Source organism: Embiotoca jacksoni, unplaced genomic scaffold (genome assembly GCF_022577435.1).
Source record: "Embiotoca jacksoni isolate LCO1_2020_lvr unplaced genomic scaffold, fEmbJac1.0.p SCAF_18, whole genome shotgun sequence".
Lineage (NCBI taxonomy): Eukaryota > Metazoa > Chordata > Actinopteri > Embiotocidae > Embiotoca > Embiotoca jacksoni.
This window is the reverse complement of record NW_027185318.1, coordinates 10,779,386-10,901,281: the sequence shown is the minus strand read 5'-3', so window position 1 is coordinate 10,901,281 and position 121,896 is coordinate 10,779,386. Positions and strand designations below refer to the sequence as shown.

Genomic DNA, 121,896 nt, shown 5'->3' with positions numbered 1-121,896 from the left:
ATGGCTGTGGGTTATGAATTTGTTTTCAAAATGGCGAGAAAAAAAAAAAAAGAAAAAAAAAGATTCAGAAAGATGGGAAATTCTCCGAAATTTGTATGTATCAAAGCAGGGTGCTACCTGTCTCCCCATGTCTGCCTCTGATGGAGCTCGAAAACACAACAACAACAAAATACATATTTACCTCGGTTAGATATTAGCTCCCTGTACATACTTAACTTAGTGGAAAATAGTGCTGCTGTGTGTGACAATTACCAACCTGCTCCGGAGGACAGAGCGCCGAGAAACAGTGAGGATGGGTGGAGGTGGAGATGTGAGGCACAGAAGAAGAGAGGTTGAAGTGAGAGGAAGATGGGCACATGAAGAGTCTTGAGAAAAAGAGCTCCTTCTTACTCGTCTCTCTAGTGGGGACACCATTCTCTCTCCCTTTTTCTTGGCTACCTCCTCTGTGGCGTTCGGGGCTGCTTCTTCCCAGTATGCCAGCGCCTCTCCCCCTCCCTTCCCTCTCCCGCCATCCTTGGAGAGCATCATTAGGCCCTCCTGGAGGGGAGTCAAGAATATAATGTGAGAGGGGCCACCTTCTAAAAAAGAGCCCGGTGGAACCTTTTCTACTTGTGCCGTCCCCTCATTAACAGCCTCCTCTGCTCTGTGCCCGTTTCAAACTTCAATCTCACCTTTTCCTCGGCTCCCATCTTCATCTCCAGCGTAAGGTAGCTTGTGTATCTACCCCTGAGGGCCAGGGAGGGAGCCCATCTCTTGTTAGTGAGGCAGAGAGTTGACATAGTCACCTCCTCATACCCTCTAACACTATACTTCCACCTCTTCCGAGATGGACTGATGAGAGGATAACAAAAGGCCTGGAGGGGAAAGAAACTCCTCTTCTTATAGCCTTGGCCCTGAAGCCCACCATTCCATTTTGCAGCCAGTGAAAGCAGGGCTTTTCATCTCAAAAGATCAACACATTTCTCTCTAGCAGGCACCTACACCATTTCTCTCTCCCATTTTCTCTCTCCCCCTTTTCTTTCTATACACCTCTCTCATTCTAACTCCTTGGCAAATGGGAAAACTGTCCTTGGTTGGATTTTGTTTTTCAAAGGAATCAATTCTCCTTTGTACACACTTGATCTGACCCTGTGACAGGCATTAAGTGTGTCTTCTGCCTGATACAAAGGGCTCGTGTTCTGTGTGCTGATGGACGCAAACCCATTATCACACACAAGTGCAGGCACACACACGTAGACACTCACAAAAAGTACATTTGTTCACATGTCCGTCCATGCATCCAGACACACAGGCACGTTCATATAAGTACGGATTCATGGACATACCGCGCTGAATATGCATACCACTTAAATGTACAGTATATAGATAACCACACACACACACACACAAAGAGACTAACACAAACTCGAACAGTGTGGCCTGCCAGGTGATGTGCTGAGAATACCACTGAGGGCTGTTTGTGATTGAAGCTTAAGACCATCAGGTATGTGATGCTGAGCACCAGTGAACAGCTTTGATGGGAGCCGTGAGAGGGTCGAAGAGGTCGCAAGAGAGAAATGTTCAAAACTGAACATTCTTGAAATGTGAAGAAATTTCCAGGGAGTGAGTGATTAGACTTTACACACAAGACCAAAGCTAAAATCTGGGGTTATTTAAGGGCACCAATCAGAGCTACAATTCAATGTGCAGTCATTAAAAGCATTTGAGTCAGCCTTGAGTAATTAAATACGATAGATTCAGACAAGCCTTTAGAAAATCAAAAATCTTGCAACACTAATAACTTCATCTTCAACACCAATGACCTGGGTTGTTACTTAGCAATGAAAATGCTACTTTGTTGGTAAACAGTTGCTTATCCAGTCACATTAGTTTTCCTGTTGTCAGACTATTGAGTGAGCAGTTATCATCACACATCTGTCCCAAATAAATAGGCTAACGGGGGCTTTATCAGGGTTATTATTCATACCTAAGTATATCCAACAATTGACCTGGGTCTTCTGCACCATGGCCGTCCATCTGTTGCCAATAGTCCACTCATGGGCTGGTAGGACCAGCATTGTTCAACAGACATGAAGAAGTTTAGTAAATTTTGGATTCCACGTTAATATTATGGCCATTATTCATGTCCAAATACTGCAGAGTTGTGGAAGAACCTCCCCAACTTCACATTTAAATAAGCTCTTCTTGATGGGACCGGTCAGGGCAAACGTCACATATCTGACATATCTCACGTTGTTAAGATAATCATTAAAAAAAAACGGAATGTTATTGAGAATTTTGGGAAATATATTGCACCCTGAAACATTTTGTCAAAATAAACTTTAAAATAGTTTCATGTTGTGTTTAGACCCGCCATGCTTCAAGAAAATCCAATTGCCTTATTTTGTAACCCTCCTCTATTTGTCCTCTTATTGAATGAGCCCCAATGACCTCTGACGACGTTTGATCAGCCACCGGAAATACGTCACAAGTAGCCAGTCACTGTTGTTCCGCATCCGCTGCGCGTCCTTGCACGTTTTATCCAGGTCTTATCACTCAATTTGTTAAATACACACCACCAGACCACGACGTGAACCCATCACACGATCTCTGGTCAATTTTTTTTAATTGATTTCCCGCGAGAGAAGCGTGACATTTACGTCCTTTCTGGGGGCAGAACGCCGGTAAATGACTCGGGGCTACGCCGCCTGACCGGAAACGGCACCTGTTGAAGATAAATCACCCCAAACTGTAACGTAACAGCCAAGTTTAAAACGTTTAGCGGGCCAAGTGACAAAAAAAAAAACACAAAACTAGGCGTTTCTTCGTAAATGTAAGTCTTGAGTGTTTTGTTCATATCTGAATGGAGTAACAACTCTGGTTGCTAACAATTACCTCTGGATAAAAACTAGTTTGTGTGGTGCAGGCCGTTTTGTTTCACTGACATGTAAGAAAAGTTAAAGATCAAAGCTTTCTAGGTAATATTGTCTGTTTTAAGTTATGTTTGAATTGTTTTTCATCACAGAAGACAATCCTCCAAAACCTGCCGTGACTAAATCTTAGTAAACAGCTGGTGCAACAAGCCTCTGGCTCTTTATTTTCTATAGATGACTTTTACACAAATAGTCTGATATATTTTGTGGTGTTTCTAATTTTTTTTTTTTAAATTTTTTTTTAAGCTGTTTACTGGAGGCCAGCTGTCAACTAACCTGCCATGGACTTCAGCAGCAAGGGACCAAATCTTAAACTGCCCAAGAAGGTAGGCAGAACTGCAGGCCTCCTGTGTACGCTTCAGAAAGAGGTTTTGTACGTCACTATAAGGTAAGTTGCTGCCTCAGTGTAGCAGTGAGGGTACTTTTGTCGTTATAGAGGACAGCTTGTGTTTTTTTTTATGCCATTTTTATACTGTTGTCAATGTTAAACAAAGTCAAACTTTAAAAACTTGAGGTCAATGTCCCAGGTGTTCGCCTTCTAAATGTGGTTTTCTACTTTCCTGGCACGGACGTATAAATGTTGTGGGAGTTCATAAACCAACTTTAGTTTTAAGTGCCTCAGCTTCATGTTCAGCATGCTTAGAGGCCGCAGGGACTGCAACAATAGTGACACAGTGTCTTGAAAAGAGCATTTCTGGTGTTGCTGTGGTGGAAGGAAAGCAGCATTGGACATCATATTGGCATCTTGGGATCTCATACAGCAACACACCCTCAGCCTTTATTTCTGAAGTTTGGATTTAACCTGGACTCTGCAACCACCACCTGGCAGCTGGCCGGCCTGGATTATCGGTTATACTGCTCCTGAAGGACAGACAGCTCCAACTCATTTTAACATCCAAATTGTAAGTATTAAAACGAAACGCTCTTTTTTTTGTTTGTTTGTGGCTTGTTATTGTCGACATACAGATAGCTAGCTGTGTCAGTGATCAACTAGGGTGGTGGGCTTTGTCTACACTGAACTGGACCTGCAGAGAGGTGGCTAACTTGCTCGTGAGTGCGCATTGTAGTCTTCACAATCTATTTCGAAGCCGTAAAATTCAGCTTTAACAGCTCCTCTCAGTCTTTACACTTTGTAAACAAACGCCAAAGTACCGTTAGTTTTGATTCAGGACTCTCACCAAAAGGCCAGAAAAGTTTAAAAGTAACCTCGAGACATCACAAATCGAGAAGTCAACAATTAATGTGACTTTGTTTTGAAAAATTGCTGCAGTTTGGGAAATTGATGTTGGTCTTGTAATGTTTTCCTTTTTACAGTATATCACAGCAGGGACCCCCTCTGCCAGCATGTGTGAATCCAGAGAAACCCTCCACCAACAGCCTCTGTGGTTACACTTCTGCCCATGGAAGCACAGAAAGATGGTGTTTAAGGTAAAGATTTGTTAATAAAGTGGATATTTTCTGGAGATTCTTCTCCTTAATTCGAGATCAAATTGATCTGCCTTTTTCACAAATGGCACCAACAAAATATGAGTATAATGCACACGTAACACTGAATGGGCCGTGTTTTTTTTTTTTCTCAGATGACCTGAGTGATGAAAGTTTGATGAGGTGTTCCTCGAACCACCGGAATGAGAGACCATCAGAGCAGGAAGTCATCGCTGGGTTGGAGTCGTGCTTCAAGTCAAGTGGCAGCTTGATGACAACAGTGTCCAGCAAGCATCAGGAGAGTCTCGGTATTCACGGTAAGACCCACGTCTGAATGACCCCGTCTTGACTTTCTGCACTGAGGAAGTCCCCGCGGCAGGCAGACATTTCTCCAACTCTCTGTTAAAAAGTAGCTGAGGTCGTCTTTAAAATGAAAACAGCCGGATCCACCTGACGTGTCCGATTGTTGCGAACGTCGAGGCTAATCGCCTTCCCGTTGATCATCAGGCGGCAACGGAAACCTTGAGGAGTTATAACATTTAATTCAATGGGAAGTCTGCTCGGCTGTCCGGTCGCCAGACTCACCGTCACACTCATCACGCGCACTCTGCATAGTTTATTATTTTTTTCTGTTCATGGAGCTTAGGCGCTGTGAAAAAACACTTTGGCTCGGCGCTCAAGTGCTCTAATGGCAGGGAAAACCCTGCAATTATGTTGACACGGTACCGAATATAGTCTATTACATGCAAGTTGTTGCCTCATCGAGTGCCTCTGGTCAGACGTAACTAATGTGTACAGAGCATGTGGGTGTCATTTTACCAGAGCTAATTACTTCTCTAATGTCTTCAGCAGTTACGTATCGAGCTTCTTGTATATCTCCTCTCGGCAAACGCTTTTCTATGTCGCTCGGCTCTGCGGGTCGTTGCTCGTGAAGGTAAACGCTGACTTAAACATTAGGGGGACCTTTAGTTTGTATTCACTGGGGGAAAAATGTTGCGTGAACCTGTCATCTTAGCTGCCGATGGCTCCTCGACGTTCTTCGCTCGAACACGCGCGATTGTGTAGTTGTTGATTTCGAAGCGGTTGTCGCGGTGATACGGTAGAAGCTCATGGATGGAGATGAGAAAGAAAGCATTTCTGTTTTATTTTCTAGTCACTTGGAAATGAAACGAATGACCTTAGTATCGTAGGCTGAATTGCATCTCTCTGGTATTCGATTCCTTTACTAATCGTCTCCGTTTTTAGCTCAATTTCACTTTCTTGGTCCTGATCAGTAAAGTGTCACAGATTGGTGTTTGGTAGTTTTGTATCTGTACGCCAGATGTTGTATTGTCCTTTCTGAAACAATGAGGCAGCCATCTTGGCCAGGTCACTCTTACAAAAGAGGGTTCTGTTTACCTGGTTAAGTAAAGGTTAAAAAATAGTGTATGGGAATGAAAATGCAAATCAAAATCATGCTACCAAACAACTGCCAGACGGTTCTATGTTTAGGATTACAATTAACTTAGAGAGGAAGGAGACCGGGCCTGTCTGCTCTGATTTCAGTGCCATGAAAGGAACGCGGATCTCCATCGCTTGTTCCCGCTTCATTCTCCGCTCTACCTGGCTTCCTCAATGCTTTTTAATTGACTGTGATTTCTCCCTTGTTGACGCGTCTCGCAGCTGATACAAAAAAAACCTAAAAAAAAAAACCCACGGTCTTGAAAAGGCTAAAAATGACAAAAGAGAGGCTGAGAAAAGAGAAAAGGGGGTGAGACGGAAGAATGCGTTTGATTAGCGCAAGTTTGCTCGAGCTCAAGTTCGCCATTGTGTTCCTGGCGTGATGTGCGAACGTCGGCGCGCGCCGAGAGGCTAAGAAAAGACAGACACGGGAAACATGCACGCTGACATTTCTTAATCAAATATGGCAATCAGGGGGCCAACCAACAGCATACCATTTGCAATCCCTTTTAATTCATAATCAAAAGCTGAGCAAATGAGGGAGAAATTGAGAAAGACTGAGAGAGAGAGAGAGAGAGAGAGAGAGAGGGGAGGGTGGGGGAGGGAGGAACGGGGGGGGGGGGTTGAGGGTGGGAGGGAGAAGGAAAGAGAGGGAGAGAGAGAGAGAGAGCGAGAGATGCAGGTCATTACATCTCTTTTTACTGGCCCGACGAGAGCAATGTAGAATTAATCAGAGGCCATTAGGCTGTATTTACTTACCACTGCAGGGGCTCAGATCTCTCTCTCCCTCTTTCTCTGGATACGAACCCTGATATGATACTATTCTGCCCCAACCCTGTAACAGAGGATGGAGCACAGCTCAGAATAAGGGTATAATGAGAATGAGCCCTCATGCAAGGCCGTGTGTGTGCGTGCGTGTGTGCGTGCGTGTGCGCGCGAGCGTGCGTGTGAGCCTGTGAGCCTGTTTCTGTATTCCTGGACATTATGTTGCATCATGTGGGTGTTGTATGCACCGAGGACCCGAGTGGTACGGCGAGGAGAGGAGCTTGAGAGATGCTCTTAAATTAGAGTGTGTAATCCCCTGTGGGGTCAGCCTGCGGCCTCTGATGTTGACTCACAGCTCAGCACATCACACATCTCTCCCTCCCTCCCTTCCTTCCCTTCCTTCCCTTAATGCACTGCTGCCATTACTCACCTGCGTCCTGCGGGCGCCGAAATCTCTGCAGTAATGGGTCCGTGTCCCCCGAAAGCATCTTGGCACCAAGTTAGCGCCATTTCAAGAAAACGAGGCTAAAACCGTTTGAAATAGTCACGTTTTAATCGTAGCGAATGGATTTGAGATTTTTGATGACTGTATCATTCAAGCTTCGGTGATAAACTAACTGCTGTGTCGCACTGCAGAAATACTGCTTCAAATTAAAGGTGTGAAATCAGATTCTAATAAAAGTAAAGGTATCAGAATATACTTAAAAGTATAAGCACTCATAATGCAGAATGACACATTATTACTCCATATTATAGTGCTGTATTTTAGTTTTACTGCATCGGTGTCCTTTAATGTCGGAGCTGGTGAGGAAACGTCGAGGAAATGTGATTGGAGTCCAAAAGCGGCCTAACTGGAAACGCTAAGGGACAACTAACTGTTTACATGAGATCCATTCATTCAAACGCCATTTATTAGAAAAATTGATGACATTTATAACTCTGACTCGATTGATTTATTCAGAGGAGGAACACATAAGTTAACCTTGTTAATCAGAAAGGACAATGCGTTTGTGAAAATGCTCACAATGACTCGTGTTAATATTTTGTGACAAATGAGTCACGGAGGACGGTTCTGTCCGGAGAACAAAAGGCAGACGTAGAATGACGTTGTTTTGTCGGCACGCTCTCGGGAACAAATCGAGGGAAATATCAGTAACGGCTACTTTAAATAACCAATAATGCATGTTGTTGTTGTTGTTGTTGTCGTTGTTGTCGTCGTCGTCTTTGGTCAAAATGTTGATTGGCAGATGAAGGGTGTCTCTTTTAAGGAACAATAGTTTGGTAAAAAGGAAGTCATTGTAAAGGGTCATGAACACCAATTAAGGGGAACAACTAAAAGTTGTCTTTCAGATCCCATTAATGGCTCATTTATGATCTTTTAAAGCATTAATAAATTAGTTATTAACCATTCATTAAGGCATTGGTAACAACTGATAACGCCTTTGTTGATTTTTCTGCTGATTTGTGTAAGCCGTGCAGAAAACGTGAGCACGTGACCTGACACTGTAACTTCAGGATCAGCTTTCAGAGACCGGTGAGGTTAATTCTCCAGGTGAGACGTCACTTTAAAGTCACCGGCACTGAGCGACCACGCCATTACGGCACAAACTCTTTTTTTTTTTTTTTTTTTTTAAACAACTGATAGTGAGACAAAGGAGACTGCAGCATACTTTCTGTGGGCGATATGAGCAAACAGTTAATGACGTTTACTTAAGATTACCTGCGGCTCACCGCCAAAGGAGTCTGCCGGGGAAAGAGAAAGACGCAGCAGAAAAGAGAAAGAAGGGGAAGAACAAAAGGAAGGCAAATCAGCACTTCAGTCATTTAGTCTACATTGTTGTTTGTCTGTTTGTTGGGCGTGCCAGAGGACTGGAGGAATGCTGTGTTTACAAGTGAATAATAATGAGTGAGTAATTTCCCTCCTTCCATCCCAGCAGATGGATCAGTTCACGCATATCACAAAACAAAAAAGATTAAAAAGCACATTTTATTTTCTCCCGAGTGGTCGTGATGGAAAAAATAAAAAAACAACAACCCATGTTTTCTTTCAGTAAAAAGTTGTTATAGTACTGAAGAATGATCTGATGATCCGATGTTTTGTGTGTAACATCAGTCGGCAAAAGTAATTTATAGTGGCATGTAAAATAAGAAATAAAACACTTTTTTTTTCTTTTGTCTGAAATAAACTGTAGTACATGCAGATAATCAAATGCACATAACAGAATAGGTACTTTTTAGATTGTTCTTTAGTTGTTGTTTTTTTTAATACCCAGGTTTGTAGCAAAGTTGTTAGCAGTTCTGCTATTTATTTACACATCACAGCAGACATACAGCGGCATTCATTTGGTATCATGTCTCTGGCCCTCTTTTTCTGTGTGTCAGTTTCCACTGCTTTCAGCGTCATCAGGAAACAGGAACTACTCGCAGTTCTTTATACCACTTTGATGTGGGTTTTTTTGTTGGTTTTTTTACATTTTTTTTGACCGTTTTATTTGATTCATTTGCCGAGGGTGGTGCTCATTAATCAACATTTCGGTTTACACATTAAAGTAAATGTGTCAGAGTTAGCTGTTGAGCTCATTTCCATGTATAGTCTCTGGCCAGCTTAGTACAGATCGGTGGCCTAAAGTCATCAATAGGATTCTTCAACAAGCGCAGTACATACAGAAAATACATTTAGAAAAGTTACATATGTATGTTTAAAAACAATGTGAGAATGTGAAGGCAGCGATGTTGGTGAACTGACTTTGAGGGTGTTTTTAACGGAGGTGTGTCATGCGGGGAAAATCAAATAATTAAAGGGAAAACTGTAGTTTTTTTTGCTTGATAATTAAGCCGATTCATATAAACACTATATGCAAGTGCCCTTAACTTTTAAGCACATGTGCTCAATCAGTGTATATATATACATATATATATATATATGTAGATCTAATGGTGTGTCTTTGTAGGTGAACTGGAGCTCCCAAACCTTTTTTTTTTTATTTTTTCTTTAAGTTTACTGTTGTCCCCGACAAACAGAGAGCCAGCCGGTCGTCTCCACCGCGCAAACGCGACTGCAGCCGCACCGTGGAAAGACACCCAAACAACCGCGGCTGATTCCTCCCAGAACGTGTAATTTTCTCATTTAGCTCACAAGCGTTTGGCCCGACACCAATTAGCGCAGGTCCGTGACCTCGGATGTCTGCACCGGGAGACACGGCACTGAACGACGCACCACGCGGAGCACCTCAATCAGCCGCCCGCACCCTCTTTTCTGTTTTGCAGCCATCAAATCATTGCCGTATACATAATTCATACGACTCGGATTTGGAGGTTTATTATAACCCCTCTCTTACTTTGAGAGTATGATTATACGTCAGCTTCAACTTTATAAAATTGGGAGAATGGGCTGTCTTTCTCCTCCATCTACATTTCATCTGTCAAGAACCCTTGTTTCGCCTCGTCTCACCGACTGTTGTTGCATCCTGCGATGTCAAGACAAAGCCAATTTGAATGTTTGTCATTTCTACATCAGTGGCAGATGCACACTAAGGATCATTTAAATCTAGTATTTAGTGATAGCGGATGTTTTGTGCGGTTTTACTGCCTGTACCTGCTTACATGTGCCAAAATGCAGACGGTAATGTAATACCGGATTTCGCCATAGGGGGGTGGGGTCATACCAAAGTGCTCGTGCTGTCACCCATGCCCTCTCAGTGTGAGAGAGCCGTGAATGTCAATGAGGAGGGCGTAATTGGCATTGGGGTTATCGAAATGTAATGGAAGAGATAACGTAAAACTTGAATAACTGTTGAGAAATCTGGAGGCAGAATCGGTGTCTTCTTAATGCTGGTGGATGATGGCGAAAGGGAGTAATATAAGCAATATTCAATTGTAATTGCTCTTAAAGATTCTGGCTTTCCTACTGTGAAACTCCACATAGGATTGTAAAGAAGTCGTAAATGTGCGACTTAACTGACAATAGTATGTGCTAAGCTACAATTAGATGAACTTAGTCGTTTTTTTTCATTAACTTCTTGAACTCATCTAGTTCAGAAATTTAATTTAATTTAATTTAATGATGTTTGCACCGGTGTCTGCTAGCCTGCCGTGTGTGTGTGTGTGTGTGTGTGTGAGTGAGACCAGGTGTTTACATATGTTAAAGTATACATGCGAGTGCACGTCTATATGCGAGTCCATTTGCACATGTGTGCATGCACATGTGTAAGTGTGCAGCATGCACATGTCTCTCCTCCTTGACGTTGTCTGTGCACCCCACCAGGCAGCTCTTGGCCTCCTCCTTTCATTGCTAAGAAACCATCCATTCTGTGTGAGTAATCAGAGCTGTGCCTCCAGGAGCCCAGCCAAGCCTCTCATCCTTGGGCTGCTCAAGAGCTGCTTTAATTAACCATCATACCACAGATGGGATCGATTTTTTTTTTCTCTCTCTCTCTCTCTCCTCCTCCTCCCTCTCCCTCTTCCCCACCCCCTCTATCTCACTCTTTCTCTATGCCTGCCTCTCTCTTCTCCCTCTCCCCCTCTCCCCGTCTCCCTTCTATCTGTGCTGCTTCTTTCCTGCACCCTTCTCTCCCATACACAAGCCCCATAATTGCACTGGAACAGTGCCAGCCGCCGGGCCCCAGACTGCAGGCCTCTCCTCTCCCTCTGTTCTCCTCCTCAGCCCCTGGCCTCACCTGCTCAATACCTTATTAGTGTCAGGATCTGTAGAGAGTCATTGCGGATTAACTAAAGAGATGTGAGATTGATTTCTGGCCCTGCAGATAAAATTGAAGTTTTCTTCTCGTGTGTGCACATGTATGAATCTGTGTGTGTGTGTGTGTGTGTGTGTCAGCGAGGGACAGAGAGTGAGAAGCAAAAAGAGGAAAGTGGGAAAGATTTTTCAGGAAAAGAGGAAAAAAAAAAGTCTTTTAATCTCCAACCTTGCAGGAATATACTGGATGCATGTGCATGTTGCATGTGTTTGTGCATTGCTGTTCTCTAGTATGTATGAGGGTTATTGAAATGAGGGTTTGCTAATTTGCTTATTGGAAGACCCACTTGAGCCTCTGCCTCTCGCACAACAAATTAATCCCCCCCTCTTGCTTTACCTTCATTGGTTTTCATGTGTGCTATGAAGGCACGAGATAGACCCATATTTCTCCATGTTGCACTGTATTCTAGACTCTAAAATACATGTATTATAGTGTGCCGCAAACTACACACACGCACGCACGCACGCACACACACACACACACACACACACAGTGAGGAAAAAAAAAAACATACATGCGCACCCACCTCCACCACAAATCTGAAAGTCCAATCTCAGATTCTAATCTGCTGCAGTAATGGTCACAAGAAATGACCCGCTCTGGTAGATACGTTCATGAAAATAGCACCCCTATTGATTATTCATGGCACAGGGATGGCTATATATGTGTCAACGAGGTCTCGGAGGCAGCCAGTTGGGCGAGAGATTAACATCTATTTCAGAGGTGGGTGAATTTGTAGTGGAGGAGATGGTGGAGGTGGTGGTGGGGGCGGGCGGGCGGGCGGTGTGTGTGCGGCAGGGAGGTGCAGGAGGTTGCGGCTGGAGCGGGGTGGAGGGTTGTCTCCTCAGGATTGTGCTGTAATCACAAGCCTCCGTCTACAAGGCACATCTCAAGAGTGGTGTCAGCTGGGCTCTCTTCTGTTTGCTAATAGCAGGGGGTCAGGCCTCACTCACAAAGAGGTGCGTTTGATCCCCAGGTATGGGACACGGAGGGAGGGAGATGACACTACTGAATACTAACAGGTCGCGCTACATGCCTGCTTATCTTTTATCTGCTGTGTGTGTGTGTGTGTGTGTGTGTGTGTGTGTGTGTGTGTGTGTGTGTGTGTGTGTGTGTGTGTGAGACATCCTAATGGTATTTGTGTTTTGCAAACAGATTAGTGGGTTTAAAGTTAGAAAAATGCGTCGCGGTTCATTTGTTTTAAGGTTTAAAAAGACAGGACAAAGTTTTTTTTTTTTTTTTTTGTTTTTTTTAAACGTACACATGCCAAGACCTCGAATGCTGTCAATATAATACGAATAGTAACGCTAAGAATAGAAGCACGCAGCAGATAAAACGGAGACTATTCTAACTAGAGATTTGAGCAGCCAAAGAAAGTTTTCCCCCCCCAAAAAATCGGCCCTGGTCCCGTTGTGGTGTGATGGCAGGTGCGTTGCCTTTTGTGTGTTACAGCTGCTGATTTGTAGTGCGGTGTTTGTGCGTTTGTATAGAGGCCGTGGTGGCGGCAGTTGTGTAGCGGTTCATGGGTCCCAGGGCCCAGCTGCCAGAGTGAGGCAGAAGAGTCAGACATCATTGTGGTGTGATTTCCTCCTCTCCTTGCAGATGGAGTGTTTTTGTCAGAGCGAGGGCCACAGTGATTGCCTCTTCGCCACCGGTGTCAGCCCAGGATAATACCGCAGCCGTCCCCCCAGGAACAAAATAGGATCAGCGCAATCCATTTTCTTTTTCTCTGCCAAAATGGAATAATTTCAAAGAGACAATCCCTGGTAGTCTCCAAAGCCCAGGAAAAAAAAAATCAAAAGACAACCATTATGGCAAAAATTGTGAAAGAGGTGTCCTACCTTTCCCCTTGGCTCTGCCAAATACTATGTCCAGCTCTAACTAACAAGCAAGCCACAGATGGACAATGAAAGTGGATTGAAGAGCAAAGCTAGCAATCTCACAAAACAGAGGACTAAAGTGACACATGAAAGATGCATGCGCGCAGACTGCAGATGAAGAAGCCGGCGAGCGTAGTCCCCCTCAGTATGGCCACTCATATTAGGTGTCACACTCAGATCTTTATATTCAAAATATGGTGGTTTTTTTTATCTACGAGTCCATACGTTTGCGGCAATCTGAGTTCTATGGCAACCTGCCCTTTACAATCCTAATGACACTTCAGCAAAGTGTGGTGGCTGAGAGAGGGTGGGAGCCGGGAGGCTTTCCCTCAGAAAGAGCTGAGAGCATCTTATTGGGAAAAAAGGGGCTAAGAGTGTTGTTGTTGTGATGACTGACTCTATATTCTCGGGTCATAGATATTCAAGAACCCCGCACCTCCCTTTTCCACTCTCTCTTCCTGTTGCGGTAGCGCATCAGTCAGGACGTGCGGACGTGTAGTCAGCCACCCGCAAATGAATATCCGCGGCGGAGAGATAGCGGCGTGACGGGGCTTGAGCATGATGGTTTGATGTGTAATAAATCAGCGGTGGGCAGGAAGCCTCTTCTGAAAGGGCTTTCTTCCGCACATTATGGCGCAACAGAAATGATCAAAAGCGTCTTATTCACACTTATCCGCCGGGGTTCTTTTTTTTTTTTGGTGCATGTAAGAGAAATAACTCTTCACGTAGTTCTCAAGAACTTGGCAGCGACACATCACAGGTCTGAAGCTCTGCTATGCACAGGTGCTTGAAGGACAATATCGGAGTAGTAGTCTATTATTGTACAGTGTGAATGAATGAAGAGTGATTGAGTGCAGTACTCCACGCCACCTATATAAAGCAGAAGTATTGCAATGTGAGGGCCAGAGAGAGATGGTGAGAGAGAGAGAGAGAGAGAGACAGAGGCAGAGGGTGAGAGAGCTCTAGAGGCCTAAATGAGGTGAAGGGAGGTGGAAGTGTCCAGTAGGGGGTCTGCTGCTGTGGGAAGAGAGAGAGGGGTAGGGGGTTGGGGGGAGGGCGGGGGGGGGGGGGGGTGAGGGGGCTTGCTCTACGCGGTGCCTGGGCCAATGCATGAGGGTTTGGGGCTAAGTGTCTCATCAGCATCCAGCTCAGGTGCTGCCAGGGCCCACGCACTAACTATGCCCTGACTTGATTGTAATTGCCTGAATTCAACTCCCGCTGCTCCCTCCTGGCAATATCACAGGCACATTTAACTCCCGAGAGCCTGGGGACCGTGCAGCAGGGCCACAGAGAGCAGCTGACTGCCTCTTGTTGAAGCCTGTGGGCTGCAGGGGGATCCTCTCTTGGTGCTGTCTGCTTTGTTGGGGGGGGGGGGGTCACAGGTGCATGCACCCCCCGCCCCCCCCCCCCTCTCCCCACACACACATACACACCCCTCCCACCCCCTCATCTGGGTGCGAACATGAAACAAGTGCGACTGCATCGGATATACTCCGACAGTGATGGCATGAGCATGACAGAAGGTATTTGCAGTATTTTTTTTTCTGGAGGCGTGAAAATGTGCCACGAGCTGCCCTGGCGGCCACCCGAGAGCAAAGTTTGTGCTTATAGAACCATAACGGCGAAAATTTCGACTTAAATTTCAGATGTGTATCCAGGGGTTTCCATGACTACGACAACTATAAATTACTTGGCTTTATCTTTAAAATCTCCACACAATCAGAGCAGAAAAATAGCCCTCCTGGCTCCCATCAGCCTGTGTTTATCATGTCCAATTCAAAAGCAAAGTATACACTTGATTGCTTCATATCGCCAGCCACAATACTTTTTTGTATTTGACATACGGTTGTGATGCTGCATGCAGCAGTTATGCTAATGTTTTGGGGGGTTGAAAATTGCTCAAATCTGTTGTCAGAGGAAGAACTAAAACCCTTCAGATGACAGAAATAGTTAAATGAAAAACACAAGACCACCATCAACAACTTTACAGTAAGTACATTTGGGTTTTTCTCTGAACAGCACATATGAATTTGGCTCCAAATCTGTAGTTATAGGACACTCCAAGCTGCCCACATTTGAGCCCCTTTTGTTTGTGACATTTTGTCATTTGACAAGCGCACGAATGAAGTACTTTCCTCTTACACCAACAAAAGCCCTAATTCAACATACAAAATCACGAGCAGAAATGGCTTTTCCAGTAGTAATATGTACTGTAATCTACGTTTCCCAATCGGCCAGCTTTGAAAAACTACAGCAGGGTTAACTTAAAAAAGTTACCCTGTGGTGCTCCTCATCCTGTGATAATAGGCCTGTCTGTAATGAAGAACAGGCTTGTTGCCAACAGGTGGTCTCTTTAAAAGACCAGAGCCACAGCACTCAGGATGGGGGGAAGAAAAAAAAAAAAAAAAACTGCCATGGCAAAATGTGTCAGAATCTAATGTTCTGCAGAGTGAAAAGCCTGTTTTCTGTCTTTTGTTCCCAGCTAGAGATTCAGCCTTGTTCCTTATTGTTCAGGGCACAAACGAGCAACAGTCTTTTTTGACACGGAGCCACAGATGAATAAAGACTGGAGCTGACTAGTCACAGGAAGGAGCTTTCTTTTCTGGAGGGCCTGGAGCCCATTAAGAGATTGTGAGATATGAATGGATATGAATCCTCTCCTTCGAACCCACAAAAATACTGGACCCACAGAAGACAAGGAACACCTCTGTGTCTTTTTAACCGAGGTTCCCAAGGACATTTCAAGACATCAGGCAGAGGAGGGGACTGATTGACAGGCAGGAATTACATAGAGTCAATAAGGAAGTGGCTCTTTGTTCATTTGAAAGGGTACACTATGCCCACCCAACCTTGGAGCGCGAACCACTGACACTAATGTTGACATATTGACTTTATATTCTTGACATGAGCCGTAAGAAAGCAGCCAGGTAATTGCAGCGATTGCAAACTTCGTTATTGGGATGTAAAGTTTACATTTTAGTTACATTGACTGGGAGAGGCTACGTGCATAATGTGTTCATGTGATAAAACAGACAGGATAAAGATAATGAGATATATAGTAAGCCGCTTCATGCAGACGCTAGTCAGCGCGTTGGGCTCAATGGGCAGATGATGGGTGGATCCCGGCGAAAGCAGCCCACAAAATACAAGCTTTTGTCCGACTCCATAATCCATTTGTTACACTCGGACCAATTTGTCCTCATTAACCCTCATAAGGGCACTGTGTCTGAGACAAAAGCTCCCGGGGAACAATGAGAACACCCCTCCCTCCCCTCCCGCCCTCCCCACATCCACATCGCCGCAGCTCAAGTGCTCCCCTTCCCAGCACATTGTGGCCCCCTCGTCGCCCAGAAGGTTCCAGTCTATGAGCAAGAGATAGACGGACCCCAACGAGCAGGGTCCTACCTGAAAGAAGGGGTGAAAAGAAATCTCCCCATTTCCGCGTTAAGAATGAAATATCTTCCGAAAAAAAAACCAACCAAAAAAACAACACAATGCGACGTCTTCTGTTGTATTCAGGTCACTCCATCAATCAACTCTGAACTAAATCTTGACAAGACGTACAAAGAGCAACGCCAGAGAAAATACAGGGGGAGTTACAGTCATTTCCAAAGACGTGAGAAAGTTGCAATTTTCTGTACTTGTCAGTCTGTCACACCTACTATCAAATTAATATAAAAAATTACATATATTATTGCCATAAGAGGAAGCACAAAGCAACTTCAGTTTTAAAACATGTTCAATTTTCACCCAATGGTTTTAAAGAACAGTTTGCCATAAACATGGCAATCGAGTACTTTTATTCAGTGAAGTACAAGTATCTCAAAATTGCACTAAAGTATTTCTTTATGCCAATTCGTACCTGCACTGCTCTATATTTTAAAGGGAACTTGTGTACTTTTTACGCCACTGAATTTATTAGACAGCAATGGTTTGTAGTTGCTTTACCTTTATTTATTTCACGTTCATTTATACCACGTCATTAATAGTCCGTGCTCGTTTGTAATGCCACTTCCTAGAAAGACCTTTTTAATATGCCAAAAACAAAAATAGGTACAGAATAGCACAAAACACAAACAAGGACGGTGTTACAACAGAATTACCCTCAAACTCAATGACCAGATAACTCGGGTCTTTGAAAACCAGTTTCAACTTCAGTTTAAAACTGAAACTTATCATGATCCCTTTTCAAATTTTGTGGGTTGCATAAAATCACCAAAAATTAAAATGCGTGGCTGAAGAGTGAGCCAGTGGTTGCTAATGTTTTTTGGCGCAAGACAAAAAAAGTGTCTTGTCAGGGTCACGTTTTAGATGCCCAGATGAGTTGTTAATAGTTTTACCAAAGAGACATTTCCCAAACCTCTTAAGTGTGGAACCATTGAATTGAATATTCTAGCAAAGTCATATAATAATGCCCACAGGTGACAATTGTTTGGAGTACTCTTTCTTTCGCTCATAAGTGCAAGGCTTATTTAAATAAAATCTTACATTGGTGTTTTTAGTTAAGCAAAATGATTTGAAATACTCAAACCAGATAATATAACAGTCTGTTAGATATGATTCAGTTTCAATATCAACACAACAGTCCTTCAGATTTACTCATCATGGGAAGAAAAAAACAAAAAAAAAACCACAATTACTGTTTCATCCACTCGTTCGGTTAAAGCTCTACGCGAAAGCCTTTTATGAAACATGTCGCAGTGTCAAACGCAGCAGCGTGCCATTTAATGCTGGTTTGTTGGGTCTCCGATATGTTTTCCAAACAGAGTTGCAGTAATCAGGTCATTTGTTATAATGACAACCATTAGGGGTGATCATCGTCACACAGCAGCCAGGCAGATAAATCAGGTGCTCTCGCTCTCTCTCTCTCTCTGAGTCGTCTCGGTTACACACACACACACACACACTCACCTTCCCATCGTTAGAATGGAAATGTTAAAGAGCCATTATAAATTCATGCTGAAATGTATTTCTAGTATTGTTTGAAGGTGTTGTTCCGCTTGTTGTGTTATCCATTTGAGCTGAAAATAGTAAATATTATGAATTCATTTGCAACATCTGATTTAATTCGTCAAGTTATAATTTAAGCAAAAAGATTCACCGTTTAGTGATATTTCATAGACCAAATAATCATTGATAGAAAAGAAAATCAGATTAGTTGAGAATGAAAATGATCCATAGTTACAATCTTCATTTTTACCAATAAGAGTGACCCATGGTAATCAGGTTTCACATAACATTTAACAGAAATACTTTTAAGTCGTGATTCAATTACGAGTCAAAGTTTTCGTGGAGGAAAAAAAACAACTTTATTTACAGAAGAATAATGTTTAATTAAACTATATAAAACTATTTAGAGAAATACATTTCTTTTCTATTTTGATATCCAAAGGTCTCACATCACCACGTGAAAAGTCTTTTTGTGTTTTTAACGGCATAGATGGTGAGAATGGTGCTGATTGGTTAAAAAAAAAAAAGAGGAGAAGAAACGGAGGATAGACGCTGAATGCGTCAGTAGACGTGTTGTGTTTGGAGAAGTTGGTGTGTGGCTCTATCACAGTGGACAATCTGTTCCGTATCCAGGCCCGAATTCGGTCACCCTCTTCAGTAGCGCCGCTTTTACCGCACTGATCTTCTCATCCAGCTCAGTCAGGCTGCAAGCCTGAAGGACAAAGTAGGGGAAGAAAAAAAATAATCAGCTGCTCAAAACACGATAACCTCCGCTTAGAACTTGTGAAATGAAACAAAAAAAAAACAAAAAAAAAAAGACAAAATCGACCAACCTGAGCAGGGGACGTCTTTGGTCTCTTGTGCAGGTGACTCTACAAAACAAGGACACAAGCGCACACCAGACCTTCTTAATTAGTGCACTTTCTAAACTGGCTTGAGCTTTGAGCAGCATACTGAGGTACTTGTCAGTCCCACTTCTTACTCCACTCTTAAATGTCTCTCAAGGACTGAAAGAGAATTTACTCAGAGACACGGACACAATGCAGGAGAAAGCCGCTTTGCAAAATCAAAACTTAAGCTGGAGATTTTCTCAGATCCACTTAATGAATTAAAAAAAAAAAAGAGGTGAATTTATATCATCAAAAGAGAAGACTGTGCAATGCTGCAGATCAAGGGAAACATTTAATTTTCATTGAATACTTTTTTTTTTTTTTTTAAATGGAATTTTGCCTGTATTGGAGGTTTTGACAATAGTTGGGACAGTAAACATACGAGGAGTGACGACCAGCAGAAGTCCATGGTTAAACTTGAACAGAGGACATCATTTGTGTACGACTGCTCGCCGTGATACATATTTATTTTGAATCCGCAATTCTGGCAGTAAAACCTTGTGGAATTGTTTATCTTTAAGTTGCTGCAAATTAGTAAAATGTTGGTTTTTTTTAGGGGTTTTTTTGTTGCTAAAATTGTGGGCCAACTGCGTACCGCTTTTCAGCAAACACCAAACTATAGCAAAAAAAAGAAAAAGAAAAGCAGGGGAGGAGTGGGAGACTCCGAATATAAAGGACCCCATCCTCATCAGTTTATTCAAAGACACTCAACATCTCTTGCTCTGCTCACACAAACATACAGTGAGTCAAAAGCAGATGGAGAGCGGCATACTCACAGAAGCAGCATGCTGTGCTGAGAAATAACAGTATGAAGAGACGTGCAGCATCTCAAGCACACTTAGATAACTAACACGCTGGACAGACTCCTTCAGCATGGGGAATTAGAGTCTGTGTGACTCTGCTCATGTCTGACAGGTGGGATATGAAGTCCAATAAATTACACACTGGCATCTTTTGAGTCGGCGCTTCTCTGTAAAGCAGTGAAAAGTTGTCTTCCGCGACCTACATGTTAAAGTAAATCTGACCAGAGGCGTGAATTTTTGATTCGAAATCAACTCGTGTAACTTGAGGAGTGAAACGTGTTGAAGTATCAAAGCGTAACAGAGGAGGGGAGGGGGGGAAACTCTATTAGCATCACCCAGGAACTCCTTTCAAAAAGTAGATTTTCAATTTTGAAATGATTCTTCCACCAGCGAATCAATATCCTACCTGACAATTTAGGCAGCATAGACATTAGAACTGCGAGTGTGTGAAATGGACAAACTAAGAATACTCTGGAAGAGCTTTTAGTATGAATCCTCGACTGATACAGTGTCCCCACCCCCCCGTTCCCACATACAAACACTGGAAGCCCACAGGGATGCGCATCCTGAAAACATCCTGTCGACACCCACAGAGACTCGACACTCGAAGGTCGCTGAGCAAAGCAAACTGGGTCGGTGAGGTAAAGTTAAACTCGTTGCAAAGTTGTTTATTTATTCCAACTCTCCAAATGGCGTAACTGTTGACACACACAAAACTTCACTGCAACTAGAATTCCCCCTCATTGTTATAGCTGTATACATACCACCTTTTCACCTTGTATATAACACTTAACTCTGTGATTTTTATGTAGATCAGATGAATGGCAAGTCCTGCGTAAATGTGATCAAAAGTTATTCGTTTTTAAAACAGAAATGTGTTCGTGCTCATGTAGCCTGGGCGTCTAAATTTGATACCGAATGATGGGGCATTTTCTCCTGCTAGATTGTATCGAAGCAATTTGGCCGGTGCCTTAAAAGTATGTTGTAAGAATAGCATGAGAAACAGTTGATTCTGTGATAGCTGCTACAGTGTAGACAATTTCATAACTAAGTCAACAGGAAGTGGCTTTTCTCGTATCTATTTTAAAACCGGGGGTACTCACCGTAGACAGAAAGTACTCGGGTGAGAGTCCCTCCAACTCGAGGATACGATCCTCCAGCTTCTTGAGTCTGTGGTAGACACTCGATGGGATCGGGCCCACTGAGGAGTAAGACACTTGTTGAACAGCCCAGATATGAATAACCGAACACGGCAAATTCAGATTGAGGGTGGAGATAGTTTGTAAAAAAAAAAAAAAGAAAAAAAGAAAAGAAGAATGGTCTTAACAAAAAGTAGGTCACTGCTAATCACTAAAAACTAATCATGTACACTGTATCAAGTATAAACCTCATAAAGTGTCTTATTTTTATCTTCTTATCTTGCATAAAAGCCAAAAAGAAACAATACAATAGCATCATACTGTAAAGCCATTTAAATGCTATATTTTCTATAAATTGCAATTGTAGAATTTTTTTAGTTGAAATTTTGAAAAAAGTATTTTTCAATGACGTGTGTCACTTGCAGTCATGTAAACATGACCTAAAATAGAGATGATAATTGAAGCCTTACTAGACATTATTGGATCTTTCTCCCCTCCTCTCACCTGTTGGGAGTTTCAGGTGTGTCTCGATGTTGTGTAATCTTTCTTCTATGGCTGCATTTCCACAGTCTCGTACTATCGACCCCCTCTGCTGCTCCCCAGCCTCTCCTGGGCCTCCCCCACTACGGGTCTGGGGCCCGTACGTGTTCACCACGCGTGTGACTGCCCAGCCAAACAACAGACACGCAAGGCCATGAGTCAGTGTTAACCAGAGGCGACTAAACATGTCTAACCATTTCCAAAGCATGCAGATACATAGAGGGTCCTCCAAGACAGTTACTACGGGTCATCCATCTTTAATTACAAAAATGATGGTAAATAAAGCCGTTTTCTTACCTTTTACATGGCTTTTAAAACCCGGGTAAGGAGTAAACACTGCGTCTGTTCTGGCACAGCTGTCTTCTGCAGAGGATAAAATTGATTTGAAATTGAAATTAGAATTTCCAACTGTAATTAAATATGATTAGAAGAAATGTACATATCGCCCTTGAATTACAACTACTCCCTGATTTCTATTACTGGTGTCTCACACAGGATTTGAATTTTTTTTAAAAAGGGTCCTCGGGTCTCGTGTTTTTCTGGACTGAGCGGGTTGTGTTTTGAGGCCGAGTGTGTTAGCTACTTCAGCCCCACTCTTGGAGCAGTTCAGCCTGACCTCTCGCCTGTGGAAATCAGTTCTCTCCCAAACATTGGCAATCTGTGTGCAGGCTCTCCTCTCCACCCTGCCCCCAACCTCTCTCCCATTCTCACCCTGATTGCAGTCGATCACGTTGCAGAACTCGCGCACATTGTTTTCATTGATCTCCATCTGCTTGCGTTCCATAAATGCAGATATTCTTCGCTCAATCTAGGGAGGGACAATGAAGACACAACACAGATAATAAGATACGATGGATTGATGAGCTATTGATAGGTGTGAAGAAAGCAGTGTTGTTGTTGTTTTTTTTTTTTTGCCTACTTCATGTTAATGATCCGGGGCAAAGAGGGTGCAGCAGTTTACATTACGTGCAATGAGAAATGCAGGAGGAAATTATTCCAGGTAGCCAAAAAAGTTGAATTGCTTGCCATCGTCACATGATGGAATATGAATAGCGTTTGCTTGGCTACCAAAATAAATGCACAACAGAATGGGGCCTCTTGTCCTTCATCCACATGCAATCTCAGAGTAATGAGCATCCACTTCATAATCCATCAAGGACCTGGCCCTCTCTCAAAACCCTCCAGAAATGTGGTCTGTTCTACCCCACCACAGCACTAAAGGACCCCTTATTCTCTGCCGAACTCGGCTTATTAGGTCTCCATCAAGCATTTGCTTCATCGAGGCACGTCATGTGCACATCCTCGGGAGCAATTACTTATGATTATTCATTTGCTTGACAGAGTGTAAAGAGGGCTCCAAAATGTCACTGCCAGAGAACAGCTGACAGATCTGCTGACAGAGACCAACCTCTGACTTCCCCGCTCTGATCTGAACCATGACGTCATCCGCCGCCGCCGCCGCGTTGCTCCCTGCAGCCCGCGAGTTGTGAGGATGGTGCTCAGACGGGGCAGTAGTCTGCTCTTTGACTGAAGATGAAGTGACATCATCATCGGATGCGTTGTCCTTTATAGCTGATGTATTGCCATCCGCATCCACCACTGTCTTTAGGCTTTCTGAAACCGCCTGTTTAAACGGTTAGGGCAGAAAGAACATTCTATTCAAGTAGGCAAAATAGTTAAAGACCCTTACTCACAATTATATAAAATAATGATGTCATGTCCATACTATTTTAAACATAATATAATACAATTATGCAATTTAACCAATGTAAGAATTCTACAACCTGTAAAATCTCTAAGCACTTTACCTGTAATTTAATGATATGCTCCTGCAAACAGCTGTAAACATGTGCAGCTGGAGGCGATGGAAGACTCACTGCATCAGGGTTGACTTCTATTCTCAAAGCAGCATCACCTAATTTCAGCTTCATTTCAGAAACACACAAACAAAGTTAGGGTGTCACTGCCCTGGATATTGGCATTAAGCACATTTTGCATTTCACATGAAATGACATCGTCTCAGGACCATGTACACATCTGTCTGGTAAATTGATCTAAAAATAATTGGGCTATTATATTATCAATTAGGGTTATTCATTAGTTAGTCATTTTCCAAGTAAAATGCAAATAGTTTTCTGAGGTCGGCTTCTGTAAAATATCGTTTTAAATAGCAAGTATGTTCTGCTTTTCACTGTTTTATTTCATTGCAAATGGAATATCTGTGTGTGCATTGCTTGTAGAACAAAAGCACTTTGAATTTATCCTTTTGGATTCAGTGAACATTTTTATTTTTCCAAAGTAATAAATTAGTAGTGAACGACTACTAATTTATTACTTTGGAAAAATGATGAAAGCAACTCCTACTTTACAGAATCCAGACTTGGAATCGGTGTACTAATGCAAAAGATACAGTTCGTGCACATGATGAAGCCAGAGGTGAGAGGAAATTTATACATTTTAGAAAATGCAGTGTGAAAAGAGCAAATGCTCATAATGTTTTAAATCCATTGAATACTTTAGTCCAACCAGGACAAAGGATCACCCACTGTATGCATTTGAATAATGCAAACAATATGCCGTAGCATGTGTAAATGTATGATATAGTTCTGTTAATTAAAGTTCGCAAGAATACGAGCCAGAAAATGAGCTGTGTGCGGGGTAATAATGGCGATAAAGCTGACGTGAAATTAAGATTTTGCTTAAAGAAATAAACACACCCGAACAAATGCGTAGCAGCGAACAACTCTAAATTTTATTTAAAAAAAAAAAAAATGAAAAAAAAAAAATAAAAAAAAGCAGAAAACATTAACCGCAGCTACTTGACTACATCGTGCTTTTTTAAAACATCGCCTGCATGATGGGCGAGTTATCAATGAATGAGGTGAGCAGCAGCAGCAGCAGCAGCAGCCCTGCTAACATACCAGGTTGCTAAAAACATTAGCATGAGGCTAGCTAACATCACGCACTGAAAGGACCGGAGCTACTTAGCTTAAACGAGCCAAACCAACCTCTTTCCCGAAGTCTACTAGCAGCCCCAGTATCAAATCCACGCAGTCACCGGAGCTGGACATTTTGCAGGATTCATTGGGAGGAGCGTGGTTTCCACTTAGCTTCATTGTCTCCGCCATCGCTGTTCAACGGCACCAGAAATACTGTGCGCTGATTGGCTCGAGTGCAGCCGCTGTATTTGCGTAGTAGATGACGTCAGAGGTTGCGCACGCAGGCGTGCACGCGCACAACTGTGGCTCAGCAGAGCATTTACTATCACTCTATTCCGTGTAATCCCATAGAAAAGAGTGTATTTACTAATAATTGAACCGCACTCTGGCGCGGGGTGGGTACCAGCGTTTCTACATTTGGCTAAATCGGCTCCTTATTAACAGTCCAACTTATTTTTTGAATATTTATTTTAAGTGTTTTAAGATTTAATATTTTACAATAAATTAGTTCATATTGTCATCAGACATACACACCGATCTAAAACTAATGCAGTATTATGCAACAGTGCTGTAATAAATACCTTCATGATGGTTAATGATTTTGTTTATTTAGAGAGGAGTTAATTTAGTTGTATGATCATTTTGGAAGATGTTAATCAATTTTCATTGATATATAAACAGGAAGGACAATATAATAGACACATGTGGTGGTATTTAATATATAGTATTATATTACATAATTAAAAAAAATAGTACTATATTCACAGCAAAATGTCATTGCATCAAACATAAAAGTTCTCTGTGCATAATGGCCCCTGTCAGTGTTATATTGTGCTGGGTATTATTGAATTACTAGTATTGCTGATATGTTATGTAAGCAGCATTTATGTCTTGCAGCTGGTCGAGTTGGTGATATTTTGAACATCTAAAAATATCATCTTTTATGAACTGATTATGTAGGTTGTGTGTAAAATATTTATCTGCAAAGCCTGCAATCGTGCCCAACCTATGGAACAAATTACCAACAGTTCAAAGACATGCCTTGTATTTGACATTTACTTTTAAAAGCAAGCTATAATTCCTTTTTAATTTTTGTGTATTCATTTTCAGATTTATATCTTGATTATCACTGAATATGCTTATGTGATCAGACTTACTTTTTTATAATGCTTAAACATATGGAAAGCACTTTGAAACCGCCCTGCGCATTAATTCTACCAGATAAATAAATGTGCATTACGTTGCAGTAGAGAAATAAAAGGAATGTACAATGTTTCCGGTAATGTTTATTATTAGGAGACGCTTTGGTAGAAAAAAAAAATTGTTCTCATGAGAAGTTAAAAAAAACCAACAACAACACAGTGTTACTGGTGCACAAATACACACGGTTCTTACTATATGGCATTTAGTAACTGGTGAAATGCGAGATGAATGACCCTTGAAGAAGAAAATTGTCCTGTCGCTGTTCAAGTGAGCAGAATTACACATGAATCAACTGCATAATAGAACTGGTATATTCACTGTTGTTCAGGGTTCTCACTCTGATTTATATCTGCAGTTAAGTAAGAAACAATCAGAAATGGCTCCCCGTTGGCTGGCCTGACTCAAATGTGAGACGTGTAGCTGCATTTAACTGTATTCTCCATCACTTACTTTTGTAACAGGAGAAAGAATGGTCACTCAATTGTCCCTCTGACCACGGTGAGCTGTGCAGCAGGGCATTGGGATGGGAACCTGGCTACAATGGCGTATTTTTCTGAGTTGAGTGACTGTGGGAAAATCTCCTTCCTCTATTCAGACATTTTTCCCTTCTTTTCATATAATGAGGAGAGAGACTGATGAAGGCAACAACAGGAAAAGAACAATTACAGGCAAAGAGAAGGCACAACCACTCAGAACTCAATAATGCTCTTTAGAAGGGTTAATCATTTTAGGAAGGGGTCTGAAGACCAGCCTTTTTAGTTTAATTCATCTCTGGGGTGATATTTTCCCCCCCAAAACAGGAAGGGAACTGTAACACTTGACATGGTTTGACATGCTGAGCCATTGCTGAATGTTCCCACACAGCAAGGAGCTCAGAAATTAAAAAACTGCTCATTTAATTTGGCTGGCTGCAGACCCAAGAATTGGGATTTTCTTTCTTTTTAACTAACAAGAGTTGTGATTCATATAAGCCGCCGCCCCCCCACTGCACCCCCCCCCCTCCCCCCAAAAAAGTTTTCAAAGAAGCATTTATATCATTAACTACCAGTTGAGATGTCATTAAAACTGTCCCTTAAAAGTAAAATTTACACTCAAAATTTTACACAAATAACTAACTAACTTTAGGTAGTTTAATTTATACCAATGCATCATATTTTGTTATTAGCTGTGAAATAACTAGGGAAATAAGTGAAGTAGCACAAAATGACAATACTTGTACAATACTTCTAAGACTGAGTGCACCTCAAAACATTGTAAAAAGTAACTTTCAAACTAAAAAAAAAGGGGAAAAAAGATGTTTAATGTTTTGTCTTTTTGTTTTCTCAAAGTTATGAAATCATAACGGCAAAGGAACAGCTGCAAATTAAAAATAAGTTTTCCATGTGACTTTACTTCTAAACTTGTACACACAAAAAGCGAGCAGAGATTTGTAAGTGCTTATTAATTTATTTATCAACAATTATAACTTGTGCAAACAGTTGATGAATAATAGCACACTATAACATAGTTGTAATCATATCAAAATACATATAATTACACACAAACACGTTAAATAATCACGTACAAAAATGCGTTTGCAACCACAAACATAAAGCATAGGAAAATAGTGGTTTTATAGTTTCCTATATTTAACCATGAGGGTTTTTTTTTAAACTAGATTCAGAAAAACGCAAGTAGACAATAAACCATTTCTTAGTGTTTACTGCCTTAGGCTAAAATCGTTACTAAGGTTCATTAGTGGTCCTCTGTGCAACTTAACGACATTTTTTTGTATTCTTTATTATTATTATTCCTGTCTTGCCAGGGAGAGAGACTTTGTTTCATACAGGAAACAAGGTGGTGCTGGTGGTGCTGGTGGTGGAGGGAAGCGAGTGAAGAGGGATTGTTGCTGCCTCTTGCCTCAGTCACATCAGCCACCTGCAGGAAAGTAAAAAAAAAAAAAAGGTCTGGTTTTGAGCCCGTCTGCTCCTCGGTGGCAGATGATGTTGACAGAGCATGAGACAGAGTAAAGGCCAGTCAGGAGGTTCAGGAGAAAGAAGGCAGCACAATGCAGAGAGCCAAGTGGATGGCAGTGGGAAGGTTTTGTCTCGTTTTACTGTGAGAGGAATAATTAAATGTATTCCTTTCTTGTGGGCTTGGGAGTGAGCTTCCCTTGGTTTAAAATACTTGTCATTAAGATATCACAGTGGAAGAAATTGTAAAATGTGCCGAAATGTTTGTTTATTTGTTTTGTTGCCGCTTAACATGAGTCCGGCCTTGCTATTGAATGTGAGAGACTACTTTGCACAGCGGTACTTTGAGTTAAAAGCTAATGCTAATATCAGCATGTCAACACTCTACTAACAATGACGGGTGCAAATATATTAATCTTTAGAAGGCTTAACATTAGCATATTAAAACTTGGACTGTTGCAAATGTTTTTAGTTTTGCAAGAATTGGGCAATAAACCAACATGTTAGACAAATAAAAAGTTAAATGCTTACTAAAGTTGTAACAGTTTATCCTGAGGGAGGCCATGACTTCATGACCTAATTTTTATTTGCAGCATTTCAGTCAAAATCATAAATGGTCACGGGAGGTGCCAACTCCATAACCCCAGTGAGACACTGAACCATCTCACCTTGTTGCCAAGGCTTTTTACTCTGTAGTTTCTTACTTTGGTGCATTAGCGTTGTATACATGGTGTTATAATAGATGTATTTCAAAATGACAACAAAAAAGCCAATCATAGAGGGTCCTGCAGTAAAGTCAGAAATCTCCAAAGTTCACTCTTGTCCAAAATATTTGATCTTTGTTTTCATGCTAACGTTGGCTACTTATCAGTAAGTATCACTCAGAAGGCTGTTAGTTTGGTTACTAAACTCAGGGAGGTATTGGCGAACTGAAAGTTCGACCCACTGCTGCTATATAAAAAAGTGAAGGGGTTCAGCAAAGTTATCACAAATTCATTGAGGGATATCCATTGATGTCAATGTCATGGTGGCACTACTGTGAAAGTAGGGGGAGCAAAAGTAAATAGAATTCCTTTTCGAGACCATCAAAATCTGTGCACATTTTTTTTTTTTTTTTCAACCATCCGGGAAATGGTTGAGATCAAAAGATGTTGCAATGCCACTAGTGTGCCTTGACAGAACACAGACCAAAGAGGACAAAAAAAAATGTATTCAGTGATTTTACTGCTCATTTTACACAGCGGCAAACCCAGCTCTACCAAACTCTCAATGAGTTAATGTGATGGGGAAAATACCACTCTCCTGTGTAATGCAGTCTCCACTGAAAGTTAGGCACAAGGGTAGGCAGGCAGGTTATTGCTTTAAGCCACTTGTGACTGTGAAGAGCATTAATGATATGGACAAAGTGCTAAGGATCCTCATAAAGTTATTAGCTGGCTTTTACCGCCGCACACCGCTGCTCCTGCTACATTTCCAATCAGTGAGAGGAAGATGCAAGTGTGCCAGCGCTCTAGCCTTTCCATGTGCATTCGCTTAATCAGCTTAATCAGCTTGATACAGGTTCCTTCGCACGTATGGGGCAACTCAAGAGGTCTCGTGGTTGACCTATGTTCAGATGGGTTTCCATTATATATGCCTTTGGTTGTCTGTAAAATATATGTTTTTGAGTCATCTCGTATCCGACAAGACCACGTAACACATCAAACAACTGGCAAAAAATAATGCAGCAAAATTTAAAGCAGCAGTTGTGAAAGAAAACACTCCCACCATCAGGTCCAATTAGCTGTTCTGTAGCAAACAAAAACATTTTATTTATACATCTAACTGTTCAATTGTGATTTCTATAAATTTGAACTCCGGGCATACAATTGTACGTTTCTAAACTTTTTCTCCACTTAGTTACAGCTGTAAACGTAGTGGCCTTTTATAATAGACATTTAGATTGAATCTGCTATAATTTATAATTTTACAGAAACAATGGATCAAATATTGTAAGTATGTGAAAGGCGTAACTTGTGGTGATGATCAGCTTATTACATTCCACAATTTTACCTCTTTGGTTCACTCTCCCATTAGAGTGGTTTCAAGCAGCAGCTGGCAGCGGTTTTCAGGGAAAAGCCTTGTATTCTCCCTGCTCACCACTAGGTGGCAGACAGACAAAGTTAGCGACTAGCTAGTAAACAGAAGTGGCTTTTCAACTGCTTGGTAGGTTCAACTCAACTCCTCTTTTTTGGTTTTCCATCGGGCAACCTCCTGGTACATGTTTTGGTATCTCTTCTGTCAGGGTTTCAAGTGAGCTCAGCTTTCTATTTTGTATTTACCGTAGTACTCGATTATTGGCAGCCTGTCGAAGCATACCATGGTCAATTTAGGGATTACAAATGTTCCTCTGTTTTTTCCTTGCTACGTCACTGTGACAACTAGATACACTGAGCTGCTACTATCTGCAGTGAAAAATGAAATTCTGAAAAGTACGTGATACCAAAACCACGTTCCTGGAAAGAGGCAACGTGGAGCATTTAGCAGCTTAAGAAGCGGAGGAGGGTGGTGGAGACCAAAACAGAGCAAAAATAAGTTTTGGACTTACATTAATTAGGTAGCCAGAAATACAACTCCAAATTAATTGAAAAATAAATTCTATCTGTTGAATGCTGAAATGAACATTTGCTAATAAGTTTGACATTAACTTAAAAGGTGACTATATATTGCTGTGTTCATATTTGGTTCCTGCTGCCCCCCAAAAAGCAGTTAACACAAGATTTAGATTTTTTTTTTTTTTAAGACGTATAGGTTGTAATCGTAGGAATAAACTATTGATGTCATTAACCCACCCCCCAATTTTTTTTTTTTTTTTTTTTCAGAAATATTATATAGGACCTGGCTTCTTTGTTGTTAGTTTGATTCAGCTCCGACTACAACTGTAATTAAATGAAGTGGTGTAAAAGTAAAGTTGCACAAATACAAGTAAAAATTTTAATCAGTACTGTACTGAAGTAAATGTACTTGGTTACATCCCACCACCGGTCCGCTCTCACCTTTTTAGGTAAAAAAAATAACCAAGTTACCAGAGACAACTTACTCCTCCAACATTGTCCTCCATGCAGCTGAGACTGTAACCAGCAGAGCCCAAATGGCTGAAGTGAAGTGCAGTGAGTCAGAGTGCTCCAATCACTCAGCAGTCTTTCCCTGAGTGGCTGTATGTTGATAGTTCCCTTGTTATTACATCCTCAGTCAGAACTATGGAGACCCATCTGAATCGTGGCTGTCTGCCAGCTCCATATACGGAGCGAGGCATATGAGATTTTTGGAATGGATAATGATAAACAAATGATAAGTGAAAGTGATGTTGTCGTCCGTGATGAAAGAGTGGCAGTAGCAGTAGTGTTAGTTTAAACACGGAAAGTATCCACTTCAAAGCATTTGGCAGAAGTATTCAAATATTTTTGCTAAACAATACCAGAATGTAAAACTGCTCCCTCCCATTATAATGTACTGACAGCATCAAAAGGAAAAGTATTCATTATTCAGCAGAATAACTCCTATCAGATTGGTATAATTTTTCTGGCCAACATTTGAATGTTTTAACTGATTGAGGTGGACCTAATTTAAATGATTTTAGATCTTGCTGGATAGTTGAATGTTAAAATTTTCCATATTTTATTATTTGATAATTTATTATTACTTTAACTGCCCAGTTTATAGGTAATAAATTGTTTATAATATAATGTAAATATAAAGACAAGAGCAAGTCTCTATAGATGCTTATCAGAAAGAGTAAAGTTCTTTACAAACACAACAATAAAAACTACACAAACTTAAAACTCTATCAATGTGTCCTATAAACTATTTATTAAATATATAAGCGCCAAACATACAGGTTATACCGGAATTTTTGCTTCTGAAATGTAGTAAGATAGAAATATAAAGTAAAAGTAAACAACTTAAAAATGGCATATGGGCTTCTTATCTCTCCTTTGTACTTGTTATGGGGATAAATCCTGCTGAATCTTTAAACTGCTGCGTAACAAATAACACTAATGTAAAATTTGACATAAAGATTGTGAATATTTAAATCTTCACTTCGTTCCCAGACAATCCACCAAACCTCAGTCTGTAAATCCGTCTCTCGGTGGCCCTACGAATACATCTTGCCATGTTACTCCCCATTTCATGACACGGTCCCTGCCCCCACCTTCAGCTGACTGCACCTGTCACCTGGGGGCCTCTGCCTACATTCAGGATCAATTTACATAACCTCATTTAGCAGTTCACAAATCAGAGCCATTAAGAGCTACTAAAAGGAACCAAGGGTTCTAATTTAGCTTGCCTTTCACAGTGGGAAAATTGTTCGGTTGAGGCCGACAAATAAAGATTCAGGTCTTGGCTTTGATTGTTGATTGTGATGGTAAATGTACAGATGATTAGAACAGATTTTCCCCCTGTATTGATTTCCTGCCAAAACACAGCAGGCACTGGTCCTCCTCTGGGAAAACCACAGGAAGAAGGTGAGCGCGTTGCAGACATTGATATGTACATGTATTAAGGTTTTTAAGTTTAAAGTGTTTAATAGAGTCATAAAACTGCAGTGTTTTTCTGCATGGCCGGAGGTGCTTTTAAATGTATTACCATATATTATATATATCAGAAAAAAAAAGATGTTATGAATTGAAACACCAGATAGATTCCTGAACAAAAAACTGACAAGTAATCAATGCTAAATTGAATATAACAGTTTATTTACAGTAACTTAACCCTGTAATTTTTTATTTCTCTATGCACATTTAGACGTTATACCTCAAACGACGAGCCGCACAATAATTTGAAGACTTGCTCAAGACTCAAATGCCTTTATTTACATCTGTGTGGCGGTGTGACAGGAGCAAAACCAATTCAGAGGCGTGAAAAGCTGCAGTCAAGAGCTGAAAAATTATTTTCAATCTGCATTCAATTTGGCAAAGATGGGGCTCATAGAATAAAGAGGCTGATTCAGATTCCCACTTGTTCGCCACTAAACTTGGTTGTACCGCATTGTGAACGTGTGCTTTTTTTAGGGGGCATTTTTTTTTGGGGGGGGGGGGTGGAAATCATGTTTAATTAATCAACAAATCAGCACTCTTCTCGCCAACATTCCCGGCCCATATGTTTGCACTTCAGGCTGTAGGGTAAGGAGGAGGCTCTGCGTGAGATGCATCCAGCCGCCTACAGATTTTGTCTACTGCTGTTGCAAAATGTGATTGCATAACATCAGCCATCGGCAGGCAGATAAGAGCTGCAACAACAGTGGGCCCATAGAGTTGGCAAGGTTTAGACCATGTGTGCTGAAAAGACCCAGACGCATGCATTGACTGTATAAAAGCTTTAGGGGTCAAGTCACACAAAAATGAAAATGTTTATGAGGTGTGATTCAGTGAAGTGGCTGTGTCCAGCTTTGGTCCAGCTCGTTTTTAGTCGTTTCACTTGAGGATAATTTATTACAAGTGTGCAGAGCAGGTCGATGTGGGGGTTGGGATTTAACAGAATGGTGCTTGAAAATGCTATAGCAACCAACAAGAGGTTGTGGGCCTTTGGTAAAAGCAACTCGGATTGTGTAAAAAGGAGATAAGATAGCATACTGATCGGGAGGGTGAAACATGGTGTTTTAGCATAACACTCAGTTAAACAACAGAGTTCAGGCTGCTTCTTTTTTTTTTCAGTTACAAGTAGGCAGAAAGTAAACTAAATGAGTGGAAATATGTTGCAAAAATGTCTTTTTGATTCTAGTTTTTGAGTTAAAATGAACTCCAGTGTGACTTTCAGACAATTTTAACTCAGTTTATCAGATGGACAGTTTGATTTAATCTCAGTTTTTTTTTCTTCTTTTTCTTTTTCTTCTTCTAAAATAAAAAGAAGTCCCAGCCTGAGTGAGATTAAATCCTTAAAAAAGGACTTGGACGCCAGCCAGTGTCTTGTCCATCACTCCTTAAAAAAAAATAAAAAGGAAAAGGGGGAGACAACTGTTGTTGCTGTGTAGTCTAGACGAATTACTTTTAATGAACATGTAATTAATGGAAATAGACTGAACGGTTTCAAGGCAAACAACGATTCTAATTGATTTGCATTTTCCTTTTTTTGGGGGTCCCTCCGATTCCCTTTGTCAGCCGTCTCTATTGATTACCCTCCGTGTGTATCGCTCCGCATGTGTTTTCCTTCATTAAGAGATAACGGGTTCCTGATTACTCCCATCCCCGGGTTTAATGTTGCTTAATGTCTACTTTGTTCCCGTGTCATGTCGGAGGGCAGAGAGAATAACGAGAGAGTGGGTGGGCCGTGATTGGCCCGCAGTAAGGCAATAGTGTGTTTAGGACGCCGGCTGCAAGGGGATCAGTGGAGAGGTTAGAAAAGCAGAACCTTTTGGGCTTGGCTGAAGCGCAGCATGTGGCCTCCGAGTCCGATTCAGCCTCACTTACATCGCTGTTTTTCTGTTAAACTGCCATTTTACTATCAACACCTGACACCGCTATATTGAGCCGCCTGTCAGCCTGACATCCCCGAGATGTGCTTTGGAGGCTTTCTGACCGAGTGTTTAACATAAATGTGCCTCCATCGTCGGGGATTAGGATATAAGCCCCTATTCTGTCGATTTCCGTTCATTTAGCCTGTAAATTGACCAAGTAAGAAATCACATAGGCTACATCCTACTGAGCAATTCAGCCACCGGAATAACATACAGTGACAATTGGCCCAAAAGGAGAACTACCGCGTTATGTGAACAGAATTGCATGTTAGCTAATTGTTAATTTAAGCGGCTCGCAGTGGCTAATTATGTCGGCACAGCCAAGCCATTAGCATGATGGACCAGCCACCTGCCTGAAGGCGCTGCCAGGGCAAACTATATAATTACTGAACAGCAGTGGGGCAATTTTTGACTGTCGCCCCTTTTGTGTCACATGAATTCCTCCTAATGACATATTTCATTAGGGGGGGTAAATATCACCCCTCCTCCTGGCTGCCCGAACAAAACATGCACGTCTCAACAGGTCCTAATATACAGGACCTATTTACATCCACCTCCACCCCGTGTTTTTTTATTAACCTGTAGTTATGTGCGTCGTTACTGTGAGTTAAATGGAGAGTCGTGCCTTTTCACAGCTCGGCACAGGCTGTGCTCCGGTTCAAATGGACCAGTGCTTTTTCTTAAAGTGATTGCAGCGTGAACTCATTAAGCTGTCAAATGTTCCAGCTTTGGGATCTTGATTGCTTATTGTGTAGCAACATTCAAGGAATTTTTTTTTTTTTTTTTCCTCCCTATTCTGCAAAGAGACTACCCCACTTATCACTGTGACTGGAGAATGGCCTGACTATGGTGGACTACAGGATTTGGAAGGGTTTTCTAAAGTTTCCCCACGTTGCATGTGTCAAGTTTAATTTATTTATTTCAGCAAAGACTCGAAAACAAGAGCAACTATTCTACCATGTCGTTTTCAGCTTGCACATTTAGCTACGCAAACGTGGCAAACCAGCCACCACACTATAGAGTATCTGTAGTAGTTTTATATGCACACATATGATTGGTAAAAATGTAAAAGTTCTAGCCACAAAATCTGCTTAAAGTAGAAAATTTATACTCAGATCAGTATAGTTCTGTTGTGTAGGCCATTATTATTATTTATTTATTTGGATAGCAATGTATTAATTGGTAAGAGTGGTCAAGACACATAGGATATCATTTGAACTACAATTAGAGGAACTTTACTTACTTTATTAAGCAGCTATAGATATTCAGCTATTTCCTGTGGAAATGCACTGGAGTAGAATTATAAAGTCAAGCACGACTTTAAAATTTGTACTTGAGTAGCCTATTACTACCCGAGTAAATGCGCTGAGTTGCTTTCCACCACTGCTCTTATATTCTGCCAGGAATGATAAACATAGGCTACTTTTTCTGGGTTAATTCCTCTCAGAATATCGCTATATATTTAAAAAGTGCTCTCGTGTTTATGGCATAGAAATCCATTTAAATTCCCTTTAGGTCTTACCATTTGAAAGGGATAGCCTTGGACTATTCAGACCTTCATTAAATGGAGAAGTTATTGCTGCATGGTCTATAGAGCGAGCAGCGGCACCCGGGTCGGTCTGGAGGGTCTGGTGTTAACGGGGTTAGTGATGGCTCGTTGGTTTCTAAAGGACTCCTGCTGGTACTGTACACAGACATGACAACTCCGCTTTAGTTGGGTCTCCTTTAATTGGCGTGTTTAACGGGAGCCCGTGCGCGCGCGCACACACACACACACACACACACACACACACACACACACACATATAGGGAGAGGGACACGTGCACATTAAGGCGTGCGTGCGCGCATAAATGCTCACGTGTTCTTGAATTTCTGTCCTGACGAGGACCTTCAACACAGCACCGTATTCAGGTTTTAGCCCAAGATTTGTAGGCTCAACTAGCCTATTTCTAATCAAGATTTTTATAGAAATCTTAACTAACCTTTGAATACGTGTATGAGTTTGCGGAGACAGGAAACAAATAAATGTTTGTGTTGGATGAACACCAAAGACACGACACTTTTGAAAGTTTGGAGAATTTGAAAGAACTGCCAATAAAACTAGCGTGTAACATGTCATGAGACTGGGATTGATAAGTGTTTGTAGAATTAAAAACAAATAAATGAGGTTGTTTTTTGGAGGTAATGACAAGTTTACACCCCGAGGTAGCCTTGCAGTGTTTACAGGATGCAATTATGAAATAAACTCATGGTGGGACTGGTGGGAAAATCTGAAAAACACAAACCCCAACTTTTGAAAGTTGGAAAAAAAATGTGAATAGATTTCATATTTGGATTAAACTAAAACTTAACATCTTTTTTGTAGGTGTATTATTTCGATTTGTTTTCCTTTTTTAAAGCGTTAAGTGGATGAATTAGTTTAAAAAAAATCTTAAATACCTTAATCTGAAACCTAACCTGGGTCTTGTAAAGACAAAAATAAGACAACGCTGAACTGAAAGAGGGTGATATACATTATACGCACATGCATTAGCTTACTGGACACAGCTAGGAAAGTCCTTCATTAGTTTGGATGTGGAGAGCTTAGAAACTGACTGAAAAGTTTTGAGCATGACTGCCATGCGCAGCCTCGCCTATTTATTTTTGCGCATAAATAATGTTTGATTTGATGCATCACGCTTACAATTTGCCATATTATGAACAACATGTTACTCTGTAAATGTAACAGACTTCTCTTTCACTTTGAGTAATTATGTCATTGATGATGTTAAAGCCAAACAAATAAACTTGTCTACTGTAACACGATTAATTTGTGGGTGTGTGCTGGTGTTTGGACCTTGCATGGATAAGGGTGGTGGGTGTGAAGGTCAGCACTCCTTTGCAGGTCTATATCTTTACATAACTCCTCATCATGCAGTGATTGCTATTCTATGGCCACCTTTAAGCGATTCAGTCACGCTTAGAGGGATTTTAAATCCCTCTCTGCCCCATCTACGTGCTGTTCCACACACTGCTGAAGCTATAAAGACATTTTAATGTCTGTTTCACTGTAAATTTAACTTCTATGCAGATGATACTCTGTTTATAAAACCTATTATCTTAATGAACAAATTCATTGTATGTAGAGCAAGATGAAACAAGGTCTAGAAGGTTTGTTCAAATAATTAGAAAACACATCTCTTTCTTTTAAAACAGGAGTAGACGAGCAGGTCACTAAATACGGTTCTTCCAAACAATTGTTTGTGATTTTAAATGTTTGGGTTGACTCAAAAACTAGCATCAAATAGAGGTATGTGCTGGGCAACATTGTTAGAAGCAGGTGTGCTACCTATATGCCCAATTAAATCTTCCAATTTAATACCAAATGAAAGAACCAGTCAATAATGGAAAACAAATATTTAGAAAAATCCGTTTCTTATGCAAAATTTTTCTTCTATTTACGTATATAACAATCTTGCACACTCCACTGTCAATTGCTTTTACTAACATCATTCAAACTATTTATGTCTGTCTTGGAAACTTACTCATTTGTCTTCCTCTTATTTTGAGTTTAGTATTTTCTGCAGTTTAGAAGTTTGGTTTTTTTTCTTCTGCAATCTGAGGTGATTCTGCAGCACAGGTCACAAATACATAATCAGCTATTCATTGATAAGTTCAATAGACCTTTTCTGGGTCATTGTGGTCCCTGAAGGCACTGTATATATTCATTTAAATAGTAATACAATTTCAGGAGATTTTCTTCCTTTATATCTTACAGTTGCAACAGTAGGGCTCAGTGATAACATCCAGTCTAAAGGTATCAAAGTTAAACCTCTGAAAGTCTGTCCTCCTCTTGTGTCCTCGAGTCAGACTTTGAGCCCCTGCTATCCACTATAAAGACCTTCATGTCAAAAATCACAAGCACATCTATTTGCAAGTTCTCTGGCATTTTAGACTGAGTATGAAGTCCATTCAGTATTCAATTGAAAAATCGTGTGATTTGTGCCGGGGGTTTTTTTCCGCCCATACAGCATTATTAAAAAGAGGAGAAATTGCAGTGAGTCCCAGAGAAATTTTCTTCAAAAGAAACAAAGACAAATGAACACAGAAGATGTATAAAATGCACTCTGTTCGTCAGAGGGAGGGAGAGAGAAAAGACTCCACTCAGCGAGCTCTGAATGCTGCATTTCATGCCTGCAACAATTATGCTGAAAGGTCAAGTATTACAGCATCTTGTGCTCCGCTTTGCATGCAAAGTATTTCAGTTCACAAATGACCCTCGTTTGTGCTCTTTGCACAATAGCTTGAAGAACCAGATAAACGCAGGACAATTAAAGATTTTTGCTGCTGGCTCACAATAACATTTACCAAAGGGGGTGATTGCAGTTTCTGTGTAATTGTCCTATTTGTAATGCACATGAATGCTCAGGCCTGCTGCAATGAAATGTTTAGGAACTTAAGAAAGAAGGACGAGAGGAGCTGTGTTTTAAAAGAAGAAAGTGCATCCAGCTATTTTTTTTTTTTTTTATTAAAATCTACAAAGGGCTATTATGAAATGAAAACACATCTCATACTTTAGTGATGCTTGTCTTTGTGCTATTTTATTTCAGCACCGTGGACAGCACCCAAGTCAGCCCCTTGCATGTTTATCAGAAAAAAACTTTAGAAAGACACACAAAAACATGTTTTTTGAAAATTATCAGAGGCTGCTCTGAAAGTAGTTTTTTTTAAAGGGTTTGTTCTCTTTATATTAGTTGTTTTTACATGCTAACAAGCCATATTGCAGCATTAATATTCATCAGATGTATGTAAGAATTCACACACAAATTAACAAAATCAACAAATGTGTTATGTTAATTGGTTGCAGATCTGTTTTTCAATGTGCACTTTGTATTTTCAGCATTTAGTATCTGATTGGATAATGCTCATATTCCCTGTTTCAAATATAGGCTTATGATTACAGTCTTAGTCATTCTCACAAGTTGAGGTTTGAGATCTGTGGGGCTTTTGTTTTGCATCAACCCATTAATGCTGCAACAAGAGTCTGGATACAAATTCCCCTGCAAAAATATTTAAGTGATTCAAAAAGAGATCTATATCTTAAGAGGCCCATTTAGCTTCCTCAACTGCGATTTCAATATTTACTCCACAATTTTTACTAAAACAATAAACGTGCACAGGAAACTAACCAATTTATCATTTGTGAGAAAAAATAATGCAAATTGAAAACGACTGACACGCAGCCTCAATTTTAATTTTGAAAACCTCTCAAACTTTAAAGTCAATTCTACCTACATACTCCTGATACACAGAATTCCTGGGTGCTTAACAGGTGAATAAAATTCACCAGCTCGTCACTAACTCAAATATGATTACCTTGAGATTACAGACTAATTGCTTGGGGTTCATGGAGACAGCCCACCATAAAGCCAAGAGGACTTGGGGAGTTGCACTGTGGGTTTCTACAAAAGAGAGCGATGAGAGCACACACGCTTCCAACAAGTCATTTTCAACAGCTACAAGCTCCACACAAAGACCACACACCATGCCAAAGACATGTTAATGTAATCCCAAAGTTCTCACTTCTCTCCCGAACAAAACCTGCCCTGCAAAACACCTAATAGAAGATAGTTTCTGCTGGTACGATTTCACTTAAAAGTTCCCAAAAGGGCTCTTTTTTTTTTTTTTAGGGGCTGCCTGGGGATTAAACTGATACATTCAAGTTAGAAAAGAGGCGAATGTAAATTTTGTTTCGTAATTCTATGAAAATCACATCCTTAATTATATTTGTTAAATAAAGTTAATTGTCAAATATTAGTAATTGTAGAAAAGTCTGTTTACATTCTTTGAGCCAAAACGTACTGCCGTACTCTGCAGGGTTCTGATAGGTTCGTATTAAAAAAGGGGAACATTTAAAGGCTTTTAGGCAGATAAATATGACTTCTGGTGCAATCACACATGATACAGCATGTTAATTGTAGCTTAAAATTCATACTGCTGGATACTGTAAACACCAGGAAACAGAAGAGAAGATAATAAAAGAGAATCCCTTCTATCAACCGCAGTGATGCCATATTAAAGACATCATGTGCATTGTAGGGTAACAGGTGCGGAATAGGCCTGCAGAGTTAATGTAGCTGCATGTGAGTGATAATGTTTTTCAATCACATACAACAAACGTAAGCAGCTTTGTAACTTCCTTTTTGGGAAAGTTGATTAGCTAGACTTTAGGTTGGCGGATTAAGGAGCTGATTTTAGTCCTCAATTAAAACTACAGAAGCCACAAAATCATGCAATGGAAAGCCCACAGTGCCTGTCAATGGAGAGTAAATTTACTAAACTGGGCCATGCACAGAGATGGTCATTCATCTCAAGACAAAAGCATCCATTTCCAGGGGATTTTTATTTTTTTTTAAATATTTAGCCTATATAGTCTACTTCAAATCTTCACCTAAAGCATGCAAATAGTTATTATTTTAGAAATGAAAAGGCAGCTGAAGCTGAAACCAAAAAGGCTGAAGGATAAAAAAAAAAAAAAAAAAAAGGATACAAAAAAAATGTAAATGCCTTTATGCCACAATATTTTTCAGTCACGCGGGATAGTATCTTATCCAAACTGAAGGTATTTTAAATTACAGCTAAATGACATGTGACAGCACTGAATCGAAAACAACTTATTTCTGCCGTAAACGAAAATCACCTATCGTTACATGCGTCGCTTGGCAACCACATTGTTTACTGTTTAAGACCTACAAGTCTATTAGGCGGCGGGAGAATAGTCTCTACTGGTTATTATAGTCTCTATTTACCTCACCAACACCTAAAGAAAAATCAATTACTATAATTATATAATTACTGGTTTTAGTCGGCCTACCGAGAGCCGACAGTCTAATTTAAAAAGAAATGTTTGTGGAGACAGATTTGTGACTGACGCCTGATTTATATTTAAAAAAAAAAAAAAAAAAAATCATCAAATAAAAAAACATTTGCCGTTTCCTTTTCAATTCCAGATTGATTATTGATGAAGCAGCTGATCGCCCCGCGCCGACACTTCGCCTCGCCTGGTCATTTGAGAAGAATCGCCCCAACCGCGCTGTTTGGTCAGGGATTTCATCGATAAGCTGCCCCTTTGAGCAGCGTTCGTGTTTGATGTTGGGAGCTGCGAGAGAGACCTCACCTTTCTGACTCACGCGGAGAGAAAACACGCATACAGAAAGAGAAAAGAAAGAGCACATAAAGGCTCGGTTTACTCTGCAGGGCATGCTTGTGTGAGCTGCAGTCTTGAGACGATAAGCCTTGGGCGGTATGCGATTTGTCAGAAAATAAAATAAAACTGGCCCCGTTATTGTCAGAATAGAAGTTGAGTGTTGATTTAGTATTTAGTTTTGTCACTTTGACAAATCTAAGACAACTTTGAGTGCAGTTGGTCCTTCAGATGACTTTTTTTTTTTTTTGGTTACATAATAATAGTAAAAATAATAATAAGTTTAGGACTATTTTTTTTAAAGGAAATATTTTCGCCATTTAAAACCGGAAGTATTGACATTTTTCACAAAAAAAAAAAAAAAAAGTTTAACTGTCTTGTTTCCATAATTTATTAATAGGACTGTTTTGTAGTAAGTCAAATATCTATATAAGTTACAAAGAAATAAAACGTACAAATACCAATGAAACGACAACAAACCGGCAATAGCGTCAAAAACTTTGTACAACAAATCGCTAAAATTCAAACCTCTTACAGAAATATACAAGCTAGATCTACGGCTTACATTACATTCTATTATAAATCAGAGTCGTCACGTGTGTTTGTGGAGTGGAGTGGAATTTCACAGCACCCATCATACAGCAGTCCTGCAGTCTATTTGCGTCAGTTTTTCCCAACTAGCGGCCTATTTGACTGCTGATTCTTCTGTTTTGTTTTTTTCTCAATATAATTTACATAAATAAATCCCAAGACTTTCACATCCGCAGTTTCTGGACACGTGTTTCTTCCACAGGAGTCACAGTTCCTTTCAAAAAGGCTAAAATTGAAGAAGAGCTGCATCGATTTCTTGTTCAAAATGCGCACATTTACAGTGGAAACTTCTCGAGTCTTGACAGAAAATGTCTTCTTTTTTTTTTCTCTCTCTCTCTTTAAATAGAAGAAGATTTTAAATCATAGCCGGCGCCTCTTGTCACCACGTCCTGCCGTATAACAGGGCTGAACACTGCAAGGCCGAGCCGTACTCTGCGCCGGGGGAATTGAGGTGGGAGAGGCCGGCCACTTGGCTCTGCAGTGAGGGCGGACTGGCGGAGTGCGGCGCCAAGTCTGGAGAGTGACCCGTGCTTCCCACCTGCTGGCTCTGGTGCTGGCCGAGGCCGGACGTGTTGTTGGACATGATCATGACGTTGCCCCCTTGCTGGTGGTGTGTCTGCGCGGAGGATGTGGGCGTGTGGCCGCTGCCTTGGCACGGCTTCCCGTCCTTCACCAGCACCGGCACGGCCACCCTCCGCGGGGACTGCTGCTGCTGCTGCTGCTGCTGCTGCTGGCAGGAGCCGCTCTCCTGCTGCATCTGCTGCTGGGACACTTTGTCTTTCGCTTGCCTCTTCATCTTGTACCGGTGATTCTGGAACCAGATTTTCACCTGGGTCGGGGTGAGGTGGATCATACTTGCCAGGTGTTCCCTCTCCGGGGCCGACAGGTATTTCTGCTGCTTGAAGCGTCGCTCCAGCTCGTAGACCTGAGCTTGGGAGAACAGCACTCGCCTCTTTCTCCTCGGGGTGCTGGACAGAGAGCCCATGCCTTTACCCACGTCTGCCAGGGAGCCGAGGCTGCCCATGCTGCCCATGTTCATACCCGACGATGAGCCCATGAAGCGAGAAACTGCGAGAAAAAAAAATAATAATAATAATTTCAGCGAAACACTGATTTGACTTGGAACAACGTGCAACAAGTGTCACATGGAGAAAAATGATTCTCTTTGTGTAGAAAAATTCGCGTTAAATTTGGATATCGCTGTGTTATTAATCCTGTTAATCCATCTATGACATTAAAACTAATAATTATTTCAATGGCCCAAAAAGTGCAACTCAACATTATCTGCATTTTGGCAAACATCTGAAGCAGGTACCCTTAAATACAAACACACAATACGTGTCGAAGTCCATATTCATAACCTGCATCGACTGAATTTATTAGCACCAGTTCATAATTTACAGCACAGTTATTGGATGAATATGATAAAAAAAAAAAGGTTAATAAATTAGATTTATTTGCTCAAAGATTAGAATTAATTCTCCCGTGCTCCTATCGTCAGACTTTCTCCAGATGTTGCACTCCGTAGACGTGGAGATTTTGCGTAATTTCTGCCCCTCTTAATTATAAGAATAAGGAAATCTAATTTGCAGAGAGCCTACTTTGCGCACAAAAGCGCAGAGGAGACAGAAACAAGGCAGCAAGTATACAAACACGGATCACCGAACATGTCCATAAACCCTGGATTTCAGCACACTGCGATAACTCAGAACTGCAGTCGGAGTACAGGTAGAGAATACTCACTGGTGGAGAAACGCGGGTCTGGGTTGGCTCCGTACCAGCCGGTGGCCGTGGCGCTGCCCCTCATGCCGTCCTGGTAGGACGGAAGGTCGCCCATGTTGCCCAGGTTGCCGTTACAGTAACCCCCCATGGCAGTGTGTGACAGCTGAGAAACACCTGCCGCAGTCATGTGGTAAGCCGCAGACACAGTCCCATTATGGCCCATGTGGTGCTGCTGCATCGCCGCCTGAGAGACCTGCGGTTGCCGGTAAGAAGTGAGAGGTGCCCCCAAGTTGTTATTCTCCATACTTACTTTCTTATAGCTCTCCTCAAGGGGACTCAAGATATCGGAAACAGAAAAAGGAGTCGTATGCTTAGGGCTCATCGACATTGTTCTGGGGCTGGAGAGGGAGAAATTAGAAGGCAAGGCAATCTCTCCTTCTCTCTTTTTTTTTTTTCCTTTTTTTTTTTTTTTTTTTTTTTTTCCTTTTTTTTTTTTTTTTTTTTTTTTTTTTTGGCCAAAGCCCCTCTGGTTCCTGTTGTCTCAACGTCGATCCTGGTAGATGAACACGTAGGAGAGCGCCTCAAGTCCGCCTTAATTGGATTGAGTGGGAGCTCGGTGCTGGCTTTGGTTTGTTTTAGCTGGGTGCCAGGTTTAAGGCTACCATCAGAGGCGGGGCATCGGCAACAATACAAAACAGTTCTAGCCTCCTTTTTTCCGAGCGTAATTTCACATACAAGACATGTGCTCCCCTCCCACTAACAATAACATAAGCGCTGTACATGATCATAAATGTTCATCCCGGCCGGCTGCAGGCGGTGTCCGAGCGCGCTTGCAGCTGCTGCATTTGGAGTTCGGGACTTGTTGCTGCCGATGATAACCACGCGGCTGCACCTTGGGATTGCAGTGACCACAATACACTTTATTAACTGTAGTGATGTTTACGAGGGCCTCTTGATGAAAGGAGCCCTATATGGACTTGAGAGTTGGAGAACCACTCCGCGGTTGAACTACTGACTTTTAATGGCCATGAGAGGCCTCCAGTGATTGCAGGATTGTTTGTGTTATGCCTTATCGTACTCAGACATGCAAAAGTGCACTTGCGGGGAGGGAAAATGACTGATACTGATAAGTAAATAAATACACATCCGCGTGTTAAGTGGCTGCGTAAATGATTAACCCCCTCGGATTTTTTTTTTTTTCTTTCTTTTCTTTTGATATCGTCGGACGCAAACAGCGTGTTACCTAAATTCAGATGCACACACTCGCCTAAGAGACCCAGGGAAGAAAAAAAAAGAAAAAAGAAATAGAGTCTGGAGTAGGAGAGGCTCTCATGTGAAGTTAACGGCGTTCAAGTAGCTACCCTCCTGCAGCACAACGCCAGGTAGCCCTCAGTAGCATCTTGCCTTAATGCTCGAGGAGCCATTACAGTTTAACTCAATCATATCTCATTTGTAAAATTTTGACGCAGATGCACGAGAAAAGATTTTGCCCTTTTTCCAAGCAGCTTTTAAAGTCAAGAAATGGTGTTTTTGGTGCCGTGCTTCAGAGTCCACCTTTCTCTGCACATTTAACCCATAAGTAGGGATTCAAATAGCCTTATTGTTTTAGGGAAAAAAAAATATGTGAAATGATATTAGATCTATTATTATTATTATTATTATTATTATTATTACTACTGGGTTTTTATTTAAATTATAGCTATTATCACTATTACCAGCGGATTTAGCTTGGTTTAACAATCGTATTTTATTGTACGCCAGTCAATAATTTAGTATAAAGCAATAGCCACAGGTCCGTCTTCGACTATTCATGTATCCTGTCTTCTGCTTTACAGCAACAAAATTACAGTCGTACAACATCATCACATTAAGCAGTGAATTTAGCATCGATGTAGTAACTTCGAACTTACACAGTCTGTGGATGTCAGGATCGTGCCGGACAAGACACAAATAACTTTAGATCTAACGTCAGTCCAGCAGCAGCAGCAGCAGCAGATGCCACAGAGGTCTGCGCCTGCAGGTTGAACCGCTTTCACCTTATAGCCTACAGGAATTAAAGAAACACAGCGTCTTCTGGTGGCAGCCCATGCACTCTCAGTCCTCACATTGCCTTTGTGTTTTTTTTTTTTTTATTATTATTGTAACGTACAACTGTGATTGTTTATTTATTTATTTTGTATTAAATTATTTTTTTTTTTTTTGGGGTGGGGGGGGGGTACTTTTTGCAGCTTTTTCTCGTAGCTATGATGGCGCAGTCAGAGCAACAAGGTGCCCAACTGGAGCCACGCAGGCTCAGCAGCAGTGGGAGTGTGTCGGCTGCAGTGACATGCAGATCACTGACAGTTGGTCACGGGGATCACCAGCGGCGGTTCTCTATTTCACTGCCTTTCAGGGCTGTGTGTTTTACGGGTGCCCGCGTGTTTCTTGCACCGTCATCTTGCGTTCTATTTTCAGTGCGCCGGTCCAATTTGCAGAGCCCTGTGCACCATGCACATCACAACAACCCATATCTTCCCTTTACCTTACAATTATCGCTAATGAAGCAATATTACCATATAGTACAAGGCTAAATATTACAGCTGAAATAAATTGTTTGGTTGATAGCCGAGGTGGGGGTGCGTAATTCGCAGGCCATATAAACGCAGGCAATTAAAATTACAGCATCTGTCTGCATCCCAGGTAAATCTTGCTTATGCGTTCCTTAATTACGGAATTTTTCAAGACATTCTTAATCATCTAAATCAGTACCTTTCCCCTGTTCTGGCACACCGCTATTACGGCCAATTAGCAGCAATTAGTCCAAATGTTCCGGCTAATTCCTCAGAATAATGAGGACACTTTGAAGTGGCGGGTATGAGGCTACCGAGCCTTTGTTATCGAGGCTTCACGTCGTTGTTTATGAACTGATTGGAGCATGATATAATCCAGAGAGCAACTTCAGACGAGGAAATAGAAAGGTGCTCAATAAAAAAGTTAAAAGGACTTACTGTTGTTGTTTAAAAAAAAAAAAAAAACTTTTTATTTTATTTTTAAAGATAGGCAAATTGTCCACATATTCATAGGGATACAAAGAGTCATATGAGTATAACATATTGATTAAATGCACTTCTATATGAATGTTATAAGAATATTACTAGACTCTATGACCATCAAATGTAAAAAAAAAACGTCACTTTATAACCACAAAGGTATCCCAAATGTATCTATAAAAATATCAAGACAATCCCTAACTTTATTTCAATTCCAAGGGAATATAAAATAACAAAGTGTAGATCTGTATGTTCCTAAATTTTGACTATTTTGCATTAAAAAAAAATCGTATAAAGTTTGGTCCACTTCTGTTAGTTATCTTAACTATGGATTTATGACACAAACACTGTATCCCCATTAAAATAACAAACTGCCCGCAGTGGGGATATTAATAACTGCCTGCCTTGCTTTGACAATATTTGCTCCCCTAAAGATTTTTTGTTTTGTTTTTTGTTTTGCATTAAAACTTTCTCTACATTTTTCCTGTTTTCCTCTAAGATAGTTATCAACCCTGGTGCTACCAGGAAACAAGCTGCATACCAAATAGAAGACAAGCGTGGGTTTACGGAGGAGAGAGACCAAGTTAAAACTTTGCTTCACCACCTCACATGTGACGTCAACCGATGATGACTTCATGAGTCATTTCTTCGTCTTTCTTACAGCTTTGAAATGTGAATTTATGACGTTACTTGTGAAAAATAATCCCATGCTTTCCCCTAATCATTTATCCAATCATCACATATAGTACAGGAGACTGAAAGAGTTGTACACGTTTCAAAATCCATCTGACATGGTGCTCAAATGGTCTAAATACAGAACGAGAGACTTTTGGAGCCCTGCCACGCAACCTTTGAGCAAATCCTGGCGCATGACGTCACGCCACGTAGCCGTAATTACGCCACTATGCGGGCAGCCGTATTTCTGCACCCATTCAGCAGCTGCAAGGGGAACGCAGGAGAGCACATCGTGGCGTTTTTCAGTGAAGCACGGCCCCTGGTGGATGAGCGGCTCTCCTCATGCAAGTACCTAAACGCACCCTTTGGTGACATTTCCTTCACCAGGCGAGTGAGACGGTTTTCAAAATGATACGGTGTGTTACTCCGCCATCTAGTGTAGAGTTGTGTCACAAACCTCTTCACACTCAACAGAGGGTGAGACAATTCTCTGCATATTAATACAGCAGCCAGTTTCAATTACTGAAAAAATACCAGTGAATTAAATTTCTACCTTAATGTGGGTCATCAAATATGATTAAACATATTTTGAGGTCAGTAAAGCACAGATTTTATGAATATTAAAAGCTGCACAGATTTAAAATGTTGTGACTGTTACATCAACCATTAGTTTCAATCAGAGGTTTCCAAATTCACAACAAACATGTCCTTAAAAGCTGATTATACCGTTCAAAACGAGATCAGACTTTAAAGTTTATCACGAGATGCAGTTCGCTTGCTCAGCACCACAATATGTTTAAAAATAAAATGTGATACACAGGCTCCGGCAGAGGTGCAAAACATAACGGTAACAGTATGTCCAAGTACTTACTTAAATACAGTTTTGCGGTAGTTGTACTGTACTAGAGTATTTCTGTGTTATTCTCCTTCAAACTTCTGCTCAACAGAGGAAAATATGGTTTCTTTTTATTTAATACATTTATTTCACAGGTATAGTTTGTAGTTCCTTTGCTAATCAATATTTGACAAAAAACATATTAGGTTGTAAGATACGATAAACCCATTATAAATGAAACACTCATTAGATACATAATGTCAAAATTAGCGCCATCTTGTCATGACTAATAATTCAGTATTATAATTAGGCTACTGTATTGCTTTTTATGCTTTGAGTAATTTTTAGGATGATACTTTAATGCTTTTACTTCCTGATTGTGGTAGTTGACTTTACTTGTACTGGAGTATCTTTACAGTGCACTCTTGCTACTTTTACTTACAGCAAGTTAGATATCATTTGTCTTAAGAGACATGGGTCATTGCCATCAAATGATGCTCAATCCGGTGTAAGTCAGTGTTGAATATGGTTTTCAAATGTCTCCAAATGTTTTTGTTGCAGATTTTCATGATAGGATTTCTACCTTTTATGGCATTACTGCATCTGATATGACTGTCTTTTTATTCGGGCTGATAATGAGATACTGGCAAAGGTTTTCTTCCTTTAAGAAATTGTTCTTGGATGTTTGACGCACCGGACTGTTTGGATAACCATTAAGCACACCTGTCATCAAAGAACTTGTCAGCATGATGTATAAATATCAGTGTTTTCCATTTATTTAAACATTATGACCTAATGAAGATCCAAGTCTGTCCACTTTATTTCGCATTTTGAACGACATGCTCTAGTATGACCTTCTTTTTTTTTTTTCATATTAGGGACAACATGGTCTGTATTTCGATAACCGCCTGAGACTTTCTAAGTGGAATTTGCATGTTTCTGCATAACTAATAACCTAAAAGTCCAAAATATGGACGACAAACTCATGCACGTAGTCAATGTTGTCCAAAATGTGAAAAAAGTCATACTATAGCAGATCATCCGAAATATGAAAAAAGTCATACCTTTAGACTGTGAGACGACAATGCTGACAACTGCAGCCTGCCAAAATATCAACGGAAGTCATACTATAGCATGTTGTCCAAAATATGAAAAAAAGTCATACTTTGGACGACATGCTATAAGTATGACTTTCGTTCAAGTTATCGAAGGCTGTTTGTGATATGTTGGTTCTGAAGTATTAACAGGGGCATTTCTCTCCTCTGTGTTTGTTACGCATGTGAAATGTTGCTCTCTTTGTCTGACTTTGCACATGCAATCAGATTTTAAAAACTCTGTTTGGATCGTGTGATGTCAGATCTGAGACCGAGAGATATCATAAAGCAGGTTGTCAGGAATAACTACTGATGTAAGTCTCGGAAAAATGATCAATTTAAAGTTTAAGGTTTTTTTTAGCTGCAGTTGTCAGCCTAAAGGTCCCCGGTTCAAATCACTCCTGGGACTTTCTGTTGTAAGTCATTGTCTGACATGCTTTGGAAGAGGGATCAATGGCGTAGTGGTTGGCATTGCTGACTCCCAGTCAGAAGGCTCCAGGTTTGAGACCCACCCTGGACCATTTTGCTGCCTTTATTATATGCTTGTCTGACTTGTATGACTTTTAAACTTGTTATGGTAGAAGGATCAACGGTGTAGCACTGTAGCCTCCCAATCTGAAGGTTCCAGGTTCAAGACTCCCCCGGAAAGGATGACAGATGAAAGGCAATGTCAAGGTTCAAGAATTGAACCTCGAACCTTTGGACTGGGAGGTAACAACACCAACCACTGCACCACTGTGCTTTCTTCAATAAAATGTTTAGAAGTCAGACAACCATCCAATAATGGCAGCACAATTTTGCAGTTGCTAGAGTTGTCATCTCACAATCAGGAAGTACTGGGTTCGATAGAGGGCATGGAACTCTGTCTGTGGAGGATTGCATGTTCTTGCTTGGAGTGTGACTTTGTCACATTTACGACTACATGCATGATTTCATGCATTACATGATTGACTACATGCATAAGTTTGTCATCCATATTTTACTTTTAGGTTATTATTTATGCAGAACATGCAAATTCCATATAGAAAGTCCAAGGCGGGTATCGAGCTGCGGACCTTTAGACTGTGAGACGATAACGCTGACAACTGCACTATTGTGTTGCCTGCAAAAAGTTAAACGGAAGTAGCATGTCGTCCGAAATATGAAAAAAAAGTCATACTATAGCATGTCGTCCGAAATATGATCAAAAAGTCATACCATAGCATGTCGTCCGAGATATGAAAAAAAGTCATGCTATAGCATGTCGTCCAAAATATGAAAAAAAAGTCACACTATAGCATGTCTTCCCAAATATGATCAAAAAGTCATACTACAGCATGTCGTCCGAAATATGAAAAAAAGTCATACTATAGCATGTCGTCCCAAATATGATCAAAAAGTCATACTATAGCATGTCGTCCCAAATATGATCAAAAAGTCATACTATAGCATGTCCTCCCAAATATGATCAAAAAGTCATACTATAGCATGTCGTCCGAAATATGATCAAAAAGTCACATGCTATAAGTATGACTTTCGTTCAAGTTGTTAAAGGCAGCACAATAGTGCAGTTGTCAGCCTTGTGATTGCGCAGTCTAAAGTCTCCTACAGCCCTCCTCATACTTTTGCTATCCATCCAAGCCTCTTCTCATGGGCCTTCTGATCAATTCTTGGAGTTGTGATGGCTGTGTGCATAGATCAGATGTGTTTTGAATGTTAATGCCTGTGTCCCAAAGTATGTATGTAGCAGCACTGTGGATAGGTGGAGTAATAAGACGTTAGCCTGGAATAGACTTTGAGCTTCTCTCTCAATCTTAAGATGGAGCTCCCGTACAACCCTTAGGGTACAGGACTGTTCACTTTTGCTTTGGAAATATTGACTTCCATACAAGTCATACAAGGTATTGCTACATGCTATAGTGTGACTTTTTTTTCATATTTCGGACGACATGCTACAGTATGACTTTTTTTTCATATTTCGGACGACATGCGATAGTATGAAACTTTTTTTCATATTTCGGATGACATGCTATATTATGACTTTTCAATTCATATTTTGGACGTAAATCACTCCTGGGACTTTCTATTGTAAGTCATTGTCTGACTTACATGACTTTTAAATATCTTATGGAATCAATGGTGCAGTGGTTGGCATTGTTGCCTCCCAGTCAGAATGTTACAGGTTCGAGACTTAGCCTTAACCATTTTGCTGCCTTTATTGCATGCTTGTCTGACTTATATGACTTTTAAACATGGTTTGGAACAGGGCTCAACAGTGCAGTGATTGGCATTGTTACCTCCCAGTCTGAAGCTTCCATGTTTGAGACTCGCCCATGACCATTTTACTGCATGTTTGTCTGACTTATATGACTTTTAAACTTGTTATGGTAGAAGGATCAACGGTGTAGTGGTTGGCACCGTAGCCTCCCAATCCGATGGTTCCAGGTTCGAGACTCCCCCTGGAAAGGATGACAGATGAAAATCCATGTCAAGGGCAAGAATTGAACCTGGAACCTTTGGACTGGGAGGTAACAACACTAACCACTGCACCACTGTGCTTTCTTCAATAAAATGTTTAGAAGTCATAGAAGTCAGACAAACATGCAATAAAGGCAGCACAATTTTACAGTTGCTAGCGTTGTCATCTCACAATCAGGAAGTACTCGGTTCGATCAGGGGCTTGGAACTCTGTCTGTGGAGGATTGCATGTTCTTGCCTGGAGTGTGACTTAGTCACATTTACGACTACATGATGTTTGTTTTACATCATGGACTATGTAGATATGCATGATAACATGCATAAATTAGTCATCCATATTTTGGACAACATATTTTACTCTTATTTATTATTTATGCAGGAACATGCAAATTCCACATAGGAAGTCCCAGGCAGGGATCGAACCACGGACCTTTAGACTGTGAGACGACAACGCTGACAACTGCACTATTGTGTTGCCTGCCAAAATTTGAACGGAAGTCATACCTATAGCATGTCGTCCGAAATATGAAAAAAAAGTCACGCTATAGCATATCGTCTGAAAGATGAAAAAATAGTCATACTGTCGTCCAAAATATGTATAAAAAAGTCATCCAAAGCATGTCATCCAAAACGTGAAAAAAGGTCATACATTACAGCACACTAGTGCAGTTGTTACCGTTATCGTCTCATGTTCTTGCAAAAGAAGTCATAATATCAAAAATAAGTCACACTGCAGTATTTCATCCAAAATATGGGCAAAAAAGTCAAGTATTATTGTCATGCATGTAGTCCAAAATGTAAAAGAAAAAGTCATGCATTAACATGGTTTCCAAAATATGACAAAAAGTCATGATATATGCAAGAACATGCAACCTCCACAGAAAAACACGCTGTAGTACGACTTTTTTCCATATTTTTGACGACATGACTTTTTTTTTTTCAATATTTTTAATGACTTTAATGACTTTTGATTTCATATATTGGCTACATACTACACACAAAATGGACCTCGCCAGGGATTGAATCCGGCACCTTTTCTCGGCGGAGCCCGTGTTCTTCTGTTTGTGTTGCTTCTTACTCCCCATATAACCAACATATCTAAAACCTGACGTGTTTTTTTTAAACTCCACAAGTACAGAATAAAAGTAGGCTATGAGGCTGCTGTAGTCTTTGTTTAAACCTGTGCAGACAAAACAACAGGGGACTTTGATTTTCAAAGACAGAGATTTAGAAAGTCACCCAAACACTAAAATGTCGAGACAAGACAAAGAGAGAGTTTTAAGTCTGTAAACGATTTATATCTTTATGGCGTATACTGCAAGGTTTTAGCCAATCATACTCTTCACAGATGGGCAAAGAGGAACAAACCGATGTCCAGTAAAACAATATTAAGGATTTATATGGGTTTCTATCAGGGAAAAATTATTTCTTGCAAAAAATGTGAAAAGAAGAGTCAACGTTTCAACCGGATGGCAGTTAACATTGATTTGTATGAAAACATTATTTGCAACAACTTAACAGAACTCCTCCTGTGGCCTAGTTTACGTGGGCCTTATATCTCTCCTAAAAAAGGGGCCCCAGAGAAGGCCAGTGAGTAAAACTATAGGATGGGCAGGCTAATACAAGCCCATCCTTTGCAGACAATTCCTCTGACCAACTTAAAAAACCAATGGCAACCTCTAAAAGCCTGTCTTTGTCACCCTTAAACCCCAAGATGCTCTAAAACACCATTGTGCAGTTAAACCTCATAAATTTGTCGCAGGGACTGATTAAACATCACGGGAATTGAAACACTAAAGATTTTGTCTCGGTCCCTTTTGGATGAGGGACAATGGTTCATTCACGGGGAGACACCCAGACAAAAAGAGCGTTTAAGGGGAGATGCAGCGAGCTGAGGGGTTCGGCCAGTCCCCTCCATATGTGATACAAGGTGGCCCCAGTGAGGGGAACAAAGGGCCAGGTGACAGGGACGATGGGCTGCAGGGTCACAGGACGAGCAAACAACATTATAAGGGGCGTAAAAGCAGAAGACCCCCCCCCCCCCCCCCCTCCTCGTCACTGATGACAACCTGACATGATTTTAAACACAGAGGCATATTTTTCACATGTATTTAAACAGGAGGGGAACATGCTTCCTCGAGGTGACTCTACAACTTAAAAAAATAGTCGTGTATGTTTAGGAATATCCAAGAATTAACAGTATAATCAGCGCACTTTGTGTAAGTATAGTTTGATTGTGGAGGTTTGAACTGAACATTTGCATTAATGCACACATAAAATCAGCAACAAAAAGGTTTTTTTGTTTTGTTTTGTTTTTTAGGTTTTTGACCACAAAAATCTGAACTATAACTTACACCTGTTCAATTTTATAGCAGACTTTGGTCGAATAAAGTTGATGATCTGCCTTTAATTCCTCCAATCAAAAATCAAATGCTCTTCAAACCTACAGTACACTCGCACCAAGATTTCCAGATAAAGCTAATAGCAGTATTTAGCCCACTTTCCTCAGAATAACAAAAGTTAATTGTAGAAGTGAAAAGCAGCTCATGGTCCCAGACAAGACAACAGGGTGCTGTAGTGAGAGAGGCTGTAATGTTTACTGTTTGCTTAACCAAATCCAGTCCTTTTTAGAAGTGATGTTTGCTGAGCTTTTGGGTGCATAATTAGGATTTTAACATTATAAAAGCCTGCAGGGTCGCTGTCATGACCTGCTACATATTTTAGATTCTGCAAATGAAATATATTTTATAGGCTGCATGTGTTATTTTACCTTAAAACCATCAAACAGATAAAGATAAATTTGGGAGACATTCAAATCTCAGTTTGAAGAAAAGCTCAAATATTCACTTGTGCATTCATCAGTTTTGTCATCAGTAATATGCATCCTTTTTTGGTTTATATTTAAAAACAAGAAAGCACATTACACTGTGAACCGTATACAAAATACGAGAGATTTTATTATTAATTTTGTTCACAAATTGAAACAGTTAAAACTTTTAAACAAAGTCTCCTTGAAGACAACAAATGACATTATTTTTCCTTCATACTTTAGGCTCTGCTGCTACAGCATTCCTCTTCTATCACCGCCTAATGCAGCCTACTGGACCTCAACAAGTTATTTATACAAATATTATGTTTAAAAAGTAAAAAAAAAAAAAAACATACAAAATACATCATCTCGCCAGATAATACAAATTCTACAGGCTACACCAGTAAGCCATGTAAAAGAAAATCTGATCAGCATTTTAAAAATTGTGTACACGTAAAATGTCCAAATAAAATGTGCAAAATATCTTTCGTTATATAGTGAAAATCTAAATGTTTAAGTAGCACGAAAATTTGCCGAACATTCAGAAAACATTTGATGCCGTTCTAAATGAGTTTGTGCAACGAAACGAGGCCTTCACTTGAAAGAGTTAAACTGGATCGAGTCGCTCCAAAAGTCTCTCCAGGCGAATCTGGAGGCCGCCGCGGCAGGAAAGTGCTGATGGTACCTTGGAGGAAGAGCGACCGGGGATGGATGCTGGAGGGAAGTATAAGCTAAGGGGAAGGGTACCGCCTGAGAGGAAGGAGGTAAACAGCCAATTTTCTCCGTGTCAAGTAAGCAGGTGTGAAAAGGTTTCCCGTCCCGGACCAGGATCGGAACCACGACCCTGCGCAGCAACGGAGGCTGAGGTATTTCCACGTCCTGCAGCGCTCCTTCTGCTCGGCCTCTCTTCATCTTGTAGCGGTGGTTCTGAAACCAGATCTTCACCTGGGTCGGGGTCAGGCTGAGGAGTCGCGCCAACTGCTCTCTCTCCGGGCCGGACAGATAGCGCTGCTGCCGGAAGCGCCTCTCCAGCTCCAGGGTCTGGGCCTTGGAGAACAAGACGCGGCGCTTCTTGCTCTTCTTGCTCCTCTCCGGCTCCGAGTCCAGGGACGAGTCATCCGGCTTGGTGGAGTCCGGGGAGGCCTCGAAACTGCCTTCATCGGAAGCTGCAGAAATAAATACAAGTCCAAGTTAGAGTAAATAATGTGGAAAATTACGCACTTTACGCATCTATCTATCTATCTATCTATCTATCTATCTATCTATCTATCTATGGCTCTTAAGGGGGGATGCATAATAAACTTTTATCTCGTTAGTCATTTCAAAATAAAAGTGTTACAAATAAAAATATCAATTTAATATTTTTTTCCTGCTAAATTTATTTTATAAATTCCAGTATCATCAGCCTGCAATGGTTTTAAATTCGAACTTACATATGCAAGGACTCCGGTCGCAGTCGATCCAGGAGGTGTAGGGCGAGCTGGAGGAGCAGGAGGAGTAGACCGGGGAGGACCGCGGCGCTGCCTCCGCATCCTGCTCCGGCAAATCCAGGATGCTCCTGACGGAAAAACTGAACTTGGTCGGTGCAGCCATTGCGTCCTTTGGTTGCAGTCCGTGAAAAGCAGCAAACACTCAATGGAAATCTACCCCCCCACCCCAAAAAAAAAAAAGAAAAAAGAAAAAGAACGCAGCAGATCCACTTTACGCACTGTCCAAACACCGATGTGTGCACTGAGCTCAGTGTTTACACAAACAGCACTCCATAAGCTGCAAACACAAGGCTGCTCCCTTTATAAAGACTCCTCCTCTGGCGAGTACCTGAATAGCTGGAGTGCCGTCACCCAATGATGGTTAGGTGTAGACTCAGAAAAAAAACGAAAAAAAAAAAAAAAACCTCTCGGAGCTTCAACAATGAGCGAAGGAAACACTCGTCATCATTACAGATTCGTCCCGTATCGTCAAACTGGGGAACAGATAATGGTAATTGTTGGAACTGAATCACGTCTTGGGTGGCAGCTGACAACAGAGCCCGTCCCATCATCAAACTCCCCACCCATACCAGCCCTCCTCCTCCTCCTCCTCCTCCTCCCCCTCCTCCTCCTCTCCTCCAAACAACTTGTCCAATATTTGCATACAAAGTGAGCAATTAGCGCTGAGTTGGTTTAACTAATACGCCCATTAGAGGAGTAATAATTGCAGGCGTGAGAAGTTCTGACGTTTATGGACGCTGGAGGATTCCCAAACCTGCACGTTTCTTCAAAGCAACTTCCCTTAGAAAGTGCTCTTCGTTTTTGACTTTTCTGGATCATTATAATTCTATTTCATGACAAAATTCTTTTTAATTTTTTACTTTTAAGAAATTGTTTATAACTAAGTTGTACAAGCGTTTCTTAATTTGTTTGTCAACAACGATAACTCATTAGAACCTTTGCCAATAAAGTAAAACACGGTTCTAACAATGTAAAATATGTCTACATGGGAGAAATCAAAGTTACAAAAATTGTCTAAATTAAAAATAAAAACACTTTAAAATATTCCTGTACCTGCAACCAGTACATTTTAGTTTGCGATAAAACATTTAAATAATGATTATATAGTGCTTTCAAGTGCTGATAATAATTTTTTTTTTAAAAAAATCATGGTTTCCAAAGAAAAATTAACCGCATAATAAAAAGATTTGCCAAACTTAAACCTCCAATCAATCCTGGTCCACTGCCTGACAAATTGTAGTGACTGATGACTGCTGGCATGATTTTATTAATGGAGATAAATGATCAATAATTCATCATTCTGCAAGCACATAACTTAAAGGGGACACCGTGACTTCCAGTGTGTTCTTGTTCTCCGTTTACTCCCTTATAATTTTGATTTCCTCATGTTAAAGGAGTCCAATCACTCGCCACCTTCAACTGACGCCCACAGGCTGATGTCTCGACTCTTTTCCGTCCGCCTGAACATATAAAACGCATTAAATGCAAAGCCAGCCTTATGTGTGTGTAGGGGGGGGGGAGCCGTTTGTTTTTTTGTTTTTTTTTTCTCTCCCGCTACTTATTTGATATTGATATCGAGCCTCATCCACTTCAGCGAGGTGCATATGAGGGCCGAGTAGGAGAGTGGCGGTGGTGGTGGTGGTGGTGGTGGACATGCCTCCCCAAGTCGTCCTGGGTGGTCGGACGAGAGGGAACACAAATACATGCCAACCAAGAGAAGGGGAACAAAGGGGGAAAATGTAGCCCCGCGTCCGAGACCCGTTGGAAGCATTTGTTCCAGTCAAGATTTTGCATTTGTTCAGTCCCGCAATAATGCCTGATTGACGCCCCGGCACAATGTCCTTTAACTTTGCAGGATAAATCCGAGCTTGTTCCGTGTTGTCATGGTTTTGAATGGAGCTGAATAGGATCTGGGACACTATCTACTTCTCTGCGCCTACTGCCGCCAAGTCTATAGCCCGGAGCAATATTACATGTGTGATTCAGGACGTATTAAATTCCTTTTAGATTTTCAGAGTTCAGCAAAGTCGGTGACCTGTGTTATTAGTCCCCAAAATGCCCTTAAATCAACCTTTTGTCTCTCGTTTCGCTCCAGTTCATGATCGTTACGCACATGGCGTCTTGTGCGTCAAAACCAAACACGATCAAGTAAAGTTTGAGTGTTCGCAATTAGCACAAACACATCAGATCTTAAATGGGCGACTCCTCCCGAAGCATCCTTTCCTGTGTGCACACACAGCGGCCTCCGCGTGGTCGACAAACACCAGAGGATTACAGTACTGCACGTCAGAGTGGATAGTTTACAGAGGGCACTCGATTGGAGAGCAAAAACACGCAAAGGCAAAGAGAAGTCATGTCCAAAGAGCGGGAATTTCTCTTTTCACAATGACCCAGCAGCCCCTTAATCTATTTAACACCCGCGGGCTTCAGCCGTAGAGTACCCTCTGCAGCTCCCAAGAGCTCTCCACTGCCAAATATTTACTCTGTTGTTCAGCTCTCCATCCCCAATCCCTCCTCAGCCAAATGGAGATTTTTCTCACATGGTTCTTAAGTCAGCAGCTGAACTGACAGGTTCCATGTTTTAGACCTGAACCACTATAGGGATCTCCCGTCAATATTTAGTGGGTCTATAATGCATCAGAACCACATAAAGTGATCAACTTCACTGTTTAAAGTTTACATCAAAGTTTTCACATTCATCTGATAGAGGGAACTTCTTTAAATTTGAGTTTAATAATTATATAAACATGATGTTATGGCTAGTTTGGAATCCAGTCAATATGCAATTTGCACAAGAGTGATTTGGAAATGGACTCAAGTTTTATGATGTCCTACTTCAGTAGGACATCATAAAACTTGTAAAATTATGGTCTCCATAAAACTTGTAAAATTATATATATATATATATATATATATTTGCATGTTTAGTGAATTTTTTTCACATGCTTTCGGATAAATAAAAGTAGTTTAAAGGTTTTTATTTGATTTTTGTTTTGTGGGTAAAATAATGACAGATACCAATCAGATAATTTTGTATGCCTTCATCATTAATTAATGGTAGCAGAAGCTGAGGTCACTTAGGTCAACTAGGCCAGTATCTGGATGTTTCCTGAGCCCATCTTAGAATAAAGAGAGACCATGAATTTGTTGTCTTTGCCTTTAAATTGAGAAAAGCTGATCAAACATCTTCCAGGTCAAATATAAAAACTCTCAAGGCTCATGCAGAGCATATTTTCTCATGTTTTTTTTTTGTTTTTTTTGTTTTGTTTTTTTTAAATATAGTTTGTGCTTTAGTGATTTTCGTTTTGAAAAGTGTCCAAACATAACTAAACCCTTAAGACAGCACTACAAACTTTACACTATTGCACTTCTATGAATTTAGGTGATTCACGACATGGAGTGAAAAAGTAATACCTCCGCAGACGTTTAATACATAGTCTGAGTAGAACAAACTGACAAAGGGAGTCTCCTCTTACTTAAACCCCAACGCTGGCGGTGGGGGGTACCATTTACTGACAGCTACGGTCGCTATTAACGTTTAAACCTGGTGACTCAAATTGTGACCAAACAGTAAAACCAATGAAAGAGATAAATCTCTGATGTTTATCTGACTGCGGTCTGACTGATTATCCATCACCTCAGCAGCCACAATGACCCCTCTGTGAGTGCAGCATGGTGTCTCAGTGTAACATCACGCTCCAACAGCTGCACCTGCTGCTCGTGTCCTCTCCCTTCTCCCTCTCCTGTAAATACCATTAGCATTTTGGAGAGGGGCTGCGGGGGGGGGGGGGGGGGGGGGGGGGGTATAATTACTTGGCAGCCGCATCACTCTCTCCGCAGTAAACTGGAGTCTTGTGAGGCCGCTTGACCATGCAGCAGCTGCGTCGCTGCTCAGTGAAAGTGTGTCAAGAAGTCAGGTTTGTTTGTGTGGCATTTTTTTTTTTTTTTTTTAGGACACAAGAACAGTGTCATAAAAGGAGTGAGAAAACAAAGAGGAAATGGGACAGCAACAGGAAAGTTTGGATGTGACACACTGAAATGTCACCACGGACTTTAAAGTTTAAATTATTTTATATTTTTTGGGGATAGCCATTCGCATTCGTAACGTAAAGAATTCCTATTGTAAGATGATAGTACTGAACCGAAGACAGGAAAATCAAGAAAAATGAATGAAGTCACGTTGTTCCCTCCGCACTGTGTCTGCAGCGTGATGAATGATTTATCTGAACCGTCCTCCTCTGTCCGTCAGCAGTGATCAGTCACTGCTTCAATTAAACACATGACGAATGATGAAATATTCAAACTCCATTTAACAGTGTGAAAAAAAAACCAGCATCCAAACGTAAAGGTAGTATCTCAAAATAAGGAAACGGTACTTACTCTTAAGGTGAATCGACTCCACAACTGCTGTCACATCAGTCCATGTTGATCAAGAAGCAACATGGGCGTTACTTTGTCTCCAGCCAGGAAATACATTCAAACACATCTAAATATAGGAATTTTGTATAGATGTAGCTGCTGTAGTGATTATAATAAAATCAATAAATAGAAGAAAAAAAAAAGTCAAACTGTTTGCATTTAATCGTAGCATAGGAACATAGAACAAATACAGACATTTCCAGATTGTGCAGGGCACCTCTATAAACAATATTTACAATTTAAACCATATGTACATAGTATTTTTTATATATATATATATGTATACATTTACAATATCTACAGCATTGTTAAACCCTTGTAAATATTTACAAATTCTGTAACACCACCAAAACATTTTGAACTGAGTAAATGTGAGTTTACTTACATGTAAATGTTTCAAAAGAGCTTCTTTAGGACATCTGAAACACAGTGTTTGTTTTCTACAAGACAAGCAGAATTACTCACCCATCAACACTGGTTTTAAAGTAACAACAGGCTGCAATAATATTTTTTTTTCTTTTGTCAAACATTTGATGAATGAAAAAAAATCAAATTAAAAGTTGATTATATTGTAATTTAAGTTCCTGATTAAAAAACCCCAGAGAGGGTCGGTCATTACAACTCGGTTTCCTGTTTCTACCTTTTTCAGATGCACTGCAGAAACAAAGAAAACTTCACTGATAGACTCATTCAACAATCCTGAAAGAGTAAGTGAAACAAAAAACAATTCTCTCGCTTTATTTTTAAAAAGCTACCAAGTATGTTTTTTTTTAGTTGTACCACCTGAACCGCAGACCTCTTCATCCTGAGCACCAACAACATCTGAAGACTCGGAACTGTCGCAGAAGCGTCTGACATCTGTGATACTTGGTTGCCCTCTACAGGACACACATTAAAACTGACAGGCCGACCTGTTTACCCTCCTCCAACCCTTCCAACCAACCGCACGCTGCAGGTGGAGTTCAGTCCACTTTAGTCTTTCTTAAAAATATAAATACAACAACCACATCCCCGCATGCCTCTCCATGTCTGCACCTTTTGTTTCTCGTTTGCTTTACAGCGTACAGGCGGATGTACACCTGTTGTGTACATGAGTGACAATCAGTGAACTAGGAGTGAATATTATCTTTAAAAGGAAGTACCGCAGTCATCAATGCCTTCTTAAGGTCATAAGGACAATTAGATCGAACATAATAGTTTCATATAAAGCAATATTTCATCTGGGTGGGTACTTTTTACAAGTACATTAAAACTTGACTGATAAAAAAATAACTTAGCTCAACGTGTCCTCGTGAAAGAGGAAAAACAAATAATGAAGGTTACAAGATTTTTTTTTTTTAAATGTACATAAACACACATAAAAGTGCATATTTAAAATAGAAAAAGGTTCAGATTTAAAAGAGAAAAAGAGGATTTAACTGATAATAATCTCACAATGTCATCCATGAAATAAACCAGCCAAACCAGGGCAATAAAATAAAATCAGTTCACACCAGAATACAAACGATTAAAAACCCTCCTACACCAGGCGGATGGGGCAGATGCTTCAATAACAGTCCTGAAAAATACTCTACAGCAGTTTTTCTCAATAGATGAAAACCTATTTGAATGCAGTAAATGCCGGTTCTTTTCCACCAGGTGGCGCCACTGTATCTCACAATAGACATGCTGTGTGGTTACAGAGTGTGTTGGCACCGAGTCCGCAGCATCAGTGACCCTCTGCAGAGCGTGTCACCAATGAGGACACACAGGGAGAATAAAACAGGAGGACTAAAACAGTTCAGCAGTCAGACAGATTTCGATCCAGTGACTGACTGGTTCGACCCCTCTGCTGCTAAACAATATCCTCCATTTCTATAGTCACCTCTGAACCTGAGCTCTGTGCCAAAAAAAAAAAAAACACACAAAAAAACGCTGCTTCAGATTCCACTAACACGCAACTCTTCATTAAATCTTCAAATCAAAGGCTTCACCCCTTTTCCACGTCGGTCTCACCGTGACGCATGACGCACTGTTAAAGGGAATTCCCTGTGTACAGTTTGTTTTATGCCTGGAGCATTTTGAGGCCTGTGCTGATTTAAACCTGTGAAATGCTCTCTTCTTCATTCAGGAGCAAGAAATGCGTGCATGTTTGAATGAAAACGTACTGAAAAGTTTATTCCAAATTCTGTCGTTTGTATTTCTCCCATCATTTATTTTCTCTGGGCGACGGACTCCTGATTAAGTAACAGAATATGAGAGGGCTACTCTGTCAAAGTCCTCACTGACATTATACATCTGACTACTACCTGCGACCTCTGTTTGTGTGTGAGGATATTGAACACTCCGTCTGCTCCGAAATCTAATAACACTGTGTAAAAAGTCTGACGCTCGTGCGTCCAAACCTGACTAATTGCAGGAATGTTTCTGCGCTTATACCAGGGATCCTAATGGATGAGGAAATTCAATATAAGTCCCGTCCAGATATGACTCAACGATTCCTCGCGTCTATAGTGCAGAACGCGGCGGTGTGGTCTGTATCAACACCCCATTTGCACTTTTCTGCACAAAAGAAACGCCGCGTAAAAGCGCAGTAAAGGTAGAGCTCTCCATTTTTTTCTCCCCCTCCAGTGTCCTTGGTTCGGGACAAAGAGGGCTCCAAATTAGGGCGGAATGAAATATTTAATACTAATGGATGCCAGGTGCCAGACGAACAGATGTCAAAGTGATGTATGCTTAAAAGTGTCGTAAATATTGTTTCTTTTTGTCCCTCTCCGTTGAAACCTGGGCCTGGCCTCTGAAACACGACTACATACGTCGTTAACCCGCGTTCGTCCTCATTAAGGCCGCACTAAAGTTACTGGGCCACTCAGCCCGGGAGAAGTGCTAACCTGCAGAAAAGACTTTAATGGTGTCACCGCCGTTTGGGCAGCAAAGGTTAGAGTCATCAGTGCGGGTTATTTTAAAGGCGCCCAAAGTGATGGCATTTCCCTACAGAACAGCAGTCTCCACACATTAAACATCCATATAGTCCTATCTGATTTGTATCAAGCAGCTGGAGGCGACAACGCTTCCCCCCCCCCCTCCTCTCTTGGTGCTCTGTTTTTTTTGGGCAACAAACTTCAGGGCCTTGGTGTTCTCTCAAAGCAGCGCGCACGCACTTTAACTCTCAGCACGTGTGTATCTTATTGCAGATGTCAGTCAATTTGGGGACAGTTAGTATGAGATGACAGACCTCCAACCCCTCCGTGAAACAAGAAATCCCTGCGCGTCCCCGTAATAAGCCATTAGCGGTGACTTGGATTTCCCACAGGATCTTACTGGGAACATTAAACCGTGAGCTGGGAAACTTTTTTTTTTTTTTTTTTTTTTGCACCGCTCTGCTGCTTTTCTCCACCGAGAGTCTGAGCAGCAGTCAGCGGTTCTGAGTCCGAGCGGGTTTCAGATAAAGAGATCCTGCCTCGCACTATTTCTGTTAGATTTTGTTTTTTTTGTTTTTTTTGCTGGACCACAAAGAGGAAGCAGTACCCACAGTCAGTGCGTCTCAGTTCAGATTCTGTCTGAGTGACTGTCTCTTGAGTAAAGATGTGTTTTGCAGCGTTGAGGCCCGCTGATACAAAGTCACGTGACATCAGGATGCGGCTAATTTACGCGGAAGGATCTGATGATGTCCAAAAAATAAATAAATAAATAAAAAAAAAACACATTGTAAATAGAACCTGCGCTACTGGGCCCAAAATATAATAATAATAATAATTATAATAATTATGATAATAATAACCCTACATATATATACAAGGGATAAATTACTGCTTTTATTTTTTCGAATTTGCAGTTGATGTTGTTGCTTGAATCAAAAATAATATTTGACAAAGTGGCTCAAAATATTTTTGCATCGTCTTTGAAAATGTATTGTTTCGTTTATTTAACGTATATTATATGTTGTTTATTTTCTATTTACTATGATGTATAACTCGATATACTTTAATTACGCGTCGATGGAGTGTTTGCACTTTTCTTTAAAGTTTTCATTCAATTTCCTGAAGATGAAAGTGAGATTTGATTAAGTAATTAAAGCACGAGCCGAGATACATCTGCAAGCTGACACTGCAATAAATAAAACTATTATAACATTTGTCAACTATTTCTAATGAATCAGAATAAAGGCGTATTAGAAGGTTGATGGCTAATGGAGAGTGCAGAATCCAACCATCATACATCATCATCACCATCATCAGTGTCGTCGTCGCGTTTATAATGGAGAATAAATAGAAATTACTACCGGCTATTTTTTTTTTTTTAATAGTGATATTATTTAGTTTCATACAAATTTTAATATTATTACATCCTTTCTATCTCCGTTCACTTTTGTGTTAATTCGGTATTGATTCATCGAAACAAACTGAAGAAAAGTGATCATGGACTTTGTACGAGAAACGTTTTCATGAGGTATCTCACTACACATGGACAGTCTTGCAAAAGAAAAGCTCATTTCGTAAAGTGCAAGTTTAGTGATTTCCGTGTGAGTTTACTTTTTGGAGATCATATTTACCGCATCATCATGGATCAAACTGAACTCCACTGCAGAGAATTGGGAATTGACGTGTTGCGCAACATGAAGGTGGATTACCGATGAACTATTTCGATCAGGATTAATCGAAATCCTGCTGCAAATAACAAATGTTTCAGTTTAGTTGACACCGAAACAGCCTCAGCATTGGGAACCAAGACAAAGAGTCTGTGTGGCTGCGCTTCACTGCTGTCGAGTGGTGACAACTGCTGAGCTCCTCATGTCTTCACACGTTGGAAATGTGGGAATTAAAAAACAAAAGGTGGTTAAGTGACTTTGCTCACACATGAAGGACATAGTTGAGGTGGGAGTGCCTGTCATCCTATTTTTTTTTTTTAGCTATTAAGCACACAGGTAAACAGACTGATGTGGTCTGTGCACTCTCTTCACACTATTCAGTTATTTGTTGCTCTGCCCAAATCAGCGAGGCACGATTAGAGCCGTTACATTTAGTCTGCAATATCTGGAGAATTTTCTCAGTGGAAGAAGATCAGAGACATTTTCGTAACTTCTCCTGTGTTAATGGGAGTCTTGATAGAAAAGCTCATTGTCAATATGTAATTTCAGGGGAAGTGCGGGGGGGAGGGGGGATTTTAAGATGAGAAATTAGATGATAATTTCAATGATAAGTACGCACAACTTGTATATTTATGTGGAAAGGACTGCCAGCCTGAAATACTGATGGATCCATTTATGCATCAGCATTTCATAATTTTTTTCAAATTGGATAACCAGCACCTCAATTGTACATCCAAGTTACTTTTTCCTAAAATAAAATTACTAAAAAAAAAAAAACGAGCAAAAGCACTCAATCTTCACTCAATGTTGAAAACGTAAAAAAAAAACTGCAGGACAAGTGCATCCACTATATCCGGCTTCACCATCCACCTGTTCCGAGTTCATATTGCTGCAATATCCATTTATAACCAATAACAAACAAAAGAAACAACGCATTAACTAACACAAAGTTACCTGTCTGCTTAATTATTAAAAATAATATCACACGAATACTGTTATGAATCTGTCTTAGGTTTTCCCGGTAACAATCTTAGCTGCACAATTTCAGCATATTTGTAAAAAAAAAAATTAAAAAAAAAAAAAATAAAAAAAATAGCCTCATTTAAAAGTTAAAGTGCGCGAGAGAAACTGCTTCAATAAGGAAAAACCTGCTGCTTGGACCGAGCTCGGGGGGCTGCAGGTCACTTCACTGCAAACAAGCAGGAGGAAGTGTTAGAAACTCAAGTATATTACACTTCTACATTATTTACAAAATGCACCTCAAGCGTTAAATTGTGGATATGGAGTGTGATGGAAGCGCTGCACTGCAAATGTAGCACAGAAAACGTGCGTGTGCAAAAGCACCGGACCCACTGTCAGTGCGTGTATGAGTGGAGTAATCAGTCGAATGCTTGGCTGCAATACACGTCCCACAGGATTTAGACTAAATGGCATTTTGAAAACATCATTTTAATGTTGTTGTTGTTGTTGTTTTTAAAAAAAATGCAGGATTAATATAATAATACGTCTCAATCTTTAAACTTCTCTTGCAAATATGTTGAAGGAACTGCAGTACTGATTTTAATGCTGGACTTTTATGACGTAAAAAGCCCACTGTCACCCAGAGAGGACACTGCTATCCATCTCTAAATAAAGACAGACCACATTAGAAGGGGAGGGGGGAGGGGGGGGGGGGGGAAGAAGAAAAAAAAAAATAGCTCGGCACATAGTATCTCCTGCAGAGAAACATGCAGAAGCTCAAGTCCATCGGTGCACAATTTGTCTGACAAGTGACGCGTTGCCTTCACAGGCGGTATGAACAATTCAATTCGACATGGACGATTTTGGGCTCGTGAGCAGCGCAGGCATGTGACAGCCATGTAGTGTGTGGAAATCATGCGTGGAGGCTCCGCAAGGCTAACAGGCCTCCGACAGTGGACCTCAGCCGAGTGAAATATCACAAATCTTTAAAAAAAAAAGAAAAAACATGCGTGTGCATTTTAGTTGTACGTTGAATACATAACGTTTTATTTTCAAGATGAAGGCAATATGAAAGGAGGCTTTTTTAAAAAGGAGGCTAGTTTAAACTATAATTTATTATTATTATTATTATCACTAATATTAGTATTATCATTATTATTATTATTATTAAGATCAGTATGCTGTTTAGTTTTGCTCAATAGTCGATATAAAATAATAACATAATAAAAACAATATTAATAATAATAACAGTCGCTATGATCCGTTCATCTGCAGCGATTTTACTGATTGTAAATATTCACATCACTTGTCTGACATTTATTTCAACAACCTGTAATTCTTTCTTGCAAACAACGGTCTAATGTTAATATTCCCCAGGTGCTGCCTGGTGTCATTAATAAACATGTATAAAAAAAAAAAAAAAAAAAAAAAAACACGTATTAAAACCCGGTGATGTCCCTGCAGCGCCACGTACCGTCACGTTGGACGTCTAGTCTAAAAGGGGAGGAATGCACATGTCCGTCCAGTCGAAAACTGCTGAAGATGGAGCAGACGGCGGAGACCTTTGATCCCCTCACCACTGACCTTTTGTTATTTCAGCCACCAGAGGCACCTCAATGGAAACAAGTCGAGCACGTTTCCCCACCGTAAACATTATCCTTGACGCATTAGTGGGCCTGGGAGCTGAGCAGGGTGGGCAGGTGGGGGCACGAGGGGTGATGCCGTGGTAACAATTAAAAAATTGTTTAAAAAAAAAAAAAAAAAAAAAAAAAAAATGGAGTCAACTAAGGCCCCCAGTCGGTCATCTCAAGGCAAATAACCCTTCATGTAAACAAAAATATCTCCAGACAAAAAAAAAAACGTGAATTTACGCTTCCTTTAACCGACTTGTACTGGTGCGGACACGGACACTGCAATTTGTTGCTTTGCAGAGATTTACGCCATCCTGAAAAGGTGGGAAAACTAAACAAAATATCCCCTCCAGTATCCAGCCCTCAGAGCTGTGCGTGCTGAAACAAATACCGACGAATACTTTGTGTACATTTTGTACCCTAACCCAAAGCCACGTCGGTGTTTAATGTCAGCAGAGGTTTTCAACAATATTCCTAATTGCACGGCTGCACGGGAGTACCGTTTGATGTTTACATGCACGTTGATCCCTTTAGATTGTGCAGAGATGACGGTCAGTCATGCGCCGTGGCCTTTTTAAAAAAAATATGACACGAGAAAACCCAAAGCATGTGTCAAAAAGGGGAGAGAGTTGAAGGCGCAAAGTTATGGCGTGTGTTTGTTTCTCGTGTCGGGAAGCAACAAATCTTCCTTAATACTTGCAAGTGGGGTTTCTATACAGCGAAAGGATTAATGCAGGGATAGTAAAGGTGGAATTAATCCCTTTTCTTGGATTTTTGTCTGCAAACCTTGAGCCGGGGAAGCAATTATGTAAAGGTTAAGAAATAAAAGGTAATTCTTTTATCACATGAGAGTTCTAAAAGCCTGCACACTATTAACGCTTGCTATGCGTAATTGGCAAAAAAAAAAAAAAAAAAAAAAAAAAAAAAAAAAAAAAAAAAAGGCGACATTTGGTCGGTCCGGCTCAAAGCCTCAATGCAAATCAAACGGATTTAAAGTTTAAAAATGGACAAGGGAAAATGGTTGAGTTTAAATAACACTTTAAAGTGTAATGTTCGTTTCACATATGTCCAAATCAATCAAGTAATACTTAATTCAGAATTGGCACGATTGTTAAATCGTCTATATTTTTTGTAAATCAGCCATTTCTTTCCAAACAGCATGACTAAGACAAATCCTTTCCAAACTTTAAACATGTTCGCCTTCTGATCGGCTCATTTTCAGCCAATCGTTGTGCCGTGAAGTATTTGCTTTTAGTGCGTTTTACACAGTGTAACAGTCGACGGTTGATGCGTAAGGGAGAATAAAAAAAGTAAGTAAGAAAAGTAAAATAATTCAAAAGCGCACAGATACAATTTACAAATATTATCCAGGCAATTACATAACTCAAAAGCAATCATTCATTTCCTCCTATTTCCTTAATGATGCCATTTAAAAGGTTAAAGATGAAGAGTGGTGTAGTGGAGCGTAAAGCCACCCAAAGTCATAGCAGAACTGGGCTTATATTTTATTTTGAAAGGGTTAATTATTATTATAAAAACAGGAGCAAGTAATCAAACTAATTGCAGCTATTGGGGTTTAAAATGCACAAATTTATGTGTTTTTCTGAAAATATTAATACTGTTCAGGTGGCGTTTTCTTGTGATGGTCTCCAACGGGAGCTTTTTTACGTATCTTTTTTTTTTTAATTCGGTGCTACCTGACTGTTGAAAAAGTGAAAGTGTGATTCCAAATCTTGATACTGCATCATACTCACACTATCTGTCTCAATAACAAACACATTCATGGTGGTATATCTCCAGTTTTGCTTTCTGATGGGAGAGCAGGATGAGGGGGAGGACTGCGGAGTGAGAGGGAGGAGGGGGGGGGGGGGAAATCGCTGCGGACTTGTCATGTCAAACTTTTGGACCAATCTCGTCCGTAGATAGAAGAGCTGGACCAATCAGCGGAGGGAGACGCTGTGGAAGCCCAGCCTCTTGATTTCAACAGATTGAAATGTAAGCCTGTCTCCGGCGCCGTCAGGAAACAGATCGAGAATTTTGTCCCTCTTGTTCCTTTATCGCACAACAAGATTTTCTTGGACACGATTTTTGGACAGTGGACACGCTGGACGCGGAGCAGGATCCACGCAGGAGGCACAACGCGGACACCGTATTCTTCATTTGCGGCTTTAACACGATGGGTGAGTTCAATGTTGGATCGTTGCTTTTTTTTTTTTTTTTTTTTTTTTTTTTTTTTTCTTCCCCTTTTTTTTTTTTCCCCCTCCTCGTCAGGGATGCAGCGAAACGGTCCAACGTACCACGGCGAGTTTGTGGAAATCTAGCGAGATATTGTCGGTCTGTGATGTTTTGACGGGGAGAAACCAGACTACTGAATTATTACGTGTCAGTTACGCATGGGTTTTTGGCTCTGAACGCTGGACACCCGCGTGAAGTTTAGCCTCCGTGTGCGACAGCAATCAGTCAGCAGAGTTGATACTTTTCACCCAAACGTCGTGCTTAAACTCAAATAACTCAAGACAAGCAGTTTATCACTTTAAGAGTTTGGTGAAAATTAAAGTTTAAAAAGTTGCGCCTCAGTGTATTGTGTGGATTTTTTTTTTTTTTTTTTATATATATAAACTTTTAGGAGTTTTAGTTGCACGGTGCTCTGAGAAATGACAAAACGTGGAATAAGTAATTTTAGACGCCCTTAAGGTGTTAAACCTATTTGCTGTATTTGATTTCTGTAAATAAGTAAATTGTTAGCGACGTCAGGTCTAATAAATAAGTGGTTTAACCCGCGCAACTGGAAGTGTGTCGTGGGCCTCGAGTTTGTTGCCTAATCTCCGTCTCATTGTTGTGCTCTTTTTTTTTGTGTGTTTGTTTTTGACACCAGAGCCTGCCTTCGGAGAGGTGAACCAACTTGGTGGTGTTTTCGTGAACGGCAGGCCGCTCCCCAACGCCATCCGGCTCCGGATAGTGGAGCTGGCCCAACTTGGGATTCGACCCTGTGACATTAGCCGGCAGCTGCGCGTCTCCCACGGCTGCGTCAGTAAGATCCTGGCCCGCTACAACGAGACCGGCTCCATCCTCCCGGGGGCCATCGGAGGCAGCAAGCCACGGGTCACCACACCCACCGTGGTCAAGCACATACGGACATACAAGCAGAGAGACCCGGGGATTTTTGCCTGGGAGATCCGGGACAGGCTACTCGCCGACGGGGTTTGCGACAAGTTCAACCTGCCCTCCGTCAGCTCCATCAGTCGGATCCTCCGAAACAAGATTGGGAATCTGTCCCAGCAGAGCCATTACGAGTCGGGCAAGCAGGCGCCTCACCCACCGCCACAACCAACGATTCCCTACAACCACTTATACTCATACCCGACCTCCAAAGTGCCCACTCCCCCTGGCATGCCCACCCTTCCCGGACACATGGCCATGCACAGGATATGGCCTTCCTCGCACTCTGTGACAGATATTCTGGGGATACGGTCTATTACCGAGCAACAAAGTAAGCATGGCCACACGGAGGGGCGGTCACATTTGTTTATTGCACTGCATTTAACCAACTTTTGAAGGGGTTTTGCGCGCAAGAGTGCGAATGTGTGCTTGTGTGTTGGAGAGAAAAACGGGCATTTGTTTTTTTTTTTCCCTTTGAGTTAGTCCAATTATTTTTGTTTTTTTTTATAGGCCTCCAAAAGTACCCATCGGAACGTTATGAACTCATGGAGAAGAGAAGGCTTAAACGCCATTTAACCTGCCTGTTGATATTGATTTGAAAGTTCAGAAACAGATGTTCCAGCTTGCAGTAATAATTAGGAGGCGGATGTGGAATATTAAGAGGGACAGCGGAGGGAAAGGCGGTGAGAACGAAGTGTATCAAAAATGAGGTGTGCTGAATGTGTGCCATGACTTGGTACTTGTTTTTGTGCAAGAACTGCGTTCAGGTGATTCGGGCCTCGGAGACCTAACTCGAGTCGCGATGCGTTTTCGGCTGCACGTGTTGTGTTTGTCGTGTCACACACGCAGGTATATAGGCCCAGATAGCTCTTCGGCTTGTAGCTTACTCAACAAGACCGCAACTGTTTTGGAAACAGTGAAACAGGATCCGGCATAAATCAGTGTTAATGGCCGGCTCGGTGGTGTGAGAAGGCTTTTTTTTTTTTTTTTTTTTTTTTTTTTTTTTCTGGAGAGCTTGTTTGCCAGTGGCAGGAAGGGGAAAACGCTTGTCAGTCCACTGCGAGGATTCAGGACGAACCTTGCAGAAACACGCCACGGCTGCTCTCCACTTCCACGCGAAATAATTAAAAAAAAAAACCCTCCCAACTCCGAGCAAACTAATCGAAACAAATGGGGAGGCAGATATCCACGAGAAATCACAGCGGCAGGAATGTCTTTTGAAAGGCTGCCTTTATAAACAATTTGTGCATTTCCAAATTATTAGCAGATGTTTGTGGCAGGTTTTTCAACGCTGGCTTAAGATTTTTTAAGGACGTTTGGTGACGTGAGCGCTGAAGTGATTTCACTAGTCAAATTACTGTAAAAGCCGGATGTGGAATTCATAGAAAAAGAAATATGTGTAGGCTTAACATCACAAGCTATTAGGGAATTTTTTTGCCTGAGCTAATATTTATTTTCAAGGCGCACGCGGGGGCAAAAAAAAAAAACCCTCAAACTGCTGTGAGTGAATTCAATCAATCAGTTTCAACATGCATTTTGCTTAACGCTCTTTATCGAGTTATGACATTGGTGGGGCTGCTGTTCCCTTAGTAAACACAGGGACCTCTGTATAATATAATATCCATCACGCAAAAAGGAGGGAGTCGGTGAAAGTAAATCTAATTTGTCCCCGACAGGAAGACGATTTGGTGGGCTAAAATGTCTCTGACCCACCAGAGAGTCGTCTTACTGCTAACCGTCTTCGACTGGGCCTCAATCTTCATCTGATCTTTAAGGAGGAACCAAAACATTTAGCCTCGCTCAGTCTAAACACATTTACTTCACGGCAAGTGGAAAAAAAAAAAAAATACGACAGATAGTTTCACCATTCGCCAGTGTTATCTTTAATAATCCGTCACAGAAAAAGATTAAGCTTCGTCGTGTTTATTTTAAATATCTCAGACCGATATTTTAAGAATATTTTATCTCACCTGCAGACAGTTGGAGAGAATAATACCAGGAGTACATTTGACTTCAGACACTAATGCTGTTATTTTTGTTTAATTGGCCAAAAAAAAAAAAAAAGCGTTTTAAGAACAACTTTACGCACACCAAAGTCCTTTGACAAATATGCTATTTGTGCGTAAAATGACAAATGAGCGTGGTTCAGTGCAAAATGTCACAGGGTTTATTGTCTCATGCAACCTGGCTAACCTGCGGCTGATGGATGCATGAGTAACAGCGGCCTGTGCCGGACCTTTTTTTTTTTTTTTTTTCCTCATCTAAAAAAAAAAAAAAAAACTCTTCCTGACTTCACTCTCTTCTCTTCTCTCTTTCTCTTTTACCCTCCCAGTTAGTGACAGTCCATCCTTTCCCAGCGCCAAACTAGAAGAATGGAGCGCTATAAACAGGACACATTTCCTACCAGCAAGCTCTCGACTAGTCAATGGCATGGATAAACCGCATTTAGACCCTGAAGCAAAATACACAGGTAAAAAAAAAAAAGAAAAGTGAACACCTCACATTTTTTTTGGGTAACCTGAAATGCAACATGAATTAAAAAAAAACAATCTATCAAGACTTCTGGAAATCAGCCTATTAATCTAACTGCAGTCTTAAGTATTTTTATATTTTAATAATTAGGCTGTGTGGCCTGGAAATTTGCCTTTCATAGCATTAATGCGCTCCTTCTGCTGGCTAAAGTAATGGTCCATTTTTGTAATATTTAATCATTTTTTTTTAAATTTTTAATTCTGGTTTTACAAGGGACACTTCCCTTAGATTATGCAGCTGGGTCACTGCTTTTATGAATGATTAATTTAATAATTAGTGGAGTTTTCAATAGCCTAGTTATAATCTTATTGGGTTTTTGAAATTAATTGTAGCGTGCTAAACACTCAGACACTAGTTGGACCCATAAATAAGAGCCAGCAGTCAATAGTCTGTTTTCGGTTTCCTAGTAATTTATTCAAGCATAAAGTATTTAATTCAAGCATACAGTATTTTAATGGGCTGGTTTCTGGTGCTGTAGTCCAGGTCTGAGTCAAGTCATTGAGCTGCGTAACAGGAACAAGCAGCATCACGTCATTTGTTTGTTTTACACAGCTTTAGGAGTATAGTAGGCTATAGGATATTATTTTGTCTCAACCAACGCTGAACAGTCGTAAAACCTAAAGACCTAAACGTCACTATTTCGCACCCGAGTTTATTTCAAGTCGACAAAATAAACGTGAACAGTTAAATCCAAAATAAAACAGCCGACGCCGAATTTCCTTTCATTTTGAATTATTTATAAAAACGATATTTTACCTGAATTTCCCATACATTTCTGCGAATACATTTTTTATAATAATCCCAAATTGATTTGGATCACGTTCACTTTTATTTAGCTTCACCTGTACTTTGTTTTAAATACGACGCTAATATCAGAACGACTCTTAGCAGGCCTTTACGTCTGCTTTCCCACAGCAGGTTACAAACGGAAAGGTCGTGATGACGGTTTTACGTGTGCGCGCATGCGCGCTTCATTTTTGTTCTCGTATTTTTTTTTTTTTTTATATTTTTTTTTTTTCAGGCCGTTGCGATTCGCGCTATTGACAGCAAAAAAAAAGGTTTCCATGCTGCATAATTTATTTAGCCACTCTATCACGGGGGTGGGGGGTGGGGGGGAGTTTTCATGCTCGTTACGCAGAAAACAGGGCCGATGCTGCGAGATTAAAGGAGCGTTCAAAGTGGACACAGTAACTGTCTGAGCGGTTAGCCAAGCAGCTCTACAAAAACAGAAGTGAGCCATTAAATGCAGAAAATAACAACTCTATAAATTACAGAGTTTACTGCATGAAAAACAAAGAACGGCGAAGCTTACTTCTTAAACTACTTAAACTAGTGTTCCAGCAAAAGAGAGGATTTTGCCTTTGACACTCAAAGATTTTTTTTTTTTTTTTTTTGTACACAAGGCAGCTCTGCCAAACAGGCCCTATCTGATGTTCAAGCTCGCAATTGTGTGAGACGGTCACGGGTCAAAACATCTCGAAAGATTTGAAACTACAAATCGCCTTCTTTCCAGCCATCAAAGTAAAGTCTTTAACAAAGCGATAGGCCTATAAATTGTTTTATATATTTTCTTAAACGTCGACTTGTCAAGTACGAGCTGAACCGAAAGCAGGACACGGAAAACTTCTAAAAAAACAAACAAACAAAAAAAAAAAGGTCATTTTATTTTTCGTCAAATATCAAGCGGGCTTAAATCACACGTATTTCTCCACAAGGCCAAAAGCCCGTGGTTAGAAACACGTGGCCTTTTAGGCGCTGTTCAGAGGGCAGAGCGGGGCAAGATGCACCCACGGGACCCCCGGAGGAAGAGGAGGAGGAGGAAGAATAATAAGAAGAAGAGCGTCATAAACGGATTTAAAGTAGAGTCGCGAGTTCAAACCCGCGCAGCGGTGGCGGCTCGTGCTGAATCTGATTTTTTTTTAAAATTTTTCTAGAACAATAGAAACGTATTGACGCGTTTTTCCATCAAAGTACGAGTTTAAAATAGTTGTAAATAAAAAAATTCCTCTCGCCAAATTAAAAGGCTCCTCGTGTCGAAACGTTTTTAATGATTTATTTGAAATATAAACACCGTTATTGGGGCGTGACGAGGCGAACCCTTTGAGTTTAACCGAATGGCATAAATGCTTTTCATTTTTCAGTTCTGGTTTTGCGTTTACTCAATAAATCAAAAATCCATTAAAAACACAAACATACATTATTATTAATATCTCTTAAATGACCAAAGATGAGCTTATAAAATGTATTTTCCATCAGGCCGTTTTAATATCTATTTTTTTTTTAATAAATCTGTAAATAATTATTTCCTCTAAATTCTAATATTTGCATATCTTATAGTGTATTATACTAAGTAGGCTACATATAAGTATACTTCCTTTGATAATAGCTGGTGGAGGAGGGCTGGACAAAATAAAAGGGACACCAAACAAAGGATGAAATCTGATGCAGCCAATTCATCCTTTGTAAACCTTTCAATTTTGTTGACTTTGTGTCCAGACAGGTGTTGGTTCAGCTCTGTGGTCGTTTCTGAGGCTGTAGTTAGTGGTGTTAAACTGAGAGGGAGTTTCCTGGGATTTTGCATGTAGTCGTGTGTATTCGTTGGTTGTGCGTGCGCTTTTTCGTTAATTGGGGTTGTGATAATGTTTGAGAATATGTTTTTGTTGTTGGTTTTTTTTGGAGATGAAAACAAACAAAACCAAAAACGTTTAACCCAATAGAAAGGCTGTTTTAGCACTTAATGAAATATTCGTCGGTATCTTTGAGCGAAAGGAAGACACAAACACCCACAAACGCCGTCAACGCCCGCCAACACTCACCCAGACACCCGCAGTCACCCGGCACCGACCCACAGACACCCACAGGCGCGTGCGTACAGTTCTTTTTTTTTTGCTCTGCAGTTATGTTTTATAATCACCACAAATGTCAGCCTCAGAAGGTAATTTTGCATGTCTATTTTAAAGAAGTAGCCGGTGACTCTGTCAAGTCAAGTGAATCTATGAAAATAAGCAACAGAAAAGATCCCAATTGTCGAAATAATTCTCGGAAGTCGCGGACCACCCAGGAACAGAAATTCTGCCTCCCTGCTGAAATGCTTTGGTGAATTCCTCAAGTTAAGTCCTGTCGCGGTGCCAGAGAAGCAAAGCCCATTCATGCTCCGAACCCTGCCTCATTCTCTATCATATTTCCCTTCTTCCTGCCTTTTCACTCTCAATCTATCATGACATCTGTTTTGTGGCGCCCCCAACCCGCCCGTCTCCCATCGTCTGGCGTGTTATATCACCGCCGCCGGAGAAAACGTCCACTTTCGGGTAGAAAACAAGGTCCGCATACTGACGGTCAATCATGCATGTACGGTTTTTATACTTGTTTAATATGTTCCAGGAGCATGAGAGCGCATAATTGATCATTCATACTTTCATCGAAATTGGGAAAATGGGTTTTTTATGTGGTGGCTGTGAAGCTAGAATTGAAGTCTGTGCTGTTTATAATTCAACCAACATCACTTTCACTTTCTTCTACGGCTTGCCTCCGTTTCTTCCCCCCTATTGCAGCTGCTTGCGTACCTGGGACGGGGGTCACTTAGTGAAGCAGCTAAAATATGTTTTTACACTCCCTATTTAAGGAGATACCGGTGGAAAAATAATTTGTGTCTTAATAATTCGGAGCCCCCCCCCCCCAAAAAAAAAAGTTCCTCGCGACCTTTCCGGGCCTATAGTGCAGATGTTCACCGACTAATCTTCGGCCCTCTTTTGTCCCCAGACGCCGAATGGATTGCCCACAGTGAACAGCTATGTCACAGCGCCCAGCATGCCTCACTACCGCCCTCCCACCCAAGTGTCACCCTACACGGGGTGCAGCGCCACCACGTCGGCCTATGTGACCGGACCCACATGGCAGCCGGCCAGTGGCAGTGCTCTATCTCCCCGCAGCTGTGACACCGCCACCCCGCTGGCCTTCAAGAGCATGACAGCCAACCGTGACGCCATCCACCCGGTCGCCGCCTCGGCGCTGTGAAGTCACCTCCGCAGACTGATGGGAGAAAGGGGGGTGGGGTGGGGTGAGCGAGGAGATGGAGAGGACTGGGGGGGGGGGGGGGACTCCCAAGTCTGTCCCCTCCACCCCCCCCCCGTGGCTTCGTTTCATTCCCGCTGCCACCTTTCTATGAAGGACTCGGGCCCCCGGGACCCATATTTGTTGCCGATGAGAACGCGACGCCGCCACCCGTCCCCCTCCGCCGAGCTAAAGGCAGTCAGACCGAAGACACACGAGGAATAAGCGGTCCGTCAGTCCACACAACAAAGTTGTTGTCTCAAAGAAGTTGCAGGACAGGTGTTCTGAAGGACTGATGAAAGACTGCTGCCCCATCTGTCAACGTAACTCCTCTCAGATTCTTTACTGCACACTTCTGCAAATGTCTTTGGGCAAAACGGGGTAATGTATAACTTCATGAATACGCAATCAGAGAAAAAGGGAAAAAAACTTTGCATTAGTGTTTCAGGGTGCTTATTAATTGCTATTGTTTTTTTTGTTTTTGTTTTTTTGAACGTTTGTATGCTTTTTGTTGTCGTTTATGATTTGATAAAAGTAACTGTCTTGCGGAGCATTGTTTTCCCACTTCTCTGAAAATGTGTCCGAGAGCTCCAGAGAGAAGTTTATTTATTAGTTTAAGGTACGTTGAATGAAGTGCAATTACAGAAAGCACGGATGCCTCCACGCACATGTAGACAAAATTGTCATCGGTCTTATGTTGGAGTCGAGAGCATTAACAATTGACAAATGTTGCACAATGAAATTGAATGTATCTTATTAAATTGTTTGGCTGTTATTGGTCTTCATGGCGTTCGCTGGTGGTTTGGGGGAATCCTCAACACGTACTACTCCGAGAACAGAAGAAGTATGCACCGTTACAGCTGACATATTTACAAATTTCTGTGTCTCGTTCCGTCTTAAATGCAGGCCATCGTGGCCTGCTGGCCTGTTTTACATGAGCAGGAAACTGCTTTTCATAAAAGAAAAAAAAAAGAAAAAGCGTTTGTGCTCCTGCAAAGCCTGGGTTTTCTATTACCGCACGTCACGGCTCACTAGGAAAGTTCATCAGGAAAGGTTTGAGCACAGTGTATGTCGCCACAAAATGTAATTATTTTAAAATCTTTTGGCCATTAAAATAGCAGAGATTAATACCTTTCTTCTCACCTCATTACATTTAATGTGGCCCTTAAAAATGATACCTGCATATTACCTGACTGACAAAGGAATATTTAGTTTAAAGCAATTCAGGTGTATATTTTATTCAAAATTAGTCCTAAAAAAAAAGTTATTACACAATTTATGTGTAATGTATAAATCGACGTAAAAGAAAATTGTGACATATTTTAAATTGAAAGTGAAGCGATAAAAACATAAGAAGCAGTGAAATATTTTGTTCTTTTAAACTTAGAAAAAAAATGACGACTCGAGTAAAGTCCTACTATCTTTTCTAGAATAATGTTCTAATGGCATGACAATTTTCCACAGTTAGTCTTAAAGAATTTCGGGTTTAGCGCAAGAAACCCCCAAAAAACTGTCCCTTAAAAATTGCCGATCGTGTGCCGAGAACTCGCAGACGGCCGGGGTGAGGTGGAGTCCACGGACATTCAGAGAGCCACAAATAGGCTCATCGGCCTGCGGTCTCCGAGGTCATCAGACATGTGACCCAAACGCGAACCTGCAGCAGCCACAAAATGGGCCAAATAGGGCTTGTCAGGGCCAACTCAACATGTTCATTACAAAAGAAAAAGCACGCAGGCCAGCTGACAAATGACATGGTTGCAAAATGATGCAAAAATACTTTCTGAAAGTTTTGAAGGAGGGAGGGGAGGAGGGCAGGGAGGGGGTGGGGGGGTTTGGTGTAATAAATTATGTGCGAGTCTGGCAAGTCCAGTCTGGCCCTGCAGTGGAAACCACACGTTTAACAAACTGGGCTCCAGCGTGGGCACGACGTCGTAGATTGATAGTTTTGATAAAAGCCTGCTCACCTGCTCCTTCGCATAGCATTTACCTGCTGCTGAGGAGGTTTCTATCCCTCCTGCGTTACAGCATAAACAGTGCCTCCGCGTGACAGTGTCAACAGTCCTCCCCATGCAGGAGCTGATTTGACTTGGAAAGCACTCTTCCCCGCATCCAGTGGTCACGGACCGTTGCTCAGGGATCGTTGTGTTTCTTTGACCGTATGTGAACCACATCACAGGGACGCGATGATCACACACACTCGCTGCACCAGCCACTCCCCCCCCCCCTCCCTTCGCCATCCCACCATCCATCACGAACAGCAAAATGATAGTTAACTTGGCATGAAAGAGTCGTTACATGCCCTGTTTTTTTTGTTTTTTTTTTACCTCAGCCTGCACACAACAAGGCCAAACAACTTTTCCTTTCAACTTAGCTACATGAGCTACACACAGTCTTGTTAGTCTCCTCTGACTCATACAAGAAAATTAAAATGCGGTCGTCTTAATTGACACCAGAATAAAAAAACAAAACAACAGGAACAGTGTGTTTTCTAGACAGGAGGAAGCTTCTCAAAAAGTCTGATAGTTCCTGCGTTCGTAGCCGAACGTCGGTCAGCTTTATGGAGGTGAGGTCTGAAAGGCGTAGTTTTAAAAATAGGGGCAGACACGTGTTTATAATTAATTATGTGGAGTCTGACTTCAGTGTCATATGGTTATCTTTACTTCTCCACATGCAATCAGAAACAAGACAGCCATTTGCGAGAGTAACACAGAGCAGGGATTGTAACACTGGCTGAGCACGGGACGTCGTGCATGTTTCTGCTCAGTGAACATATTTTTAAAAGAGGCTGACAACAGCCAGAGTGTTTTCTTAATGTCTTAAAACAACAGCGTTGAGCAGACAGGTGAGTAAAACCTCTTAAATAAAGAAGGCGGTTTGGAAAAAAAAAAAAAAAATCACCAGACGTCTGGTCCCGTGTCTTTGTGTACGAATGCACGGCTCACTGCTTTTTACGTGGAGAGTAAATTGCGCCCATTTTAATACCGTACATATTAATCATTAGTCACATTTGCATTGGAAGTGACAGGTAGAGCTGTGCCCAGATTGCAGGCTTGTCAAAGTGGAGCCACCGAATTGAAATGTTACAGACGAAGATGTGGAAAATACACGGAAAGGGTGTTTTAAAAAAAAAAAAAGAAAAATTTAAAAAAAGAAGAGAATGGGGAGAAGGACATTTCACTGAAGGTTTATGATCAGCAGGGAATTTAGGTGAAGGGCGGCTCCGTTGCCTAGCTACCGGCAATACAGGCGCACATGTTGCAAGCTGTCAAGTGTGAAACAAACATTCAGCCACACCAATCGCAGAGTGGACAGGTTAGCTGCTAACAATTCCATCAGTCTGCAAGCCGCAGTTGTTAGCCTGTCACCACGGGCCCCGCCGGGCAGAGAACAGGGAGCCGCTCCATTTTGGCAGAAAAGAAACTCCCACATTAAAGACGACTGTCAAATGCCAACGTGGCTCAGAATAAGCGACTACCAGATGAAGTTAAGATGAGTCTCTTAAAGAGCAGCCAAAGCGCCCGAGGCTGTGCAACAGGTGTGTGTGTGTGTGTGTGTGTGTGTGTGTGTGTGTGTGTGTGTGTGTGTGTGTGTGTGTGTGTGTGTGTGTGTGTGTGTGTTTGCATATTTGAGTTAGACTGGCAGAGGGAGAGAATGTGTGCGGTAACCCCCTCGACTCCTGCAGCTTCGCCCACATTTGAATTTCTTATGCTTGTTGTTTTAGCTTGCACTGAAGCTGTGTTCAGGGGAGGAGGAAAGAGAAAAAAAAAAAAGCACAGACACTTCACCAGCCGACAGATACTCGAACAACAACGTGCTCTGACGGTGCGGTCGACGAGGAGGAGGGCGATGACGAAGGGGGGTGGGGGGGTGGACGGGACTTAAGGGAGGTCGTATGCTCGTATCGACGTCGCAACACAAACCTACTGCTACACACAAGTGCGTAACCCAACCCCCGTCACATGCAGGCACACAGTGAGGAAACGAGTGTGGAGTTTAAGTTTTGCTTTTCCTTTTTATTTGTTACCAGTTCATGCAAGAAACTTCCCAAAATAGCTTCATTTCTTTAAGGTGTTGAAGTAAAAAGTCAAAGCAACATAATCTTTTAAAATAGAGGAATTTATAAAACTCCAATTTATTGGAGGAACACGACCTGTCGGTCATGCAAAAGATATTCATTGAAAACATTCTGCAGCCGGTCAACACAATGCACGTGCTGTAACTCGTATTGAAGCTGTTTATCGGCTGTTTGTTTTGCTTGAGATAATGTAAGGCTCCGTTGTACGAGTATGATTACAGTAGGTTTATATACTTGCGCTGACTGATGTGTGTTACGTACAAAGATGGATGCATATCTGCGCATCACTCCACAACTACAGAGTGAGTGTGCTGCTGCTGATTTCCAGTTTGGAGGCGGATGATCCAGCTGAGCTGTGTTCATGTCGGTCTACAAGATGAGATTCATCTTACTCAAGAGTGTGTCCAAGTATAACTAGTAATAGAGGTCGTCATGTAAACACGCCCTCATCTTTTAAAAAATGTTTTAACATTAAAGTCTCTAAAAATGGCTTTAATTTATTATGTATTTATGAAGTCAATATTTATTAAGAGTTCTACAATCTGCTTCATCAGACCTGTGTGGTTTGATCAGATGTCACTGACAGTATACTGCCAACGGCCCCACAACCGTCATTGGAGTTTGGTTTAAAATTTGCTTAACTCTGATTGGTGCACAGGTAAGTGACATCACATTTTCCCCAAACATGCATCACTCACTTTAAACCGGTGAGAAGAACACAGAGAAAAAAAACCCCAACTAAAATCATGATTAAATGAATTAAATTTGAAACAAATATATAGTGTTCGTGTAGGACCCCGGTGCACTCAGTCAGATAAAACGGCTTCCCGGGAACTTTAAAACTTATTGATCCGATGTCAAAAACCTGCCTTTTATTAGAAATGTGTTTGTCTATTTTCAGATTGTTCTTAATTCCTGAGAATCGCTGCGCTCTGATATATTGTAATGCTGTTTTGGTATTTTGCATTCATGGTAAAAACAAAAAGAAACTAACGAAAATGTTGATCTGGTTAGTTAACAATACTGGCAAAAAGGAACAATAAGGCACTATCATGGGTGTCCTTTCTTTTTGTTTTTTTTTCCTGTTACCAGTTCCTCTGTAGCCATCCAGACACATATTCATAGACCAACAGCATCACTGCTCCACCTGCAAACACAACAGAAGAGAGAGACACAAGGAGTAAGCCTTTATTTAAGAATTAATACCATTATTATCGTGGATATTAATGCCCCAGAAACACATGGGAATATACATATTATAGAAGCTTGTAAACTATGTGTAAAGGGGGGTAGACAGTATGTCTAGCTCACAGTATTTCAATTCAAACATTATTAGAGGTATGAGAAATTATCACGTAAACCTTGTTGTCTTTTTTTTTTTTTTTTATATTAAATATATAAGAAAAAACACAATAGTGAATAAGTCTGTGAAGGAAACGGTGCTTCCAGCCTAGTTTTCAGTTCATGTACAAATCTCAAACTATAAACTAAAACTATTAGGTGAAATCTTTTTCATCTGCTGTGACAGGTAATGTTACCATAGCGATGACTTCAAAATCAGTATACAGGAAGTGTTTTTTATTACCTGGTCCAAGCCTCATTATCTTGGGAACCAACCCCTTGTACAGCGCCAAGTACCTGGAGAAAAGATAAAAGACGTTAACGTACAGTTACAAAAAACTGTAGTCAGAATCCAAAATATCATGTCAAGATTTGTTTAAGCCCTGGCTGTTTTTATACATGTGCACTGATGGAAAGAACATTTACTCAAGTATTAAAGTGTACTTTTGATGTACTACTACTACTACTACTACTACTACTACTACTACTACTTTACACTTCAACTCCCCCACAATTCAGAGGTAAATATTGGCCTTTAAATCCACTGCATTCAAAAAACAACCGACTAAACCTAATAACTTAAGAAGTTACTTTGGCGATTCAGATTATTAATGCAATCTTTGACCAAACAAATGAACTGTAATGCATTGCAGTAGGTTAAGATACGGTTAGGTGAGACTTCCTGGAGGAAATTAAAAAGCTGTCTAGCAGAATACAAAGTATTTAAAATCAGCCCCACCTTCACAGCGGCCACATTAAAAGGGACGGACATGAGTCGTCAATAATATACTGTAACATAAATTATGCATTAGGAATACATATATTTTTGTCATTTTCGGTATATGCAGTCCGCGTACGAGTTCATGCGTGTGAATGCATCATTGAGTGCGTATGCAGAGTGCCTGCTTCTCCGTCTGCCTGCCTGCCTGCCTGTCTGTCACCCCATCACGTACAAACGGTCTAACGGCCAGCGCTGGCGAGTACCTGCCCCTTAATGCGTTCAAGGTGATCAGTGGCTGCCTGCCTCCGCCTCGTGCTCCCTGTCCCGCTCCCTGCCCCCGCCACTGATGGCGTTAATAAGGCTCGACCCACTTCCTCCCTGGCCCTCTGTCTGATTAGATTGACCCGTGGAGCGCCGCGCGGCTCGTTAGGGTCTGCTTAACGACGTCTCCCATAGGGACCACTAATTAGCTGGGACTGTGTTGTGTTAGGGAAGGGGACTGGATGTGGCGGCGGGGGCACCTTCCACGCACCCCTGCGACGACAGCGTTTCAGTGCCCGCTCTTGCAGCAACCCCCAACTGCAAACTAACAACATGCACTAACTACAAACATGTCGCTGGCCCTTGTCTCGCGGAGCCGCATGGGGGAAAGTGGAAAGCCTCGGGCGATTGCTAACATAACATACATCTTTCCTTGAAGCTTCCATTTAGAGCTGTCACTCTCCGAGGCTCGAAAATATGTTAACATTTACTACACGACTGACAGACTGCAGAAATGTATGATCGCACTGGTCGGGAATATGGCCCAGAATCTCACGTCACTATTTGTTTTCCATTCATCGGATCACGACTTTGCATCAACACGCAGCATTTCCTGTAGTCGGTGCAGGAAGCTCACAATGAAACCGCGCTAACTTGCAGCTGCTACATTTGTCTTCTCCTGAAGGCCAGCTTGGCCGACAACCAACTATCAGATGTTAAAGAAACAGACAAAGTGGCTCATCAATTCTTGGATGCACCGGTGAGAGTGTTTCAAGTTTTGTCCAGGGGATCTCCGACGTAGTCCCCTTCCCCTCCCCGCTCCCCGTCCCCCGGTAGTTCGTACCCCTCCTCGCGGTACACCAGCGCCATGGTCTGGAAGCAGGTGCGGTACTTGATCTCTCCCGGCACCGGCTGGGGAGCCTGGATGCGGCTCTTGGCGACGTCGAAGGGAATGTTCACGCAGGAGGAGATGGTCCCGGACACGAGGCCGATGGCGAACTTCCTCAGGAACTCTAAGGTGGGGTCCTGTGAAGAGGAGGAGAATAAAGTGTGTTTGTTCAACAAGCTCCATTTTACTGGAAAAATGAGCACAAAACATAAACAGCAAATGAAGCGGACAAAAAGGAAGTAGCGGCAGTGGATTGACAAAGTCAATAGTGAGGCATTATGTGTGTATATACATGTGAGCGAAAGTGAAGGAGAACATGAGGGGACTTGTGTATATGATTGCAAAGCTGGCATGAAAGCCCTGATCATTTTATGGTAGCGGGGGGCAGATTAGTGCTTCCTGACTGTGGTGCAGCGCTCTGATTGGCTGAGCAGAAGCACATGTTCTTTGGGGGAGCCAAGACGGAGGATTTATAAACAGGGTTCATGCAGGCAGACTGGGGAGGCATATGGGGACAATTTGGGTAATTGGGCTGTGACTCGGCACAGGGGTATTACTGTACCAAAGAAGCCCAGACTCAGAGAGCTCTGACAGCTAATTGGCCAGGATATTTTTACAAATGACAGCAGCCTCTCTGGTCCAGGCCTTTCTCAAGCGGCTGGACACCCCGAGAGCCGTGGTAAATCAACAGCTAATCCCACTTCTTCTGTTTTTTTCAAGTGGGATGTGGGGAAGGGGGTAACATAGCCACGGCCTAAGTACACCCATCAACCCACTTCCTAACAGCCTTAAGCAAACATCTCCTCACACATTCACTTGTGAAGGATGGCCGTGTGCTATCTGCCTCCTCTGTACTATTCAAATGGCCATACGAGAGACGCCCGAGCTCGTCGCTCTGGATTTGACTAAAGACACATTTGACTTGCGAGCTCATTGTTCACGTTGCAGACAAAGGAGATCTGGAGAAATGCCACTATCAGCTCAGCCTGCCAGAGGCCACAATATTTATGCTTTATTGCCTCAACAATGGCCGTCGTTAACCTCTCACAAGCGGGATCGCTCCATCAAATGTACATACCGATGGATCGTTCCCAAAAGCAACGTCCACAATCTAAGAAGCGATGCTATTTGAGTCATCCAGCCACATAATTATCATTCACAGAGGATGACCACTTGGTTCTCTGTGCATCATGCGTCACTGGAAAAATGTTGAAAATATAGCAGAGCCTGGCCTCCCACTGTAACCTCGTCTTGAAAATAGCACCGTTGTCTGCTTCCAATTAGTTCATTGGAGTTAATCTAATGCTCCAGTTTGTACATGTGGAACTGGCGTATGGTAACGTTTCCATTAAACAAAATTAACTTTTGTTTGGGCCATCAGGCCCTGCCGGATGTGTAATCTGAAACCTTGAGGATGTTATGAAGAGCAAACAGACGAGGTATTAGCGGGGCTGATCTTACAAGCTCCTCTCTGATTTTTGCTTCCTCCTCGCCGTGGCAGTCAGGCGAACTAATCATACTGTTAAACACTTGCTATTCCCCTCTGGCGAGGTGGCTGGGACACGTGCAGATCATATAGCTCGAGGTTAGAAAAAACTAGGCATCATCAAGGTTACCAACTCCAAAGCAAAGCTACAAGTCTGTCACTTGTCTTCGGCAAAATCCAAAACGGGTCAGAGTGTGATCTTGACAGGCATATTACCGGGCTGGTAGGGATAGCATCCCTGACGTTGAAGTAGAAGCCAAAGTAGATCATGTTGAACACTCCATGGCGTCCCAGTGTTGACGTTAGTCCTTTGTTCAGGCCCTTCAGTCCGAAGCCGTCTGATTTGATTATGCGTCTCGCTTGGGCAAAAGAGGAAGGTTGCTGTATTGGAGGAATGAATTCAAAAGAAAAGAAGTGTCAAAGAGCTTCTCTTTGAGAAACGTGCACATTACTGACCATTTACAAGTTGAGACAGTATTTTATTTCTGTCGACCTCTTTGAAGGAATCTCTGTTGGCCTGCAGACTGACTTTCACCACTTCGAACGGGTTGACGACGACAGCCTCAGTCAAGCCCGCGCCAAGCCCCGCTGCAGACAGCGCCTGGAGGGGAGATGGACATGATTTAGGACTGAGGTAATATCTGGGTAGAGACAGAGAAGAGTGGACAAACATAATGCAGACAAGGAAGTTTGACAACATGTCCGGTCTACAGGAGCTCGGTGCCTAATCGTAGTTTAATTTTTTGTTTTTTTTATAAACTCGTTCCACGGAGTCTCTTTGTCTTGTCTAGCATTGATATTTGTTTCTGTCACGGCCGGCAGTGTTGTTGCCTGACTAATGCGTGACGACACACAAGGCACCTGTGTTTGTTAGCATTCGACAAAATGTCAGATGACAGATAAGAGAGAGAGGAAGGCAGTTGGAAGAAATTATAATCGAGAAAGTCAAAGAACTTGTAAAAATCTAGTATTTTCTAATAAACAAAGCAGTTTAATCTATCTTGCCATCCTTCGCAATGTAAGATGTAACTACATGTGTGTATATACCTCAAAGTGTGGATGTTGCAACACAACATGTACTTGCATTGGGCAGTACATCTCTGCATGTTTGTCTGTGTGTGTGTGTGTGTGTGTGTGCGTGTGCGTGTGCGTGTGCGTGTACGCATGCTCAGAGTGAGGCGTAATGGGAACATGTCAAGAACGTGTCTATAGCTCATTACTCTTCCTGCCTCTTTATTCTGCTGTCAGAGCCCCGGGACCCATCCTCTCAGACATGCCTCGCAATGTTTACACAGCCAGCCCGCCACGTTTTAATTCCTTATTTGTATTATTACTATGTGTGTCCTCATTAATCAGTGTGAAGGCATTCAGCTGTGCCACGCTGAATAGGAGAGAGGGAGAGAAAGAGAGAGAAAGAGAGAAAGAGAGAGAGACATTCACAACCAATCTGCAATTCACTCGCACTAATCATCCGATGTGATTACAGCACTTGATACGCGAGGGCCTCTGAGGGAAATGAGGTTTTGAGGCACTTGAGGAGGAGGAAGGGCAGGAAGAAGATAGTGAGTTGGAGGAGGAGGAGGGGCAAGAAAGCATGATGGATGGAACAGGTACACATTTCTCCAACGATGGCTGTAAAAACAAGCCGGGGATATTCGCGGTGCCGGGGCGGCTCTGACACCGAGTTGCAGGTAAGCCATCCATCATGGCTGACATTGGCTACCACCTGAATAGGTGGTGTGTGGTGGCCGCGCCCAGGCACTGTGAATCTGTCTAGCTTAAAACTGACGCAATATAACAGAAAACCAATCACTCAGGAAGGAGGAAGCTGCTTGTATGTTCATGGCCTGTGGTGCAACCAGTCTCCTCAATTAACAATGGCTAAGTCATTTCCTCATTACACTACAAACCAATAAAATTCAAACAAAATATTCAAATGTAATAAAAATGTCTCCTGACATGCTGCCAGTTACACTGAATAACACAGAGCAACACTGAACCAACTTCTGTAAACTTTTTGCGACTGCTCTGTTGCTTGGAGTGAAACTCATCCAGCAAAAGGGTTCAGGCAGAGACATGAAGTCCTTAATGCCACCTAGAGCACAGCTGATCTCCCAACTGAGCGTCAACTACACACCCAACCACACAACAAAGGAGGCTATTTAAATACTACTTCATACATCGAATTCCTACGATAAGTGAAACGGGAACGTTCAGGTTGTGTTCAAGGAGTTAGAAAACACGATTCAACGTCACATTGCCAGTTCTAATCACACAGATTACTGAATATTACGAGGGTTGATTAGAAAGTTTAGAGACTGCTCCTGTTGGGCACAAATGGTGTACAGCACCGTGACGTGCACTAAACACAGAGAGTAAGTACTCCAAGTTTCGTTGCTTGATCAAAATCAGCGACTGAGATACACATGTTTTTGTGACCAGTGGTCCGGGTACGTCAACGATTCTTTACACACCTGAAACCCGAGCAGAAAGCGCACTTCAAAGAAAAGTCGCAGGCAGCCAAATCCGATGAGTAGGAGTGGTGGGGAGCTACTGTGATTGTGTTGTGGGCGAGAAACGCGTGCGCTTTTTTGAATGAGCTGTGAGCGTGTTGTCATGCTGGACAACCATCGCGCCATTGCGTCGAGGTTCAGGTCGTTTGCACCAAATGCGCTTCTCTCAGAACATCACCGTCGAACTGGGTTGTTGATAGTCCGACCCCGTGGGATCAATACACAGTGCAAAACCCTGTGAATGTCAAAGTGCGCCTGACCCGATTCGCCTTTTCCAGTTTTGGACAGCGACTTTCGGGCCCATCAGAAATGCGAATGTCACTCAGAGCTCTTCTCCCGGCCGATTTCAAGACTTTGCCACAAACCTAGGTAGCCCTTGTATGTTGAGTGGTTTACACCCTTTGTTACAGGCTGTTAGTTCATTATACCATTAATGTTACACATTTCAATGTGTCCATTAGTCATCGAGAAGGATTTCCATACGTGATCAACATCTATCAAAAGTGTTCATAATCACTATTTAAGAAAGTTTCTTTCTATCCTGTCCAAAGTGAAATGGCTTTATGATGAGGCTGAAAAGCTGTATTGTGTTTTTCAAACTAATATTGAACAATAAATAAACTCTCGCAAAGGTTAGTACAAAACAATATGTTATGCTTAACGCATTAGTTGCCACACAAAGAGGAAGAAGACAAAGATAAAATATATAAAATGAGCAGTAATTTCTCTCCTTAATGTTTTCATGCATAACTTGAACTTGTACATGAAACAGCACTGGAAACTGCACATTAGGAACATTTACATTTATATGAATTAATTTGGCTGGTGAAATTATTCTTGGCATTTGTCTTTGTTTTAAAAACGTGGCCGGATAGCTGAAATGTTGACTTTTGACACCGGGTGTAACACTCTTCCTGGTCCTGTGTGTGTGTGTGTGTGTGTGCGTGTGCGTGTGTGTTTATTTTTTCAAGCGAGAGTGTATTCAGGTGTTTCTGCGCTAAGACTCACCACACCAGGAGACAAAGGGGTCAAATTCAGGAGCTTCTTGTACTGCTCGAAGGTGAAAAACTGCAGAGGAGAGATGTGGATAAATGAGCTGTCAGAAAGTCACGGTGACTTCATAAACTGACATCCCCTGCACAAATACACACCCACGTAAATGTAAATAACGACATATGCTTTTAAATGTAGCTAAGGTTAAGGAGCTAAAAGCCCTCGAAAGGAAAAGGGGGAAATCACATGAAAATTACGCACTACTTCAAATTTTAGACCTTAATCTCTGCGGAAAGCGAAAATGTCTAACGTACAGTCTGAGAAGGAGACAGATCCACTGATTTGTTTATCTGAGCAAAGGGCAAAATGCCCGCAGAGGCGTCTTAATCGCAGCTTTAATTTGCTTTAATTCTTCGCTCCAGACATTTCTCACCATCAGCGAGCTTTGTTCGCGTCTGTGTGAGCGATTACCCCATCTTCTCAGTGTGAGTGCTTACTTTTAAAGTTCACACATCCTCGTCTCAAGCATCTCATTACAGAGTAGCTCCATGCCAGGCTTCAGGCCACCTCTGCGCCCCCCCCCCCTCCCCCCACCCACACACCCACCATCTCTCCGTCACCCCATTAGACGTTCGTGCAAGGCGAGATGTGCGAAGCCTCCCTGCTCGTATCAAAATATGGCGCTCAGCAGATGACTTGCTGTTAACACTTGTAAGTCAATATTTGGTGGGCCAGCAGAACAAACAGGAGTGGCTGAGGAAGCAGACATGGCAGAGGGCGTCGCGTGTTTAATCAGCACGTGTGTACCATGTTAGAGCAACTGCGGTTTGGAGTGTTTTCATATGGCAGTGGAGCGGTCCACCATGAAAGCAGATCCTAAGCGCTGCATCAAGCCTCGCGGCTTCTCAAGAAGGTGATGCAGCGCTTAGGATCTGCTTTCTGTGAATAAACATGTACATCTTTTATCTCACCTTCACTGCTCTCTTTGGCGTCTCGGCCACAATCGGAGGCAGGATTCCCTTGTAGAAGCCCAAGACTCTGTGGAGAGAGAAAATATGCTGGGCCTCTGAAATCTGGCGGTGTTTGTTTACTTTTAGCCACTGGGTTTCAGTTCATATCTGCAAGACAAAGTCAGCTAGCGCAAGAACTTTAACAGTTGTGTAATTTATATCTAAAAAGAAGTACGCCTTCAATTGCTCAGGTTTAGGTACCAAAACAACCTGGTTAGGATTAGTCACTAAAAATACTTGGTTAGTTTTAGCCACCAAAATTACTTCGCTTCATTTAGGTCCCAAAACTACTTGGTTACGTTTAGGCAGCAAAATCATTTATTTGGTTTCCGGCACCAAAGCTCCTTGGTTAGGGTAAGGAAAAGATCATGCTTTGGGTTCAAATACATGATTTGTAGGACGTTACGAAAGTTAAATACGTTACGTTATGCAAGTCACTTGTTTACGTTACCTAAAAGAACACGAGTTGAGTTTTACTTTTGCAACGATTTGAACATTGGACTCTCGGATCGGACCTGCCCGAGCCTAATGTTAACGCTACGGACGGGTGTTCTACATGCCACAGAGAACAAAAATGTGTTTTGTAGCAGGGTGTAAACATGTTAATTTCTGGTGTGAAGTTGGTCATTTTAACAAGGAGGGTCTTTGAGGATTGACTCCATTTTGGAGCCAGCATTAAGTGGCCATTCAAGGAACTGCACGTTGCCGCTTGGTGTACAGCCTGGTCACACTGGCCGTAGCCACAGGAAACAAAAAAAAAAAAACTCCAATGGCGTCACCAAAAACCGTACTCATCTTGCATTTGGCTCTAAAGGGAGGAGCACGCAAATGTCCCATCCAGTCTGAAAGGTATGCAAATTGTGCATCTGGTATTATTAGGTTTAAAAACAGGCAATTTAGAGACATATAAAGAAGATACAGTACTAGTCCAAACTGAGCCAGCACAAACTGCATTTAGTCCCTTAAATTGGTTGATTTCTAAAAACTTTTGTAACACAAGCTTTTGTTCCTCAGAAGCCTAAGAAGACATATAATTTGTCGAGTTACCTTTTAAGGATTTCCAGTTTAAATTTGCAAACCCGGTGTTGCGGCAATTTCTAAAAGATACACAGTATGATTAGAACAGCAATCAGATCTCTGACAATACCAAATATTCAGTGCAAACTGCAGGACCAATACCCAGCTCACAAAACGGAAACCATAAATATATTGCTGCTGTTTGGCAACATCACTACTGAGATACATTTTCAAACCGCAAACCCTGGTCAACATGCTCTGCTGGAATATGCTGGGGAAATGATTTAAGAGTGTTTTTCAGCATTTGATACTCTGCATATTTCAAAACACGGTAGCTGTATAATTTTAGTCAATTTGGGAGTTTGCCTTTGCTCAATCATACGTCCAGCAATGACTTAAAGCACACATGGAGCCAGGAAAAATAATAAAAACGATACAGTGAGTTATGTATATTGAGATGCATGCCTACATATAAACACAGGCTTTATTCTTTAAGAAAATAATCCCTTGCAATGCATCTAGAGATTAAAAGGCCAGCCTGGTTGAACTGTTAGTTTTATACATTCACACATTCATGGGATGTTTCTAAATCGCACATACTTTATAGCTACATTTTATTTTTCTGAATCACGATGAGGTACTAATGTGACCAACTGTGGAAAACGTACATCGTATACTGTATATTCACCCAGATGCCTGATCAGTCTTTGCTGTATACATGGAAAAAGACAGTTGCAGGTTTTGTTTTGTAAAGGGAGAACAAAGTATGTTTCGTATACATTTAGAAGAGCGCACACACATTTGCCACAGCCTTTCGATTTAGTGAAAACATGGGCGGAATAGTTTATTTCTTTGAACTTGTCTGAAATTGTCCGTTAGTGTAAACTACACATGTCAATCAAAGGAAATTATACAGGCAGTTGGTTGATTTTTAAATATTTTCTGTGTAAACTTTGCTCAGGAAAAACTCAGGACTGAAACACAGTGCACCTGAAGCATCAGATACCTTTGTGTTGATAACAAACTGTCACTAGCAACAGCTAACTACTTTTCCCCTGCTCACATTGCTAAATGTTGTTTTAAAGGGACTGCCTCGGTGTGAAACAGGTAAAACAGGTCTAAATCTTTAAACAAGAGAAACAGTAAAGATAATATCATCTCCTCACATTTTAGAACGAATAAATACGTATAAAGGGCTGCAGGGTTCAATTCAAATATTATCTCCACCCCCGTGCATTTTAAAATGATTAACCAATCAAAGACGAGGAATAGTCACCGTTGTGTTTTTTTTTTGGGTGACATTTTGCCTTTATTAGATAGGATCAGTAGACACACAAGAAATGTTGGGAAAGAGAGCAGTGGAATGACATACAGTAAAGGTAGAGCCAGCCTGGAATCAAATGGGGTAGCTCACCGCTCCCATGTGATATGCACTCTGACCAGGGGCGATCCGATATCCGAGTGGTTCGAGTATTTTAATACAGCAGATAAATAGGCAGCATTCATCATGGCGACACATTATACTGTGTATTTTTCTGACAAATATTTATATTGTGATGTTTCTCTAAATTTCTGAAACCACCATTTTTTCCCTTTTAGTTTAGAGGGTTTCAGATGGTGAAGCTGAGGGACCAGTCAACAAACCTGTTTCTATGGGAGAATTATGTTTTTGTTTTTTTGTGGTCAGCAGCTGTCAAAAGCTTTTCAGATGTCCACACTTCCTTGTTTATTTACCAATGGGACATTTTCCACAAGCACATAATTTCTATATATGGAAAATGCAAAATATGCAACTCGTCCACAAACATTCAAATCTTCCTGGACAGCAGTGTAATTATTTAGCATGACGGACTTTATGGAAAATATTTTAAAGAATCTAAGCGGCCCAGTTGTATTCTTAAATTTGTCCTGACTAGTTGGTTAAAGGAGAGCTCTACTGATTTAGCATTACCCTCCCCTTGTACTGTCAGACTCAATGAGCAGTTAAAAAAAAACAACCTCTAAATCCAATCCAATATACATTTATCTTTATCAACAAATCCCATGAAAGGCCTAAACCTAAGCCTAAACATCAATGAACTGTGCTTTGTTTGTCTGTGGCACTGACCTCCAAAAACTATTAAAAACACATGAGTGAGCCTCAGTGTTGCACACGAGGTAAGATTCCTTCATCATAACAAACATGGGAACTGCAGTTTATTTAGAGTCAATTGAAAATACACTGTCCTGCAGCTGTAAACAAAAACTCGTACTATAGCACCAAAAATGTGTGTTAATCCGCTGCTGAAAATGCCTCATTTGCTCCTGGAGTGATGATCTCAAAAAACATTAGTGCTAAGCTGGTTTAGGATATTATGTGGGCTTTTTTTTTTTTTTTAATTAAAAAAAAAAAAAATTGTTAGAAAAAAAACTACATTTGTATTCCGGATATACATTTGTATATTCACAGTTTCACAAATGGAATAAATGGGTTTGTGAGTGTGAGACAATAAGCAGGAACTACTACTGTATTGAGACACGAACTACTGCATTGTTAGTTTAGGACTTTTCAGGAGACTTATCGACAATAAAAAAAACAACAACTATAGAATAAAAGCAGCCTTATCATTAACTGACATCGTAAATGCAGAATTGATCTGTAAATGCTCACGGAAGCATCAACTAAGGTGCTTGCAGGTGACGTGTGGAGAGAAGGAGTAAGAGTGTATATTGATATTGAACACAGATCTGTGGACAGGAAGGACAACATGGCGTGACCGACTGTATCCTGTGAACAGCAGCAGCAGCTCTGTTGTGGCAACAGAGTCAACAGAGATGATCTTGGCTGATTGGGGAACAAGTGTAAATATTTTTGCTGCTGGCACACTGAGCAGAACCCGATAGCATACAGGCCGTTACACCTACACCGAGTCCACAGCAGCAAGGGCCAGCGTCCAAAAACAGCAGTGAACCACAACTCATTATCTAAACATTTTGTCATCAGGTGACAGAGCCAACCTATTTGATCAACACCTGAAGTTACACGAGTGGCACCGGCTCTGGGTAATCGAGCCCTCATAAAAAGCGATTATCGCCGAGGACAATCCCTCCTCGACACCAAAATTGAATCCATCGTATCGTTTGTGTAAACAAGTTATTTCAGTCGGACGGAAGGCCCTTCCCTCGGCTCTCTTTGTCCATGCAAATGGTGGCCACAGATTTCCCGGGAGTGGTCATGCTGCGGAGCCTCCAGGTAATGAAAGAGGAGTGAAATTTGTTACAGAACAAATATGGCCTCTAGTGAGTGGCCATCGTTTGAATCCTTATTTGACTGCCAATGTAAAGTACACACCAAGTCCCTTTTTGTCTTTCCTAAACAAATAGCCTGCCAACACAGAGTGAGGGACGGAGGGGAGCCACATGGGTGTGTGTGTGTGCGTGTGTGTGTGTGTGTGTTTGTGGGTATAATTTGGCTTTCATTTTCATAAACCTTTCCTTTTTTAACAGCCTCCATCCATCTGGAGAGGAGTGTCAGAACGACAGACCAGGCCAATTAAACAAACCGACCAATTAAGAAAAAAAATACGTGCAAATGCACAAAGTTGCAAATCATTTGCAACTTTAGAAAACAATATTCACACAGCACTGCTTTGAAGATAGCCACCGGAAACATGAGCCGCCCCGGGGAACATTTTAACATGTAAACAACCAGTATGCTTCATCTGTAAATATTTTCACTTTCTCAATGTCTACTGTAACCATGACTTTGTCACTAACAGGGACAGTGCGGCAGAATCACAAGTGGATTCACAGGATAAAAGGCACCAATAAAAATGTTTCTCTTGTTTGTGTAGAAATCACCGAAGCAGTGTAAAGGTTAAAAATAACATTTACAAAAACTATCTTTTTTTATATGGCAAGACATTCTTCCATACACTGGCAATATGAAGCAACAGTACATGTCTTGAGTTGTCAAATGTTCATATTCAGTCACATTTTGGTGAATTTGGTGCAGGCCATAAGATTAAATAGCAAATTATCTTTTTAAGGATTCTTATTTTGATCTTATTTTTAGAGCGAAATCATACCGTTAAAAGATTTACATATATAATTCTAGAAAATACTCTTATTAGCTTTCTTACAGAGAGTTAGATGGTTAGATTGATGTCTGTCAGGTGCCAAATGTAAAGCCAGCAGTCGGTTAACTTAGCTCTGCATCAAGACTGGAAATCAGAGAAAGCAGCCAGCCTGGTTCTCTCAGAGGGAAACGATACCGTCTCTCCCTGTAACAGCATTATATTATTAAAGCTCATTAATGAACATTTTCTGTCTTCATCAGCAAAAAAGACAATAATAATATTTATATAGCACAAGGCAAAATAAAAATGGTAATGATAAAAATTATTTAGAAAAAATTCAAAGTTATACATCATTGGGAAGGAAATGTGCGAAGAAAAAGGAGCTACATATTACGTAGAGTAAAATAAGTAAAACAACAGTGTAGAAAAAAATAAATCAGTAATTAAGAGTGCCCTTGTGTAAAAAATAGGTTTTAACTAAAAAATAAAAGTGTGCCTTTACAGGACGTCCCGTAAAGGCACACTTAAAAAAATAGCCGAGTTAAAATACTTAAGATGACCTAAATGTTGACCTACTCCTTTAACACAACGGCTGCTTCATACAAATCATTTCTGTTTGACTGCAGCGACATATACGTAATCTGGAGGACACGCTTATCTGAACTTCTTCACACTTCCATGGATGTATGTTGTTGTTTTTTTGCATGGGTGGTCCCAGCTGGAGCCAAAACAACCCCTCCCAAATGTGCAGCCGTTCGTTCCAAGCATTAGTCACCGATCTACAGTAATGTTCACGTTCTCCCGGTAACGCACGCGGCCCCCCTTTTAATATTTCTGTGTCCGTGCTTTGGGTCCCGACCCAGTCTCTGAATACCACACCGGTGAAGAATGCTCCAGAATCAAGAGTCTTTTTGTTTGCCTCCAGACGGAAACACTTAACACATGCTCCATGCTGCTCCATGCTGCTTGCACCCTCATGCAACAGAAAAAAAATAAAGCAGCATGGCCGGTGAGGAAATACACAACCGGGTGGCGGTGAGCACAGTTCACGCTGTCGCACACTCGGGAGCTCAGCAACATGGATCTCATGCTTTGTTTTATGGCCTTTACGACAACCTAAAGTGAAATTTTACCTTTAAATTGTCATCGACAAGTGCTCACGTGGATCTTCTTGTAAACATACAGGTCGTTTTTGTCCAGGCTTCTTTCTTCTGTTTAATCACTGAGCTCGAGTCGAGAGCTCGTGTTTCCTCGCTCATCGCCTCAGACAGAACGAGGCCCAGTGTTAGCGGAGTGCTGCCACGAGCTGACGGGAGATGTTTATTTTTAATAATAATTCTACAACAGAGAGGGGGCCTGACTCTATTTGTATAAATTATAACTAAGTGGTTTGGCCTGGAGGTAATCCGCAATGTGCTACTGGGGAGTGATTATAGACTCAGCAAAAATATACTATCAATGATAATTGGTCGACAAGAAAGTGGATCTTCTGTCTTCGGGGAGTCTTTTGTTCGATGAGCTCACCGTCAAAAAGCTCTCAGTTTATGGTGACGTTATGGATTCCATGTGATTTGGCAAGCACTTGATTGTCCCAGAGTTCTCTGGAAATTCAGACAGACCTCCTCCCACAGGACACGCCCGAAGAGCATGTAGACACAATGGTGTGAAAAGTCATGGTGTGCGAGTGTGTGTGAGGTGAAGAGGGCACAGCTACTGCAGGCAGTATAGCTGCATCTGTTGAACTGCAGCCAACTGAGGATTTCCAACTGTCACTGGCCGGCCCTCTCGCCGCGCGCTCGCTCACACCTCGCAGCAGATCAACTTTATATCCGCAGTAAAGCTGTCGACTCGCCGTAAACAGAGCGAGTGGCAACCACTTTCTCCTACGCCTGCACTGTCTCACGGACCTGTCACAGGGCAGGCGGAGTGGGAGGGAGGCGAGGCGAGACGAGGCGAGGCAAGGCCGACTGTCTGTAGCTAGTCTGCTTTTATCCAGGGGGAGATACGAAGGAGCGTTCAGGGGTTTGCAGCAGGATGTTGCAGAAAACACCCACCGTTATAAAGCAAACCAAACCTGCAACGCTTTCAGCTTTCAAGCTACTAGGTCACTCTGCCACCGTACATTTAAATAAAGCAACATGTACTCCCTTGTTTGTTTACATTTTTTGGGGATCGTTTTTATGCAGATGAATTCATTGTTTCTCTGAGTTTGCTCAAATGGACTCCTGAGAAACAAATAACATATTTTGAAAGGAAATTAATTTAACCTCTACAGGAAAATGTATCTTATTTTAACACTAAACCGTCTGTAATCAGCCTTCCTGCTTCTCATATGCAGGGAAACAGGACAAAACTCATGACTGACATCATTTTTTTTAAAATCTTTTTTGTTTCGTGCTGTACTTTGCAACGACTGTTGTGGATGACTTACCCTTCATTTCGGAAGATCGTCCTGAAGCAGTCGCTCAGGCTCTTGTAGCTGGTTGGGTCGCTGGTTCCTCTTTGGATCTGGAACCTGCAATGACAAAGCCCTCATTAAAGCTTCTATCACTTTAAATATTCAGACTAGCAGCTCTAGTATTTCCTCTGTAATGGCCTTCTATCATAGCTATTCCTTTATTTTCTTTCTTCATTGTACTCATTTTCTAAGTCACCCTGCGACACGTGTCCTAAACACTCAGAACAAATCTGATCTTATCATTAATGAGCTCATTTTGCTCCTTATTTTTCTCCGCCTCTCCCTTTAATCTGCCTTTTTTTTTTTCTCCCCCTCCTCTGCTGAGATGAGAGGCTCCTACCACCGGGTCCCCCTCAGCACAGGGGAGAACTCAAACATTTATTTAACCCAAGCGATCCAATTAGCCACCCAACACCCCGGCACCAGGCCTTATATGCAGCCAGCTTTTCGGCCACTAACATGCCAGTAAGCCAATTGTAACAGCTCTTCAGTTACGTGTAAATTTTTAATATGATGGAGCCAGTCGAGGGACTTTTTGTTGTATAGCAAACATGCAGGTACCTCCCTAATAAAGGCTGCTGAGTGGCGTGTAAATCTTTTACATGAGAGACTAGTTGGGGTGAAAGAATGAATAGAATAATGCTTGTTAGGGGTAAAGAGTTTCAGGTATTGATGATAAGAGATCTCATTATATAGCTTAAGATCCGTAGATAAAAAAAATAGCAAAAAAAGGAAACGGCAAAGAAGAAAAACTCAAAATGGCCTGATTCAATAAGTTCGATGATACACAACAATAAAAGTACACTTTCACAACTTCAGGAAGTCAAATAAATTTCCTACAAAACAAAATAAGACATCGGAAATTCTGAGGGGAGAAACAGAGACACGAGAAAAGAGGGAGCAGGAGGTAACGGGACAAGAGAAAGATTCCCTCCTCATATGGCTTCAACTGCCAGGTCACGAGGTCAGCAGTAAGTCGTCCACGTGGGTGCCTGATGGGGCCATAAAGAGCTCCCGGGTTCCACCGGAGGAGGGGGGGTTTAGTGGGGTGAGCGGCCTTTCATATCGCTAACAGATTAACATCTTAGAGGGGTGTCCCTCAAATCCTATTTGGTGGATTCCCAAATAGCTTGTAACTCGCTCCTGAAAAGCAGTTAAAACAGCATAATAAATAGATGTCTGACACCGTATTAAAAGAGAAGAAGAAAAGAAGGACTCGAGGTATGAGGGGATGGTGGAGAAAGGGGTACTGGGGGTGGGGGCGGGGTGGCAAAGCCCCAGAAGATTTAAGACGACTGGGGCTTGTAAACAAATTCAAATCGGGCTTAATTAATGTCATGTGATGGCAGGGTCACGGATGGAAAGGCTCCCCTGTTCCCAGTCTCCTTTTGCCTCGCCCTGCTTCGACCCGAACCGGCCCCGAAGAGAGTGGGGTTGGCGGGGCCGCGGTCCGGTTCCAGCCCCCTGACTCCCGCTCGTGACCCTGGGGTCACCTCATTTCCTCATGGCCCTCTCCTACCCTGCCATAAAAGCCAGGGACCAAACAGAAAAGGCCCAGGGAGTAGGAGATAATAGGGAGGACTATAAGAAGTTGTGGCAACAGGGGAACTGTCAGGCCCCTGGCTAGGAAGCTGCTAATGTTGCTTTTTTCGCGGCAACCAACAGCGGAAAATAAGACTTCAGTGACTGGATGTCCTGTTTTGCAGGTTTGTGCTGACTAAAAGAAAGCTCTAGTTTCTGTTAATAAGGCCTTGGTGACTAAGAAGATATATTGGCTGGCTGAAGACGAGCAAAAAGATATCCTCTACATGGCTCTGGCAGATTCGCCTGGCCTTGGAGTCAGCCATGCGGATCATAAACTCTGCAGACACAAGGAAAACCCTGGGGCTCCTTTAAAACACGCAGCCTGGAGGATTCTTCTTCAATCATCAGTGAAAGCGAACGTAGATACAGTCTCCTCAAGAGGTGATGAGATCTGTGAGTTCATGAAGACCCCCCCCCCCTTCCCTTTCCACCCCACCCACATCTTTCTGTATTTTGTGCTTTACAGGCCCAGAGGTGCCCAGGTGAGGGTGACGGAGAGGCCACGTAGGTGCTCCTGCGAACGAGACAAGCACTCTGGGGTAAATAATCCTCAAGACCTCGTCCACCTGACCTCCGATGCCCGTAAAAGTGCAAAACGCTAGGCATCCGCAAAGAAGTCAAGAAGGTAAATGAGGCCGGCGTGGAAGGCCAGAGCCCCGTTCTTTGTATTTTTATGGACAGCAGCGCTGTGTTTGAGGGCTCTTTTGCGGACCGTGTCCGCTCCCAGAGCCCGGTGGTAATGGGCTCGAACAGGGGGACCAACAAGACGGGCTGTCACCTCAGAGAAGCCGAGATGTTGAGGTGAGGATCATTAATGATCGTGCTAAAAAAAAATGCCTATGGGAAGGGGTTGGGGTAGGAGGGGTTATTAGGTGGATCAAAAGGCAGGGGCTTGATGGGCCAACTTTTAAAAGGGCAGTCCACGCTCTTTAGGAGATCTCTTAAAAATATACCCTAGTAAATGAGGGTTATCCCCTCAGAGGCACTCGTAGCGAGGCAAGTTTGATGACTTGTTCTCTATTTAAGATTTAGGATCTAATTGTGTCGACATTAAATCATTTTTATGGCTATTAAGACCGATTGGCATTTACATTAATACTCAGAGATAGATAGATAGAGAGGTAATGACCTAGTCTAAATCAGGTTTTAGCTATCTATTATACTGTAATATTTCAAATTGTGCAATTTCTTTCCAAAGAATGAACGTGATGAGTTATGTGTTTTCCTGTGTATTTGGAGCGGTTGCCACAGCGAGAGGTTTGATCTATTCATGCCCTGCCTCTTGGAATGCCAAAAAAAGAAGAGAGAAACGAAACATACAATGAAAGAAAAAGAAGAACCGAATTCACCGGGGGTGGGGGTGGGGGGGGGGGGGGCGACGGGGGGGGCGACGACGGATGAGAGTCGAGCAATTTCTCATGCTAGATCTGAAGTGCATAAGACAATCCAGAAGGCAACATAAAGGGGAAATCAATTTTTTACAACCAGACAGTTAATTTTAATGAGCAGGATCATAAAGATGGTAAAAGTCCATTGCATTGGTACATGAGGTTAAGACCGCTTTTTCCCGACCTAAATGGTCCAACATGGCAAATGCCGCCAATCATGACTTCAGCCATTCAATCTTGCTCCGGGGGTGAAGAGTGTAACCAAAAATAAGTGGATCCCCCTCTGGATTCAATGTCTGCTTGTTTTGACAACTCACTGTTGTTGACAACAGAGCGGACCGACTCGCACTGAGGAAAAGAAGTGTGTTTTATTCATAAAAACGGCATAAACTTCTGCTCTGTCCACTAACACGAGAAAAATAATAATTAAGGTAAACAGATATTGATTTATGAAATCTATGACAAAACTGTTAAAGGAGCCCGGCATGAGGGGGCCAATAAAGACAGAACTTTGGAGGAAGGAATAGGAAAATAAAGTCGAGGGGAAGATGCGAGATGGGAGCAGAGGGGAAGTGATAAACCCTTGGCGCTTGTGACACGGCAGGCTGCCAGAGCTTGATCTGGACCAGGCCAGGTTGAGTTTCATCAGCACCTATTGGATCTGGGAAAGCCCAGGTTATGGAGGAGGCTGTGGTGTGTGTGGAGAGAAAAGGAGAAAAAAGTTACTCTGGCTGTTAAGAAAAAAAAAAAAGAAGAAGAAGAAGAAAAAAAAAGGGGGACTACAACATCCTTCTGTTATTCTGGATTCCTTCTCGCACCGATAAAACTGATTCCTATGATTCCCAGTGGTGATGTTGGGACCAGTTTGCTGGTCCAGATGTCTGCTCATATACTGTGACCCCCGTGACCTGAGATCAGGCTGTGTTACTGGAGAAGAGCAGGAAAAGAGCTGCATAAAACAGCACGAGGATGGGCTAGACAGGGCCGGTCCAAGACGGAGACTCAAGATGTTTTAAGCATTACAAACTTCGGGTGGACGGACAGATCGCTCTATATGTCAGAGTGGACTTGTGGCAAATTTAGAAAGTGATGCAAAAGTGGATCAGATAGGTGGAAAAAATGAGCCGTCCAAACCGACATTTCCAGTAAGTGGTTGCATAACCGAAAGTACTGCTGGGGTGTTTAATCTGCCGTCTCTTAACCTCTGCCAAATGCCGTTAACTGAAATTATGGTGTTAATGTTTGAAACTAGTTTTAATTATGGCATGGTATAAAAGTAAAACTAAAAATGGTAAAATCTTTTTCAGTAGCTCTGCAAGTACACATCAAGAACTACATGACAAAAGAAAAAAAAATGTTTCAGCACAACTCCTATATAACTTTTCTCTAACAGGGACAAAGACTGCAACTTCATTAAGAAAGGACCAAGACAAATAAATGTCATGACTGAGGATCACAACCTAGACAAGCTAGGTTGTAGTAACCTGGTCTTCGGCTGGTCCTGGTCCTGGGACAGTAGCAGCCACTTTGATGTGAGGAAATGCTGCGGGACTTTGGAGACTCCCCTGACAGCAGGTAACCACTGGCTATAACACAGTGCGCTGGAGACAGAAGGAAACTGCCCCAAATACTTTCCACACTGCACTGACTCGTCTCAGTGCGGGCTTGAGAGGCACAAGACTTAGAACTGTGTTGTTGGCACCAATAAGCAAATGCTTAATAACAAATGAGAGAGGCCTTCATTGTTTCTGGAAATTGAGTCATGCCATGTCCATGTCATAGATTTAATTCTGTTTAAAACGTTGTAACTCGATAGGTTAATGTGTTTGTTGATATGTAATTACACCGGAACCATGGAATATTGTTGTGTAAAGACAGACTGATCAGCAGGATGTATGAAGTGCAATCAAAAAGTTATGAGACATTTCCTGTGGCACACGATCACTTGATTAAAATCAACACCGTTCAACACATGTTTTTGTGACCACTGGTATGTGCACATTTGCGATTTCACCATTGTCTTGAAAATTGGGCAGAGAGCGCACATTAAATATGGTGTCAAACTTGGGAAATCAGTAATGGAAACCCTTAAAAAAAACTTCTGAAAGCTTAGGCCAATGAAGCAATGAGAGGTGCTTTGAGTGACATCAAAATGTCCCTGTCCCAGACTGATGAGGGTGAAACCAGGTGGGTCTTCTTTGACATTCCCAGTGTTGTGCACCATGAATTCGTCCTCCAGGGTCAGACTGTCTAAGAGTTCAAAAGTGACGTTCTGAGGCGTCTGAAGGAAAAGATTTCTGTGCAAACGACTTGAACTGTGGTGTGATGGCAGAGTTCATTGGCGGCAAGATTTAAAATCAGGCACGGTTTCTGGGTCGTTTTAGGCGCAGACTCTGAACTTTTTCATTACATCTCAGAGCACCCAACCATACATTGATAAAGAGGCTACCACTACTGTCATCTTTGTCTGTTCTTTCTCCATTAAGCTTTCTTTTCATCATTTATCTGACAAACACTGTGTTTCGGGAAGAATTCGACTACTCTGTACACCACTTGTATTATTAAATCTATAAAATCGGAGGATGAAGTATTGAGGCCATTTGAGGCTGGAACTACTTTGACTGGGCACGAACTGAGCCTTCAGCCACAGTTATTAAGTGCAGCATGAGCGACATGCAGAATTTTGGATCCAGTAGGTGTTGCAGACAGACGAAAGTAACAACCCCCACAAAGGTTTTTAAACAAGCCTGAAAGGCAAGTCAAAGTTGAAGAATTATGGAAGAAGGGTTCTTGCACTTCTTGTTACTAGCCCACAAAGGTCAGCGCTCTATTGGAGGTTAATGGCAACTCTCACAAGGACAAAAGCGTGACTCATGTGAGTAGATACACATTAATTGCTGTAAGGTGTCTGCACACTGCCGGGCACAATTTGCCGCAGTAACCATGCTGGGCCTTTAAGTGTTTGTTCAACACTTCGGTTAGAGATTATCACAATTGCATGAACAAAGGGGAAGAAGGTTGTGTCTGGGTTAAAAAACAAGCTAATTTGCTTAAACAGTTTTAATGACTGTGGGAGCCGAGGTGTTCCACTGGGGCAGAGATGGAAACTGGAAACTGAAGAACCGCAACGCCATTACAGCTTCTTCATGTATTGCTCAAGGTTGTCCCATAGGGACAACAATTTTTGCCTGGTCTGAAAGTATTCACAAGTTACTCCAAAGTGGAAATCATTTCTGGCAAGGTGTTGGAAAAGGGGTGATGGAAGAGGAATAGAGGATGCGCAAACGTGCGTGTGGGAGTTTTGAGATGGGGAGGCAGGGGGGCAGCACTGTGGTTGCAGCACAGTCAGGGTCTAGTGAAATCAAAGCACACAATGCCTTTACTCTATAATTAGTGTTGTAGAATGTGAAGCCCTTCACTGATAATGATTACAGGTGCTCCACTACAACATGCACATCTGCTCTTTATGTGCACCTCTATCTATTTCTTAAATTTCCATCTCGATTGTTATCCATTTGTGACTGCTGTGACACGTCCAACATCTGCGAGCAACATCTACAAGATCTGTCACGACATTAAAAGTAATGGGGTAGGGTTTTTAAATGGCATTTTCCTGGTATTTATCTTTATTAAATCGTTTTAGTTTAACATTTCAAAACGGGAGTCTTACTAGATTAATTCGAACAACATTTCTGTGTCACTTTTAACACTGAATAAATAAACAGCCCTACAAGTGACGCTTCCAAAATGTAATCTCAGACATTAATGGGAAGAGTCAGTGTTGACAGAAAAAGAGGACTGTCTTGAAAAAAAAAAAAAGCAAAAATATTGTGCAAAAACGGTTGGAAGTTGGTCCCAACAATAAGATAAGAAAATTGCCATCCATGTTTACTGAGGTAAGATAACAAAGCAGCTTAATGGGAACATAGTCAGACTAGGAGAGTCATGTATAATTAGTGGCTTGCTGCACTGTCTAGCAAAACGAAAGAAAATTCTAATATACCCTCCCATAAACGAATGGAAGGATCCCACGAGGATTTATTTTTTCCTACCATTTTGCAAAATCCGCACGTGTCAATTACGGTATAAATCAAGTTATGGAAAAATTCTGGTAATGTCAAATAAAGATATAGGTTCGGAAGTTGGGTTTCGGAAAAGATTTGCAGTTACATTTAACAAAACCACAAATGTTAATTGCAGGCCTGTGACAAGATGATCTGTCGCCGGCGTGTGCGTTGGATGTACCAGCATATCCACCTCCCAAATCACCACACCCTTATTTCTGCCTCATTTAATCTCTGTGGACTCTTTGATTGAAACTGAGCATGAATTGTGAAGAGCAGAATCCTTCAATATGGATGTAATTCTTCTTTATTTCAAATTTAGACATATTGTTCATCCTTGAGATTGACGAGTCATCCACGAGAACATGGCGGGGAAGCGAAGGCATCGTATTTAATCCTGCCAACTATGCTGCTCTGCAACTATGCCTCGCTCATGAAAGGACTTGCTCTCTGCCTTTTCAACTGGAAATCACGACTCAGTCACGCTCCTGCGTCGAAGCGCTACGCTGACTGAGCTCGGTTGATCCCGTGTGTACACGGCATGTGTTTGGCTTTACACTGTGAGTAAAGTCTTGCTCTGCAGTCTCGCAGCGCCGGGGGGGATTAGGAGCCGGCTTGACTACCGCTGACCTGCCTGCTCCTTTACAAGGAAAGATCAGCCATCGGGCTGCTGGCTGCTTTGTGCCCTGCTGTTTGAGGGTTGTGTCAGGGATTCCTCCTTAAGTGCACGGGGGTTCACCGAGCAGTTGGGGGCAAATGGAGGTGGAGGTACGCTGCATCGGCGCTGTCACGCGTTCTCCTAAAAACGACTGGACGTCATCTGTCAAAGCCCTCATCAAAGATCACTTTCAAGCCCCCCCAAGCGGCTCACACTTTTATGCGTGCTGCGACCAAACGGAGGTAGCATTGCCATGGATACGGCCAGGAGCAAAGGGCTGGTACCAGGTTTTTCTAATCAGGCTTGAAACGGGCTACTGGCAAGCTTAGCGGTTTGCAGTGACAGCCATGTCATACAACACAATTTACAGAATTGCACAATTCAATACAGATCTTCTAAGGCACACGTACAACAGGGACTTTAAACAAAACATTACATATTCGCTCAACAAATCCAGGAGAAATGATGGAAGTTTAAACAATAAATTCCACATAATATGGGTGAAATAGTTATATAATGAGGTTTATGTTAACAAAGGCAGTGGTTGAATCAACAACAAGGATAACTGAGATGGTTGCTGAAAAATGTATACCGCAAATGAATGTAAAAAAAAAAAAAAAAAGAGGAAACGATTCATATTTCTTGGGAGGAGTTAAAAAACTGGATGAAGAGTGGTTAGAAAAAAAAAAAAGATGGTGAGAAAGGAGGGAGACAGAAAGACAGGAGCAGCGAGGAAGAAAGCGTTGGTGCAGAGGGCAAACCGAGGTGGAAAAGGAGCGGCTCAGGCAAGAATTATTGCTTGAACTACATTTTTGGGGCTCATAAGAGCAAACACATCAGATCATATTCGCACTGTAGAAGCTGCGAAAAGTTCAACCGTGACACCAGAGGTTGGCAAAGCAGACACAGACACGAGGAAGGCGTGGTTTCTCCATCTGGGCGGAAGCAAAAAAAAAAAAAAAAAAGAGCTTGATGGGAAGCTGCTTTCAGATGTGTGTGAGTATGTTTGCGCATGCATGTTTATAAGGGTGGAGCTCCATGTAACAGGACCTCGACATGAAGGGAAACGCGGGCTCAGTGCAACCCTCTAATGAGAGGGAGAACCTGATCAGAGTCAGATGGGGTGCCCCGAGCGCACGGCCCCCTGCAGAAAGTGCCGCCCGACACCCTTTGTTACCTCCAAGTGAGCTGAGACCAGCCCATGAACCATGTAACTAGGTGGTTTCCAGGTTAATGAAAAGCTGTAACTCCGGTCCCACTGTCTCTCTCTGCTAAACTGACGACTGCCCCCCCCCCCCATCTTCACCTCCACATTCCTGCCCCTATATCCCAGAAAGGGGGGGGGGGTGTCAGGGTCAGGGGCAATTAACTGTTTAGTGTGTGAAGTATGCTACGTTTACATTTTGGGCTGATTATGACTCGCAATGAGACAAATGTCTCAATTTCTGAATTCACTTGAATTTTTCGATTGAATGTATTAAAGCACCAAAAAAAACCACAAGAACCAGAACCAGATGTAAAATGGTGCTAAACTTGAAATAGTTAATAAAAGCCCATCATGGCACGCAGCTCTTCTCCAACATACCGTACTTTATTCCCCCCAAAATTGTGTCTATATTGTCTTCATCCAACCTGACGTGCACCCTCATGTGTGTCCATTCACAATTTAAAATAAACACTCCAATTTTTTCAAGATTTTCTTCTTTTCTCCGTTTCATATCAACGTAAATAGAACGTTTTTGAATTTTGAATGGCTACTTTTGGACACAACAATTCATTATTTTCCAAATTTGCACTTCACAAAAGTATTATCTTTTAACAATACTGTCCATAATGGTCAATTCATTCTACAACTGATGCTATTAACAGCCATTTTTCTCTATAAAAAGAGTCTTAAGCAAGACTCAGAATCTCTACCATCTCGTTTGTTGCACGATAATATGAAATGGCTTCTCGTGCTTATCTTAAATTTTTTTTTTTTTTTTTAAAAAGTTCAACTCGCTGAACGATGAAAGAGGGCGTAAGTCAAAGTGATGGAAGGTGGGCTCTGCAGGAGTTCCTCAGATGTAAGATAGATGTACTAGTTAGCAAAGGTGAGTAACAGGGGTCACAGCTCGGCTGGTCAATGAGCACACCGCAGAGTAAAAATGCAACAACAGAGGCAAAAACACACACTGCGAGTCATTTGATGAGATTTTTACTTTTATGTCCCATATCTGAAGCAATGCTCAGTGTGTTTTAGTCAAATACTTGATATCGTGACAAGATTTTCGTCGTGCTTTCCTATTCCTAGTGTATGGCTAGACTATGTTTGAAATCTCACAGGGGTTTTATTTTGAAACAATGGCTTTTAATTTGAAAATTCAGTCGTGGAATTGTGCCAAACAATGATGTATACGTCATCACTCATTCACTGGCAGACAATTGGGTTTGTAGAAGAGCCCGGGTGGACAAAATATTAGGAACCCCTCCCAGTATAACCCAGTACACAAATTACAGTCAGTTCAATCAGACTGAACATCAACTGAACAATATAATCCTAATAAAGGAAGGATTTTTTTGCTGGGCTTATGTCTTGTACTTAATGCTTTACCGTTTACTGTCCATGAAATCAGCGCACTGAAAAAGTGAACTTCACTGGGAATTTAATATTTATAAACAGCTATACAAAAAGAGACCAATTTCCAATGCACGTCAAGCATATTTTACTCCATTATGTTTTGTAAAATAAAGCTTTCATATCGTTGTATGGGACAACTTATACAGTGATATATCTATGATAACAGGTCATAAAATCAGCCAACCAATACATCAGTCGGGCTCTGGCCCCATTGTAATAGCCAAAAATATCTTAACAGTCCAGATTTGGAGCGATCAATCATGTGAAGGTATGCGTCAGGTTTTTTTTTGTAACACAGCTCTTCATCTATCTGCCAAAGTGGTTGACTCGGAGGATGAAACGGTATTTGTTTAAAAGAAAAAAGCTTCCAAATGCTCCTGCCATTTTGTTGATTCATAACAGCAGATTTTTGGCTACTGGCTGCAGCTGAAATTCACAGCTCCCCTCACCCTGCAGAGTAAAGATAAACCCTCATTGGGAAAAATAGGTAAACATCAGCTCCAACGAGCAGGTACACATTTTGTCAGGTTTACCTTTCCACAAAAAAAAAAAAAAAAAAAAAAAAAAAGGAAAAAGGGAGAAACAAAGAAAAAAAAAAAGCCTTTGATTCTGAGTTGGTGGAAAAAAGTAAATTTACTCCAGTTGCCGTTCAATTTGGACCGGTGGACATTAAAGCAGGAGCCAGTGCCTAATAAGAGCCATGCCTGAGAGAGAGAGACACACACAGAGCGCGAGAGAGAGAAACCCAGTGGAGGTGTGTCTGTGTCTCGGCTCCAAGGTTCCTGCTAATAGATTTCAGCTCCCTCAGTGTCCCAATTAGCTGGTATGTATGCTTGGTTTATGAATTCATGTGTGGATGTGAAGTGTGTGAACATGCATGTACAGTACTGCATGCATATTTACACACGCACGCAAGCACACAGGGCATTGCATGTTTCTGTGTGTGTGTGTGTGTGTGTGTGTGTGTGTGTGTGTGTGTGTGTGTGTCTTTGTTTGCAGCAACCGCCTGTTGTTTAGACTCTCCTGACTTTGTCTAAAGCTCCCAATTAAAATAAACAGAAATAACTATTCTGTTTCTTGCATTCAGTTAGAAAAATGTTTCCTGTGAGCCAAGACCAAAAGGAACCAATTTACACAGACCCCATTCACAGCAACCAAAATGCCTATCAACATGGCGACACAAACAGAAAACAAACAGATAAACCTGTCCAGCTTTAAAGCAGCTTTTACCGGCGAGTGTTACAAAGAAAAATAGCGAGTGCACTTTTAACCCTGACCCCGTGTGTGAGGACGGACGGGCGAGGGCTCGAGACGTACCTGTAATAAACCCCCAGAGCCTCCACACGTGACCGTAAATCACACCGTACGCCTTCAAAGTATCGAATATCGACTAATACAAAACGCCGCTCGGCCCCCTTGGCTTTCATCCCCGTGTGTTTCCTCCTCTGTGTTCTGGTGGTGGCAACTGCCTTTAAAGTGCAACCACCTCACTTATTTTTTTTTTTTTTTTTTTTTTAAAAGGCACACCGGGCAATTTATTTACCAAGAAACTGCAGCCATAAATGACAGAAAAAGCAGCACAATTTACTGACAGGTAGTGAATGGGGGGCAGGAGTAGGGCGGTGGTGATGGGGGTTGGAGGGGTAGGGGGTGGGAGGGGTGCTCGGAGTGAAGCCAGAGGTCTTGGCTGGGCCTGTGAAGGACTATAAAGCTTTAGTAGTAGCCCACGACCTGTTTATGGCCGGCTGAGACACTGCGGTGTGAGGCTCCTGATCACTCTGCGGCTCGCGACTGCTGCCGCTCTTGCATAACACACAAATGGGAGACGGTAACAGAAAAACAAAGCATTTAAAACCAAGCGAGTGCACAGTTGGGCAGCATCGGATTTATTCTGCAAGTTCCCGTCTTTCTCAGGAACCACAGACCGTTCCCGAAAACCAAAAAAAAAAGGTCTGGGCCTTTTTTTTTTACTTAAATTAAGTAATAAGGTAAAAAAATAAAAGTGGAGTGATTTGAAGACATAAAACATCTAACGGGAACACTGTGTAAGGAATGAATGGGTAAATGATCCTTTTCATTTTCCAGAAAAAAGTCTTAGGCTTCTTGGCATTGGTGCCCACTTGCGTGGAGACGGCCGGGGGAATAAGGCTTGGTAGGATCGGAACTCCGCTCCAGACTCAAAAACGCACCGAGGGGATTCAAGGCAGATGTGGACTAAAAATGATTTCTTGTAAGTAGTTTATAGCTTCAACAAACTTACACAAAAGATGAAGTAACGGGTGAGTGAATTTTTGAAGTGGGCTTACCTTGTCTTCACCACGTCGAGGGGATGCATCAAGCAGATCTCCACCAGACCTGAGGGGTAAAAAAACAGACAGGATAAGTCACAGCAAGTTTTCAGGACAATACTAGGAGATGTACTGTTGAAACAAGTCAATTAAAATAAGAGTTTAATTTACAGTTGTACATAAAGGAGTCATGGCATCACTGCATACTTATAGCTGCCAAAGCTTTATTGGAGACAACGTGTGCGTACTGGACAGCAAAATCTGCTGCTTTCTCTGGATTATATTCCTGTACAGGCAGATGGTCGCCGACTTCTGAGCCCGGTTCTGTCGGCGGTTTCCTTCCCAGCATTGGAGGTTTTTTTCCTGTTAAAAAAAAGGGGAGTTCTTTTCCTCCCAGCTGTTGCTCAGGTGGGAATTGTTGAATTGTTGGGTTCCTTTGTATAATGTTGTGTTGTTAGGACTTTTAAACGCCCTGAAATAACTTGTGTTGTGATTTAGTGCAATATAAATAAACCTGAATTGAATTTATTTTGAATATCTATGGGTTTTGGACTGTTGGTCGAACCATAAACAAAAATGTATTTCTTGACAATAACCGAAATATTTAAACTATTCTACAATTGATAAATAATTGCCAGATGAGTGGATGATGAAAATATTTATTAGTTTGAGCCACAAGGTCATTTATCTATCTAGACTCTAGTCTATTTTTTTCTTACCCTTCCTGCGTCTTTTTACCGTATGCATGTCACACATTACTGTACACCAGTCAAATCTTCCACATAGACACAATATGAATTTGTACATATCTGTTAAAGCCCGTAAGAATCAAAGAGCAACACAAATCTGATGTTTTCTGCCAAGCGTGACAGCTCTACTTAAATTAATCTGATATGAAGGTTGGCTAACTACTAACCGGGACAGACGCCAGAGGATGTTTGTTCATTTCATGTGTTTAAAAGCAGTTTTACAATTGAAAGCGCTGTGAAACGGTTTTGACAGACAGCTCAAACAAGCACCAGCAACCTTTGAGAGGACCCCATCATCACTCCGATTATCACTCCGCCTTATTAAAATGTCAGATACTACTTGGTGCCGCCTTGTGCCATCTTTGCCAGAACACGAGTGTGCCCTACTGATCCAATAAGACGTCTCCGCAAGATCCCTTTGAGCGACTATAATTCCCGACATTTTTTGAACAGCTGAAGCCACCAACCATGTCATCCACGCAAACCCAGCACATCAGCAGTGTGCCAGCAGCTGGAGAATCAATGCAGCCGGGTGATCACTGAGAGACTCTGAGGTTTCACACACACGCTAACTATGTGCATCTGTGTCGAAAAGCCACTGCTTTGGCACGGAGGCCTTCTGACTCAATCAAGATTTTTTTTTCTTCTTTTTTTTTTTTTGTTAAACGCACGATTCTCCCTCCATCCCTTTACTGGTGCTCTGAGGGCTTCCCTTGCAGATTCCACTGTGTGTGTGTGTGTGTGTGTGTGTGTGTGTGTGTACACAGCTGCTGTGCAGTATGGGCTCTCTCTAATTTGCTCAATTAAACATATTGTCTATAAAAGAGTGTGTCTTCTGGGGTTTTTCCAGGGAAGTAATTATCAAGTGAAATACCACCAAAATAAAAAATTACTTTGTCTACGGTTGCATCTTAAATGTACAAATGGGAGAACCAAGAACTATTGAACTAAGCTACCAGCGGCCAAGAGTCAAACAATACTCCATTTGTCACGCCTCAGTTGACATGACTTATTCATGGTGCTGCACTGAAAAGGTAAATACACGGCGGCATTGGACATCTCATTTTCTGGCCTTGATATTAATAGCCCTGCCGTGGAGATAAGGCGCGTCAAATCTTTCCACAGGTAATCAGATTACATGATGAAACCAAACCTGCCTGCTCGCTGTGCAAACAACAACGATGCTGGGAGGTGACTGAACATGCTCGAAGTGTCTTGGGGAGGGGAGAAAAAAAAATAAAAAAATAAAAAAAAGCTAAAAAAAAAATCCAGGAACGGTTGGGCTCTAATTAACACTTATACAAAGAGAACCGTAAACAATAGCAGCAGGAAAAAAAAAAATCTATTATTTAGCCTGTGGATTTGTATTTAAACTAAATAGGTTCTGATTATGATTAGCAGGAGTTCTGTGTTACATCATCAATAAGCTAAGCTATGGAATACATGAAATCAGATATTATTTCTAATTAAAAAGAGCCCTGCTACAAGTCACTTTTACCTTCAAGTGAACAGTGAGGGTGCACATCTGGACACTTCACTAAAATGATCCATTCGAGATTTTGGGCCTCATCGTAAACCTCAGATTACAGGAACTCTGAAGGATACAAGTTTTCCAAATGCTTCATTAAAAGGTAGAAAGGTAACTTTAGTTAACACTCCTCACTAATTGACAGGTGTGCCCTGCTGTTTTCAGGCTATCTGTATACTCTATGTATAGTGCACTATGTACCAGTGTCTTTAAAAATGAGGCCAGTGTCGGTTAGTAATACGAGCCGCGTTGCACCTCCAAGATGGCTGTTGTGAAAGGATTAAGTGATGACAAGCACAAATGCAAAACTTGGTGGTGTTTGTTTGAGCATCTGTCTGACACCACTGCAGACAAGACACCCGAAGAACAGCTGATGGCAGACGGGATGACAGACTGAAGAAAAACAGGAGAAAGTGTGTGACCATAATCCTATACTGACCTTTGAAAAGCATGTTGCACAGCGGGTTATTTCTGTCCATGTTGTGAGAAAGTGAAGAATATCGGCGAGTATTGGTAGCAGTGAGCATATTGTAAATGCGCTAATAACATATGTAAGTCACGCTGATACTGAGATTTTCTATTTATGAAAGAAACAAGTCACCATTAAATTGTCTTGATATGATGTAATCAAAGTACGACATGTTGTGATTTTGTTTGGCGTTTAATCACAACTTTTTTTTAGTTAGAACTTTCCATTCCTGTTCCAGGATGCTGTTGACAACTGCAGGTCACAAAAGTTTTTCCAGCTGAGAAAGAGTGAGACTCAAAACAGAGCAACACTGAGGTATGTCCTGCCACTGAAATTACAAAAAAACACAAACGTGCAGAAAAATGCACTGCGATTACATAACCGATGACGCCTTCACAAAAATGCAACGTGGCGATGCCGACATTTTTTTTTTTACCGCTACAATTAATTGCTGATAATGAATTGCTTTTTCCAGTTCTGCAGGTGGTGTGTGACAGTTTAACGTTACATAAAGCCTCCTGAAAGTGTTGTTGTCATTTGCACTGATTCAGGTCTGACGCCGACACTTCATCCAAGACACCGAGCATGTATTTCTCTCGACACCACTGAGTGGCAGCTTCCCCCCCCCCGGTGCATCCTGCTCTTCTACTCCAGCTGTCAGCACATACTATCGTTTAATCATAGTGTGCGGCAGTAGTGAACCCACACACTCCAGAGAACACTTTACACCCCTCCACAGCGTCTGATGCAGTCTCTGCAGCACGTTGAGGGCACACTTCGTGGGACGATTCTACTGAGCTGCTTGGTTAATCCCGTTTACCCCCCCCCCCCCCCCCCCCCCCTCTTTCTCTCCCTCTACGTTGCCTGAATCTGGCTCCAGCCTCTCCTGCAGGCACCCTCCTCCCCTCCAGCTCCGAGGAGGGGCGTAATATTACAGCGACCTACCATCTGGTTGACGTTTATGGCTTTGCTACGCATCAGTGAGTGACATATTGGGAGATTCCATTATCCGAAGGTTCTTTTGTTTCTGAACCACAATGGTACTGACAGGGCTTGTCATCCAGCGCATTGCAGACACACACACACACGAGTGCTAATGGCAAAGGAGTGTCTGGCAGCACGGCCATTAAGGCATACTTTTGAATATACAGTGCAACTCTGACACAAATGCATTCAGCGTCAAGACACTGTGTGAAAGCTGACTGTGTCATGGAAACGAGAGCCATGGGGATCCGTCGTGATATTAAACTGCGACAACGTACAGTTTTGATTCGACGCCCGGTTTTCTTATTGCACCGAGCTGACGTCACACGAAGGGTTTTAACAGCCGTGAAATTGCGCTTTTGTTCTGTTCATAAAACGACCATATGGCAGAAACAATGAGGCTAGGTGTCTAAAACCAAAAGTGCTGCATCATCCTTTTATTCAGGTCGGTTGTCGACAATGCAGTAGGTCTCCGGAAGCAGAAGCAACAAGTAGCCTTGCTATTATATAAGCTAGTATTATCTTATTATCTTATTGCTTCTGTATGCTGCTGTAGCGAAAAAAATTTCCCCTCGGGGATTAATTAAGTAACTACCTAACCTAACCTAGTATGACCACTGACAATTTTTTTTGGGGCAAAGACATTCCAGGTCGTCTGATAACTTGTCATCCAACGAGAGAAGATCATACATCATGCAGATGAGATAATTATCCGAGTTGTTTTTGGCTTGGGGAATGCATACTGTTTGCTCCCACGCAAAAGTGAGAAAGAAAAACAATAGAGCACCAGGGAGTGATTGCTCAATGGGTGCAGGTGTCATCCATCATGCCAAGACACACACTGGATGACTGTAATTCCCAGCAGCCACAGGGAGAAGGTCACTGCTGCAGGAAGCGAGACTCACCCAGTTAAATGGACTAATACATGAGAGACATACTGGCCAGTCATTTCACACGCTTACTTGACCCGGTAAATGCTACAGTCTCTAATGACGGCTTACACGCTACTTTCTTTATTATGTTAATAACAGTTTATTAATTAGTCGCATTGAATAATGAGGTATTCCCACCTTTTCAACGTGAAATCATTAAACAAAAAGAGTGTTGAACTTTATTAGTCGTGTGTTTCGGCGCTAAACCGTCACTGCTAATTATTTTACAGACACGAAACATTTCTTTTCATTGACAGCTAAAACAGGAAATTACAGCTCATCCTGCGGTTTCAAGACGTGAGATGAGACGCAAGAGTGTGGTGATGACAGAGCTTCACCTCACAGGCCCGATCTGGTTTTGACAGGAGCTCCTGACTGAACCTGCAGGTGATATTCTCATTCCTCCATGTCCTCCATTAATACTTTTCAAAACACATCGCATCTGGAATGCCAAACAAACCCTGCGAGGTGTTGCTCCCCTGCAATTTGTCAGCTCCAGTGACAAAAGTCGACGTGATATCCATCAGCGGCCAGGCCGGGTGCACCGATTCAGAAAATCTGATTAAGTTCAAGTTCTTTGACAGCTCGGGCAGAAGCAGGGGTGACAGAGTGAAGAATGTAACAGCAATTAGTGGAGTGATACATAAAAAGATACCCCCAAGTGGAACAACCAAGAACAGATAGAAAAATCAGAATGACTTATGTTTTATTTGATTGCAAAGTATCCAGCATCTCTTTTTTACAAGGCCTACCTGCTTCACTTTTAACATCACACTTGGTAGTGTTGATGTTAGGCATTTTATTTTTCATAAAAGAGAAATCAAGCCTTACGGACCACCATTTTCTGACATTTATTATCTTATTTCACACAAACCTACTATGAAAGATGACGACAATTTTGCACTCTACTTGTAAGAAAACAACCGTGGTCGTCGTAAACAAGGCAAATCGAGGAAATGAATGAAATAAATGCAACGTAAAAGTACCAAAATAACATGGAGGCCAGCCTGCTTGGGTCAGGCCAATAAACTATAGTTACTACCAATGAGGCACACTATAGCACTGAAATACAGCCTTGGAGCCAAACCTGTTTTTAAAGAAAACAGCTGGCGTAACAATTACAAACTGATCACATTAAAATTTAAATGGAGTATAAACCATTTTTATCCAATAATGGCACAAGCAATTTGTCATTAGAACATATATATCTGCCTCATGGGGAGAGGGACGTAGGCCATTTCATAGGTTAAGTGCATATACACTTCTGTACATTACAGGCAATTAAAGAGAGAAATGTGATGAAATGGCATTCATGCGGAAGCAGGCAGTCATTATTTAAAATGATTAATGCTTTTTATCTAATGCTGCTCAGGAGGTGGATGAATCTGTTCCCAGCAAATAATAGGAGAAAAAACAAACAACGAAGAACATTATATATGTGGGGGAACTAATTATTTACAAGTATATAAGAAAACAGACCTTGTCTTGGGACACCGTGAAGAAGAAGACAGAGAAAGGTGGGGAGAGTGAGACAAAGAGTGCGCTATTAATCACAGATATCACCAATCAGGCTTCCTGTCTTGGGAGTGCAGACGTGTCCCGGTTAACTCCCCAAACAGTCCCTAATTCTGCACTTGAAAAAGCTCAAAGGGTGCTTAGAAAAACAAGCGGGGCCATCTCCGGTGACAGCGGGGGATGTTTTAAACCGAGGGCCCCTGACAAGAGGTGCAGGCATCCAGGCTTTCTCTGGGCTACTATATTAATGCCCCCCGAGGACACACTGTGGATATTCACACTCTAGTTTAAAGGTCCAGTGAATTCAAATTTCAGTTTCTTTTTTGATAATAAAGCAGGTCAAAGTGCTGCATAAATGCTGTGAAAGTACTTCTGTTAGTTTGTGATGTCACAAACTCATGCTAATTTCATATGTCCACCCTCATCCTCTGAGTGTGTCAGCCAATCAGAGGGGATATCATTGATATCAATGCACTTTAAAAGGCACAGACACGAAACAGCTTGTCGTTGGTAGAGCTCCAGAGAGAAGCTTAAGAGAGGAGCTGTAAAACTATATGGAGATGGTTTCTGGTATTTAAAACCACAAAAATATCTTCAGACTCCAAGTAAAACACTGGAAAAGGGTAAAGTATGGGACCTTTAAAGTGATTAAAGTTATTAAAACTAAACGGAAATCTTAATATTTTATTTGTTAAAACTAGAATCAAATGACGTGATTCTCTCATTTTAAATGTCATGGTTACTTAAATAAGTGTAGTGTAGATAAAAGGAAAATATTTACCTATCAATTGAGATGGCATAAGTAAAGAAAAACAAAGTAATAAGTAAATTACAGTACTTGAGTAGATGTACTTTCCACCAGTGTCATTTTTATTGCGATTACTTTCTACAAAAGGTGTTGACCCTTTAAGTTTCATAGATCTAAGTGGACACAATCAGAATTTCAGAGAGATTTTAGTCCACCTATTGCTGAACTGAAGTAGCTCCTCATAAGAGCCAAATATCCTGCAGAGCCTCTGCGCGTCCTGTTTAGAGATCAGCTGTCAACGCTGCATGACTTGAGATGAATAGACCATAAAAAGATGATGCTTTACTTCACCTGATACTTTTGACTTTTTTTGCATAACAGTTGGACGACGCCCTCAAAAACCAACTGGCTCCTTCATGTCTTTTCTTTACTCTCATATGGAGTGGTACAAACAAAGGCCATATTAATCATACAATAAGGATATTGTATGATTAATATGGACTACTGTATCCCGTTTGCAAATGATATATTGTTTTTTCAATGAGTGTGCTGTCTCCAGCTGAGATTTATGTTGGAAGTCTTTGCACATTTTTCTCCTGTACTGTACAGAGAGAGAGAGCTTGGGTCCCTGTCCGTCAAACTCGAGATGAACTCTGTGATGTAGATTTAAGTGTGAAACTGTGTGTGTGTGTGTGTGTGTGTGTGTGTGTGTGTGTGTGTGTGTGTGTGTGTGTGTGTGTGGGATGACTAATTCAGGCTGAGCTGTGCCTGGGCTGACGGATAGATGTCAGTTTTCATATGTCAACGCTGTCAGTGGCAGAGCGTCCATCCTCCATTACTGTCACTGTTCTTCTTGTCACCTGTGATGACATTTTTTTTGTTTTCTTTCTAAACGTGACCATCCGATGCAAATTGCTTCACCAGAAGGACGGAAGCGGGTGACAGGAGGAGAAGAAAAGGGCACAAAATGGATGCAAAACCTGGTGTAACTGATGTTTGAGAGGAAGTGCTCCGTGTCATCTCGGACTCATTTCTTTCACGATGATCGCTTTTTAAACAAATTGTCTCCAACTCCTGCAGGACACCTGTTACCATCTAAATAAACGGTGTAATCCTCAAACAAAGATAAAAGGCTGTGAATTATAGCTTGACAAATATGAGCACACATCATGCATACCCTTCGGGTGGTTTAGGCTGCTACATTGTTCACTGTAGAAAACCAGTCAGTGGTTTCCCAACCTACGGGTTGTGAGCCCTTAAAGGGTCGCAAGATAAATGGAGGAGGACTTGAAAATTACTCGGATAACAAAAAAGAAAAACAAGTGCTATGCATTATCTGTATTTTCAGACTTTTCTATTAAAGCTTCTTTCTTGTTAAATACAGTATAGTTCTTCTGAAAAATAATTTAAATAAAAAGGAGGGATGACACGGTAAACTGGCCTCAGATTTAGGGGTTTGTAACAACACAAAAAAACTCAATTGAGAATGGACACTATAGAAATTCTATTATTACAGTAAACAACCCAAACAATAGCCACTGTGTTTTAGCTTTTGAAATGATAGAATATAACTTTCAAGGTTCATAAACCTTAAAACAGAAATGCAGATGGCAAAGGCCTCAATCTCTTTTAAACATCCTCCAAACAAAACGGTACACAAAAATATATGGAAACACGCCACTAACAATATATTTTCAAAAGTTTTCTTGCTATTTCAATGCAAACTGATCAATCTGGGTTTGAATCATTTTGCTATTTGCTCAAATTGGGGGAAGGGGGGGAGGACGGGGAGGGGGAGGGCTGAGGCTCCAAATCAAGACAATTTTCTAAATATAAAGCGAGGGCTCAACAGTGTGAGGAAAAAAAGTCTCCCAATATAGAGGCGCCCTAAATTCTCATTTAGACACATTAGAGATTTTATAGTAATATTTACTTTCCAACCATTACCCAACTGCCTCTACAAGCCTGTCTTAACATTTGCTAAATCAGCTGCTGAAAACTATTTAATTCAAATAAAATCATCAAGACTAGCACAAAATATTTACACGTAACCACATTACTAAGATATTCCACTCCTCTTGCCAAAGCCTCTTTGCGTACTTTCCCTAAAAACGCACCTGTCTGCGCAGTTTCATCAAACCTCCCCTCATGCCTACAGGTCAAATGCAGCCTGGAAAAACCACAAAGTGCACACTCCTTGGCTGTTGACTGCTTTGATTACTAGACTGTAATTACATTAACTTCATAAAAGAGTTTCAATGGCCCTGATGCCATATTATTAAAATGTTAATCAAATATGACAAGGATGTTTTTTTTGTTTGGTACATAGAGGCTCGAGTCGGTGCAGCAGACAGATTTCGCTGTAAAACGATCTGAGTGGAGTCTCGGTAGAGAACGATTACAGGTAACCAAAACAGAAGGGAAACATAAACAGCTCGTCACCGAACCAAACTCTCCTCCGCTATCATTTCTTTTGCAACTCTTGATCCGTCCCTCCGACTACAGAACATGATGAGTTTGGTTGCGTGCCTGTCAACTGGCAAAGCTTCGAGGTTACCTCAGGCAAGACAAAAACGTTCCAAACTACTGGCCTTGAATCGCGGCTGCAAAAGTTGCTCCGAGGGTTTTGCTGCGCTGCACTGGACCACAATAGTGCAGAAAAAAAACTATCATGAGACCCTCGAAGTTGAAAAATCACTGCTGGCTACAAGTTCACGGCTTCAAAAACAAGTTCTGTGAAACTTTTCAGAAATTGTGCAGAGCACAAAAAATGGGCTATTCTGGTGAGCCTTTATATGCTGCTGAGTGATGTGAAGCAGAATGTTAAATGGGCAGTAAGTGGACTTGCCACCATAGACACCACCATGATTAACTTCACCACCACATCGCCATAACATCACCGCCGTTTGCGAACACACCCACCCCGCCGAAACCCTCTTGGTCTTCACCAAATTCCCATAGTGTAAACAAAGATTACACCTCATCCCATCCCCAACCCCCAGAGGGGAGAGCTGTGTCGTTACTGTCACCTAGTGGACGGAGGGGAGACGGAGATTGATTAATACACAAAGAGGTGAGACGGAGAGACGGAAAGCATGTGGCAACCACACAAAAGATGGCTCTCTGCCTGAGAAAGAAGGAGAGCAGCTGCAGAAGCATTTTCCATTTGATGTAGGAAGAAAAATATTAATTATCCATCAGTCTGCAACTTCCGAAACTACCCCCTCTTCATCAGAAAACAGAAAAGTCTCGGCTTCACGGCTGTTGTAGACAACCATGTTAGTTTTATTCAGGGACAGAACTGACCCCTCGGCCAAAACAAGCATAACTTTCCTCCGGAAGCTCACCTGAGTCCATAAAAGCTGATAATAGAGCCAATAATTGGGAGGGAACAGCAATAATGGAGTTTTAGTGAGGCAGTAAATTCTTTAATTAGTTGTTAACACCCTGTGTCTATATGGACAGGCTGAAGTCCCCCCCTCCATTACAAGCTGCTGTCTCGAGCAGGCTGGACGGACACTCAGGCCGAAGGCCAGTGCCTCATCTTTAAAACAAAAAAGAAAAAAGGAAAAGACCATCTCTTTTACTGTTAACAGCCTGCAGAGCACCTGTATGTCATCATAGCAAGGCGCTGGGAGACATTTAAAGCTACAAAAAGCTGCCATGTGCAAGCCAACTTGTAACTTTTGCAGCTCAGGATCTAGCTTGAGGTTGAAAATGCAGTGAGGGTAGAAAATCTTCCGTTGGCCCAGGCCTCGTGCCACCTGGAAGAAAACGTTTTTTTTGTTTGGCTGACATTTCGAGATGCATCATGGTAGGGATGTTCTCCAAACATACAATCTTTGTGGGTAAAGAAAAAAGGCTGCAAGGTAGATAAATGCAAATGATGCAGGGACTGAAAAACCAGCGGACATTCCTGAGGAGTGATACGATCGTTCGGTCCACAAACTATCCATGGTAGGAGCGGTACAGTCGGGGAGAGAGTGAATATAAGCTCGCGGGGTGGTCCGTCTTCTCCGTAACTGGGTTGGCTGACAGGCGTAAAAAAAAAAAAATATATATATATATATGTGTGTGTGTGTGGGAGGGGAGGGGGGAGAGAAGAAGAGTAGCTGCGAGGCTGCCGTATAGACGTACAGAAGTAGGGGCTGGACCTGCGGCGGTAGCAAAAGAAAAAAGAAAAAGGAAGTACCCGCATGGTTCCCTCTTGTCTTAAGCCGAGAGAGTTAAAGGCAGGAAGCCATTACCAAAGTGTAAA

At 41.7% G+C, this 121,896-nt stretch overlaps 5 protein-coding genes across 6 annotated transcripts in view; 1 reads left to right on the top strand and 4 right to left on the bottom strand.

Moving 5' to 3' along the window:
- Nucleotides 1-18,460: 18,460 nt before the first annotated feature.
- mbip (MAP3K12 binding inhibitory protein 1) lies at nt 18,461-24,632 on the bottom strand. Its single transcript, XM_069152730.1, has 9 exons — nt 24,507-24,632; nt 23,307-23,423; nt 22,907-23,122; nt 22,210-22,306; nt 21,796-21,861; nt 21,463-21,621; nt 20,923-21,020; nt 18,960-18,998; nt 18,461-18,838 (listed from the first exon to the last, which is right to left on the bottom strand). Exons 1-9 carry the CDS (start codon nt 24,624-24,626, stop codon nt 18,731-18,733), a joined length of 1,020 nt encoding a protein of 339 aa, XP_069008831.1. The 5' UTR covers nt 24,627-24,632; the 3' UTR covers nt 18,461-18,730.
- A 13,912-nt stretch (nt 24,633-38,544) lies between these two features.
- nkx2.1 (NK2 homeobox 1) lies at nt 38,545-44,089 on the bottom strand. Its single transcript, XM_069152731.1, has 2 exons — nt 43,604-44,089; nt 38,545-42,928 (listed from the first exon to the last, which is right to left on the bottom strand). The coding sequence occupies exons 1-2, from the start codon at nt 43,968-43,970 to the stop codon at nt 42,240-42,242; spliced, it is 1,056 nt and encodes a 351-aa protein (XP_069008832.1). The 5' UTR covers nt 43,971-44,089; the 3' UTR covers nt 38,545-42,239.
- Nucleotides 44,090-54,949: 10,860 nt separating this feature from the next.
- nkx2.9 (NK2 transcription factor related, locus 9 (Drosophila)) lies at nt 54,950-56,074 on the bottom strand. Its single transcript, XM_069152732.1, has 2 exons — nt 55,915-56,074; nt 54,950-55,647 (listed from the first exon to the last, which is right to left on the bottom strand). The coding sequence occupies exons 1-2, from the start codon at nt 56,072-56,074 to the stop codon at nt 55,076-55,078; spliced, it is 732 nt and encodes a 243-aa protein (XP_069008833.1). The 3' UTR covers nt 54,950-55,075.
- A 13,575-nt stretch (nt 56,075-69,649) lies between these two features.
- On the top strand, nt 69,650-77,261 carry pax9 (paired box 9). 2 transcript variants are annotated; one of them, XM_069152728.1, is made up of 4 exons: nt 69,650-69,728; nt 70,424-71,038; nt 73,040-73,177; nt 76,999-77,261. In XM_069152728.1, the coding sequence occupies exons 1-4, from the start codon at nt 69,725-69,727 to the stop codon at nt 77,172-77,174; spliced, it is 933 nt and encodes a 310-aa protein (XP_069008829.1). In that variant the 5' UTR covers nt 69,650-69,724; the 3' UTR covers nt 77,175-77,261. The 2 variants fall into 2 exon arrangements, with proteins under 2 accessions (XP_069008829.1, XP_069008830.1); XM_069152729.1 differs by lacking the exon at nt 73,040-73,177.
- Nucleotides 77,262-81,276: 4,015 nt separating this feature from the next.
- slc25a21 (solute carrier family 25 member 21) overlaps nt 81,277-121,896 on the bottom strand; it is an 83,704-nt gene continuing 43,084 nt past the window's right edge. The window contains exons 3-11 of the mRNA XM_069152727.1: nt 110,732-110,780; nt 98,085-98,168; nt 90,540-90,606; nt 89,584-89,643; nt 86,556-86,663; nt 86,279-86,443; nt 84,532-84,713; nt 82,950-83,002; nt 81,277-82,511 (exon numbers count right to left, since the gene is read on the bottom strand). Of these exons, the coding sequence (XP_069008828.1) occupies nt 82,450-82,511; nt 82,950-83,002; nt 84,532-84,713; nt 86,279-86,443; nt 86,556-86,663; nt 89,584-89,643; nt 90,540-90,606; nt 98,085-98,168; nt 110,732-110,780 (830 nt within the window). The 3' untranslated portion in view covers nt 81,277-82,449. The remainder of the gene's footprint in view (nt 82,512-82,949; nt 83,003-84,531; nt 84,714-86,278; nt 86,444-86,555; nt 86,664-89,583; nt 89,644-90,539; nt 90,607-98,084; nt 98,169-110,731; nt 110,781-121,896) is intronic.

Excerpts from the sequence above, each read along its gene's own strand:
- mbip (XM_069152730.1), bottom strand. The coding sequence starts at position 24,626 with ATGGCGGAGACAATGAAGCTAAGTGGAAACCACGCTCCTCCCAATGAA. Across the intron at positions 21,622-21,795 it reads TTTTAAAAGCCATGTAAAAG|TCACACGCGTGGTGAACACG; the intron begins GTAAGAAAACGG and ends TTGGCTGGGCAG. Across the intron at positions 18,999-20,922 it reads CCGAGTACTTTCTGTCTACG|AGTCACCTGCACAAGAGACC; the intron begins GTGAGTACCCCC and ends CTTGTTTTGTAG.
- nkx2.1 (XM_069152731.1), bottom strand. The coding sequence starts at position 43,970 with ATGTCGATGAGCCCTAAGCATACGACTCCTTTTTCTGTTTCCGATATC. Across the intron at positions 42,929-43,603 it reads AGACCCGCGTTTCTCCACCA|TTTCTCGCTTCATGGGCTCA; the intron begins GTGAGTATTCTC and ends TTTTTCTCGCAG.
- nkx2.9 (XM_069152732.1), bottom strand. The coding sequence starts at position 56,074 with ATGGCTGCACCGACCAAGTTCAGTTTTTCCGTCAGGAGCATCCTGGAT. Across the intron at positions 55,648-55,914 it reads CGACCGGAGTCCTTGCATAT|CTTCCGATGAAGGCAGTTTC; the intron begins GTAAGTTCGAAT and ends TTATTTCTGCAG.
- pax9 (XM_069152728.1), top strand. Across the intron at positions 71,039-73,039 it reads GTCTATTACCGAGCAACAAA|TTAGTGACAGTCCATCCTTT; the intron begins GTAAGCATGGCC and ends TTACCCTCCCAG. Across the intron at positions 73,178-76,998 it reads CCCTGAAGCAAAATACACAG|ACGCCGAATGGATTGCCCAC; the intron begins GTAAAAAAAAAA and ends TTTTGTCCCCAG.